The following is a 144179-nucleotide window of genomic DNA, read 5'->3' on the forward strand; positions in this document are numbered from 1 at the left end:
TGTCTTCATATATTGCAACTCATTCAGTGTCTTCACAGAAGTCCCCCAAATTGGAATCTTAAAATATGCATATTGGGATGAAAAAAAAATCCAGCTTAAAAACAGTTTCGTTAAATGTCTGTTTTTCTAATCCAATGAATGATTTAAAAAATTAACTTCATTGTTTTTTAATTTACCATCTGTTAACTCAATAAATATGAATTCTTAAAGTTAACCTAATTGTCTTGAAATTTGCTGTTTTTGAAGCTGATTAAAGTTATTTAAATTAATTTTATTGCATATCCAGACTAGAACAAAGCATGTCTGCATTTGGATAGATCTTGGCTAATAATTCAAAAATAAATTTGCCCATTTAAAAAATAAACTAATTTCGTTTATGGTCTTTAATATGTATCAGTCAACTGATAGAAATGCAGAGATGCTGAGATTAGATAACCAAAGAGACAGTATATCAACACATTAAAACTTGCAGTCCTTAAAAACTGACCAAGTACAAACTTCATCTACTCTGACTCCAGTGCTGTAACGAGGGAATGTCAAGTGAACAGCATCTGAAATGCAGTTTCTTTTCACCCTGCCGCCTCAGAGACGAAAAGAGCTGCTGTGTTTCCTTAAATACAGTCCTTTGGTCAGTTTGTTGGACCAGGGGTGGTCATGGCCCCAGGTGCAGCAAGCAGACTCTTCCCTAAGAACTGTGGGAGACAGAAAGGCAGTCCTGTCTCTGGGTGGCTCTGCTGGGATATCCAAGGCTCAGTAACAACCTGCAACCATGCTCAGCTACATAAGCAGGAGAGGAGCAGCGGGACAGCCACAGGAAGAAAGACAAAGAGGAGGTTTGGAGAAAGGAGACTGATGGCCGCCCTTCAGTGCTTCAGCACTTCCTGTCCTGGTGGCCCCATCACACCCCTGACTCTGGATCTCATGAAAAGCCCCAGAGGGCTTTTCCATTTTCCGCTCAAGCTCAGAGTCTGTTCTAGCATTTACAAGTCAAACCAGTTTGAACCAAGGCACGAGAGAGGACATCCTCTTGACGGCGACGCTTGCTTAATCATGGATTCCCAGGCTTTCCGTGCAGTTCAGTCGCTCAGTCGTGTCCGACTCTGCGACCCCATGGACCCCAGCACGCCAGGCCTCCCTGTCCATCACCAACTCCCAGAGTGTACTCAAACTCATGTCCATTGAGTCGGTGATGCCATCCAACCATCTTATCCTATGTCGCCCCCTTCTCCTCCCACCTTCAATCTTTCCCAGCATCAGGGTCTTTTCCAATGAGTCAGTTCTTTGCATCAGGTGGCCAAAGTATTGGAGTCTCAGCTTCAATATTAGTCCTTCCAATGAATATTCGGGAGTGATTTCCTTTAGGATGGACTGGTTGGATCTCCTTGCATTCCAAGGGACTCTCAAGAGTCTTCTCCAACACCACAGTTCAAAAGCATCAATTCTTCGGTACTCAGCTTTCTTTATAGTCCAACTCTCACATCCATACGTGACTACTGGAAAAACCATAGCCTTGACTAGAGGGACCTTTGCTGGCAAAGTAATGTCTCTGCTTTTTAACATGCTGCCTAGGTTGGTCATAACTTTTCTTCCAAGGAGTGTCTTTTAATTTCATGGCTGCAGTCACCATCTTCAGTGATTTTGGAGCCCCCAGAATAGTCTGCCACTGTTTCCACCATTTCTCCATCATTTGCCATGAAGTGATGGGACCGGATGTCATGATCTTCGTTTTCTGAATGTTGAGCTTTAAGACAAGTTTTTCACTCTCCTCTTTCACTTTCATCAAGAGGCTCTTTAGTTCTTCTTCACTTTCTGCCATAAGGGTGGTGTCATCTGCATATCTGAAGTTATTGACATTTCTCCCAGCAGTCATGATTCCAGCTTGTGCTTCTTCCAGCCCAGTGTTTCTCATGATGTACTCTGCATATAAGTTAAATAAGCAGGGTGACAATATACAGCCTTGACAGACTCCTTTTCCTATTTGGAACCAGTCTGTTGTTCCATGTCCAGTTCTAACTGTTGCTTCCTGACCTGCATACAGATTTTTGAGGCTTTAGTCGTTCCCTTTTCTTTAATGAGGAGAATTTTTAATATGTAATTTATCTAGTTTTTTTCTTTATGATTATCATTTTTCAGGCTTTTTTAAGCAAACTTGGTCTATGTTCAATGTATGCTTTAAAACATAAAGCTCTAAAAGTTCAGGGTTTCAGCTTCCACATTTACAGCTGTAATTCGTTGCTGATGTGCTGCTGCGTATGGTGTGAGGCAGGGATCAAGGGCTTGTAGTTTGCTTTCCCTGTGGATGTCTAGTCATTCTAGTACCACAGGTTGGAAACACTTCCTCTGGCACAATGGGCTGCTTTGGAGAAGATGAAACCAGGAAGGGAGGGCATGGAGAGACCATCTGAACCTGAATTAATGACAATACTGAAGTGAAGAGGTAGACTTCGCTTATTTTACTCATCTTACTGAGTTTAAGAAAACACAGTAGTCTCTTCACTTAAGAAATTAATGTATAGAACAGTCTTTTGGACCCTGTGGGAGAGGGAGAGGGTGGGATGATTTGGGAGAATGGCATTGAAACATGTATAATATCATATATGAAATGAGTTGCCAGTCCAGGTTTGATGCACGATACTGGATGCTTGGGGCTGGTGCACTGGGACGACCCAGAGGGATGGTATGGGGAGGGAGGAGGGAGAAGGGTTCAGGATGGGGAACACATGTATACCTGTGGCGGATTCATGTTGATATATGGCAAAACCAATACAATATTGTAAAGTTAAAAAATAAAAAATACAAAAAAAAAAAAAAACTACTCAGAAAAAAACAGAAAGAAAGAAATGAATGGGCTGACAGTCCATTCATTAGAATTCCCTTCTGCCATGAACTTGCACATAATCCACCTGAAACGTGTCCGATGGCCAGGAGTTAGCTCAGCTTTCTGCCCTATGTTGTTGGCAGCGTATCCTTCTGCATTGTGGGTATAGCGTGCATCCCTTAGTGTTCCAGACAGTAACTGAGATCGAGAGGAGGACTGTACCCGTTAGGTGGGATAGACTGTATCTGCCCAAGAGTATTGAGTAAAAGCAAACTGAAAACCAGGTCCAAGTAGGAGTAAACTGCTGGTCCTGCTTGTTCATTTGCTCTGTCCCACTTTTTTGCAACATCACTGGGGCTTTTATTGTCCTTTCAGTTGGATAAATCAACACCTAAGTTATCTTAGAATAATTACTCAGATCTTAATAACCTTAATGTGTTAGAAAGGACCCCAAACTATGAATGATTCTCAAAATCCATTGATTTGCAATATGCAAGTCACAGGTGAGTTGCATATAAATCATCCTTGTGGAACACATAGAAAATGTTTAATATCAGCCAAAAACACTGGAGATCAAACCAGTCAATCCTAAAGGAAATCAGTCCTGAATATTCATTGGAAGGACAGATGCTGAAGCTGAAACTCCAACACTTTGGCCACCTGATGGGAAGAAATGACTCACTGGAAAAGACCCTGATACTGGGAAAGACTGAAGGCAGGAGGAGAAGGGGACGACAGAGGATGAGATGGTTGGATGGCATCACTGACTCAATGGACATGAATTTGAGCAAACTTCGGGAGATAGTGAAGGACAGGCAAGCCTGGCATGCTGCAATCCATGGGGTTGCAAAGAGTCGGACATGACTGAGCTACTGAACTGAACTGAAAAACACTGGGGTAAGTGGATGAGGCAACTGGGTCAGGGACTGTAATAACCCAAGCCTTTCCCAGGCCCTGTTGGATCTCCTGGAAAGCTGAAGGCCTCAATGTATCGACACATATGTTGTCCGTCTGTAACACAGCAGTTGGCTCATTCTCATCTGCTGCTGCTGCTGCTAAGTCACTTCAGTCCTGTCCGACTCTGTGTGACCCCATAGATAGCAGCTCACCAGGCTCCTCTGTCCACGGGATTCTCTAGGCAAGGACACTGGAGTGGGTTGCCATTTCCTTCTCCATCATTCTCATCTAAGTGCTTTCAAAAAATGTAAGGTAGTGGCTGGAAATCTACAGTTCTGGTCAATTTGCATCCATTTTTCCTGTTTCTGGAAACATAATCCCATTTATCTTGGAGAATCATATCTCCTTAACTGCAGACTACTTGATTTGGGTAGGATGGCTACATTCATGAATCCAAGGTGGGCATTTGACCCAAGACTAGTGAGTCAGAGTACCACAGCCCCTGACCAGGGTGATGAGTCCAGGTCTGGGTATAGGATGTAAGTTGATCCAGTCACAACCAGGTATAATTCTTTAGCTCGAAACTTTGAGAAAGAGGGAAGCTCTTTGGGCTGGGGTTCCTGTGTCAGAAGAATAGAAGCCTGGAAGGGTAGCTTGCTCCAGTGAAGGGACAATCCGACCGAGAATCAAGTTAAAACAGAAGAAAGCAGAACCAAGAGATAGTTGGTGACACTGTTTGAGCAGCTGGATCTACCTATGCCAAAAGCAGTCCTCACACAGCATTTTCAGCGTGTGGGTGCGAGTGAGAATGTGTATGTACCAGGGAGAGTAAACAAGGAAGTAGGCACCTCAGTTTTGGGTTGCATTTTCCCCCTTACAGCCCTCATTTCTCAAATCCGTGGGGATTGCTGGATCCCAGCTTGTTTCTACTGAACCTGAATGCATGGACTTAGAGCCGAGGAACCTGCATTGCAATGAGCATTCTAGCTAATTCCTGAACACACTCAAGTTTGAGATCTGCTGTTCCAATTTTATGGCTTAGGAAATTGAGATAATGAAGATTAGGTGTCCATCACAAGCTCTTTCAACAGCACGTGTTTATTCTAGGTATGTGGGAATGACAGTTGGGAAGACATCCACCAACGAGCTGATGAGTTACAGAACCAGAACTAGAATTCTGTTCCTGGTGACCTGACCTTCCCAAGCTTCTGCTTTAATACATTTCTTCCTGACTTTTCATCCAAACTGTGAACGCTGACTAATGGCAAAGATTCTGCATTTGGGCAGCATTCACGGCATATAAAAATAGGTATTCTAACCACCTTGAGGTAAATGCTGCTAGGTGGACGGTCTGAAATTTGCAAATGTTTCCATCAAAGCAATGGAGGATACAGAGCAGCAGAAAGAAACAAAGGCAGTCCCCACGCAGGTCCCACCCCTCCCTGTCCAAGTCTCAAAGACACTTCTTTTCCTTAAAAATGCATGCAAAACGTTGTATTCAGTTCCAGGGTATGTAACAGAAAAAGAATTTCTTCCAAAATATTTAAGTAAAAAAATAAATATTCCAGAAGCAGTGGCCATCATTATTCCGGGGCTTTGTTTACCCCTGGCACACCAGCAAGTCACCCAGGAGGGACTTGCTCCTACCCCACTTACATTCCAGTCAATTCATTTTTATTTTTCTTTAAACCCCAGGATTTCTTTTCTACTAGAATTATTCATAATGAAAACATTAACAAAAGAAGCAATTGTGAGCCTTTATTGAGTACCAGCTGTGTTGAAACACTGGGCATATACTTACCAGAGGAGGTGGTTAAAATGATTATTTCCATCACAAGGATAAGAAAGTTGAGGCAGAATATTAGGAGACTTGCTCTAGGTCATACAGGTAGTTGAACCAGGATTAGAATCTAGGTAGTCAGACACCCAAGGCTCAGTTCAGTTCAGTCGCTCAGTTGTGTCTGACTCTTTGTGACCCCATGGGCTGCAGCACGCCAGGCTTCCCTATCCATCACCAACTCCCAGAGCTTGAACTCATGAACATCTAGTCAGTGATGCCATCCAACCATCTCATCCTCTGTTGTCCTCTTCTCCTCCTGCCCTCCATCTTTCCCAGCATCAGAGTCTTTTCCAATGAGTCAGTTCTTCACATCAGGTGGCCAAAGTATTGGAATTCCAGCTTCAACATCAGTTCTTCCAAAGAATATTTAGGACTGATCTTTAGGATGGACTGGTTGGATCTCCTGCAGTCCAAGGGACTATCAAGAGTCTTCTCCAACACCACAATTCAAAAGCATCAATTCTTCGGTGCTCAGCTTTCTTTATAGTCCAGCTCTCACATCCATACATGACTTCTGGAAAAACCACAGCCTTGACTAGATGGACCTTTGTTGGCCAAGTAATGTCTCTGTTTTTTAATACGCTGTCTAGGTTGGTCATAGCTTTTCTTCCAAGGAGCAAACATCTTTTCATTTCATGGCTGCAGTCACCATTTGCAGTGATTTTGGAGCCCAAGAAAATATAGTCTGTCACTGTTTCCATTGTTTCCCCATCTATTTGCCATGGTATGATGGGACCAGATGCCATAATCTTAGTGTTTGAATGTTGAGTTTTAAGACAGCTTTTCACTCTCCTCTTTCATGTTCATCAAGAGGCTGTTTAGCTCCTCTTCACTTTCTGTTCTGCCCATTGATTTATTCTGAAGTTTGCTGAAAATAGTATAGTTTGTTCATGCTGCTCCACTGTCTTCGAAACTCACAGAATATATAAAATAGGTGTGTTTTATCCTATAGAGATTAAACCTCAGGAAAGCTGAGCTAAAAAATGACAATTTGTAGAGCGAGTTGTTGAGAATTTAAAGATTTCATTTCCAGTGAACCGAGTGGCTTGGAGAATCTGGATGTGCCCAGGGGGACAGAACCTACAAGAAACCGCCACACCTTATGAAAAAATACCCAGTGATTCTAAGATTTTATAGGAGTTTATGGGAGAGTGTGGGGAGTTCTTTCAGACTGCTGACTGTGGAACGGCAGACAAGTATGGTTTCAAAGCAGGAGAGAAGCTGTGAGAAAGAAGAGTTCAGTGGACTCACGCTTTTTTAACTGAAAAATTAACAACATTGAGACAGTCTTAGGCATATGGGTAGGACAGACTGAGTTATAATATACTCTGGGGGATAGTAATAAGGAGCTTGGCTTTCACTAGAAACATACATAAGCTATCCAAATGGGTCTCTACAGTTTCACGGAGCCCGAGAGTCCAGTTGTAGGGCCTGGAATAAGATCCATCTGTTCAGCTGGCATTCCTTAAGAAGGTGGACAGATCAGAAAGCTCAGTCCTAGAGAGTAGATATTCTGACAGCTGCTGATCTTTGTGTCCTGCACTGAATGATTTGTGCATTAAAAAACAAACAGTAATATTTATCAGAGAGTGATACAGAAAAATTGTATCCAATCAAGAAAAGATCATGGTGCATCCACATTGCTGCAAGGGCATTACTCCATTCTTCTTCATGGCTGAGTAATATTCCACTGCTTACACATACCACATCTTCTTTATCCATCCATCTGTCAGAGAAAACTAAGTCAGGCAGAGAAAGACAAGTATGATATCACTCATATGTGAAGTTTTAAAAAAATGATATAAATGAACATGTTTCCAAACAGACATAGACACACAAATTTTGAAAATAAACTTACAGTTATCAAAAGGGAAATGGATGCAGCAAGGAGGAATAAGTTAGGAGCTTGGGATTAACACACACACTACTATATATAAAACAGACAACAACAAGGGCCTATTGTACAGCACAGGGAACTCTACTCAATATTCCATATAACCAATACGGGAAGTGAATCTGAAGAAGAATGAATATATGCATACGTGTAACTGAATTACTATGCTGTACGCCGAAAACCAACACGATGCTGAAAACAACGATATGCCAAGAAATTTTTTTAAGTCATTAAAATAAACCATCATTGTGGTCTTGAAAAACAAACAGTCTAGCAAAGGAAGGGCATAACATAAGGAGGACTCAAAACGTGTGTCCCTCCTCTGAACATTTCTTCTCTTTCGTTCATTAGTTTTGTAAATATTTATTGGGTCTCCCCCATGCATGGCCTTCCCAGGTGCTGCAGTGGTTAAAAATCTGCCTGCCAATGCAGGAGATGCAGGAGACACCAGTTCAGTCCCTGGGTTGGGAAGATCCCCTGGAGGAGGAAATGGCAACCCACTCTGGTATTCTTGCCTGGAGAATCTCAAGGACAGGGGAGCCTGGCGGGCTGCAGTCCACGGAGTCACAGTCTGACGTGACTTAGCAACTGAGCACGCATGTACCCTATATACTCGGAAGGTTGTGTCCTTATCAAGGGCTTTGCATCATCACTCAAATGGTTATGAAGTATCGGCTAGACTCTCCTGGCTCCAAGATTTTCCTGTCCACTCTGCCTCCAGAGGGATCCTTCTAGAGGGACCTGACGGTATTATCCTATCTTTATACGCTTTAATGACTCCCTGGCTCCTGCAGCAAGAGACATGCAACTGGGGATTCTTAAGCTGGTTTTGACCCATAGACATGTTTTCCCTCTATGTGTGTTCTTTAAAATGTGGATAAGTCCTCAACATGTAATGTTTTAATTTTTCATATAAATCTGAATCAGCAGCTTCTCTTTAAAAGTTGGAAGGTCTGACATCCGGCACCACTGGCCAAACTGACCACTACATTTAGACAAAGAACCTCTTCTCCTGCTTGCCACAGTCCCTAATGGCTTCAGCTCCACCTGCTTTGTTCATTTACATTCATGCTTGGACCAAGGGAGATGTAAGAGTTTGAAATCCCTTGAGGGATGGGATAATGTCTATGCAGAGTATGTCTCCGAGGATCTTCACAGCTTGAAGCTCTTTGGTTTCATCCTTTGTAAAGACCCCGTTCCAGCCACAGTGAATTCTCTGTAGTTCACTAAATGACAAGCTTTGTCATCCTCAGGCCCCTGACTCATGATGGACTCTCTGCTTCAACAACCCTCCCTCCAGCTTCCTTTCCTGCCTAAAGGAATCTCATTTATCCTCAAGACTTAGTCCAATGTCTCCGTGGAACGTTCCTCAATCCCACCAGAGAGTTATTTGCTTCTATCCTAGTGTTCCCACAGCACTAGGTGGCTCTATTACTATTGCAATTCTAATAGAAATCAAAATTCAAAATTCTATTTGTCCAGTTGGAAAATATATTTCTTGCAAAGGAGGACTCTATCCACTCCATAGGGCTTCCCAGGTGACTCAGGGGTAAAGAATCTACCTGCCAATGCAGGAGGCGCTGGTTCGATCCCTGGGTCAGGAAGATGCCCTGGAGAAGGAAATGGCAACCCATTCCAGTATTCTTGCCTGGGAAATCCCATGGACAGAGAAGCCTGGCGGGCTACAGCCCATGAGGTTGCAAAACAGTCAGACACGACTTAGCGACTAAACAACAACCACCCACCTCCATATCCCCAACTCTTCATATGGTGCCCGGCACCTGGTAGGCACACAGTGTTCACCGAATGCACAAAAAGCTGGATGAACGGATGCATGAATGGATACTTCCAGGAGAACGCTTTATCTGTGTCACAAGACTATGACATTTAAAATAAGGGAAGTCATGACTTGAAACCAAATTTCAAAGTTTGATAATGATCATGACATCTCCAGATAGCAGCTCTTAAAAGTTCCTGTTCATCGCAGCCTTTCAGGGAAAACAAGCCTTGAGACAATGAAATATAAACAACAGAAGTAAGTGCATTTTAAGTAAAAGAGACTTAAAATCAATAGGGCACCACGTCTCGGTGTGGAGGGGCGAATGATCATGCTGCATTCAGAGAGCTGACGGTGAAAGGACCCAGAGCGTGTCTCTTATTAGCTAGTGGTCTCTCTGGGAGCGCCTGCCCTGAGGAGCGGAACATCTGGGCCCCCGAGTGGCAGGAAGAAATCATTTATCTGGAGTGGGCATGTGGACACGAGCCGCCATGAGTAAAGCAGTCCTTAGAACTGTGCAGCACAGCTCTCCACTATGGAGCACAGACAGCAAGACAGACTGCCCTATCTGGTCTTGAGATGATTCCATGCAGCCACGTCGCTAGTCCTGGACAGTGAGTCGTGAGCCCAGAAGAGGTGTGCCTTGTGGCCGCAGCATTTAAATACCAGCATGAGACTCTCCAGGGTGATCTTCATTCTCCCAGAGCAACATTGTCGGCCTAGGACACGGAAGAGACCAGTCAACCTGCAGCAGACACATCACACACCAAGACAACTTGTGCCATCATGGTTACTAATTCTTGGGACTGTTTGTCACTCCAGCTAACACAGCCTATCCTGACTGATATGACAGATGGCTCTGGTTTGCAGCAAGTGGCAGAACTAAGACTGACAGCTGGACATTTTAGGAAGACTGATTCTCTGCAGTTTAAGAAAAAGATGTACAAAGTATATAAAGATGGAATGAACTACTTAGGTTATTGTTCATTCATACAGTGTACACTAAATTCTACCCTGGGTAAGTGTTCTATAGACAAAATCCTCATCTCTTTGGAGGTAAGGGGCAAGCTTCTTTTCACTCAAGATGTTTGTTTGGATGGCCCCGAAAGTTTTGACTCAACGAATTAACTCTAAAAATACCTGCCAACCTGGAACTTCAGGATGTCTATTTCCTCTGGTCTAAAAAAGAAAAAAAAAAAAATCTATTTATTTAAAGTATTCCTTTGCCTCAAGCCATTTACTGACCCACTGAGTTGTCTGAATTTAATGTAATTTTCCCAGCAAATAAGTCCCTTGCAGGCCAATACTCTTATTCTTCCTTCGCATCTTTCTCATGCTATTTAGGACACAAAAGTTTATTGTCTGTCCTCCTAGAAAATAGTCAGCATTTGACACTAGCTATTATTATTAACTGATTGATATGTTTCAGATATACTTGTCTTTCAACCATTTAAATTAGGTTTGGACTTGTTTAAAAAACAAAAACAAAACAAAACAAAAGAAACCAAGGAGCACAAATATATTACCCTAATAATTTTCAGGCAAAATGATTCTTCCTTCTGAAAAAAAAAAAAAAAAAACCCTTAGCCCTGTACTATCGAATTTGTGGCCAATTACAATATTTCATTAACTTCTTAATTGGGTAAGTGTTTAATGTATTCCTACTATGTGCCAGGGGGAAAGGTTTACATAAGAGTTTACAAGATATGTTATTTCATGTACTGTACCCATTGTTACACAATTCTATGTTGTAATAGTGCCTATGAGTTCTCTGTATAAGACTATTTGCAAGGGGAAAAACAAATTCAAAAAGTTGGAGCAAAACATTCCCTTGGTTTACCACCTTAAATTCTGAGGGTGTGGTGAATGACTTGGGGTAGTAGATGAGTAATGTAAAAGTATGTAAGGGAGAAGAAACAACCTTTTTTTTCAATATTTCCATTTCTGCTAAGCTTCATTTCAGGCTTTCAGAATTGGAGAATCAGCTGCCTGCTATAAGAAATTGCTAATAAGCAGCAATTAAAGACTGAGAATTTATTCTTTCCATTCCAAACCTGATGTCATCCCCAGATGGAGATATTGGTACTAGTTAGGCTATTCAGCATTTTGGTAAATGAAGGCAGAAGGATTTAGTGTCTTTTGGATCCTGTGGAGGCAGAAAAGTGGTCCAGGAAGAAACACTTGTGTTTGATTTTGTTTTGCCCACTGGGATCATTTACACCTTTTTGCTTTGCTTTAGAACCAGGAGCTGAGGTGGGCACCTGTGTCTTAAAAAGCAAGGTGCCAGTTCTCTAAAAGAACACTAATTCATGAACTTTCTACATTCTTCCGTCTTTGCGATTGCCGACTCTGCATAAAATGACAATCAACTGAAAAAAGACGGATCAATTCCAGTGAATTCAACACCCATTAATAGAAAAGAATGGGCATATCAGAAGCCAGGGTGAAGACAAGCGCTGCTCTCCTTTTATTTAGAAAAACCACACAGAAATACAGCACAGTCGATGTGCTGTTACCAGGACTTGAAAGTAGATTCAACCACCGTGTAAAAGATAAAGCAAGCCGGCAAGGACATCAGGATTTTCCCAGGGTGCCTTATTCATAGACATCTGACAGAAGAGGACCTCACAGAGCTTTGAGGAAAAGCTGAGTTCTCAGCCCACAGCCACTTTCCAGGAACTTCCCTGCAAACAGTGCTCTGTACTGGCGGGACGGAGATCTGAGCCTTCTGCCTCCTGCTCCCGGAGCTTCCCTCGAAGCACAGTTATTTACGGGGGCTTCATGAGAGAGCCAGCCGTAAGTGAACGGAACTCAAGAAAGTGCAGCTTCTAAAAAATACACCGCGGCGCCTCTGCGGTGCTTACTGTTACAAACTGACGTTTGACAGTTCAAGCCACAAACTTAACTACACACACACACACACACACACACACACACACACAGAAAAACACCTCGTTTCCCCAATTTCCTTAACTTTGAGTAAACAGGAGTCATTTTCTGTGGTCATACTCCTTGCGAATTTCCCAAAGACAAAACGACACAAAAGACCTGTGAGCTCCCTTAGGAAAAGAGGACAAACCGAGTTCCCGTTTCTCCTCAGCCCGGGGTCCTCGGTCACCCAGCCCCCCGAGGCCTGTGGCGTCTCAGTCCCCTCTGGAAAGGTCCCCTCGCCCCGCTCCCCGAGTCCCCAGTCATTTCAGCCTCCTGACTTGCCCTTTGTGCTCCCTGCTCTGTGGAGCGAGTGGACCTCAGTTTAGGCGTCTTTGGCCAATGGGGTGAAAAGCAGGAGCGCTGCCCCGGGAGGACATTCAATGAACGAGGAGTGGCGGCGGGGGAGGGGGTCTGCAGGAGGACCCCGACTCGCCCGCCACGTGCTCCGCGGAGGGGGCGCCGCGCTCCCGGATGGGGCGCTGCGGGCCGAGGGTGGGGCGCGGGGAGGGGAGCGGAGCCGCCTGGCGGGCAAGGAGGCCCTCTAGGCGGGATCGTCTCCACCGAGCGCCGCGGAGGGGAGAGCCGGTCCTGCGCCCCGGGCGGGGGGCGAGCCTCCGCCCACCGGCCGGCCTGGGTGGGGGCGCGGCGCGGGGGTCCTCTGCCCTGACTTCCTCCTCCGCTGGCACTCAGCCACAGTCACCCCCGGAGCCCCCCCGTACCCCCCAAAAGCCCAGCCAAACAGCGAACCGCGGGAGGAAGCCGCCGGCTGCAGGAGGCGGGGGGCCCGGGAGAGGCGAGGGGCCGGGCTGGCGGCGCCCAGGGCCGCGCCGCGCCCCCCGCGCGCCCACACTTACCCTCGCGCCCGGGTGGTCGCGGCTCCGGCGCCCGTCTCGGCGCGCGCCCCTGGCCGCCCGCTGCGCCCCGGGCCCGGCCGGCGCGCGCGGGAGGGAGCCGGGGGCGCGCGGCGGCGGCGGCGGCGGCGGCGGCGGCGGCGGCTAGGGCTCCGGCGCGCCCTGCGGGCGGGCGGCCGCCGAGGCTCCGCCGCCAGGGGAGAACCGGGCGGGAGCGGCGGCGGCGGCGGCGGCGGCGCGCGGGTCCGCCGAGCCCCGGGCGCAGCGTGCCCGGCCCGGGGCTGCGGCTGGATGCGCGCCCGGGCGGCTGCGGGCTCCCGCGGGGGGCGCCCCGGTGCCTCCAGACCGCGGGCGCCGCCGCCCCGCCCCCTCCCCGGCCGCACCCCCTCCCCCTTCCTTCCCCCGGCCCCGCGCGCTCGCGCGCTCGCTCCGCGCCTCGCTCTCCCCTTTAAACGCCCACTCCGGATGGGAAAAGAAGACAACTTGCAGTCAAGTTGCAATTAACTTCCGCGGCGGCCGCAGCCCGGGCGGCGGCGGCACTGGAGGCCGAGCCCGCCGCCTCTGGAGCCCGACGCCGGCGCGCCCCCCGCCGCCCCCGGCGCCCCAGCCTGAGTGAGTGCCGCTTCCCTCCCCGCCCTCGCTCCTTTCTCTCTCTTTTTTTTTGGCCCTATTCGTGCTCTTTTCCCTCGGTCTCTGCTTTGCTCGGAAGCGATCCAAACTTCACCGCGGGACCCGCACGCGGGGCGCCTCGTGGGGGTCGCCCGGCCACAGGGGTCCCCGAGGCCCTCCTCCCGCGCGCGGCGGGATCCGGAGGGACGGCCGGGGGCCGGGGAGGGGAGGGGGCGCCCAGGCCGGGGCCGCAGGGGGCTCACTCGCCCTCCCTCGGGGTGTGGACGCGCGCACACACCTGCCCCGACAGACTACGGCTGAACGAACGCCTCCGGGCCCGCCGTGGGACCCTCTTTGGCAAGAGAAAAGGGGACTCGGGAAGCGCGCCGGGAGCTCGCGGGGACCCGCTGTGTGCGCCCCGGAGCCGGCTTGGCCGCGCGGCGCCCGGCGCGGAGCGGGAAGGTCCCGTCGGCCGGCCGCGTGCATCAGGCTCAGCATCCGTCCCGGCCCGCGCGCCCGCCGGGGGCGGCGAGGGGGGCGCGGGAAGTTTGCGGCAACTTCTCCAGCCCGGAGCCGCTCGGCGCCGGGGCGCTCAACTTGGAGCCGGGAGTTGGAAAGCGGCGGCGCCCGGCGTGTCGAGCCCTCGCCGGCGGTAGGCAGGTGGGTCCTGACCGGCTCCCGGGGCGAACGCGGGCGGGGCTGGGGGTCGGGCTGAGGGCCGCAGGGCGCGCCGCCCCACACCCCCGAGGGCCGGGACCGCACCGGGGCGGCCTGCGGTCCGCGCCGAGTCTCCCCCCGCGGCCGCGGCCCGGGCGCCGCGGCCTTCGCGGGGCGCTCCGCCGCCCAGGCTCCGGGGCTGGCGGGGCGCGGGTTTGCACAACCTCGGGGAGAGGGCAGGGCTGGCCGGCGGCTGCTCCGGGCAGTGACAGGCGCGTGCCGGGACCCGGGAGACCCACTGGGCTGGACGCCCGGGCGCCCCCAGAAGCCACGGAGAGGGTCTCGGGGCTCTTGCTAGACGTTTCGGCCCGGATCGCCACTAGAGCGTAGCACCTTTCACTTCTAAGTGTCAACCTCATGATCGCCTCTCAGAGCGCCCTGGTTGGCAACTTGGACCCTGGCGAACTTTCTCCGCAGCATTCCGGATTTTCAGGCAAACGCTGGGAGTCTTGGACTCCACATGGTTGTAAGGAGACCGAGAAAAGCGAAAGACGAAACAAGTCCTAGTCTCAGGAGAGAACCTTTCTGCCCCTACTGGCTGGGGTTCCCTCCTGGGAGGCCAGGGGACCTTACTTTCCCAAGAGGACAGAGAAGGGGTTAGGACCGAGGAACACGCGACTGCTGGGGTCAGGATTTGTCCCAAGCAGGTCCCGAAATCCAGTGTTTGTGCTGCCGACAGTCATTCATGCCGCTGAAATTTTATTGAAATTTACACCCAATCTAAAGTGAATTTTTCTGAGATATCGGGAATTAAGATTTATTCTGCAGTCAAACGTAGCTTGGGAAAAAAAGAAAAAGATGAGACAGCCAAGGTTGAGGTGTTTGCTCTAAAAATCTTTAATCTGTGTGGTACTCTGCTATGATTTAGCAGCAGTCCTTTATTTCTTTTGCATATTATTTTAGTAGAACAGGAGTACGTTCATATACTGACTGCTCCAGTCTGCTGGCAAACATTAGCATTCAGGCTTACATTTTTGACAAATGTGCAGACAGGAATAGCATGAATAGGCATCTTAAATATTAACAACCTAAGCATCTGTTGTGAAACAAATTTAATATATTTACTCTGTTTTTCTCACATTGTTAGAAAAGGTTATAATAAGTGCATAATTTCAACTTTAGTTAGCAGAAGTAACTGGCTGTATCTTTCACTACCTCTCCAAGTGTTTAACACAATCAGCAGACATAAATACTGTAATTAACTTGGTTAGGCACATTATTAAATACACTTTAAACGATGTGAATAGTATATAAAATGTAACAGTAGCGAAATATGTATCCTATTTGTGTACATTTTAAATGACTATGCATTTTATAAATATACCAGGCATGTTTATTCTTCATCTCCATTTGACACTTATTACTTTATATTTTTCCTAATGGAAACAATATTTTAAATGTAGAGTTGTTCAGTCATATGTAATACATAATATGTAAACAGTAGCTATAAAATACAAAGCATTGTTAAATTTGAGCATGGCTACATTGTAACAAGATTATACAGGAGAAATAAAAATCCCTGCTCAATTTTGTATTCCTTTCTGAATAATGAATACACATGATGGATGAGAAAAGAACAGATAGGGATTTCCCTCCTGAAGTACTAGTGCCTTAAAATGTGTGGGGGGAGGGGGCAGGGGGCAGAGGGGGACAAGGGGGAGAAGCAGGGGAAAGATCAGCAGAGAAAGCAGACTTAAAGAACTTCCAAAAGTCTGAATAGTTATTTCCAGAATCAATGCATTCTTCATTTTCCCACAAGCTGAAATATGTAATAAATAATAGTTCTTTGTATGTAAAAGTATTCCAAAGGAATGCCTTTTGTTCAGTTGTTGTAATAAATTAATATATTCTTTGGTTGATAATCTACAAAAGTAGTTCTTTTGTCTCACAGCATCTTAAATGAGAACAGCAACAAAATGAATGTTGGTTTATTTCTGCACAGAAGTCTGCTGCCAGCTATAGGAACCTGCGATTGAATAAGATGATGTGCTGAGTGATGGTTCAGCAAGTCTGCATTAAATTAGCAAAAAGGGAAATATCTGGGGGAGATCTTCAGTGATTTTTGTTCGTGTGATAGGTTGAGGATCCTAAATTAGGCCTAAAAGGTCAGGTGACAAGCACCTGTTCCTCATTATTGTTAAAACCTTTTGGTTACAAACACTGTTAAGCTAAACACAACATGGATATACAGCAGGAACTCTGTACAGCACTCTGGTGGTTTTTCATCCGCTATGGAAATTTCCAAAAGGGCCATACACAGACATGCCCTTCACACAAACACCTCTTCTTCTAAGACGTGTTGTCTCGGATGACTCTTGTATCATTTTCATGCTTGAGACTGATGGAGTATGTAAATGCATGTGACTGACTCTGCCTGAGCCTGTTGTAGTCAAGTGCAGATCTAGTCAAAATATTATTTTTTCAACCCCCTCTTATTCCTTTACAGTCCACTGATTAATGATCAGAGTTTGCTCAGGTTTTAAATAGAAACCTCCCCAAATTGCCTTTTATGCTTTTTAGATAAGGTGAGTTCCCACTGTAAATGATGCCAGGAAATATTTTGCTTGGTGCTTGTACAGAACAGGAGTTGCTCCATGCTGACAGAGCTTTGTGGTGTATGGAGAAGGAGAAGAAAAGCGCATTTGACATGAGTGCTGTTTGGGTGGGTATCATCACTTGCTCTCCAAACTTGCCACTTCTCTCAAGGGAGTTCAGTAGTATTTTGATTAGAATTAAGGCATGTGATTGGATTTTTATGAATGGTTTGCCATTAGATATTTCAGAGAGCAGAATAAGCATCCATAGTGAACAGACCTCAGTAGCACAAGGTTGCAAAGTATAAAAGGTGCCAGTTGCTTTTAATTATCAAAGGAGGAGGATTTTGAGTAAATTCGGTAACCGTGATGATTAAATTCTCTATTTAAATATGCTCTTTGTCTTTTTTTGGTTTGGTGTAGTTTCTGCTTATTAAGTAGTCATTTTTAGCATTTGTGATCAGATTACAGAACCGTCATCCCTCTTGCTTTTCCAGTTGATTTGGTTTGCAAACTCCAAAACTCTGGGATGCTTTTAACAAATTGGTTTACATTTTGACAGAACAGAGTTAAGTTAATTAATAGATCAGGCACGGAAAAGCCTCCATGTAGGGTGTATTTTCTGGTAAAATGAAAGTTATGTTTCAGCACGATGAGCATCAGGCTTCAGTAATCTGTTCCTCGTGTGGAATGAACACTTCCTACTTCGAGCTAGCAGGCACCTACTGTTTATTTACGCTGCATTAAACTGACAGCTCAGCAATCAGAGGAAAAATATTACTTACCTTCCTGAAGTAAATACCAGTTTATAGGTTAGTGCACGTATTTATATTCCTGTCACCACTAAATAATGGCCCTGTCTCCACTTTAATATCTACCTGTACTCTAATCCAGGGCTTTAGACTCTTCCTGGTTGGGGGTAGGGGTCGAGAAGAGTTTTCTTATCATTTCCCAGTGGCTAAACTTTAAAAAAAAAAAGTTATTTCATCTTCTCATTTCTGTCCTGCAAGAATCAGTTGAAACAGATATTATACATGTTTACTTTACATACCTCAACTGTTACATCCAAATCCCAAAAGAATCCGCATGCCACTTAAAATAGTCATCTTAGAGCAACCTCAGGACAAATATGTTCAAACACATTCAAGTGTATGTTTGCTAAATTAAACTCTCTACAAAGTTCCAAAGAGATAACTTCAACTATTTGATTACTTAGATAATAGCTTTGATAAAATGTCTTCTCTCCCAAGCCTTAGATGGAATGCTTCAGTTTTTAATGGAGATCTGCAAATATGAATATAAAGTGAGACACACTGATGGATGGATGGATTGGTACAGTTAACTTTCCTCTGAAAATATTCTTGCCTCCTTCATCTTTTTGTTTAAGCAGCCAACCTTGGATTTCAACTTTTTTACAATACTAAATTCAGGGATCTTTTCTTTTAAATTGGAAGCCCATTCTCTTTGGAGACCCCTGGAAACATCAAAATACAGTTAAAGTTGAGCTCCAAAACTTGTAATTAATTTGAGAAAATGCTTGTTATCTAGGACATCCTGTAAGTAGCTCTAACACTCAGCCTGTCCACCCAGTTGTCAGCCTCTAATCACGTACTCCATTGACATCAGAGCAGAATGTGGTCTTAATGCAGCATATAAATCAAATCTGTTACACAAGGTTCTTCTCCTTCCCTCCCAAAGAAAAAGTGTCTTCTATGGTAATTTATATATCGTTCCTAAGTGCTATTCTCAATGGTAAGTCTATTTCAACTTGATGTCTTCATAGAGTGTGATCAACACATTAACACACATTATTTAGTACTTTTGAACTTATGCCAATGGTACCTTTTGCTGTTTATTTTTTAAAGTCTTTTTTAAGATCAGATATTTCATTTCAGAGTAAATAGATACAGATTGTGTGTATATATATTCAGGGTGAGATTTAGTAGCTTAGCGTTTCTCCAGCATATTGGCCTATTTTTATGCTTTGAAGTTATTCTGTATCTCTTCCACAGTTGTTGCTGTCTGAAGGTTCGTAAATAGAAATTCTCATCACCTCTTTCAATGGACTTTCAAGGATGTAATTTGGTTTATGTGGCAATCCCAGCTTAGTTATGAGACATGAAAATCAGTTAACCAGTATCCCAGCATTTATGTGCCTAGATTTGGCTGACATTTATTCAGTCCAGTTATTTGATATTTGGTAGTGAAGTGTCTTGTAATCAAACATTAAGAGTTGGTTCAGTTTTCCAGTGGAGAAACGGTCTTGCTGGATAAAACCTTTAACTGTGCAGTATTTTATTGCACTAATCACTCATTTGAGAGCCCGCTTATCGTGACATGAATTTTTGCTGCACCTCAGGGGTGCAGGTCCCCCAAATGAAGCTGAGATGCTTGCAGAAGGAGCAGATGGCAGGCTGCACCTGGCCCTGCCTCTGTTAGGGTGCTGTGGACCTGCTGCAACACCCCCCACCCCTGCCCCCCGCACCTCCCGCCGACCTCTTCTCCCAGGTGTGCAGGAAATGGAGGGCGTTGTACCCGGTGAAGTGGGTGGACTCTACCCAGAGCTATGACCTGATTTGTGACGTACCCTCAGAACTGCAGTAATGGTCCAGCTGCTTTGCAGGCAACTGGTATCCACCTCATTTGGGGATGCTTCTGCCTTGCTAGCTGTGCCAGAGACAACTTCGTCATTGTCACCTCGTCAAAGACTCCTTCTTGAGAGCTCTCCTGGAGGGCTAGATTCTGAGAGCAGCCTCTGGTATTTGGAGGGTAAGTGCCAGAAAAGTTCCTATTAGTTCCATGTGGGGACTCAGGGGCTCCAGCCCCTGGGAGAGACCGGGACTGAGTGTCCAGGGGAGGTCTCCATGTCTGGATGTTGCTATTTCTTGGTGAGGTGATTTGGAACCAGAGAGCAGCAGAAATTCTGCAGCGTGCGTGCTACTCTGGGTGGTGAGAGGTGGTGGAGAGCTCCCAGGAGAAATTACTACATCTTCCTTTCTTGAGATATTTAAAGAAAAGGTACTCAGTAATCTGTGAGAGGGGCAACTCTCTAGATGCAGTTTTCCAGGAAGCTGGGCAGAGTAGGGTGGATTGCTAGAGGTTCTTTTCTAGTCTTACTCAATGGTTTCTGATATGCCGTTAAGAGCCTGCAAACGATAATTTGGCCTTTTAACGTTTACAGTGTTAAGGACTTTAAGGTAAAAGAGGTTGTCTGTTATAAATATTTTATTGTAATAATTATTATAAATAAAATACAACCTAGTATATGCAGATATCTTTTGAAATAGAGATAGTCCTGAATATGGTGTCTCCATAATTAGCTGTTTGATGTTGAATGCAATTGAGTTTTCCTGATCCAGTGAACCAGACAATGGAAATCATTGGGGATTAACAGCAGGGCTATGTAATGATTCTTGATATAGCAAACCTTTCTTTCCTTGTTCACTGATAAAAATATTGTATCAGTAAATAAAGCACTCAATTCAAATGCTTACAATTTTAAATTTTAAAAGGACATCCAGAATTGATGAAATAATCCAAGTGTTTCTCATTGTATTTTCGCCAACTGAAATGATACCTAGACGTTCTTTCTAATAGATTTCTCCAGACTGTGAGAGGAATAATATTTTAATAACTATGCTTTAAGTTTCTTTTTCTTAGAGGTGGGCTTGCTTTGGGGTGGTGTAAGAAGACTCAAAACCAATTTAGAACATTATCTTATAAGTTTAAAAATGACAGCCTTACTTTGCAAGGAGTCATTGTATTTTAATAATACTGTACACTTATTAGTGTTATTGGAGCAGTAGACAGTTAATTACAGCCTTTTCTGAGACATGTTAACTGTATATTAACAGTCATGTTAAAAAAGAATGATGTATACTGTTACATACAAGCTGCTGCTTGCTAGACTCTTTTCAAAATAGTCTTTCAGAATGTATGGAGTCAGATTTTGGGTCCACAATTATCAGAATGTTTTCTAATAAAGTAACTTAATTTTAAACTTTTCACTGGGATGTAAGAGTTTTAATTTTCTTTTTTCCCCTTTCTCTATATTAGCATTGACTTGAGCACTTTTGCTAGTAGGTTCAGAAATCAGTGTCCCTCAGCAGTTTAGCCTTCCCACACTGTAGTTTGAGATGCCTACATTTTTGTTCTGTGATGACTTTGGCCAATATAAGCCATTCAAAGCTTATTGAGTTGATTCTCTTTACAGCATCTTTTTAGTCACTATTTCTTGAGCCAGGCTGTGCTGTCTTACAATTCTGTAAAGCATGATATGTACGATACATGAGAGCAGTTGATCACAGCAGTGGTTCTAAGACTACTTTGTTTTCCAGATCTAAAGCCTGGGTTTTAGCCTTGGCTTCTGGCATGGCAAACGATGGGTGACTGCTACTAGTGAGGCTGAAAGCTGGACTGAGCCTGCCTTAGACATCTCTCAGACTGGTGGACTCTTTGAACTCTCAGCTAATCTGGATATGTTGACCTTGTAACCTTGTAATACAGCGCTTAAAAATGTACTGAGTTTCCCACTTTATGAATTTTTAGGTGCTGCTGCCTCTATTCCAACAAGTTATTCAACTACAAAAAACAAAAAAATCAGTGTAAGGTACATGTCTGTGTTACAGAAAATAGTAACTTCACATTCTGTTTTGCATAGAGAGCACTCATTAAAGATCTGCTAAATTAATAACAGAATAGTGCGTTTAGCTTGTGCCGATATGGTTTAGTGGGAAAAGGCTTCTCTCCAGTCTTCTCTTTTCACTGGGGTTGTCTGCACACTTCATCTGCACATGTGCCAGTGTTCTGGATAACTGAGTGGTTTTCTCCTCTCTCTGCTGTGCCCTTTTTAGACAGTAGAACCAGGGTCTGTTTCCTCCTCTTCGACCTTGAGGATGGGCCAGAGTCTCTGTCAAGGCTTTTGGTCCTTTGGTGTGGGGTGGTGCTCACAACCTGCTCTGTCGTCCCTGGAGTCAGGCTACCAGGTGAAGGTCCTTCTGATCTTCTGGGGCCAAAAATCCTGTGTGCGCAGCAGCCCACGTCTGACTGGCCTCTATTCTTTCCTACGACGGTGATGTTTTCCAGGACCTCTCTGGATGCATATCAGCCATGATTAATTGCATAACAGATATTTTTCTATCCACTTATATATAAAATGGATTTTTATATCCATTGTGTAACACTGTTTTGAGATTTAGGGTATTTATGTTAAAGATGATTTCCTTCTCTTCCTTAAAATTAATGCTCGCATTGCGGTGGGGTTGGGTTAGGTGCATCTGAAACATTCTGAAAAGTTGCCAGCCTTCTAAGAAAGTTATCTTTAAAGAAAAAAGACACTTCCTCTTTAAATTTATTTCCACATGTGAGGCTCTTTGCAAGACAGTGCTGTTTAGTTACACAAAGAAAAGTCTTCCTGAAGCAGCAGACTGCTGTGTGACCCAGTCCATTGTCATGCACATTCTGTCTCTTTAAAAACAGTCTCCTCTATTTGCCCTATTAATTGTTGATATGTTGCCATCCACGAGACAAAAATTAGAGCTGTAATTAAATAATCATGTGATGCTCCTTAGTGCCAGTGAGAGCAAACTCATTTTTCCAGGCCCTGATGGTCACTGATGATTGTATTACCACTGGCTTGCTTTATTTTTTTAATGATTCTCTATCTGTAGATTACCCAACTACTGTCCTTCTTTGCAAAACTAGAGAAAACAGAGAACATTCAGCCAGTTAATTGGCTGGAGGTCCTCAGGGATGTAAGGTAGACATACCTTTTCTGCTTTTGTTCACCTGGTAGCTTCTTTGGGGAGGCTACATCAGTGGTGTGGTTGCCTGCCATTTAATTTACACTGGTGTTTTGGCTGGGATGGAGGCATATGGGGAATGCCAGGAGAATTACAAAAGGAGCCGGGTATTAAAATTCAGAAATGATTAAAATTGAAATAAAAGGATGCTGCTTCTTTGCCAGTACTCTGGCAGTCATAATGACACATAGAGATTAGTTTCCACCTTCATCTTTTCCTTCTTTTTCATTTCCTCTCGTTTATTGTTGACACATTTTCCTTCTGTCTGTCTCCCGTCTCTGTATCTCTTTGCACAGTTATGCATTCCTAGTTCTCCCTCTTTCCTTAAGCATGGAGAAGCCTACTTAACCTTATTATAACAATAACAGAATAGGTTATTAATATTTAATATGCACATGATTAAAATTTCTCTCCCTTAAACATAGGTCAGCTGTATTATTATTAACCAGCATGTAATTTTTCATTTAAAATATTCTTATTCTGCCCTTGCTGTTTCTGAAATGTAGTCTACTTTGCTAGTGATTTAATACATAATGTTTAGAAAACTGTGGTCGGCTAGTGAGAGAAGAACTTACCAGTCATGGATAATCAATTATGCATGAATTCGGATGTAACAGATGGAATCTGTGAGTTAAAGTTTCCCTTTGCCTTAGTGGTTTTTTTTTTTAATTTGTTTGTTTGACACCTGTCTCATATAGAGATAAACATCTAATGTAGCATGTGAGAAATTCCCTCATATCTTTGTATTCTCTTTAAAATGAACCTGATTTTTTTTTAACTTAAATTTAAGGGCAGAGACTTTCTGTGGTCTTAAAGATGATCAGGGTCTTTTCCGTCACTTCGTGGATACAGAACCGGGTCCCGTTTGGCTCACGAAGGGTGACTCTTACAGTTGGCAGAGGAAGGACCACCACCTGGATCTAAGGCTTCGGCTGTTCTCCACTTCTTTTCCCACTATGTCATTGATTCTTTTCTGTAGGCGTTGCTTACTGATAGAGAGCACTATCACACTAACTCTGGGTTTTAAAGAATTTCTGATGGAAACTGTGGTTGACTAGTTTTAACTGATGTAACATTCTCTTGTATGATGTGTGGATTGTATCTGTGAGTGTGTATACCATGCTATGCTAGATGTGTATTATATATACATTTATTCACACTAGGTTGTTGGTCCAACATTTGGATTTTCCAAATCTATTGAAAATACCCCAAGATGTGGTTTATATCCAAAACTACAGCATATGCCAGTTACAAAGATGCCTTTACACTAGCTTGTGGTGTTATAAATTCTTAGAGACAAAACCCCTTTGTGTAGAGTGAACTAAAAAGTTATTTTGGAGAGTCTTGTTACCTCCACAGAGAGATAAGTTTGATTTTCATTAAATATGATATGAATGTGTAGTAGATTTTCAGCTGCAGAAGTGATAGAACTGTGGGGTATTGTCCGTCTGTACAGCAGTTACAGCCTCAAAACAGCTACAAGCTGGTCCCCGTCAAAAATGTTCATAAATGTGCTGTTTGTTTCTCTCCCAAGTGTATTTATATATAGATTTAAAAAATACAAATGAAAATAGTCTTTACAGAATAAATAAAAATAAATGATTAAAAAAATAGCCTGAAGGCCCACTACTTCTGTTTTTAAAGTTATACTGCAGCATTATTTATCAACTTTTTGCTTCTTATCAGCTGGAAATTTGCATGTGTATTTATAGTCCCTGTTAGTTATCCAATGAATTAAATTCCACAATAAACACACTAATAAAGCTGCACCTGCAAAATAGGTAACTGGATATCCTTTAGCTACAGTTATGCTGTAAAACTATTTTTTAGTATTTTATTTAGACTTTAAATTATTTTCTTTTATTTAGTATTTTATTTCAGACCAATAAATATGTAATCTTAATTTGGCTCTACTATGTAATCATATTCCTTAGTCATGCATCAGAAAAATACATATATGCAGGAATGAACTTCAGGGAGATACAATTTAGATACGAGTTTCCAATACATTAAAAAAAAACTGCATCATTAATATAAAAGTCCCTAATATAAAATCAGTGAGAACAGATGATAGGAAACAGTATCAGGCAAAACACTATAAAAAATATATCATTACAGATTACTGCATACAAAAATAAATAATTGTAATTACTATCACAAAAAGTGACTGATAAAAATAAATTTGAAAGCCTTTTGAGCTTATTACTAAAACTGCATTCTCTTATTAATAAGTGCAACCTAAAATATCTACATGGAGAGTTTATAGATTATTACATCGAGTACCTACATGGAGTTGTCACGGCTCTGTGACTGGACTGCAGTGTCAGTGTCCTGCAGACGCCACCTGGGGACTGTCTGCTGTCTCAGGAGTGTAGTTAATTTTTACTCACTTGAAAAATATCCAGATAGAATGTTTGGATATTTGAATGTTGGATATTTGGAAGGCCTGGTTTTTGTCCCTCCTTTCTCTTCTTTTGCTAAGATACAAGAATATAGAAGAACATCTGAAAAGAGAAACATTTTCTTGCATCAGAGGACCATCAAATTACCTACTTTGGGTGGGATGTTGGGTCTCTGATTACCAACCCATGTTAATTATCCTTGGGCCAGGTAATCATCGTCTGAATGAATTACCCAGCGGAGACTGGGCCGCGGCTGTTGGCAGGTAAGGGCAAAGCAGTGGAAGGTCGGAGGCAGTTGCCAATGTGTTGCAGCTTATTGTTTTGTGCATAGCGTGATGTTTTCATGATAATATACATCTGCCAGTCTTAGGAATAGAGGATTGTTTTCCTTTAGTTTTGTTGTTTTCAAATGTTTAAATTGGGGTAAAAGATAGGTACCATACCTCGTGCCATTTGGACAGTGTGTGAGTGGACAGTTCAGTGCCTTGATCACAGTCACACTATCGTGTGCCCAGCACCGCTGTCTCTTCCAGGTCTTCGCCGTCATCCCAAAGAGAATGTGCTTTAGTTTTGAATTAAACTCCTTTGCTTCAGTGAGCTTCCGGCACTATAGAGGTATTTAAGCACTGTCCAGGTGCGCTGCACTTGTTTCCCCCAATGAATGGGCTTCTTTCCCCCAGTGATGGCCCTTGTCCATTGCTTGTGGTGCTGGGCACGGTGGTGCAGAATCTGATCCTGCCCTTGGTTGATCCTTTTCCCAAAAACAATCTGGACCAGCATCCAGGCCTGTTGCAACCTCAAACTGTTTTTCCCTCAGGTAAGCTGGGAAAGATCAGAATAGCACTGACATCACCAAGGAGACTTGGCTGGTCTGTCTTGACGGAAGGTTGGTTGAGAATGGTTTCTGTTCGACTTCGCTGGAATTAAAATCCCATGGGCTTCCTGGGGGCGCCGCACAGCAGTGAGGAGCCCTGCACCGGCTCCTGGGCACTTCAGTCCTGCTCAAGTGCCATGACTAGGGCCAGAAAGGAGTTGAACGGTTTCAGCTGTTTCAAAGGGAATCCCACTCAAGGTTGAAATTTTCTGGGAGAAAGAGCCTGCTCAAATATGTTGGGGGGGAAAAAAAATAAAAAGAATTAGAGAAAACCAGGATGGTTCTGGCTCCAGTAAATAATAGACTGGTTTTGGAACTTAACTTCCATGTGTAATTTTGTGGTTAGTCTCTTATGTCTGTGATGATAAATCATACACTCGCACAGGATTTCTGGCACCCCTGTAAATCTCAAGCCAGTACCCAAATGCTAATTTATCATGGTTCCTCAAACAGCAGACTTTTATTCACCAAATCAATGATCTAATAGCTTGCTCCCTACCTTTTTTTTTTTTTTAAATTTGAAACACGTAGCTTGCCTGCACATAAATTTCTTAAATTTGGGGTGAGCTCTGATTCTTAAAAGAGCCTTAACTTTTCCAAGTGACTCCAGGATCTCCATACCCTTGGAAGATGTCCTAACAGGTATATTTAATTTCTTGTCTCTAACACATTACCTACTCCAATGGATGCTACACCTGGCTGTATGCTGGAATCAGCTTGGAAACTCTCAAACGCTGGCTCCAACCCTTGGCAATGGGTGCAGCCTGGGTATCTGGACTGTTGACATACCAAGCAATATTAACATGCAGCAGATTTGAGGAGCCACTGAACTAACTTCTGATCTTATCCTTGGCTTTACTGCCTAGGAGTGCAAGAATCTTTCTAAGATTTTTACCAGCACTCATTCACCAAAACAGTTCTTGGCTTCCTTTCCCTGTTAATTGCCGGCACTGTGAGAGACTCCTGGAATACAGACAGGAGTCCAGCCTCAAGATGTTGACAGATGTGCAGTTGGGAAGGGCAGGCATGCAAATATGAAATGCTACGCTTGGAGGACAGAGTTGGGATGGGGCATCGAGGAGGAAGTGGCTAATAGATGGAGGAAGCTTTGGAAAGAAAAGGTGCAATCAGGCCACATATCAAAGAATGTGGCAGAAGAGGGGTTCCCAAGAGAGAAGAGGGAGGCCCTGCTCTCCAGAAGCAATGGGGGAAGAAGACAGTCTGAAACTCCTCACGGATTTGGTGGTGATAGCTATTGATACACAGGCTAATACGGAGGTATGCGGGGGTCTCAACAGCATTACTATTGGAACCTGAGCCCTACTCAGTTTTGGAGTTGGGTCTAGGCAGAGAGAACCAATTTTGATGGGGTTATTTCCACTGTCCATGTCAATGTTGTGGTCCATACTGATATCTGTGGAAGGAAGATATAAAATTTTGTCCAGTAAATTCTTGCTTTAAAAAGAGGTAATATTTCTCTTCACTCCACCTCACTTCCACAGTCTCGAAAAGGAACGGTCATTGCAATTAGCGATAGAATTTGGTTGCAAGTGACACCGAGTTTTTGGCTCTCATTTATTTATTCAGAATGTAAACATTGCAGATATTTCAAAGTCCCAGGTATCTCACCAGGTTCTAGAAGCCAACTCTAATGGCCGTTCATTTACCTCAGTGCCCTCTCCTCAAACTAGCTTAAACATCAGCCTTTCTTTGCTTCACTTTAATAGTGACCTTTGTCAATTAAAACCATAACCCAAATTACCAGTGGGTATTTACATTCACCTTAAAGTAATTAGGAAACAACTTTTGATCGCTATCAGTCCGGCTATAACCGAAACCCCACATATTGGGGAAAAAACAAAAGCCGAAAACCTTAGGCCCATGTTTAGCGTTTATTATTCCTCCTTTATCTCTCCTGAAACATATTCAAGCCGTTTGCTTTGATTCTCTGCAGCACACCGTTATTTGTCGGTATTTGGATGCCCTCCCGGTTTGAGTAGATATCTACATTAAAGCTTCCAAAAAAGCCATTTCTAGTGGCAACTCTGCTTTTTTAACGTGGGGGTGGGAGAGGGTGTGGAACAAGTCTGTGGTTTTCAGCTTCACCTGCGAGCTGTTGAAATGTTCATGGAAAGCAGCCTTTGGGGGTAAATGCATGTTATTCCAAACGTACTCTGAGACCCTTTTACATACAGACGTGTCTAGAAAGCTGTCTTAGATTTCTGTGCAGCACTGCCCATGTCTCGTTCCACGCAGCTTTACAGATCCACGGGCCCATTCTAAAGTGGAAAAGGACTTCAATTTGGACTTCATTGGGATGTCTGGAAGTTGTCCAGCACCTCTAAGACTCCTCCAGGCAAGGTCCTGGATTTACTGAGTCTTCTGTTGTAGAAGTTCTCTAGGTTCGTGCTGCCTGATGGAACTTTCTGCAATGGTGGAAGGGTTCTCTAACCCACACTGTCTCATAGGATAGCCACTCATCACATGCGGCTATTGAACACTTGATGTGTGACTGAGGAACTAAACTGTAAATGTTATTTAATTCCAGTGAATTCACATTTCAACGATACAGCCGCTTTCCCCACTGTTAACTCCACCTCACTTTCACAGTCTCTAAGAGGAACGGTCATTCCAATTAGCCATAGCATTTGGTTGCATGTGACACTGAGCCTTTGGCTCTCATTTATTTGTTCAGAATGTAAACATTGCAGGGATGCGGTATGAATCCCTGGTCATAGGGCAGTGAGCAAGACACAGTCTCTGTGCTCATAGGGATGACAGTCTAGCATGGGACAGGGAGGCCTGGCGTGCTGCAGTCCACAGGGTCGCAAAGACTGAACTGGACTGATGGAAGGTATTTATTAAGCCAGTGATCATCCAGCTTGTTCACTGGTGATAACTGCGACAAAGGAGAAGTACCGGAGGCTATGAGAGTGTAAACCGGGGACCAGGCCTTCCAGCGTGATTCACCTGAAAGTTTAATCCGAGTCCTGTTGATTCACTAAAGGAGAAAGGCGTGAGGTGGCTTCCCTCCCCAGGTTCAAGGCTGGGTCAGGCTGGCTGCAGGGCCTGGGACTCTGGAGCAGGGCAGTCCCCCTGCGCCTGCCGTGACCTCCAGAGGCGCAGGGTCCCTCTGGCTCAGCTGCACATGCTCACATGCAGACTCCTGCACAGATCCCCTCTCAAGCTATGCAGTTGTGATGATGTCAGTCACAGATAAGACGTGAGAAGGAGGGTGTGAATGTTTACAGGATATTGCATTTCCTCTCCAATGTATGTTTTGACAAAGTTGTTTGGGCTCCAGCCCCAGGTTTTTTTTTTTTTTTTTTTAATCCCCCTTCTCGGCTCTTACAAATTTGTATCTGGTCCATTCAAGAAACGATGTGGAAATCAGTCCTGACATCCCAGACAGACAAAACGAGACACATGACGGCAGAACATATGGCTCAAAGAGGCATCCTTATATGGCCAACACAGACCGTATTCCCAGAAATTCATATATGGAAAACGCCACCTGCAGCTAAAGCCAAAAACAAAGAGTCGACACGACAAAAAGAGCAATATGCCACGTGAAATGTGCTGCTCTAAGATGTGGAGAGATAGCCAACAGTATTTGAATTTAAAAAGATGAAAAAAAAAAAAAAAAAAACCTACCATGTCCTTAGAAAGTGCTATGGTAGTAAACATTGCTTTGCTAACATAGTCACTGGCGGAGTTGCCGTGTCTTAAAAGCGTTCAAATTCTAAATGCTTTCTCTGTTTATTACAAATGTATGTGCTATTCAGAACTCTGAATGTGTTTTAATGCTTCCGGATATCTGCCAGCATATTTATCTTGATATGGGGCCCCCTGAAGCATGCAGTAGTCCTTTTGTTATTGTTTTTTAAAAATCTTGTATCTCTGTTACAATATTTTATCTCTGCTACCTTTGTGTGGCCAGACTGACTTCCTTCTCCTGTGATAAAAAATTGATGCACTGTTTTAACTGTACACCCACATGTTTAATAGCTCATGTATTTGACTTGTAATATTTCATGTTCCTGAGGTTTTCCATTCTCGTAGCTGGATTTATAAAGTTTATCTTAACTTTTTTCAATACTTGGCTTGCACCTTTATTGCCAAATTTAAGATACTTTGTAGAATAAAACTGATGCCCCCCATCGCAATGGTTTATTTTCACATATGTCTGGGAAGGGGGAATTTTCCTTATTACTTTTCTTTTGTTCTTTGTTTTAATCTGCGTTTAGTACTCAGTGGTTTAGTGAGTATTCTGAAAGAGTAAATAATATATAGGAAGTTCACCAGTGCACTATTACTTGGAGGGCATACGCCTGTGTGCCCTTTTGCTTATATCTTATATAGTTCTGAAATAAAGAATGTGCTTGAGGGAAATTAATATGCATATATGATTAATAGACTTATAATCATGTAGTAAAGTTATTATTAGATGCCTTTATCCTCATTTATTCTGTTTTATCATTTTCGGAGGCCATGTCCATCCTTATTACACTTTTTTATGTTTGTGTTTGAGAATTAGCTTGGAATTCCTAGATAAAAGCTGCTACTCAAATTTAAAGATTAATGTTTTAACCCCCACATCAATAGGAGGCTAAGGCAATCAGAAAGCTTTCTGTCTTATTTGTGGAAATAATGGGATAAACATCACTTACAGTATTTTATCCCAGTGTGTTTTAATATTGATATATTCAGTAACCTGTTTTAGTCTTCCTTTCTTTCTTTTGAAACACTCCATTTGAGTTCCATTTGCCTGAATGATTCTTTGTAGTACACGATACTTTTCCTCTATTTTGAGATTTTGCTATTGCTTGTAAATTTATACACTGTGATACTAGAATGCACAGTCCCTACTGAAAAACCAGGCAGGTTTCAGGGAAACATGTCAGGCATCACCAGTGTGAAGCACTATTAAAATATACATCTTGGAAATTCCCAGTTTAACCCATCACATTGCAAAAATCATTCTCATTATAAAGATGAGTGTTATCCATGTTTTTCTTCTGAATATCAAACATTAAAAAAAAATATTTAAGTACTTCCATCTACAATAACAACTCTGCCACCAGTGTTACATGTTTCCTTATTGATTGTATTTCTTATACTTTAATCAAAATACCCTCCTCCATACTTTCCTGCATATCAACTTTTGAAAATACGGTATCATTTGAGCTTTTTCATAAAGATTTCCTTATCTTTCTTTTCTTGCTTTTGATACTGTGTTTATCATCACATTCTTTAGCTCTGGGTTTGGGTTTATACACCAAGATTCACTGCTGCCTTCAATAACCTTTCTGGTTTTGTGGGTGAAACGTGGGTGCCCTTAGAGTGATATATTTTCACTGTGTTCCTCCTGAACCTGTCCTCCCCAGGAGGCCATTATTTCCTCTCCTTTATCTTCTGTTTTACCTTCTGTTTGTCTAAGATTTCTAGTGTAGACAGTGTCTGAGAGTGTATTGGTAGCTTTAAATAGCTTCATTTGCATATTTCCCTCTTATCTCAGTACTTGCGCTAACTTGTTGCTTTTTTATGTGTAACAAAATGTTTATCTCACTGATTTTTCTCTTTTCCCTCCTACTGTATTCTGAAAAAAACAATTCGAACATTTTTGTTTCTGTGTAATGATTAACTGCCTTCAGGGTCTTAAGGCGTTAGCACTCAAACCTAAACGATGAACGCTACATCCCCATTTCGGGCAAGGCTGTGATGTTCTTCATTTTTATAGGAACTATATTTAATAGATTATCTAAATAAGAGGATCATACTTGGGTGCTAATGACCATTTATCTACCGGGGTAATTTACCTTAGATTACAGAAGTATTTATTGCTACAACACAGGTATTTACCGCCCCCAACCCCCCAACGTTACCGTCTTTCACCAGGGGTAAAGGTGGCATGTTTTCCTTTGTAATAACTTTTAACTAGTCAGGTCTCTTTCAAGAAAGTGACCCAAATTTTGTTTAACTCGGCCACCGTGGGCCACGTATTCCCTCTCCGAGTTCTCCGGCTCAGAAGTGAGGGACGTTGGCATCTACCTGCGCCCAGCACAGAGTGGACGGGCACCGATGAGCTCGGAAAGTGCTCGTCTTTTGGGGCCTCTGGCTCTTCGCTGGGGCTTCCCCCTCCCGTGAGGAGTGATCACATTGCGCAGGGGGTTTCGGGGGTCCCGGCCCTTCCGTTTCTGCCGCCGCCGGCGTGCGCTCCGCGCTCCCCGAGAGCCGGTGCCCCGCCGTCCCCCGGCCCCGTCCCGAAGGGCCCGGCCTCGGAGCCCCGCGCGGGCCGGTGCGCCCTCGCCCGTCCCCGGGCGCCAGCGCGCCCCGCTCCCGCCGCTCCCCTCTCGGTGTTCCCGCGGCGCGCGGGGCGGGGGGCGGCTCGCCTCCCGGCCTCGCCCCCGCCTCCCCCGCTCTCCCCGCCGGCCGCTCCCCGCCCCGCCGCCGCCGTGCACACCTGCCCCCGCGCGCCCCCGGCCCGCGCGCCCCGCCGTTCCGGGCATTGTGTGCCGCCCGCCCGGCCGGCTCCCCGCGCCCGTCCGCCGCGCCGCCGCCCCTCCGCGCTCCCGGCCCTCCAGCCCGGGTTTTAAGCCGCGTCCCTCCCCCGCGCCCCGCGCCCCTCCCCGCGCCCCCGCCCCCGCGCCGCCCGCCCGCTCGCTCCCGCCGCCCGGACGCGGCGCAGCCGGCCCCGCTGGGGAAGGGCCGGGCGGCGGGCGGCCCGGGGGCTGCGAGCGGGGGCCGTGCGTTAAGATGACGAGGACGGGGAAGCGGCAGCCCAGCGGCGGCGGCGGCGGCAGCGGCGGCGGCGGCGCGGCCGGGCGCGCGGGGCCGAGCGGGCGCGGCGGCGGCGGCGGCGGCCGGGAGGAGCGCGCCCCGCGTTTGATGGGGCCGCGCCGGCGGCACGGGGGCAGCGGAGCGGCCCGGCGCGGGAGCGGCCCGCGCGCGCACTCGGCGCCGCGCCGCCCGGCGCCCGCCGGCCTCGTCGCCTCCGCCGCGCTCTAGGCGGCGCGGGGCCCAGGCGGCTCGGGGGGCGCCCCGCGCCCCTAGCCCGCGCGCGCCGAAACTCCTGCTCAGTTTTGTGGGGCGTCCGGGCCCCCCGCGCCCCGGGGCCATTGTGGGGCCGGGTGTTTACCTCGGACTCCGGCTGAGCGAGGGCTCCGCGACTTTCGGGGGGCGGCGGGGAGGCGGCGGGGGCGCCCTCCGGCCCCCTCCCCCGGCTCCCCCCACGCCTCACTCTCCCGGCTCCGCAGACGCTCGCGGCCCCGCGTCCATGGGCCGCGGGGGGGTCCTCGGGGCGCTCGTCCGGGAGGGCCGGCTCCAAAGTGGCGCCCCAGTGCCTTGCCGGGGCTTCCTGCGTGCCCTGCGGCCCCCGGCGCCCCCGGCCCCTCGCTAGATGCCCCGCGCGGGGCCCAAGGCTGCGGGAAGAAAGTTGCAGGTCGGTTACTCTCCGGCGCGGTTCTCGGGGAGCGGGCGGGGGGAGGCGAGCCGGCCCCCCAGCCGCGCGCGCGGGGCGGCAGGAGGAGGGCACCACGGGCCAAGGCCGGGCGGACTTTCGGCCGGCGCCCCGGAGAGCCCCGGCGGGCGGGGGGCGCTTCTGCAGACCTCGGCCGCCGAGGTTTGTTTGGGTTTGTTTTTTTTTTTTTTCCTTTTTCTTTTTAAGAGAATCCCCGGTGCCCACCTCGCCTCCCCAGCACCGCCGCCGCGTACTGCTCCAAACGGGTTTGGCTTTGTTTTTACGATTTCCCCCCAACGAATCACTTGTCAGATCAATTCTGTCTTCCCCCTCCTCCCTCCTTCCCGCTCTCCCCTCCTCCCTCATCGAAAACCCCGTTCTCCGAGGTTAGACATTTTACAAACCATATATGCTGTTTGTCCAATTGTGATTCCGCCCCCCCAACCCCTCTCTCCCATGGCTACTCTTCCAGACGCTTATCTGCCCTCACCCCGCTTAGGGGGGCGAGGGTAAAGGAAGAGAAAATAATACAATTTCAGGGGAAGTCGCCTTCAGGGCTGCTGCTGCTGCTTTTTTTTTTTTTTTAATTAAAAAAAAAAAAAAAGGACATAGAAAACATCATTCTTGAACTTCTCTTCGAGAACCCGGGCTGCAAAGGAAATCTCCTTTGTTTTTGTTATTTATATGCTGTCAAGTTTTGAAGTGGTGAGTTTCAGGTCGGTTTTGCTAATTTCACTCAGTAAAACTGCAGCGTTTCTGTTTCTAGATAGTACTTTGCTTCTTTGTCTCTTTAAAAGGTCACAGTGAAAGCTTGGCCTGGATCGTGCCGGCCATATGGAACGGATAAGGGCACAGTCTCTTAAAATGTGATTATGGGGTTGTGTGGGGGCGAAGGAGGCGATTCAGCAGGGAACTCGTTGAAAAGGCTCCCACACTGCAAAAAAATAGGTTCTTGAAACCGGAATTTCGTGCTTTTCTCTTTCTTTTTAAAGGAAATAATTGCTGTGTCTGAGTTCGCTGTTTAATTCGTTAATGATCATATATGGACTTCGTTTATGGACAGGGAAGTGGGGTTTGGAGAAAGTAGCCTGCTTTCAATGTGCCAGCCAAACATCACAGTGAAATCGGTTTTTAAAATGTGTAACTCACAAGAAACTCTCCAGCCTGGCATCTGTTGAGACCTTAGTTTGTTCCCATGCAGTCTGTCCAGCAGGCCCCGCGGAGGTTGCTCTTTGCAAATCCAAACTCAGGTTTGGTGAACTTTAGCCTTGGGCATAGAGTTTAAATGAGTAAATTGGGTGTTTTATGTGCATGTAATTTTGCTTTATAATGTAAAGCTTTTTACAAGATGACTGAGTGTTTAATAGCTGCTTATAGGTGGGTATTCATTCGAAGGACAATTTTGCATGACCTATATGATGTTTTGATTGTCAATACATTAACTAAATTATCATCTATCACTTCACAGTTTATAATGCTGTTAAGCCTCATGACTACTTAATACGTTTTGTAGCATTAACTTTGATGCTGTTGCCTACTCATCCTCTCTCTTTTTTTTTTTTTTGGCACTTAAATTGCTACACGGGTTAAGTATTTTCTTTTCAAATCATATGCTTTAAAATTCATCTTCTGCTTTAGGGTAAGGCAGCCAATTTCAGGAAAAGTAGTTCTGTATTATAACCCACATGAAGCATTATAAAGAGTGTTTTGAGTAAGTTAATAATCACCACTAATTTTGGCTTTAGACTACAGTTTAATGTAATGGAAAGAGTAATCTTGATAAAAAGTGGTTAAAAGAGGCACATTTATTGTTAATGAACCTCATAACCAAAACCAGATGGGACCGCGATCAATGGTAAACCTTTGGTCTCAGTGCGCCACCGTGGAGCACAAGGATAAATAGCCATTATTTCTCTAACTTCACAGTTCTTTAACTGGCATTCTTGAGGTTGCTTTTAAACTTACAGATTATCATTGCTTCCCCCTCCCCATCACCTCTTTCCTTCATTATAATGGATATAGTACCGGTTAAACAGAGGGGAAAGCAATGCTTACAGAAAGGCCCTGCTAATAATATAAGCTCGCTTTCAAATCTGTATCTAAGTAGCATGTTCATATTTTATATATACGCATATATATATATAAATGTGCAAGATATGTCAAATTACCAAACAGCTGGAGGAAAGTGATAATTATCATATTCTCTCTGTTTTTTCTGAGTATGATTCTCTTTCCTTTAGTATTGGTGAACTTAATACTTCAAGCAGCATGAAAGTTCATAAAATAATTCTACTCACCTGTTCTTATCACTGTTAGAACTATTGCAGAAGCGATTTTGATAATGTACTAACTGCTTTACTATAAGCAGTATGAAAATTGATGTCCAAAGTATAATACAACTGAACAATCATTATCTGTTCATTTTTTTTCTGGAGTTAATTGAAATGTTGACTTCATTGCCTACTGAGATTATTTTTGAACACTGGTTATTTTGTTTTACCAAAATTAACAAGCTTTCTTTCAAAGCAAGTTTAGCACTTCAATCTAATGTGTATGTTACAAAATGTTTTCAAAATTTTTGGTATTTAAATTGTTAATAGCATTCTATTACAAAAGAATACCTAAATATTAACTCTAAGATACATGAGTTGTAATACTTCAGTATCAGGGCTCTTTGAAGAAATCCTCCACTTGTATCCACTTAGTTAGGGATGGAATGATCCAGCTGCATGTTTGAGCCAAGACTTGACTGAATCTTTAAAACAGGTCATGTAACTCTTGATACTTTGACAGTAGAAAACTTTTTCTACACATTAACCATAAAGCCAATAGAGAGTTTAAAAAGCAGTTGTCTGCTCCCTCCTTTGAGGTGGTATATATACATATGAATCTATTTTTCCTTCATGAGAATTAAAATGTATATAAAAATATAAAGACAACAGATCTAACTAATCTCTTGGACTGATAAAATAATCTTTCCATCTTTGACTAAAGTGTCATTATTATGTTCTGTATTAAGTTTCTCATTTTTAAAAATTGGGACTACATAAATACAATTTGTTATTTTCCTTTTAGCTACACTTGTAGTAATTCTTGTTCTAAAAATAATCCCCCGCCCCCCCCCCCACCCCCCTACACACATAGTTTTGCTGGTAGGTGACAAACTATCTTTTCGTTCATGTGTGTTGATACAATTCCCACAAATTATTCTGTTAACTTGAATGGAAATATAATGCTGTGATCTAGAAAGTAGAGTAACCTCTGCATTATATATCTGGTTAAGGAGTCTTACAAATACATTATATTTGTGGAGCGAAATATCCAGGGATAAAACATGTACACGCATTATATGTACACAGAGAAGGAGGGGGCGTGCGGAGACCCCCACCCAATTGTAACATGTCTTCTTCTTAAATTCTCGCAGGTGATCTTTAGAGAGTAACTGAGTATGGATCATTTGAACGAGGCAACTCAGGGGAAAGAACATTCAGAAATGTCTAACAATGTGAGTGATCCGAAGGGTCCACCCGCCAAGATTGCCCGCCTGGAACAGAACGGGAGCCCGCTAGGAAGAGGAAGGCTTGGCAGTACAGGTGCAAAAATGCAGGGAGTGCCTTTGAAACACTCGGGCCATCTGATGAAAAGCAACCTTAGGAAAGGTAAATACCCTGAAGCCAGATCCTGGAAGGCGCGAGTCCTGCGTCCACCCAGCACCACCTGGTGCGGGGGTGGACACGCAGCGTCTGGCTTTGTGTGTGCTCCTGGATTCTCTTTTCTGATCTGAAATTAGTCACGTTTCTGGTTGCAGCGTCAGGCGTGTCTGAAAGTGTAGGCTCCGTGCCTCAGCAGAGCGTCTCCCTCTACTGTAGACTGGAGTCTTTGGACGTTGTGGATGGTAAAGACTGAGTTAAGTCTAGTGGTCTCAGTTATACAAGGCTTCCGTTGATAAGGTGGTGTTGTAGAAGGGGGTGCAGAAGTGGCTGTTGCTGAAACTAACCCTGCTTGAGAATGAGACCTTTAAATTGTTTGAGGATGGACCTAGCTTTTTCATGGTATTACTGGTTGTAAGGCAGTTTCACAGATAATGGAAGTCTTCTGCGATATGATGTAAACGTTTTGTGATTTTTTTGTGTGTGGTTTGTTTTCTTAAGAGCAACTTCATTACTTAGTAGGTAAAAACCTGATAATTCTGGTGTTTCCCTTTTGCTATAATTGGGTGTTTCTGATAAAAGGGCAGATGTAAACAAATTAATCAGGAGGGGACATGCAACTGTGTGCTTCCTTTTTGCCGGTTTTATATTACAGGGATGGAGTTTACCCACTCTGACTGTATTCAGCAGTGTTGTTTCTGTAAATCAGTGTCTGTCCAGGGCATAACGTGTGGGCCTTAGAAGGTCTTTATTTGTCTCTGAATAACTGTGTATGGGATTCAGATTTTCCTTACATTTGCTAAAGCAAAGGATAAAAATGCCATCTTGTAACAACCAAGAATATTAAGTAGATAAAGTTAGCAGGCAGAGGAATTTCATTGTGTTTGATGCATAACATTTATCATACAATCATTTATTTTTTCCTTGGTTTGGCGAAAACAAAGAATATATTGATCCTGAAATGAACAGACACAGCAGTCCGTATTGTTAGATCTTTATCTATTAAAAATGGAAAAACAGCACTTCAGCAAATTCTTTGGCCTCTCCTCATGATTACCCTGTTTATTGATTGTTTGCCAAGAATGTATGCATCTTAAGAAAGCCAGGGTAAGAGCATTAAAAATATAATTTATTATGGCTTTTCAAACAGAGTGCATTAATATTGTACTGCGAAGCGCTGGGGCTCTATAAAAAAGACTTTCTGACGCCTGCAAACATATAAGTTCCATAAATTCCTAAATAGGAGATTTCAGCTGTCTCTGGTATTATGTGATATTTGCACAGCAAACTTTAATGCCAGGACAGTTTTAGACAAGGATTCTACAGACTTCACTGCTCCTTATGGCAGACGTGCTGTTTACACAGGCTCATAAACCTTCAGCAAAAGCTTCTAAGACTGCCTCCAGGTTTAAATCATGCGGTATTTTTAGCAGTCAGCAGTGACCAGCGTACTCCCCTTTCCATACTGGAAGGTTATGAAGTTGCTGGAGTTGGAAGCCTCGCCAAGCACTCACACAAACAATCGGTTCAGAGAAGGCTCCTGTTCAGCCTGACTCGCAGTATCAGGAGGCGCGCGTGACAGTTTGCTGGAAGATTTAAGCAGTCAGATTGAAAATTAAAGTCTACGATTGTCACCTTATCAGCAGCCACCTTAACGATCTTACAGGGTCCCTCTAAAGTCCAGAGCGACTCTTGTTTATTTCAACAGTTTAAAAAAACCTTCAGTTATCTCCCAGGTCTGAGGAGCAGCAAAGAGCAGCCCAGGTCTGTATCATTCTATAAGAGGAAAAATCAATGCCTATGTTTTTTGTTGTATTAGTAACCCAACTCTTTGAAGACCTCAGGATAGAGGGAGGAGAAACCAAAGAACAATAATGTCACTTCCTGCTCAAGTGCTGCTTTTTATTTTTTTCCCAAGCATTGCATTTGTAGTGACATTTTAAAAATGCACTTTAATTGTAGAAGGTTCTCTGCTTGCTTGAAGCAACAAAGTGCCTCCAGCCTTGTGTTGGTGGTGGTGCTGTCTTATCTTCTTCTTCACGTGCAGTGTTTCTGCTTGACAGGTGCCAGAGAGTAAGTGTGGCTGCGTTGAGAAAGCGCACCTTAAGGAAAGGGATTGGAGGTTTTTGTTTGTTTGTTTAGGAGGTTTTGCCAGAGAACCTTCCAGCCACGGAAGAAGTCACCAGTTTGCACATTGCTGTTTGTGCCGTGGTTTCTCCCAGTCTCCTCCTGATCCCTGACGGGTTCTCTCTCTGGTATAAAAACAGCCGAATGAATGACAAGGATATTGGCAAGCTCCGCAGCTTGTTTTTCATGCCTAGCCTGTTGGGTCCCTCCAAATGAGTTTGTGAGCTTTTCTAAGTAAACCCAAAGGGGTTTATTTGTCAGAACTAGAATCTCTTGTGAACAGTTCACTGAAGCTGTGGTGTAGACGCCCATGTAGAAAACTGTGGCTGCTTTTCCTGCCGGCTTTGTTCAGCAGAAACAAGCAAATAGGGCGTTTTTAAAGGGCATCTCTGGTGTCAGGAGGAAGCCCTGGGTTTTTAGCTCTGCTTTGCCGGCCCTGGACACCTTCAGAAGTTGGTTGGCTTCTGTGAATGCAGAGGACAGAGCTTAGAGAGGCATTAGCGTTCCAGGACTAATTGGGGGTCCTGGGTGCCCTGGTGCAGTAACCTTTGTCATCATTTATGCTAAGGATGGTGCCCTCCTGGCAGAGTGCCACAGTGCACTCTGCTGCATCTGCTTTTAACCCTTTTCCGTTTATCACTGGAAGTCTGACAGTGCGCTGTGTAAACACCTCGAGGACGACAGCGTTCCGTGATTTCTGTTTCTAGAAGCCTCTTTGCTGACAGTGGTGTGGTGTGGCCTGTGTTTATTAACCATCTGGCTCCTGAGTTATTACCTGGGGTTACAGTAAACAGAGAACACATCTCGTCTCTGCAGATTCCTGTATCCTGAGACACCCTGATGACGACAGTTTTCCTTTGCTCTCATCTTTACCCCATTCGCTAGAGCAGAGATGGTTTGTTTTAAAGACCTGTGGTTACCGTGATGTCCTTTTAGGCAGGTTAAATGAGTAGCCATCAAAGTAAATATTAGTCATCTGCAGTGTGCACATATTGAAATCCTGTGTTATGAACTTCGGTTGGGTTAAGTTTTGTGTTTCTTCTGTGGCCTCAACGTGAAGATCTTAAAGAAGGAGGCGAATGCTCGTAATTTTATAATCAAAGCTAATTTGTTTGGACACAGACAGGGAAAGTTGAATCCTAACAAAAGCATGTAGGAAGCATGAAGATGGGTTCTTTCGAAGCCGAGCTGAGTGAATTACATTTGCACACCAGGTACCACTCACAGCAGATCAGAGCAGACACTTACTCCTCTCCTGTCAGCCCTATGATTTGATCAGAAAGGTAATTCTGCATTAATTGGTTTGGGGAAATGCTCAGTTAAAATTAGAGCCCACGTTACCTGAGGGCCAAGTTCATATTCTATTTCAACATTTCTCTTACAACTTAAGAAAAAATAAAAATAAAAGAAGGTGTGTGTTTGTGTGTGTGCCTGGGCCTCTGTGCCAGTCTCGCATTCTCTCGTGGTGCTGAAGATTTATTTTCATGGCTTCATTTTTTCCCTCCCTCCTCCCCCAGACTGTGTTGCTGCAATTCGTTGGTTTGCGTCTCTTTTTCCTCTGTCTCCTTGATAGGAACCATGCTCCCGGTTTTCTGCGTGGTAGAACATTATGAAAATGCCATTGAATACGATTGCAAGGAGGAGCATGCAGAGTTTGTGTTGGTGAGGAAGGACATGCTTTTCAACCAGCTGATAGAAATGGCCTTGCTGTCTCTGGGTTATTCACATAGCTCTGCTGCCCAGGCCAAAGGTAAATAATGCATCCTCGGGGTTGGGGAAATTGCTTGGCATCCTTTGTTTACTTTGCAGAGAAAGCATCTGAATATTCTCATTCAAAGAACTGTAGCCTGTGTGTTACATGGGTTCCTTCTAGACTGTGGCTTTAAAAAATTGGCTTAATTCAGTTTGGTTTAGTTAACACACATTTTGCTCATGTGGAATGTGGAGGTAGGTTTTTTTTTTTAAATTACTTCAGCTGAATCATTAGTATGCTTATTGACCTTAATAATCTGCTCCACTGAGGACCCACAAGGAAGTGAGGAGCGTATCTGAGCAGATGGACTGTTGAGAGTCAATTTGCATTTATGACTGAATATCTAGTTCTGTTTCTTTTATTCTGTTTCTGATGGTTTTATGGGCTGTAAAGTATTTTTCAATGCTGATTCCCATTGCAATCGAGAATCTTATCTAAATCGTAAAGCCATTTAGAACTGGTTCAGCTATGTCTTATTAGAACTTCCTGTAAGTTAGGAAAATGTGGCCTCTGCCTAGGTTTTATTGATGGGGTTTTATTTCCAAAATAATAAACAGCCCCACCGTCGTTTACATAATTTCACAGTTTGGAAAACTAAGCTGTGAATATTTTCATTGACCTGCCCTTTGGAGGGAAGGGAATCATTCAGACAGAAGTAACAATATTGCTTGTGGTGGGGGCAATGAAAAGCAGCCTTGTGCTGGGTAGGTTATCCGAAGGGTCAGACATGCAGTGACGCGCGCTCTTTATCTGGAATAGGGCTGATCCAGGTCGGGAAGTGGAATCCGGTCCCACTGTCTTACGTGACCGATGCCCCCGATGCTACAGTAGCAGACATGCTTCAAGATGTGTATCATGTGGTCACATTGAAAATTCAGTTACACAGGTGAGTCAGGAAAGCAGTTCCAGGGCAGAATGTTCTACTCACCTGATCGTTTGAAACAAAGTATCTCTGGCCAGCCTTCAGTTGTGATTTGCCCTGCATTTCAGGGAGGCTAACCCCAATCGCAACAAAGTATCTCTGGCCAGCCTTCAGTTGTGGTTTGCCCTGCATTTCAGAGAGGCTAACCCCAATGACATTTGTCACCTCACCCTTTCTCCTTTATCTTCCTAATTTGAGCCTATCGTCTAGAAGCAGTGTTCCCCCCAAACGCATCTACTTGTGCAGGTTATCGAAAGACAAGACTTTTTCTATGTAATCAATTAAATGATGCATTGCAAGAAGGCATTTTACATAAAGTTTACTTAAGAGAAAAATATTTTTGCATATCATGAGCAGTGCCATCTGTGTACACTTTGTGAAAGAATGCTTTATTCACTGTTGCCGAGCTCTTATTTAGTTATATAATTTTTTTAACCATTTTAATTCGTACGAGCGGAGTCCTGAAGGGAAAACGGTTCCCACGTTCGTGCTTTTCACAATGGCTCTTGAGAAAGCAGTATACCTTAAATTGTCTTCCCGAGCGCATCAGAGCAGGAAGGTAGAAGTAACATGGAAAAATAGCCACCACAGGCAGCTGATGTATAATTCATGCATCGATACAGCAGATGTGTTGTATAAAGTAATTAACTAATCGGAACAATCAGGAGACCGAGAGCAATCTCCAGATGCATCTGTTTGATGCGCAAAATGAAATCTGTCTGTCTTAAAGGAATGTTCTGCAGCGGGATGCAATCTTGTCATAATCCCCTTTCTAATCTGTGTCTCCAATAGTTGCCCCAAACTGGAAGACCTGCCTCCCGAGCAGTGGTCCCACACGACCGTGAGGAATGCGCTGAAGGACTTGCTGAAGGATATGAACCAGAGCTCCTTGGCGAAGGAGTGCCCCCTCTCACAGGTACTGGGCATCACTGGTCCTAAATGACAAGTCATTGAGGGCAGCCTCGTTGGAGGAGTCATGGGAAGCCATAGTCTAAAGCAAGTGGTATCGGAAGCAAGAATCTCCCCAAAATGCAAAGTGACTTGACCACTGGTGACTTTCAGAAGTGTGCGCGATTCATCCTGAGCAGTGTGGGAAAGAAAGGGGAGGGAAACCCACTCAGCTGACCTTGGTGCTAGCTCATTTGTAGATCCCTCCTCTGAGTGCTCTGAGATTGGCCGCCTTGTTGTCCTGAGGGCCTGTGTTTAAGGGAATAAAGGTGGTGTGCCTTCCTGGAACCCCTAGATGCCAGGAAGCGCCTGGAAGTGTTACTTTGCAGAACCTCACCATGCTCCCTGAGTAAAGGAACAGAACAGCTTCTAGGTACTTTCTTCATTACCACACAAAGGAAAAAGAAGAAGAAATAGAATTTAGAAAAAAAAGTACAGAGAAAACAAGTCTCTTCCCTCTAATTGAAGGTTAGATAGTTATTATTCATCAGGATTCCGTCACCAGTTTTAGGCATTGGTTCAACCCCCCCCACCCACTTTTTTTTTTTTTTTTCTTTCATGGGGTCATATGTTTTCCTCTGAGATGCCTGGCATACTGTCAGGGGTTTTTGAAACGAGACGGAGATTTATTATTATTGTAGGATGAATTTTGGTGGAGGGCAATAAGAACTCTGGTGGGAGACTCCCTCAGTTTCTAGATGTAAAGCTGAGCATCGCTTTTGATGCTGTGCAGTTGATTTTAAATTGAAAAGAAAAGGGCGCTGTGAGCCCACCCTAGCGCTGCTCGTGTGGTCCTGAGGTCACTGTGCCCTCATGCCTTCTCTCTCCGGGGGCCCCGCCCCTGAAGGTCATGCCAGCGGAGAGTATACTTGAGATGCTGGTCTACCTAGATTTTTACTAAATTTTTGCTAATGTTTTTCTTTCAATGCAAGGTTAGCGTGTAAGCCTGAGTGCCCCGTCTGTCAGGTATTTGAACGTGAATTGTGTGACTGCTGTAAATATTTCTGCAGTAGGGAATTTCTCCAAGTGTGTTTCCGACGTGATGGCCATGAAGACACGTGGGTACCTTTGGAAGGAAGCTTGTGGGCGTCCGTGCTCTTCTTTCATGAAAACTCTGTGCATTTCAGGTTTACTGTATTACCGTCCATCAGCTTTACTTTGATATTTGTTAGCAGTTATAGGAATGAAGCAAATGAATTAAGCTTATAATAAATGATGGCTTTTTATATTCTTGTAAAGTAAGTTGTAGCCACAGGTGAAATATTCTCTGATGTTAAGTCCATTTCTTGAAAATCAAAGTCTTTTTGACACTTTAATGGATTTCCTCCTATCCTCCATCTCACTCTTTGAGTAGAGAGGATGTGAATTTATAACCATCGAGTAAAAATAATTTAAATTAATTAAACACAGTTACATCAATAGGGTGATATAATGAAGCAGGTGACTCTTCCCTCTGGGACTTTGGGTTTTGCAGACAACTCCAGATAATCTGTCAGTTGGTCTCTAGGATTTGAAATTTGAAATCCCCTAGAAATAAAGGTTTTAACTCAGCATTAAAATAAGTATAAAGACCCAGCATAGGAATCTCACGTATCTTCACGTTACTAAATGTCCTATTGATTTGGGAAGTGAATTCAGGCAAAGGTTCAAGGCATTTCCTGTGAGCTGGAGAAGAGGATGCTAGCTTGAGTATTTATTGATACAGGCGGTGAGAACTAATGGTTACATGCCAGCAACATTCAACCAATAAACTCCCCCTTCACCGTAGCTTACAAATACAACTGTGAGTTTACTTAATGTTATCATGGGTAATTAATTGAATAAAACAATTACAGCATTAAACAGAATGACAAAATAAAATTCAGGACTGGATTTTGGAGTCAGATGGGGATGAATTTCTGTAAAGAGGCCTCAAGTGGAACGCGTGGGCCTATATGGCTGGGGACCCCGCTGCCATCCTTCAGAGGCGAGACCAGGCTGTAAGGCCAACATCAGCTGTAATTACAGTCTTCCTTTCTTTTGCAAAATAATTTGGAAAGAAAGATGTATGTTGTTCAGCAGTGGCAGCAAATATTTGAAATTAATATTATTATGAAAAAGGGCAACTTGTGCTCTAAATGAGGGAGTTATTTTCTGTTCCGCTGCAACATCTTCTGTTTCTTTCTCCAGATTGAATTTATGAATCTGATACTCAATTCGGAATGTTTTAATTATGAACTATTTTCCATTTGCTTCTTTATTTTCTCTTGTGTCTGGAGCTGTTAGTTAGAGGAAGCACAGGCATCTGAGACCTCAGCCCCAAATGTGTGCCGCACGGGGTAAAGCTGCTGTTTCCTCCCCGGTGCGCTGCGGAGCTGAAGGTGCAGCGCTGAAGGAGGCCCAGCAGATAAGGGCTGCTTCAGTCTTGTTCAGAAGGGCGCCTGGCAGCAAGAAAGGGCGCCCAAGACTTTCTCCCTCTCTGTGGAGTTTTGATTCATTCCTGTGAGAACTCTGAGCCTGTCAGGCAGCGTGCACATTTTGCTGTGTATTAATGCTTTGGTTTTGCATTAGAAGTGGCTGGTGGGTGCCTTAGCGATACACCGAGCGGCATGCCCACTCTGTGGCCAGTGGATCCCATTCCTGAGTAGAGATGGGAGGGGAGGTGAGGGCAGCCCGCAATCTGCCCTGGCCCCCAGGAGGACCGTCCCACGCTTGACAAGGGCAAGCCCAGTTTGCGCTCGGAATCTCAGAACTGGGATGTGTTATCCTTCGCAGACTCCTCTTCAGAGCCAGTGTCTCTGGACATTAAAGTCAACTTGCTGGCTGGTGACTGACCCAGAAGTCCTTTCCCAGTGTTGAGTTTTAAAGTGTTGACTTTAAAATGGACGCATAGCTTTGGCTGCAGTAATGTCTCGGATAATCTCTGCAAAGGTTTCTCTAGCTGTAGAAATTCCGTAAGTGTGCATGTGGTTTGATTGATAGCTCAGACCTTCGTTTCTGTGGCTGCTTTTTCTCATCTGCCCAGATAGATTGACATCCATTTATTATGTTTTTTGTACCATGTGATGACTTTTGTAAACTGTTCTAAGGTGTAAGAAACCATCAGCTCCGAGCTCTGAGATGGGGCATTTTGTTGTTAGACTTGCTTTTTTCAGTGGAGGTGCTTAGATAAGGTGGGTTTTGTATTCAAACCCACAAGTGGGGAGGAGAGATTGAAGTCTGACTTGAGGGGACAAGAACGTTTAAGGTCACAGGAACTCAGAGACCATGTGTTTGGAAGGTATCAATAAATTGGGATTTGAAAAAAGTAAATATTTTGATTTACAACAAAACATTTCGTCTTGATTTTAGTTTTCCCTGAAGTTTTGAAAATTGAACTTCAGCAGTAGGTAAATGTACAGACATTGGATACAAGGGTAGGTTCATTTGTTAAAAGTGTCATGAGTAGAAGTTCCGTTATTACTTCTGCCAGCCTAGTGGCTTCCTTCTAGAAATGTTTAGGTCAGATGTTCCTGACCTAAATCTGGTGCGTGTGCATTTTCACCACCCACTTCCCCGGGCACACACATCACCACTGTTGTATTTTTAAGGGGCTGGTTCTTTCTGTTTCATTTCTCACCTGGGAAGAGTAGCTCCAAGCCTGAGTTCTCCATAAAGTGAGAATTGTCATTTTTGTTTTCAAGCAACAGATACATGAAATGAATTTAAATTTGAACGTTCCATTTAGACGTAATATGGGGAAAAATGATTTTTTAGTTTTCCTTTTCCTGACAGCATCTAGGGATCCTGAATGCTTCAGACTTTTTATAAGGTACTGGCAAAAGAAAGAAAGAAAGAAACCAACCACCTTGCCCTCCTGAAGCTTAGCGTTTATCCAGGTCCTCTCTCTGAAACTTGATAATCATTTCCATAGACATTAATAAACCCCTGTGTTCAGCTGATTTTCAGTCTGTATTATACAAAGCACCAATTTAAAAAACTCTACTCATTAGGAGACATAAATATATATATATATATATATTTAACTGCACTTTGTATTTTCTCATAATTTTTGAACCAGAATGATGTTTCTGAAAAAAAAATCAATAAGTATTAATAATCACATTGTCTCCAGAGAACATCCAGCATCAGTATTCATATATTGCATTTCACATGCACATCTAACCTATGAAATTTATTCATGTATTTATTCATTCAAAAGTATGTATCGACAGTCTGCTGTGTGACAGGCATTCTGTTTTCCTGTGGAGTAATAAGCATAACACATCTTAGTAGTTCAAATAATGGTAACTGTCCTTTAGTATTTTTGCATCAAGAGCATGCCTGTCACCGTAAATGGTAGGCGGTTTTATATCCTCATTTTCAATTAAGGAACCTGAGGCATGGGATGTTGAAGCGCGCCCCATGGTTATGGAACGGGTGAAGCGTGGGGGTGGCAATTCATCCCCAGACCTGTGAGCTTAATTAGCTATCCTTGGGTGGATGGATAGATGGATGGAGAGAAGGGAAGGAAGGAAGGAGAGAAAACGGCTTTAAAAAGTCTTTCTCCAATTAGTTTAATGTTTTATAAAAGAACTTACATTTCTCTGAAGCGCTGATAATGAAAGTTTTCCAATTGCATTTATTCTCACTGCTGGAATTTTTCTTTAACATGTATTTTGTTTTTGTATCTTTATGCCATTCTTACATGGACTCCCTTGAAAAATACCATCATGTCCTTAATTTGGAGCGTGGGAGGGTGCTTTAGAGCACGGGGACTGACTTCTAGGGTAACGTGGCGTTTGGAAGGTTCCAAAAGGGTTGGCTGTAACAGCTCTGTGCCAGTCACTTCTTTCTGGCTTCACACCCTGTCTGAATCAGTAAGTATATAACTGAGCTAAGAGCCTTTGTTTTGACCCCCACGACAACGTTAGGTATTTGCGTGGGAAGCAGTGGGCAGTTTCCCATGTTTCTTTGAAAATATAGACCTTAGTCATACCCTGGCTTGATGCGGTGAGCAAGCCCTAAAGTTTACTGTTTGAGACAGGGCTTGTAGGATTTTCTGCTTGTCCCTTCCTAGCAGAATATTGCAAATCTATTGTAATGCTTCCTGTTAAATAGCATGCATTTTGAGGAAGTCCATTCCTCCTTTAAATTACAAAACTTTCCCCAGTTTTTACCCTACTGCCCATGGAAATCTGAGGTTATGAGTATCTGCTTTGCCAGGCACTGAAGTACTTGATACTAATTGGATTTTATTACCACTTTCAGCAGTTGTATTAATGGTGAGATCCATAACGGAAATGGTAAACCAGTCTTTTATGGGCAAACTTCCACCAAGTCATTTTCTTCTGTCTCCTTTTCTGAACCAGCTATGACTTCACTCTAGTACTTCTTTCGAATTAGACAGTGAGGTAGCTCTTCTGTTGATAATGTAATCCATAGTATCTATGATAGATGTGTCCTCCAAATTATGAATTTTCCTTTTTGCATCTCATCTGTCAGGTTCATTTTTAGCTGTTTTAGATATGTGAAGGTTGTCTTATAGCTTGATATTTGTTCCCTGTAACCTTTCAAAAAAGCCAAACTTAGTAAAGCATCTAACTTCAAATGGATGGATCTCAAATATTGTATGGCCACTGACTTCTCACAGTAGTAAAACCTAAAAGACTTAAGCCATGCCAATTTAGAGTGCTTTAACAATGTGTAAGCACTTCATCTTCACTTAATAGATATTTACCTTTGCTTTATTTTAGATCTGAACAGGTTTCCTTTGACCTCAAAATCACTAATGCAAGGAAAATTACCATATCATGAGTGCATCTCCCTTATTTTTTTCTGGTGTGCAGAATAATAACTACTGCCAAGGCTTAGGAGTAGACATGGCCTGAGAGAAAGTCTATTACATGTTATTTTCTGATTGCTTTTTTATTTTTTAGAGTTAACCAAAATCATGCTAATCAATCGGATTTACTTACTCAAACAGAGCGAGTTTTAAAGGGCTCCTTTGTTAGAATGACTACTTCAAGTTCAAGTTGGGCTTTATCTGAATTTGCTTTTTAGACCTGCTTTATTTCATGTCAGATTTGGGCCCCAAACTAACTCACAAACAGGAAACCCTCAATTCAGAAGAATCAAAACCAGCAGATTCTACGTGCACCCAGTTTTTTCCCCCTTTCTTTGGAAACTGCTAGCTCGTGAGGTGCTCTGATATAAGAAAACATTAGAGAGCCTGAATGCACCAGGAGAGCGCTTCAGCCAGCTCTGCGGCCCGATGCCAGTTGAAGTAAGGAACGCTCTGGCTGTTGGGACTTTTAAATCTAGACTTAAAAGTTATTTGCTCTGTTTAGCATTTTTAAAATGGGCCTATTAGGAATTGTGCGTGCTTCAGTTTTAATTTTAACTCACCGTGATTGTGAAGCACCCTGGGATCCTTGCAACAAAGGGTGCTCCAGGAATACAAGCCGGTCTTGAGTCCTGATGTGCACCGTTGTTATGGGTGCTGGTTTGTTGTGGACAGTGGAGGAGGCTGCAGAGCTCCACACCCTAGAGAAGGTGGCCGACACCCTTTAAGAGTCTTCTTCCCACCTCTTATTCTTACTCTGAAACTTCATCCACCTTAGTCATCACCTTTTTCTTTCTCCTTTTCAAAAAAGCTATCCTCTGGTATGGCAATATTTTCCCATAAAATGCTAATCTCATTGAGTTTACTCAGAGAGGTTAAAGAGGCAAACCAGATGATGTGTTGAAAGTTAAGAACGATTAAAGCTTTAATTATTAGCACCATTTGCAATCACATTCTTCTCTAGATGACAAGACAGTATTTCCTCACTGGGTACCATCCAGACTAGGCTTGTCCCGTTTTCCTGTTAATCCAGAGTGTATTCCTGTGCAATGAAAAAATGTGGAGCTAACCAGAACAGGTGTTAACTTTATGAAACATCACAAGACGTATTTCCCAAAATGTATTGAATCTCTTCAGTTATGTTAACGTAGAACAGAGTGTAATCTCATTTTCTTTTTATTTCTTAATGGAACTCTCTTTGGAAGTGATATATTTCATCAGCAACCGCTCTTTGCCGTCATGTAATTAGTGCACTGATAGCGTTCGTTCCATAGGAGTTGAGAACGTGGCTCTGTCATCACTGATCTGTAAATTTAGGCAAGTGGCTCTCCATGCCTCAATTTTTTTCAGTCTATAAAGTAGCAAGATAATAGTACCAATTTTTCAGGACTCTTAGGAGAATTGCATAAGTTAATACTTGCAGAGCATTTAGAATAGCTCTCAGTTCTAAAGTACACTATAACATTCCTTGTTTTTCTACAACGTGGGGACTTGCAACTCAGAAACCACTCTTGTAGGTCTCATAGACTGTTGCTACCTAGAAGATTTTGAGGCAAGCATTGTTTTTAATGAAACAACCAAGAACTTTTCATTTGTGAAAAAAATTAAAGGGCTGTTTTATAACTCATGCTCACCTTTAAGGAATGCTTTTAGCACTGTCCTGAGCTCATTATAAAGTTCTGATGTGTCTTCAAGTGTAAGTGGGGGAAAGCTGTCCCACGGGGACTGTCCTCTGGGTGTTTTTCCCGGCATTACATTAACTGCCCTCACCCCTGCACCCTAATCCAAGGCCCAAACCCTGCTTCATCCCCTCTCCGTGGTACTTTCCACGTTTTCTGTGATTGTAGGTGGACTGAGTAGGATTTCTGAAAACACTACCATCACTGGTCACAAAGGGACTTGGTTTTATCCGTCATCACACTCAGGAATCTGGCACACAGTAGGGTCTCAGGAATATTTGTGAAACTAAAACAACCTCATAGAGTTTTTATCACATTTATTTTGTGAACCAATAAACTATGTCCATAGTTTTATTAGTAGTATTTTATTTGTAATCTTATCTATAATACCTTACTTTGCAAAATATTTTTTCCTACTACATTTACTTCTGATTTTTTAGCTTACTTAATGTAGTTCTGCATTTTCCTCTAAGAAAACCTACTGATATTCCAAGCTGCCCCATAGTTCTGCTTGTACTGCGATGTTCTTGAACACACGTACAAAAGTTGTATGTTTGTAAGCAGAAGAATAATCACGGGAGGCACACAGGACCCAGAGATCTAAAAAATGCTATAGAAGACCTAATTATACGCCACTGGTAAGCGCAGTCATTAACAACTTACTTCGTGCACATTTAAAGTGTTTCTTTTATAATCATGTATTTCAGCCTGACTGATAGTTTTCATTTTGTCTCAATCATCTCATATTTGAGATCCACGCTTTTTTTTACTGTTAGTCAATTTGTTTGTCTATTTCTCATATTGACGAAAGTATAAAGGAGGGGAATGTCAGTAGCAGAATCGAGTGACTTATAGCCCGAGATGCTGATGCTGCCAAAATGGAAAAGCTCCGCTTAGCACCACCCTGTGTTAGCTCGCAGCATCCCTCCATCAGCTGAGACTCCAGGGTCCCCATTTGGCATTGGAGACTCCATTTAGGCTGTAAACATGTGATGTGTGAAAAGTCAGCTGTGCGCGGGACCAGGATCACTGGAATTCAGGGAGAGCTGCAGGTGGAGATAAGTGCTCAGCCGTTCCAGAGCAGGCCTCGGGGGGCGGCTTGCCCACCCTCCTGCAGGAGCACCAGCTCGGCGTGGAACTTACGCCCCTGCCATGGACGGACAGGGCTCCTTGTTTCATGACCAACAGTCTGTCCGGCACATTTTTACCGCTTCATCATAACTCCCAAAGAGGTGATTACCAGGATCTGGCATTTTCCTAAATGGTGAAGCTTTTTCATAATGTTGATAGAGACAGCCTAGATTATTTTGATTTTTCTCTGTGACCTCATCCAGAGGTGACATTGGGTTATTTTTCTTTAGTAGACATGGGAGATCTTGGCTAACAACTCGTAAAACACAGAAACCAAGGCTGTGATTTAGCCCTCACTTTCCTGTGAAATATTGGATCAGATCTGAGTTGGACCCATGGGCCCTGCTCCCAAGGGTTTGTACAGACCCCGAAGTTCCAAGCCTCTTTGGGGGAGTTTGTATGTGGGAAGAGCTTCCGTCGGGTTCATGAGACTCCCAAGGAAAGTTCTTGGCCCTGTAAGAAGCTGAAAACCAGACTTAACTTTTCTCCCCACTTTTTAGGTATTCATACAACGAAACAAGAAATATAAAAATCTGTGAAGTGTTATAGAACTTAATTCTAGTATTTACTTTGGAAAAATGGATTGCTTGAGCTAGTTTAGTTCTTGTTTTCACTCTGGGGCTTGAAGTTTTTCAAAATGCTGTATTTAGGACCTCTGGAATTTAATACAAATTGGGTATCTATTTCTAAGTACAGATTCAAGAAATTTTACTCATCACAGAGAATGGGAGATTTAACCACATAAGGGCCATCAGAGAAAGCAGCAGCAAGATCCCAGGTGCTCAAGATTTAGAATCTTGGGAAATAATTTTCACTGTAAAATCAAATAAGACTCATTAGATTTAGATTTATCTAATGAAAAACTTGTGAAAATTCTATTTGGAGTAGCATAGTGTTTAATAATAGTATATTTTTAATAATCACATTATTAAGCAAGATACCAAGGGACTCCAACATTCCTCAAAAATAAAACTGCACTTGTGCATGTCTACAAAGTGAATGGATGATGTGTGTTACAATTGCATCATCTTCAGTCGCTGGAGAAGACCCTGTAAGACCTGTGTCTGGGAATACATAGAGGTCTCCTAGAGTATCCAGGCTGTGAGAAGGGACTTTGCAGGTTATCTAGTCCATTTCCCTTCATCCTGCAGATGAACAAGCCTAAGCCTCTATGTGCAACTAATTTGAAATACTACAAGCTCTTTTGTAATAATACACTTTTTAACAAGTATTTTCTAGTCTAAGCTCTTTGCCAACATATTCAATTCATTTGAGTAAGAAGGTTTGAGCACAGTAAGAAAGATCTAAATGGATACTTATACAAAAAGCATGGAGAATTTGGTCAAAAGATATCATCTGGGCCTATGTAAAATTACTTTAATTATGCAGAAAAGTCATATGAACTGTGAACCAGCATTTCCTTTAAAAATTATGAATTGCCCATTTAAATCATTAAGTAAAATTTCCGTGCTTCAAAACGATGACATTTTTGTCTTTAGGAACTGCAGTGAGAGGATTGAAACAGAATTGGGTGGGTTCTCGCAGTGTTTCCTTTTGTATTCCTCGGGAGCTTTGGACCCAGTTTCTGTTTTTAGCACAATACAAGGGTGACTTTGTGTGAAGGGGCCACTTTCAGGCGCCAAGATTGATCAAGATGGCAAAAGCCATAGCTATGACACCTGGAGTTTAAGTCAAATTTAGAAGTGATTAGTCTCTTCTCTGGAGAAGGACATGGCAACCCACTCCAGTGTTCTTGCCTGGAGAATCCCAGGGACAGACGAGCCTGGCGGGCTGCCGTCTGTGGGGTCGCACGGGGTTGGACACGACTGAAGTGACTTACCAGCAGCAGCAGTCTCTTCTCCACAAACCGAGATGCCGGCCATGCCCCGGTTGTATCTCCCGAGAGCATAGCTTAGAAAGCAGAAGAGGATCCAGAGGGAAGGATTTGGGGGAACATGAGCTAACATCACAAACCACACTGGACTCTTAGAAACCCTGCCGTTTGCTTCCCCGTGAACTGCAGCCCAGTCCAGACCTCGCCTTCTCCCCCAGCACCAGCTGGGGCCTACCTGAGCGTTTTCAGCAGATTCACCCCATGGCCCTGCCTCCTGCGATGCCTCTTAGAGCTTGTCCGTAGTATTTGATGTCCTTTGGGATGAAAAGAAAACCCCGCTGACTGAGAATCCCTGTGAAAACAGTGTTTGAGTATGGAGTTGATGTCATTTGATCTGAAGTTCGAGTTTGACCTTTTTAAGTTTCCCACACGCCTCGAAAAATCTGCTGTGAAAATTCAGGCCGCAGGCAGACAGGGCCTGGAGAAAGCGGAGGGCCATCCAGGCCTGTGAAGTTACACACGTCTCAAAAAATAAAAATGTAAGGGAATAGAGAGCCAGCAGTTTGACAGATTGTTCAGTAAATGCTCATTTTATTGAAAATTATAAAAAGGTGCTTAATGTCTCTGTGCCATTAATACAATACATAAAAAGGTTACTGTCAAGATTAGTGTTCTAGGCCTGAAAATTAACTACGGAGCTTCCGAAAGCCTTGCTCTGCGTCATCTGAGAGGTTAAAGGTTTCCGCATATACATTTTACACGCACAGACATTTATTTCAGAAAACAATTATTTTAGACTTTGTGCCAAAGACATTAGCAGTGATGTGCTTTCATTTCAGACATGGATGGGCTAGATATATATTACCGATAAGGTAAGAACCATGAACAATCACCTTACGGAATTAAACCTGTGCAAGATGAGTTCCCTTGCTGTCTCTAGAGTATTGCGATTCAAAACATACATTCCTTTCTACAGAAGAAGATATTCAGATTCCTTAGTTGAAATTAATTAGCATTCAGAAACCAGATAGCATGTTTTTGGGTATTCATGAGATCTCTGTTTGAAAAAAAATGTTTTTAACTTGTAGAAATGTGTTGCAACACACAGATGGGAAGAAAAAGGGGAAAAAAAAATCTCTTTAGCAAGCACTGAGTGTAAAAGGAATATTACATTTTGCACGCTCCTGATTGCTCTGTGTAAACAGTTTTTGACATCTGTCTTTATAGTTTTCGAGGAGAGGAAGACTTTGTTAAAAGAATCATTTTTATACAGCAGTCCCCATTTCAGTCTTGCTTTACCTGTATTATGAAAGCAGATGGTCTGCATGTCTTTTGAATATTTATAACTATCAAAAACAATCTCTTGCTATTCACCCTTAGGCTTATGAGATGTCAGGACTGTTCTGGTTGAAAAAAATCATCTTGGGTGTTTACAGAAAGAGGATTACATTAAGCTGAAATGACTATACATTTTCCAGTTTAATATTTGTCCATCAGCTGTTTAATCGTATTTAGATAATTGTGTAAATAAGATGTTGTAGCTTTTGCCCTCTCTGCTGATGGAGCCTGGAAGCTTTAAATGTGGGGACCCACTGTTTTGTAGAGGCTCTGGCTGCCTCCTCCCACCTCGGTTACACCATCCTCAAGTCGTTAGTAAGTTTTGATCATGATATCACCGTCCTGTTTTAAAAAAAAAAAAAATGTGCAGGGGAAGCCTGGCTGGAGCTCACGTGAAAGCTAGGGAGCTGCTGGCTTCCGGTAAGACTGGAGTTGGTTATATTCTAATGTGCAGGTTTAGGGTCCAGCCCTCCAGTTACCCTCTAGCTATGTCATGACATTCTCTTTCTTTCCAGTGAGCATGGTATTTTGGAAAACTTTTGGTATAGTGGGGGTTAAGTGTTTCTTTGACTGGAAGCTGAGCAATCACAGATAACAGATTTTGCTGTGGTTGGTTGATTTGGCAGAAAAGCATGAACAGTTCTGGTTTAAATGACTGAATAACCTGATTAGCATTGTTTGGGGCTGGGTTTTTTGTTGTTGTTAAAGGCACAACAAAGCAATTTTAAGGGTAATCAGATCACTGTCTTTCCCCAGTTGGTGAACCGTTTTTTCCTTTTTTTCCAGTAGGTCTCACCTCTTCCCAAACCTCTTCCCTTGGCTATCAGATGACCAAGGAGAAAGAGAAAGCTTGTCTTCCTTTGGTTTCTGAATGTTATAAATGCATACCCCCAGTATCTGTCCTGTCCAGCAGGGCTTTGAAAGGATAGGATACTTTGGAAATGTGTGTGACCTCCACCAATTCCTTGTGGGTTTGGGGGTTGCTTTTTGTTTTTCAAATTCAGAGACCGGCAGTCTTTGGGAGCAAAGGTTCAGAATGTTCTAACCATATCGAAGCCAGGCGGTAGAAAAATTCCACCCTTACCTTTTCACAATTAGAAAGGTTATAAATAATGTATTTGGCTGAAAAGGAAGCTCAGCCTGTGGCAGATGGTATCATTCTAGAGAACCCGGGTTTCTGTGAAGATGGCATTCTTTCAGATCGGAACTCGAGCAGACTCTCAGAAAGAGCTGGAGCTCCTCATGGAGCGCAGACACGTGCTTTGTGGATCTTAGAAAAGCTTACAACTTGGCTCCTAGGATGAGAATATTGTGTCACACCGGGGTTAGGAGACCCACAGCCAATTTCTGCCGACTCCCAAACTGTATTTCCTGACACTGGAAGCCAGTGCCTCTTCTGGGTCTGTGTAGCGTTTGAACTTGGGATTTAAACCAAAGGAGTTTGATCAGCCTGGTTATTTTCATCTCTGAACATGGATGCTTTATGCAGGCTGGCCACCAAATGGGACTTGCCAGGCAAGTCACATACACATCTTTGTGAAAGAGACAGAGAGAGGGAGATCTCTCCTGTTGATCTGTTTAGGCGATCTGGGAGAAGGCAAGCCCCAAAGCTCTGAGACTTCTGAGACATCTGTGTGGATGTAGCTTGAAAAGCCTGGGGCAGGATCTCTTGCAAATTCAAGAGCCAACAGTTCCAAGAGCTCTGGGTGGGAGCTGGATAACCAGAAGTGATGGATTGAAAAGATTCCTCTGATAATGAAGCTGCCATAACCTTTGACCTTTAAGAAAAGAGGATGGCTTTCTGGTAGCCTGCAGAGATGATCCATGTCAGTGACCTTTTATTGATCCCCATCGATGTGCCCAGCCCTGTGATGGGTCCAGGCTATACGGAGATAAGCCCTGAGGCTCACTGCCTAGCAGGAAAGAAACAGCTTGACAAGACCATCATGGTGCCCAAGAAAGGCATGCTTGCGCTGTCAGGAAGGGCCTTGCAGCAGTTCCCGCTGAAGTTAGCCCCTAGGTGAGCCGCGGCAGCTAGAGATGGGAGAGGGCACAGAGCTGACGTGTCAGAGGAGAGCTGTGTGTCTTACTGGTGTCGTCTGCCATGTGGGGCCTGCAGGCCAGCTTCAGAAGGTACCACCAGGTTGGAGTATTGAGACCATTCCAACGGAAATGCTCTTTTCCGTTGAGGTTTTCTCTGGTTACCCCTCGATCCGACTGGTCATTGGATCATTAATTTGTATCTTGTGTGTTCTTCATAAGAAAATTTCTCTGACTTAAAAACGCTTCGTTTGAAAATTGTATGTAAGACTTGAGTTATTTAAAGCGTAGTCTTTGGGCTGATCTGAAATGTGATCATATGATAAAAGCCAATGTGAAGGGAGGTGGAGGGTCGTCATAGTGATTAACTTCTCTTAACTCCATGCTCAGCGTGTTACGGGCTCTGTGTTCATTGCACCACACTCATCATGCTGTTCATTGTCTGTCCACGCACCTCCTCAGGTCCTGTTTTCAGCGACCTAGTCCAGTGGTAGACACACACTGGTTCCATAGTTGTTTGCAGAATGAATTAACGGGTTCTCAGAACAGCCCCGTGAGGCGGCTTCTGCTGCCATTCCCATTAAGTATGGGGACGGTCCTGGTCGTTGATTAATTCAGCCAAGGTCGCCTGACCAGCGTGCAGCACACCCTGGACTTGCACGTGGGTTTGCTGATTCTGCTTCATCAAACACACACGTGAAAAGTGCACGTCGCTCAGTCGTGTCTGACTCTGCGACCCCACGGATGTACAGCACATGGGATTCTCCAGGCCAGAACACCGGAGTGGGCAGCCTTGCCCTGCTCCAGGGGGTTTTGCAACCCCACGGAGGTACAGCGCATGGGATTCTCCAGGCAGGAACACCGGAGTGGGCAGCCTTGCCCTGCTCCAGGGGGTCTTCCCAACCCAGGGATGGAACCCAGATCTCCTGCATTGCAGGCAGATTCCTTACCAGCTGAACATGTAGTGTGTATATAATTTGTGCCAGGCGTTTGGGATGGAGAGAAATAGAGAGCCCCAGACCTGTATGGACTCACAAGTCAGTGAGTCGTCTTTTTTAGAGGGTAATCGTTTTGAATCAGGATCTCCTTGTGAATGACAGAAGCAGCCCAAGCCTCTCTCCTTAGAAACATGGGTCTTTGTCTGCCCGCCCCCTTTCCCGCCTTACCCTGTAGCAAAATATTATCATCTTGACTCTGTTCTTTGTATTATCAAAGCAATAGGTATTTATGTCCAAATTTGAAATACACAGCAAATGTGATCTTTCAAATGCCACGTGCCTCACAATTTTCTGAGGTCTCCCTACCTTGGAACTCATAGACCTAGTCAGATGCCATGCCCAAGCCTTCAATAGAGACTTTACCACAAAGAAAAATAAAAGTCTCATGTAGTGGCTGACTGAGCAATCTGGTTGTCCAAATCACTGCATATTGTTCCAATAAAAATAGAGGTGACCCCAAGTTACCTGAATTACGGGCTATTTCCCAGCCCCCCTAAAAGCACATAAAGAGAATCTAGAAAGTTGCTCTGGCCTGCTCCATAACCTGTGGATTAGCCTTTTGATTTATGTCTCGCTTAGGCTAATATTTATATTAATCAGAGTTTCCCTGAGCACGCATCACTTGACGGAGTAGAAAGCATCCAGAAAGTCACTTAAGGACAGTGCATACCAGTTTAGGGTTGAACGAGGGCAGGGGGAAGCTTTGATGATCACGCACATATGGATATTATTTTCCACATATGGATAATAATGAACTACATAGCACTGTTACATATGGGCTCCACTTTTATGAGAATGTTTCAGAATTTTTTTCTTTTTCCCCACACATTATATATTTTTCTCCACCCCCGCCCCCATATATTTTCCTCTGGGTCTACTGAATCACATTAAATTGAAATGATCTGTGTACATGTCTCTTCCTAATTGAGGGTAAACTTGTTGTGGCAAAGGCTGTTTCTTAACACCTCTTTGTGTCTAGTACCAGCCAGTCAGATAGTAGGTGTGAGCCCAGAGCAAGTCTCATACACAGAACTATCCACAAAGTCAAGTAGCCTGGACTTGTTTGTGAAAAACCTCAGCAAAATTTCAATATTTCGTACCTTTCTAAAATTAAGAATAAGCTACATGCAAAATTTGCATGTACTATTACCTTAACATTTAAGAATCTCCCTGCACGTCTAAATTGAAGAGTAATAGTTTTTTAAAAATTGGACCAAAGTAGAAGAACATGGGCTCTCGCCCGTTTGCAGAATCACTGTGATCCATCAGCCATCTCCTTCGTTTTATTATCGTTGACTTTATTGATCCGTCATTAACAATAGAGTAACTGTGATTGAAGCTGATGGATTGTTAACTGGATCAGGTAGATTTCTGGCTCTGGTTTTGGCAACCTTGCTAAGTATCTTTTTGTACCCTGGACTGAGGGACACTCTTAGTCTGAATTAATGGCAGAGTATCACGAGCACATTAAGAATGTCTTTTTAGAGAAATAAAATGTGAAAATGACTATCAAGTAGAAAGTGTCAAAAAAATGTCATTGTGGCTCTTAGGATAGCCGTGTTTTACATCGATAATGTAACTCCAGCTTATCCTTCCCTGGAAGTTCTTCAAGGATCCCCTAGATTTACGTGTTACGAGAATGTGTGCGTGTTACAAAATTAACACTGATGAGAGGTGTCAGGAGAATCAGTGATAGCCAAAAGGGCTCTACATTAGAAGTAGCTTAAAGAAGATAATGGTGTAAAAGATACTTTTGTTCCCAAACTGGCTTTTCTGGTTGTGTCTCACCTCCCAAACAGTTGCCTTCTGTAAATTGTTTGTCATGGATCAACTGAAGTCTGAAAGGTAAGTTCTCATGTTTCTCCATATAGGAGAACAGATGGGTGCTGCAGAGTCTAGTTATTCCTACAACTCAATGGAGAAATAAAGTTAGCCACTACTAGAGAATATGAGTGTTGTGGATCAAGTCACTGGAATGACCAGGACCAAAACTGGCAGGGAAGAAAATACTTTTCCATGTTGAAAATGAGTTTAAAAAAGAAAAAGAAAAAAACATACCCAGTAATACGTCAAAATCGTCTTTCTTTCTTCATTTTTCTGTGTTAAACTGCTGATTCTGTCTCACAACTTTTCGTTAGACGCAGGATGAGGATAAGTGACAGGTTGTTTTCTTTGTTTGTGGTATCCTCAAGAAACAACCCACCATGAAATGCATAGACTTAAAAATGTTACACTCAGTTTGAAATTCAAAACCCAAATTTTATATGAAGCTAGCAATAAGATGGCAGCATGCTTTTTTTTCTTCTGATAGAAGATCTTTGTGAATAGTTTGTTTCTTCTTAAATGTGGTCAGTCAGCCTTGGAACAGTGTTAATTTACCTGCGATTGAAACCCAAATGCTATGAATAAACAGTGTAAGGGGTGTTTCTCAAACTTTAATGTGCAGGCAGCCCTCCTGGGGATCTGATTAAAATGTAGATGCTGATTGCCCTGGCCTAGCTTAGGGCCCAACCTTCTGCATTTCTAGTAAGTTTCTGGATAATGCTGGTCCCTGGGCCGTCCTGGGACTTGCAAGGATGGAGATTTAGGCACCACACCACAAAGGCATTTATCTATGAACTGCAATCAGAAAGTCATCTCCAAGTATTTGGATTTATTGGGATGCATGGACAGTTGTCTGCCCAAGAATAGATGACATTTCCCATACCTACTAGAGCAGAGTCTGTGGGTGTGATCGCTTTATAGCAGTCTCAGTGGGCTGCAGCTTTCTACTGAAATAAGCGTTTGATGATCTACTTAATGACTTTGAAGAAGTTGCGGCTTTAGGCTAAAGTGTGAAGCAAAAACGTATGGGTCCTCCGTGGATTAACAAACAAAAACGAGTTTGCACAGCTGAAATCATGACCATGTTCTCTCTTGTTCCACTGTGTGTCACAACTGCTCTCCCCCTCTCCGTGCAGAGCATGATCTCCTCCATTGTGAACAGCACTTACTATGCAAATGTCTCAGCAGCAAAATGTCAAGAATTTGGAAGGTGGTACAAACATTTCAAGAAGACAAAAGATATGATGGGTAAGCAGAACGCCGTCGCAGAGGTGGCTCCGAACTGCCGCGTGTCGTTTGGGGGTTTCTCCAAGTCACGTGTGCAGCCAGGCCTTGTGATTGCCCAATTAGAGATCGATTTAGACTGTTTCTTGGAGGGTGGGAGTGGGTCTGAGTATAATGAGATAATTAAATTCAATAAATGTTTGTGTTTAAATCAGCCCAACTGACTTGGTTGTCAGACGTGCAGGAGATGGAGGTGGGGGTGGGGCCTGAGCTGTCATTTTTTTTAATGTCTCAGTGAGGGCCTAACCAGGCCTGGAATAGTGAACAGAGGCTGTGGGTTCTCAGAGACAAGTCATGCTTTTATGGGGTTTTTTGTTGTTTTTTGTTTTTCTTGGTTTTGTTGGAGAAGAAGGGAGAGTGCCAGATTTTACACCCAATGTTTAAAGACGTTAAATTGTATTTATAGTCTGCGCATGGAGATCGGGTAATGATTGGAGCGGTTGTCTCCAGTCCCCTAGATGGGGGCTTTGGGTGGGTCTGCTGCTTTCTGGACCATCCATCACCCAAGAACCATTGCATCATTCCTCGATTCTACACGCCACGCCTCCTATCTTAACATGTAACTTTAGGTCAATATTTGTTACTCGGGAACACATTAAAATGATCTACAGTGTGAGGTGACAGATAAAAGTTGTTTGTTGTACCTGAGCATTTAGATTATGACGTTTTTCCCCCTGTTGAGTCTGTTAGTGTTTGTAGAAGCAAATCCCGTGATTAAGGTTAATGTTTTAATTTCTATTAATGTTTTCTTTCACATACTTGCCCCTTCCAAATAAATGTTTTAAAATAATATAGAAATGGGATGTTTAATATGCATGGCATTATGTCATGGTTTCAGTCTATCTCTGTTTACTTCCATTACATTGATTTAATAAAACAGCAATAATAACTTCTCCTTAAGACTTTAAGAGGCAGGAGAACCTGAATTTTGAGCCTGTTTTAGCTTTTAATATTTGAAGCAAAATCATCCATCTACCAAAACAGATTCTTTGCCTTTTATAGCTTAGAGCTGTAATGAAGACAATACATCATTTTTTGGAATAATTGCTTGAATTACTATTCCCTGTGAATGGCCCACTTGGGCTGATAGCACTGGTTGAAATGGAAGTTTCTTCCCCCGTTTTTAGTTATATTTTGCATACATCAGTGATTATAGCGATATGATCAGTTCCTCTAAATGTAAAGCCAGAATATTTAGTAAAAAGAGAAATAATGATGAAAATCAACCCAGAGTCCACACCTGGGAGGCATGGTGTACTGTTTATTTATTTATTGGCTGCACCGCACGGCTTGGGGATCGAGCCTAGACCCACAGCCGTGAAAGTATGGAGTCTTAACCACTGGGCCCCCAGGAGATCCCCGTGGTGTGCTGTTTAGGACTCGCTTACCTACCACCGTCAGCTCTCAGTTCAAGAGCATCAAGGCTGTCTCTTCCTTGTAGCCGCAAAGCATTTGACTGCCTTACTGCTCACTCTCAGCCAGTCCACATGAGGTGTCTAGCCAAGGGAGAAACATTCATCCCAGGTGGGTGATAATTAATTGAAAAACGGTGACAACATCACCTTGTACCGGGATGACTCCCCACCTCTCCCTTGAAAGATTGTCATTAGCGTCTGGTGATGGCCACAGCTTCTTCAAGAAGCATTTGGATTTCAGCGACTGGGTGTACTGGCTTGCAGTATGAAAAATCGGTTTCTTCGTTCTAGGCGGTGATTGCGGCTCTTCGTGCCACCTAACTTGAGAGCTATAATTCAGTGAAACAGGACGTGTAAAATACTCAGCCCAGGGTTCAGTCTGAACTCAGTTATCATTACTTATCATTATGACCCCTTTTATTGATTATACGGATTACTTTTTTAAACTCACAACTGGTTTAAAATTGAACATAAATAATATTTAGATCATTTTTCTTTCAAACCTTTTTCTTGAAGTGGTAACAGTTTATGTATGTGTGAAGTGAAAGGTGCTCAGTCGTGTCTGACTCTTTGCAACCCCATGGACTATACAGTCCATGGAATTCTCCAGGCCAGAATACTGGAGTGGGTAACTTTTCCCTCCTCCAGGGGATTTTCCCAACCGAGGGGTAGAACCCAGGTCTCCCACATTGCAGGTGGATTCTTTACCAGCTGAGCCACCAGGGAGTCTAATATATGTATCTCCAAGTATTTGTTCCTTGTAAATATATATAGGGCTCCCCGGGTAGCACAGTGGTAAAGAAGGCACCCGGCAATGCAGGAGATAGGAGAGACTGACTGAGGTTTGATCCCTGGGTCAGAGAGATCCCCTGGGGTAGGAAGTGCCAAATCACTCTAGTATTCTTGCTTGGAAAATGCCGTAGACAGAGGAGCCAGGCGGGCTACAGTCCATGGCGTCGCCATATATATATATATATGGATATTTCTTTTTTTCTACAATTGCATATGATGTTTTCTTAGCTTCACTCTTTCTAGTCACCACTAAGCAACTAGGATTTTTCTAGAATTTTTTTTTTTTTTTTTTTGGTGGGCATCTGTACCACCTGGCTTGTGGGATCTTAGTTCCCCGACCAGGGATTGAACCCAGGCCCTCGGCAGTGAAAGCACCAGACCCGCAGGGAATTTCCCGAGAAGCTGTTTCAAAATACATGTTGCTTTTATAAGCCTTCGTGGGATCAGAAGTAATAGCGAATAATAATTTGACCCCAAAACTAGTCACGTAGAATGTGAAGATAATGGATTTCGGGCCTTAAATCTAAACCACATCACAACATTAGAAAGTGTGTTCCCGCTTTCAGAGTTGGTGGCCGGGCGCGGAAAAGAAAGGTAAACTCACAGCCGGTTGGGTTCTGTCCTGAGATGCTCTGGTTTCGCTGGACCTTCCGCGCCCGTGCCTCTCCGTGCTTGGGGAAAGCTCAGGGCGCCTCAGCAGTGCGGAGTACCGCTGGCTAACGTGGTTTTCCCTCTCGCCCGCTGCAGTGGAAATGGATAGTCTGTCGGAGCTGTCCCAGCAGGGTGCCAACCACGTCAGCTTCGGCCAGCAGCCTGCCCCGGGGAGCACGGCGGAGCAGCCCCCCTCGCCGGCCCAGCTGTCCCACGGCAGCCAGCCCTCCGTGCGGACGCCGCTGCCCAACCTGCACCCCGGGCTGGTGTCGACGCCCATCAGCCCGCAGCTGGTCAACCAGCAGCTGGTGATGGCCCAGCTGCTGAACCAGCAGTATGCCGTGAACAGACTTCTAGCCCAGCAGTCCTTAAACCAGCAGTACTTGAACCACCCTCCCCCCGTCAGTAGGTCTATGAATAAACCTTTGGAGCAGCAGGTCTCCACCAACACAGAGGTGTCTTCCGAAATCTACCAGTGGGTGCGTGACGAGCTGAAGCGGGCAGGCATCTCGCAGGCAGTCTTTGCACGTGTGGCTTTTAACAGAACTCAGGTCAGTGTTGTTCATTTGAACGTGGTTCTTCTCTGTCTTGCTCTTCCTTCTTTGATCCGGGCTGTGCTAACCTTTATTCTTCTGCTGTGTAATGTTAACATTTTCTCCTGCCCTCCATATGATCTGTTCCTGGGGGTGCCTACATTTCAGCGCTTCTCTGCTTAGCAGAAACCTCTCCTACCAAGAGAAGGCTATGTACAGATGGATCCTGAATCAGCGGCCTTGAAAGAACAAATGTCAGAAATATTTCAAGTTGACATTACCTATGCTTTTACCTAACGGAAACACAGAGTGTCGTAGCCAAGGGAGAAAGGTTTCAGCACTTGGTCAAGGCCACTGGTAGGACTCCAGGCTTCTAGCTGACTAGCTTCCTTTCCTAGAGCAGGGATCAGCCAGACTTTTTCTGTAATGCGCCATATAGTAAACATTTGAGGTTTCGAGGGCATAGTAGCCATAGAAGTAAACGCATGGATGTGGGTGTGGTGTTTCAGTAAAACTGTTTACAAAGCGGGCGCTGGAGCGGGTAGGCTTGCCCTTGGAAGCCTTGTTTGAGACTTCTCACTGAGTTTTGCATACACCCCTTGCTTTCACGCCTTTGTCCTCCTGGGCAAATTCCTGTGAAGATACTATCAGCAGGGAGGATACTTCGCAGGACCTGGAGAGGGTGATCCAGGGGAAGGCCTAAGATAAACACTTGTGAAAAGCCCTAAACAAAGAGTGAATGAGAGGGTTTTTTTTTCTTTTTTTGGCAATTAGTACAATATATATGGTGTTTATTTCTGGCCCGGGCACCCACAGACACACACACACCAAAAAACAACCCAGGAGAACGTGTAACTCTGATTATCAGTGAGGACGTGATGTCTTTTCACTTTCTTGTTTTGCCTCTGGTATTTCTTTGGTCCGTTTTTTTCTTTTTAAGCCTGACTCATACTTTCCTTTCATATTTAAGTTATTTTATTACATGATTATAAGAATAAAATCCTGGTACAAAAATATCTAGTATTAATTCCTTGCTGGCAGAGTTTCCATACCTAGGAGAATCCCAGCTGTGACTTATTTTCAGCTTGCCTTCGCTGGATTGAAAGTTAGGAGGCCTTATAAAACCTTTAACTCCGTGTGTGTTTTGGGGTTCTTGAACTTTTTTTTATATATCATTTGTCTGTGTTTAAGGGGATGGTTCAAAAGTTTTTTCTCAGGTTGCAAAACTGTAGGCGCTTGCCTAGTTTTGTATCTTTAACTTAAAAGTATATTCATTATTAGCTGGTCCCTTTAATCTGACAGCCCTGTTCAATTGGAGGGTCATTGTTTTAGAAAAATGAAGTGAACAGATGAAAGAATCAAGTCAGCCTTCTTGATGCTCCCGTTTCTGGCAGCAGCATCACGTTTGTAAATAGTTGACTACCAGTAGTTCTTAGGTCTACTGGTTGACTACCAGTAGTTCTCAGTCCTGGGCAAAAACCAGGCAGCTCTCTGCATAAAAGTTCAGTAAGACGCTTGTTGAACTGAATTGAATGACCACAAAGATAGCATTGACATGGACACAGATGACTCACAGATTCACTGTGAGTGAATTTTGGAAGTTGAGCAAATTGTTATTTCTTAAAGGACCGAGGAAAGTGTGTTTTATTTGGTGAAGAGTGTCCAGCTAAAGGAGAGAAGGGTTAGGTCACTTCCATCGGGGCATTTTTTTCATCTTTGGGGCTCTCATGTCCCAGGCAGGCATCGCCCTGGAGAGTGACCATTTGTTCTTCTTGGGTTTTCACGTGGACAGATTCCATAGATATCAGTAGGATTTGTTACTGGGAAAAAGGCAGAGTTCTCCCTTTTTTTATACCCTATCAGTCTCTCCCAAAGGATAGTTATTTCTGTGGTTAGCATCGAAAACAGTGACTTAATGTTTTTGAGGGAGAGAGGGGAATGAAGTCTGGGTACAGCTTGATATCCATCTCTTTATTAATAATAGCCGGTTGAGAAACAGTCATTACTGAAAAATTGTCTGGAGCCCCCAGTGACAGAGGGGTTTGGTTTTAAACCTTTATATTGCTAATTGGGACTCCTCCGTCAAAGTGGATGTTGGCCATGTTTGTAGCTGTCTGATTTCAATGAGAGTAATTTTTTAATGTGTATTTAAGGATCCACTTTTGGGGAATTCACTTTAAAGCATGCACGCACGCGTGTCTTTTCAGTGGTCATACTGAAACGCCACGCTCACGCACGCGCACACACGCAGCTGCGTTTAGTTTAATGATTATACATTCGTATGCGTGCGTGTAGTGTGTTTATTTCAAAGTGTATGCATTTCAATAAAAGCAGGTGCAGCGTGAGAGTGTATGGTGTGCGTTTGGAGGACGAAAATACACATGCTAATGCATATGTATAGAGCAGGAGCTCTGCAGAGTTAAACCACGCACACATTTGTGTGCGCTTATTACAATGTGCAAGCTCCAGGTTTAAAAAAAAATGATGTAAAATATGTACATACAAATGCAGAGTTCTATGATGTGATCAGATAAAGACACTGGCCCCCTATAAACAGTACATGAAAACATTCATATAATAGATAATGGTACTGTGAGCTGAGGCTGTTTTGCCATTGATAGCTCTGTACAACTCTAAAATCCTGGATCTCTTGTTTTAACTCTTCTTTGGAGAATTTTCTCATCATATTAATTGGGTCTCCTAATTTAAAATCTATCCCTCTCTTAAGATGTTCATGTATCACTTTTTTAAAAAGGTTAAAAACTAAAAGGTTTTTAAAAGTCTACCTTTTCTGAAAGTTTGTGATGAAATTGGTATGATTTCTTGTTTTGAGGACTTCTCTACCTTCTGAATTGAGGGGCATATGTTCTTTAATTGCTACTGAAGATACCAGCTCTTAGCATCTGCCATTCATTCAGTTATGCCTACTTGATGTCTTTTTAATGGAAACCCATGGCTAAAATTAATTGCTGAAGCTTCTAGACTTATACATTTCAGTTCACTTCTCTGTATTATTGCTATTTAAAGGTCATTATAGAAGGAAATACATACTTTAGCGCCTCTCCCCCTTTTTTTAAAAAATTTAACCCAGAGTTAACTGTGATCCCGTCCAGCGGCTTTTTTCCTAACCCCCCTCCGCTTGTCTTCGGCACACTTTGTTTTCCAGTAAAATAAAGAATGAAGATGGATTATTCAAAACTGATAACAGTAATGGACCATCATGCAATGTTTTATTGAATTTGAGTCCTGTAAATTATGTGGTAGAGAGAAATTTGCCTGCTTAAGTATAACAGAAATTGCTACTGTGTTCCTATAATTCTTCGCAGTGTAATTTAAGAAAAGTCCACTCTCCATATCACTATTGAATAGAAGGTAAAAGGTGCTTACCCCACCGTGACAGCTCTGGTTTGGCCTCCCAAACGGCAGAGATAAATGTGTCTGCTTATAACTCGCTTGGCCTGAGTCCAGGGCAGTAGGTGGAGCTTGAAAGTAGTCTTTCACCTGGACACGTGATTAAAAATTCACCCAACAGCAGAAGCAGGTAGCCCTGAAGAATTTGCTACATGTTTTATTTTTAGGAGGCGATTTCATCAGATCATATTTTTCTTCTGAGGGCTTTGAAGTTCCATGAAGCTGATAAAAATCTATTTGAATCAGTGATTATGTTCAAAGAGGAGACGAACAGGAGGCCAGACAGGCCTTTGTTCAGATTGGCAGTCTCTTTCGCTTATCTGCTGTTTTCAAGAATTCATAATTAGCTTTTGGAAGTACTGATAGTATTTATTGAAGGTTTTTCTTTCTTTTCCAATTACTAATGAATTTTACTTGTAAACTCTTTCTGGAATATAAAAAAGGTTTAGGAATTCATCAGCAAGTTCACTCTTTAATTGAAAACATTGGAATTCTCACAACTGTCGTGGAATGACGACGCAGAATAAGTTCACGTTTTCACGTACAGAGCACATGCTGAACGGTTTGACGACACAGTACAATGAAAAGCAGCTTCTCATTTCCCATGAGATCGGTATCCACGAGTTGCGGGTAACTCACTGTATAACATACAAAATCCAGGTTCTTTTTGGAAACACGAATGACTGATGATTTTAATTTTGTTCAACAAATTTATTGAGCACCTGTAGGGCACAATATTGATGTATGTTAGTCAGCGATAGAAAGCATGGTACACGGTGACTGTGAGATGTTGTATTTTTAGCATGAAGAAGAGTTTTGATCAGAGAGCTTTCTTACTCTCCACCATGGGGGATTACTACAAATGACCTTGACCTAATGTGACAATCTGAGCTAGATTTTCAAGCATGAGAAACAGGAAACAAGACCACATACATCTTGAATTCATAAATGCAGCTGCTCAAGTCACCGCAGCCTGAGCAGGAGCAAAGCGTACATTCCCAAATTGTAATTCTCACGGCATTCGTTTCGCGTCCAGAATGTTCTCAAGTGACGTCATTTTTTGGAAAGTAATTAACACATTCTAATCAAACATTTTCTAATAATATTTTCAAGCATTTCCACCAGGGGGCACTCCCCTCATTGAAAGCCTGGGCCAAAAAAAAAAGAAAAAAAAAAAAACCCTGAAGGTTTTGTAAAGCACCTGAGACTGTCTACACTGGCTGCTTTAGAGCTCTTGGAATCTCCCAGGATTTGCGATCTCAGTCTAGACCCTCCAACACATCCCAGCTGAAAACCCGTACTTGCTCTTGTTAGAATAATTAAGTGAAAATAAAACGCTTTGCCCCGAAAATACTTTGTATGCTCAAAGGTTGGCTCATGCCAACCTCAAAATGTGGTTAGAGAAATTTCTAAATTCTCTCCCAAGTGACCTGCTGCTACTTCAAGCTATACAGGAATGACTCAGTCTCATGTTAACAAGCCTTGATGTCGTTATGGATTGTTTCATGTGTTGGTTTTCTCACTGTGGTTCTCTAGTGGAAAGAAAGGATATTTTGTTGAGATCTCTGAATATCTAATTTCAAATTTCCCAAATATAATAGCATCCTAAATGTTTATAGGATCTCTTTTGAGCTGAAATTATTTTTTGAACTATAGTTGATTTATGGTGCTGCGTTAGTTCAGATGTGAGGCACAGTGATTCAGGTTTTATATATGTGTGTATATATGCACATACATATATGTGTATACTCTTTTTCAGATTCTTTTCCCTTATTATCAATTATTGAGTATCGCTCCCTATGCTGTGCACTGGGTCCTTGTTTATATGTCTGTATATATTGTTTATTTATATAGATGTTATTTAGATATGGCAGTGTGTGTGTGTGAGTCCGTCTCCTGACCTGCCCCTCCTCCTCCCTCTTTGGTAACCATAAGTTTGTTTTCTGTGTGTGAGTCTGTTTCTGCTTTGTAAGTGAGCTCGTTTGTGTCGTACTTTAGATCCCACATGTAAGCAGTATTATGCCATGTTAGCTTTGTCTGACTTCACTTAGTATAATTTCTAGGTCCATCCATGTTCCTACAAAAGCTTTTTAAATTACTGAACAGTTACTGCATATAAACGTCTTACAGAGTGCCACAGAGCTTTCCACTAAAGGCTTACTTTGAGTAAATTAATAATTACTATTAGAATTTTCCCATGGGGAGCATAACTTGTTCTTAAGTTTCTGTCACCTGTTTGTAATTTTTTTCCTTTTATGCTCCAAATACACATAATCCATTTAATAAATATTTTTCAAACATGTGGCAGGCATTGTTCTGAGATAATATTAAAGGGTATTAGATTATTCTACTTGAGGAATTTATAACATTGTATTTATATGTACTATATGTTAATATCTCTTTCCCTATGGTTAAGATAGACTGCTTTGCCAAGTACATCTTTTAATATCTTTAAAATTTTTTATCCCCATTTGGTGGACAGGATTGGAGAGCAGGGGCTTTTTTTTTTTTAACACCTATTTTAAAGATTGTTTCTGAGACCTACATTTTTGGTTTCAACATGACGTATCAAAACCCCAGTCAATCTAATTAGTTGGTCTTGTGCAAATTAAATAGCTGGGTGATTGACAGCCTGTTTGACTAGATTTTAGTTAAATTGACTGGATGTTTTGCTTTTGTGTAGACACAGTTGCAGCATTACCTGTCAGTATCGTGAATGAAAGGACACACACCCTTCATCCTTCAGGCTCCTTTCTTAGGGTGAAGCTGGCTTCCCTTGTGTGGGCCAAGTGAGAAAGCAGAATGACCTCCTGAGCCCTCTGAGCCCGTTGGAGGTTCTTTTTAACAGCAGTCTACAGATCATTTTTAAAGTGGACACCGCTTTTATATTGTATGTTCCCAACTGGTACAATAGGCCTCATTAGCCCTGAGGAATTGGGAACAAAACCAGGTTTGTGCTTCTAGGAAAACCATGAAAAAACCCCAGTGTTAAACCCCGGGGCTTGGTTGTTTTGACACTTTACCTCCCTGCCCCAAAAGGACCCCATCGTCATTTTTTCAGGGTTATCAGAAAGTGAAATTTGCAAATTACAAAGAGGTCTTGACAACATTTTATCCTGAGCCATATTGTGATAAACTGAAACATAGAAAACAAACATGACTTGGCATTCCCTGCATTGTTTTATGTGGGAGATTGAAGAGGTGAGGGCTACTCAGCCCTTACCAAATGGGCAGGAAATGTTTCTAATCCTTGTATTTCATATAATCCCTTAAAGAGAATTGTGGAAAACCACCCACTTAAAAAAAAAATTCTTGCAAAAATTAAAGTAGTTGACAATGCTCTGTTGTTTGGGAGGAGCACCGAAAGGCATTCACTAATAATGGTCTGTGCATTTCTTCTAGCACTAATAAAAATATTCCTCAAGAAATGGGATCATTACAGAATTTGATAATATTCTTTTTCATGGCGTACTACGATGGTATTTTGCAACATGGAAAAGGGGTTATGTATCTCATGTAAAGGGTGGTTTGTGAAGTTCAGAACTTCAGCCTGTTCCTGGGTGGTGTATAGCAGGCATAGGGGTTGTCAGGATAGTCTCCTTAAGGGTAAATAGAATCACTTGTGATTGACTCCAGTCGTTTGAAAAACCAAGGAATAACGTAAAATTCTCGCCTAGGAAAACCTCGTGTCCTTCTTTCATGAGGGCTTAGTGATACTCTTTCCTAGTATGTTACGATTCATCTTCGAGTCTTTTCTTTGTAAACCCTGCTTCTCTCGAAATGGCTTTGCATCTTTACATGTTGGGCTGTTGGCATTCCGCTGCCTTTGTGTAGGCAGCTTGAGAACTGTACAGTTCAGTGCTGTTGTATTATGAGCATTTCATTTATTCCTAACTTGCCTCAATCCTCACTCTGTGAAAGATTTCATGGCAAGTTAAGCTGCTCAGAGGAAGGAGACCAATTAGGCTGTTGCCGTTTATGTTATGTGTAAAGCAGACGCTTAATAAAATTAAGAACACAATTGAGGCTCTCTTCTCCACCACTTCAATTGTAACTAATATATTCCTATGTAGAATTGATGCTTCTGACTGTTCATTTTCCGAGCAGAATGGAGACGAAAAGGCAGGCATCCCCACGGACGGGCAGGGACCCGCTCACCCTGTGCCGTTCATTCCCCACAGGGCTTGCTTTCAGAAATCCTTCGAAAGGAAGAGGATCCCAAGACTGCGTCCCAGTCTTTGCTGGTAAACCTTCGGGCTATGCAGAATTTCTTGCAGTTACCGGAAGCTGAGAGAGATCGAATTTACCAGGATGAAAGGGAGAGGAGCCTGAATGCGGCCTCGGCCATGGGTCCTGCCCCCCTGATAAGCACACCGCCCAGCCGCCCTCCCCAGGTGAGGCTCGTTTTCTTCCTCATCCTTTGCTGCTTTTGGTTTTTGTTTAAAAAAAAGGCTAAGGAAGATTCTCAATAAGAAAATAGAAAGATGCTTAGGGAGATTTTTTAAGGAGCAGTAATTCATAGTTGCTTGAGGAGAATTTAGTCTGAACTCACTAACTCTGGTTTAAAAACAATAAGCTACTAATTAGATGGGAAAAATCACTTTGCGTTGCTTCATTTTGGGGGTGAAAAGTGATCTTTAAATGGGATATTTAGCCCTACTACTATTAAGTAAAAAAGTGTTTTAAACTCAACAGGAAAATGTGATGAAGTCCATTTTATCCCTACCAGTTTTAGAACCACCATTTGAATAGTAAATAAATAAAAATAAATAAATAATTCCATTTGTATTTATGCTTTCCGATACGAACTGCAGCTGGTACCAATTACACATCATCTCGTTTGTAATCTTTCATAATTAAGTTTAATACAATCCTTAAAGGCAGCTTTAAATGGACTGATAAGGAATTCCATCCATATTCCCAGAAATGGGCACATTCTCTGTTTTCCACATTTTTGCACTTTTTAGAAAAGTCACCTTCCTTGATTATTTTTTAAATCAAGTTTAAAAGGTGGCCTTATAACTATTATAAAAATTCAAGAAGTTAATTTCAGCACAAACTATTAGATATAAGCATGAGAGTGGATTAGACTTAAAATCGTCAAGGAAGTGTATTTCTTACACATTTAATTTCTGTTTTGTGCAGTTCTTAAAAATAAGGTCAGCTAAAATGACAAAAAGTGAATATGGAATACTAAAGTACTTATGTAACATAATGTCATAATGAAATTATCTCTTAATGTTAATTTCATCCATAGTAAAAAATAGCCATTCATTTCCAAGTATAGAAATAAAGAGATGAAACTGCCACAGAAACTCCATAAATGAGAAATAGACATAATATACAGCCACTCGTGGAGGGTCTTAAGCTGCATACTGTGATGTTCTGAAATGATTGCTTTTTAGAAACGTCACAAAAGTCCATTTTCTCCATTTTATTCAATGAAAATCAATTTGGTCCTGATGTCTGTAAGGGCAGAGTAAGGAAGGCACTGTAATTGTGAGTAGGAAAGACATATGTCTCTAGCAGAAAAGAATGGCTCCCATATACATTCATACATAGCCATCTCCTACATATACACGTATTGAATTTGATCTGTCAAGGCTTCTGTAAAATACTCCCTACAAATAAGAACGAGGAACTCTTTATATACATATATGACATTTGTAAGAGTGATTAAACAAACTACTCTCCTTTGGACTTGATTGAGCACTCAGTTCATGGTGTTCAGAGTTAATTCACGTACCATCGGTGACTTCACTGCTGCAGTCGTCATTGGAGGGCCTCTGGGCACTTAATCTGCAGTACTAGCGAAAGAAGGACTTACTTAAGACCAGTGTGGATTTAATTGTTGAGCTTCTTTCTTCTTCTTTTTTTTAGTCTGTTCAAATATTTGGCTTAGTAGTTCCCTACTATAGCTTTTGTTTTCTAGGATTTTAATGCTTTTATTTGCTTTTCAAATGTGAGTCTGCTCTCCTTATTCATCAACTGTTTTCTTTAGCCAAAATAAGATTAATTCTTAACTGTGATACTTATTTTGGTATACTTGTAAGATACTCAGGTTGCTTTCCTGTATGTATATCTAAAGACTATCTCTGATGACAAGTTGGGTTAGAAAATATAATTTTTTATTTTGGCCTGAATTACTGATGAACTGGTTGAGCCACCCTCAGCTGATGTGTTAGTTCTCAAGAAGAGTTGAGACTAGGCCTTTTAGCTTGGATATTTAGCCAATGATGAATGTACTTGGATACAGCAAAGTCTTAATGAAGATCTTTCATAGAAAAAAGATTTTATTTGCACAGTAGTATTGTCCATCTAACAAAACTCTGAAATGAGTCTGATATGTGTGAATAATTTTATCCCACTGCTTCCTATAAATCTTGAGGGATCTTACGTGCTTCACTGGGTGTGCCTCCTCAAGCATCCCTGTCCATTCCCTCATTTATCACACCAGGCCTTACAGCCGGTTTGCTCACCTTTTACCCTTTGGCAGTGATGCAATGAATTACATTTGGGGGAGTTTTTAGTGTATTAAATGTATTGTCAGTGTAAATGAGTACTTTGGATTTAGAAAAACAGGTGTTAGAGCGGTTGAGTTAGTGCTGTCGGAGCAGCTGAAGTGCAGCGCTTACACTGGAACCAGTACCACATGTAAGGTTTTCATGTGCTTATTTACAAATGACTAAAATGGGAGGAAAGGATGAAACCACAGATCAGAAAAGGACGGCGGAATTCTGTCTCTTTACATTTTGTATTTTGCCGGAGTCTGTATGAAATCACTGTGCACTTCTTTTCCCCCCAAGTGAAGATACTCGAAAGCTATTTTGAGACAAGTCTTTGGCTTGCATTGGACCCGGACAGGCTTTGTTTCTAAAGAACTGCCTGTTGCAGGCAGAGGTCCCTTGTGGCTCACCAGAGACCCAGGGCCCCTGACGAGAGAATAGAGCCTCTTAAAGCTCCTTCCCTGGGGAATGTAGGTCATATAGGGAATGATTGGAAGTTCCTGGCTTGTACCAGACCTAGGACCTAACCCATGGAGGTGCTCAGATTCTAATCATCTGCAGGAAGGGGCTTCCCCAGGCCCCAGGCTTTACTCTCAGGAGAGCCTCCCCTAGGAAGGCGTGGACCATCCTGCAGAGGCTCTTGGCTGGCCTCGCCTTGGTGAGATGCCCCCGGGGAAGGCGTGGACCATCCTGCAGAGGCTCTTGGCTGGCCTCGCTTTGGTGAGATGGCCCTGTGCACCCCTGTCCATCAGACTTGAGAGAGGTAGCCACGCCAGGAGCTTTGTTGAAAGTATATTTTCACAGTGTATGTGTTCTAATTCAAGAAATGCAGATACCATGGGACTTCGTAGCAGGCCAGTGGTTATGACTTGGCCTTCCGATGCATAGGGTATGGATTCGATCCTTGGTCTGGGAGCTAAGATGATCCTGTTTGCCTTGTGGTCAAAAAAACCAAAGCATGAAACAGAAGCTATATTGTAACATGTTCAGTGAAGACTTTGAAAGTGGTCCACATCCCCTCCCCCGCCCCCCCAAAAAAGAATATCTGATTCCGGATTTTCTGAGCACCTTCATGTACATGAATTCCTGGAATTCTCATACCAACCTTTTGGTGGGAGAGAGATGAGAAGAGTCACAGACTTAGTTCTCAGATCCTCTGGTCAGTCTGCGGCTCTTTCCCCTGCCTCAAGCCGTGTCCTGAGAACAGTTTAGAAAGGAGAAAACGGAACTTGGAGACTGTTCGTCAGAGAGGGTGAGAATCTGTGTTACCAGCTGAGACGCCAGAACGCAGGTGAGAACGCTGCCCTGATGAAATCGACCGCTTGACACAGGACCTGCTTTGGAAGACGCTGGGCAGTGGGCGTTTCTGAGATTGTAGAGGAAAGAGCCACTTCGATAGAAGGAATATCTGGGAGACACCAGTCCCTCCAAAGCCCCCTGATCTGAGAGGTTTCTTTTCTATCACTTAGCAAATTTTTCAGATGAGTTTACAAGATGAATTTTATTAGTAGTAATTAACTGTTACTTTCTGGGAGTTGTCTATTCCACCAAACATAGCCATGTTAAGTTGGTGGTTTCTGTTTAGATGTGCACTTACTATGGATTTATTTGTGTGTTTTAAGATATGTGACATTTGAAGTTAAATTAGCATTTGCTGTCTTCCTAAGGACTGTTCAAAAGCCTATAATTATCAAGTTTTAACTTTTACATAAATTATATAATTACTTTTCCTATTTTTTTTAACATGTCTTTAAGGAATTCTTTGGTTTCTTCTGAAGTAAGCTGTGATGTTTTATAGTGATGTTTTAGAAGATGTACAAAGTCGATAGACGCAATATACAGTATAATTAACTTAATCTGGTAGCTTCACCTTTCTGTCTCTTTACAACAAATTCTTCTATAATATAATAAAACATTAGTTATGGGCAGGAACTTCACACTTGATTAAAGTTTTATTATGAATCTCTTGACCAGCTTTATGTTAAGATCACATATGTGCTTGGAAAATACTTCTCCTTAATAGTCATCTTTTAAAAGCCAGAGGACTTTTGAAAAGTCCATATTTGGAAAATAACCAATATTGTTTCTACAAAAGGAAGCATAAAAGCATAGAGCCGTGATACTCAAGCAGTGTTAATCTGTACAGATTTGAAAATGGAGGCTATTTTCTGTCACCAGTAGGAATTCCTCAAAATAGCACGTATCTTACATAACATTACTAAGAAAACATTTATAGTTTGCCTAACTTGAAAAATAAATTTAGACTGGATTTTTTAAACTAATGATAAAAGCATTCGCTACTAAAAATTAGACGTTCATGAGCTAGATTTAGCAAAGGGCCACCAAAAAGCAGGTGCATTATGTCTTAAAAAGTAAGAATTTTTCCAAATAAAGAAGTCCTGTGTAATGCCCCCTCCAGGGTACTGGGGTGTTTTCTAAGATAAGCACTGCTGTTAGACCCAAGTTCAGTCCTCAGCCTTGCCCCGTGGACAGATGACTTGACTTAACCTTGTTAGTTTTCTTAATTTAAAAACAGAGCGATAATAGAACATTAATATTAACCTGCTCAGGGCTCTTATGCAGGTGAATGTGCATCAACCCAGTGGCCAGCTTATAATAAACAGCTAATGTCGGTTTCTCTCATTATCATAATTATTGTTAAAACTGCATCAGACTCTGACTTGTGTGTGTGCACAGCCTTGTGCCCGTGCAGCGTGTGCTCACAGGCGCCTCCCCGCGCCAAGGGCGACCCCGGCAGTGTCCACTCTGTGCATAGCACGTGTGTCGTACGCACCTTGAGGAATTCAGCAGTGTGTAAAGGAGCAAGAAACCTCCACGGGAGATTTGTGTTCTGCTGCACAATTTCAGCAAAATAAAAAGCAGGCCCTCGTGCCGCACCCTGTCCCCACGTGGGAGGGTGAATAGCAGAAGGCTCCTTCTTAACTGCTTGCCCGGCGCCTCTGTAATGATGGAGTGGCGTGCGCTACCTTGATAAAAGCTATTCAGAAAGCAACTGCCTTTATTTTACCTCCTGTGCTATTTGCGGAGAAGAGCTGGAGAGTAGTTTGTTTTGCCTGGAATGAACTACTTTATGAATTTTAATGTGTGATATAATATTAAAAGCTAAACCAGGATTAAAGAAGATTTTTTTTGTGCTAAGCTAAAATAGTACTTAGTAGAGTGAGGTATAAAAGATTTTTGTTTCCATTTTTACCTGGGGAAAAAATTTCAGCTTTCATATTTTTGAAAAGCTGTCCAAGTCAGTTCCCCTTAAGCAATAGCTTGTGTTTAGGGAAAAAAATGTGATTCCAGAATTCTAATAGCTTATCTCTGATAAGATGCCTATCCGAGCCAACAAGATGATAAAGAAGAGCTTTTCTAAATATTTTTAAAATGAGTAATACAGTTCGTTAATATTTTTTAAAGTTTCTGCTCTCACTTTAAAAAAAAAATGTTTCATGTGCTTCTTTTCCACTTTTGACTATTTTAGCTGCTAGGAAATGGTTATTTGATTTTTTTTTGGTAAATAATTTAAAATGTTTGCTTGTTGATTCAGGTGGCAATTGCTTTATTTAAAAAATTAAACCAAAGAAAATTTTAGAAGCAAAATCACAAGGTTGAAACAAACGATTATAGCCCACCTCGAAGATAAATTCTCAAGCATCATTTTTACAGAAGAATGACAGTTACTTTCAAAACACACTGAAACTCCCAAGTTTCCAAAGCCTGCCCTCTTAACGACTGCTAAGCAGATCACTACCAAGGAACTATTTCTTCCAATGCACTGGACTCCATGCCTCCATTTCCATAACATTCAGTGTTCAAAGCGATTGAAATGGCTTTTCTTTTCTCTTTCATTTAAGCAGTGAGAAAAATAGGTATTAAAAGGGACCCCATGGAGTGATCAAATCTATCCTTCTGCCTCAAAGCAAGACCACCCCAGAGCAAAGTTGTGAGTCTCACCAAAGCAACTTTGTAGGCAATTTATGGTAATGCGGTAACTCTTCTGGCTCCTAAAGTGGTGTTTAGCAGATTATTGCTTCAAAGCCGGTGTCTGTGCTCGGTGGCCTCGGTCCTTAACTGCCTCCCCGAGTGCCCCTGCTCACTGGAGCCCCAGAGCTGGCGGGGGCACCTGTGAGTCCAGGCTCCTGCCATCTCTGATGCCGGTGGGCCCCGTGTCCTTCCCAGGGCTGCGGTCCAGCCGTTTCCCAGCATCCTTGTTTCTGAGCTCCCAAGGCTAGTGTCCAAGTAGGAGAGTCTAGCCACATCCTCCAGAGGTGAGTTATCTTGCTAACTGGCTGCAAGTTAGAAAGGGAGTCGGATGGCATCAGTGTTAAAGCAAGCTGATCTTTACTTTCTAAGCGCAGGGAATTAGATTGCATAATTAATTCTGCCCCTGTTTTGATACCAAATATTTGGGGGCAAGGTGAAATAAGGATTAGAAGTCTTGGCTGTTCGGGAGAATATGTCATCTAGGGCTCCCAAATTATTCATTTATCCTAAAGTGAGCTTCAGTTTCTGCTGTTCATAGTAGATGAGAGGAAAGGTCAAGATGGTCAGTTTGTAGAGAACGGAAATCTGGATTCTGTAAAGGTTGCTAAGAAAAGTGGTTTTCGATGAGTCATGTTGTCAGGAGAAACATGGTCCTGCATCTCCAGTAACTTTTCATTTACGTTTTCATCAGTTTCCCAGTAAAAAGCAGCTACATGGTTCATATGTGAATGTCCCAGGCTGGTTCCTGTAACTGCATAATAAAAGTCAAATTTTTACTTTAATGATTTAAAGTATTAAGGATTGCTTTTTAAATTTTAAAAAAGATTATGATATCAGTAAATTTTGAGGTTGATTTCCCTCCTAAATTTTTTGTCATTTTTCTGGTGATATCTGCTTATCATTTTTACCAAAGGGACTGATATTGATTCCTCGGTCAAGATTATATAGTTTGAATATATTTTGTGTGACTTGCAGTCATGTTCTATTAAATATTGTAAAATATTTTCTTATTGTCTTGTTCCACAAGTTAAAAGGAAATAGTTATACAGGGGTGCCAGGAAGCGATGAAATAATTACATGGAACAGCTTGGACATGCACTTGTTTAATGCCACCACCTTTATGATAATTAAGCAAGGCATTCTACCTGTTTCATGGATGGATAGAAGATTTAAATATGCAGCTCTGCAAATGGCTTTGTTATGGAAGATTTTTAAATGAAACATAAGTGGAAAAGGCATTAAAAAAGAGTCTAAAATTAAAAAGGCCATAGTATATAATAGCTATTAGTGGTGTGATTGTCTGTTAGGCGTCAGGTACCCAACAAAGACACAGCACTGTGCATTGCAGTTTTAATTGTGAATTTCCTTTGTTAGAATTGCAATGGAAGGTAATTGGGTAACAATTAGTTTAGGGTTTTCAAGTCTTTGAAACTATTCCGCTTTCCAGAAAACTTACTTTATGGCATTATAATTCCTGGTTGTCAGCTGGCAGTTGCTGTCATATTACAGATGCAATCACCTGTGACAATATGACTTCCTTACCTTAAGCAATCTGATCTCCAGCTAATAACTAATGTTGAATGACTGCCCTGTTGATCACCTTGATCATAAAAGGAGCAACAATGTCCAGTTTGGATGCTGAGCCTGAGAAGCTTCAAAACAATTTGGCCAATGGTAAATGACAGGCATGTTCAAAATGTTTTGTAGGTGAAAACAGCTACTATTGCCACTGAAAGGAATGGGAAACCAGAGAACAATACCATGAACATTAATGCTTCCATTTACGACGAGATTCAGCAGGAAATGAAGCGTGCTAAAGTTTCCCAAGCTCTGTTTGCGAAGGTGGCAGCTACCAAAAGCCAGGTAAGCGCCTCTGTTCGGCGTGCAGACCCTTGGCCTGCAGAGCCTGTGAGAGTGCATTCCAAGGACGCCTGTCGGCAGCTTGACCTTGTGTCCCTGAGAGGCCACGGTTTCCAGGCATGTTGACAGCTATGGGATGAGACAGGGTTCAGATTCAGGTAACAGATACTCGATTGTGTTTCCTCCAGCAGCCGTCGTCCAAATCACAGATTTCTCAGTCAATCCCTCAGTCAGTTAATAGTTGTTTCCAGAAGACTATTGTAGTGTGTAGGAGGTTTCTCCATCTGGCCTATTGTAGTGGAACAAATAACTTGAGTTATTATTATTTCATTAGAACTTGGGTGACCTTGATTTCCATCCTAAAATACTGTGAAAACTGTAGTTCGTTTCTGTTCCAACTCTGGCGTCTACCACCGTTAGGCGCACTTATTAAAGCAGACTCACACACACACGTATCTGTCTTTGCACATTAATAATTATTTATATGCATATATATGTGACACAAATTTAATTACAATTAGAAAAACTGTCTAAATCTTTTAGATGCTGTGTATGAGATATGGTACACAATTTTGATTATAGTCAGAAAAATTGTCTAAATCTTCTGAATTATAAATGAATAGAATTGAATTTGGAGAAGTTACAAATATTTACAAGATGACATAAAACAGGATAGATAATGCAGTCTTTTATCAGTATGATTGTTCTACATTGGTAATTTAAGTTTATCAAATAGGGCCATCTACATGAACAAATGCACAGTTATCCACAAGCTCTTGTTCAAAGGCAGGAATACTTTGTAAAGGACTGGAAGAATCCTGAAGTCTCTTCCTCTTTGCAGAAAGATTTCGATCCCTGGGTTGGGAAGACCCCCTGGAGAAGGGAAAGGCTGCCCGCTCCAGTATTCGGGCTGGAGAGCCCCATGGACCGTATAGACCATGGGGTCACCAAGAGTCGGACACGACTGAGCAACTTTCACTTCACTTGATAACACTATCCGAGTGAGACTGAGAGGCAGTCAAATTTTAGACAAATACATTTCATTATCATTAGTGAACTGTCCTTTTTGAAATAGCCTGGCTGCTGTCAACTTCTGACAAGATCATGCCATCCTGAGACTCATTTACAATGTGATGTATTTATAATGTGATACTTTCATCATTAGCTTTTTCTGGAATTTTACTCTAGCAACGTTAATAGTGGTCCTTGATGGGCGTTGTGCTTGAGAAGAGGTGGTTCTTGTTTAAGTTATAGGCTGGCTGAAATACTTAAGGGGTATCTTGGAAATGTTATATAAAAATGGTTAAACTCAAGCTGTGGACTGTAAAAATTATAGCTTTATAGGCCACATGCCTGCCTACCCTTCAATCACTGTCAAAGTGATAATTTCTACAATAATATGTTTCTTTTATTGTGAGATTCTAAACATCAAGTGCTGTTTAAACATTAAACTGAATTGTTTATGTTAGTGCCGTACCCGGCGTGTCATACATCAGGCCACCGTAATCTCTCATGGAATGTAAAATTCTGTCATGAATCATGGCTTGTATATCGGAAATTACTGTAATTTTGATTGGAAATTACAGGGCTCTTGAAATGTTTCTAATTATGATAGAATGTTAGAGCCGCTTCAAACCTGTGTGCTTCTTCAGATGTCCTCATTTACATGCCAAGACTCGGCCCTAAGGAGAGGCGTCCTGTGTGCACGTCGCCCCTCCCCCGCCGCCGCACCTTCCTGCTGTTGAGTCTAATTAGGATGAGACTCTCCTAGTGCAACGTATTTTGTCCCACCTTTCTCTGTGATTGTACAGCTCTTCTGACCTTTCCAATTAAATTATCAAGACTAACAGACTGTCTTCCTATAAGGCCACTTTCCCCAAATCTCCAAAACAGATAAACAGAGAAACTAAACATGCATTACTGATTGCAGTAAGGGGCAGCCTTCAAACCCACAAACAGAAATAGATATTAAAACTTTCTGGTAAGTTGGCATCTGTCATTTAATCCCTATCCCACACCCCCTGCCAGCCCATTTCCAGTCTTACGAAAGCATATCTCCTTCTGAAGCAGTGTTTTGGCTACCTTCATGCTTTCTTTCTTTTAAACACTACGCCAGTTCTGCCCACCTAAGCTGAGTTTCTGATTTTGAAACCATTCAGACAGTGGTTCAGTTCAGTTCAGTGGCTCAGTCGTGTCCGACTCTTTGCGACCCCATGGACTGCAGCACGCCAGGCCTCCCTGTCCATCACCAGCTCCCGGAGTCCACCCAAACCCATGTCCATTGAGTCGGTGATGCCATCCAACCATCTTATCCTCTGTTGTCCCCTTCTCCTCCTGCCCTCAATCTTTCCCAGCATCAGGGTCTTTTCAGATGAATCAGCCCTTCGCACCAGGTGGCCAGATATTGGAGTTCCAGCTTCAGCATCAGTCCTTCCAATGAATATTCAGGACTGATCTCCCTTAGGATGGACTGGTTGGATCTCCTTGCAGTCCAAGGGACAGTGGTAGCAATGGGTTGATAATGTCACGTGAGTGATGTTCTGGGCAGGGTTCAGCATCCTTGTTTTGTGTCCCTGACCTACAAAGCTCCCCATGAGTCACTTTCAACCAGGTCAGTTGCAGCTTCTGTGTATCTGCCATGATGAAGTGTTCCCCGGAACCCCCAGAACTGCTGGCGCATCTTCTGGTTGAAGAGCATCCCAGGGGCCAGCTGCAGACTGTTGGGGTCCAACAGACGTTAGCTTTCATTCCCTCACATCGCAGTTCCCAACCACTGATTTACTGGAACTTCATCAAAAAGCATTTTTGTCGTTCTCTTCATTCTTCAGTTGAGATGTTAGCTACCCTCTTCATGAAAATCTAAAGGTTGATGATTGCCGAAAAATAAGACCATCCAAAAACGGTATACATGGCTGAGAGAGGAAGCCTGACTTAACAAGGGCAGGTAGTTGTTGACAGGCTATGTTCTCTTGCCATAGTTTTTGTGAAGGAAATATAAAAACTGGAATACAACCCAAAGCAAACAAAAACCTTCAGATGAGACTGACCTGTTGCGTGGTCAGAATTCTCAAATTGTGAGTTACTTATGCCTTGGAGGCACTTGCTGAGGCCCGTCAGCACGCAGGTCCCGCCAGACTCCGGGGAAGAGCTGGAGGCAGTGCTGTGTGAGCCCGTCCAGGCCCGTCCGCTTGTGTGTCTGGCCCTGATTCTCTGTCGGCGTAACCTCATCACCTGTTCTGTGCTGGACCCCATCGTGCACTGTGTGTTCTGCATGTAGTTCTCAGGAACCCTGTGAGCTGTAACGTTGACGTCCTCTTTTTACACACGAGGGTCGCTTGACTACAAGTAAGAGAGCCACCCCCAAGTTCTCTGCATCCCTCTTTTCGTGTCTTCTCAGGGTTCCAGGTAGCATCAGGACCAAAGCTAGCTCCCCTCTTCCAGGAAAGAGGAATTCGGGACGCTGAGCTAATCAGTGGTCAGAACGGTGGGGGCCTTCCTGTCTTCGTTGACATATTCATGGATTATGGGTTCTCGCCATCGGAGGGTTCTCGGAACCCGAGCTTCTTCATGCCTGGTTGGGGCTGGGGTGTGGGGAGGGGTGCCTGGTGAGGACTCAGGGGGCCGTGGCCCCGGCCTGTCACTGGCGTTAGAGCCCTGGAGGACGGGAGGGGTCTCATGCTGTCCTGTGCGTGGAAGAGCACTGAAGTTTACAACACTGACACAGACAGATCATGGCTTGTAAGGGTTAGGCCGGAGACTCAGACCTTCACACAGAGGGACTTACTTTTACCCATTTATGTATCTCAGATACCTTTCCTTTTACAAGGTAAAGCTTTAGGTGGGTTGCCTCAATGGCAGGCAGCAGAATTCTTTTAAAAGACAGCACAGCCCTAGAAAGCTGTGGAACCAGATACGGAGTAACTGTGGTCTGCGATGACTAACGCACCAGAGCGTTTTCAGGAAAAGAAACCAACTCTGCAGATCCCACCATTGCACATGTATCACATTTTCTCCTCCATGAGTAATAGAAATGAGATTGTTTTTAACTCTAATAGAAATGTCTGGGTAAAATATGCGAGTGCAGACTGAAGGTAGGCTACTTTTTGTGCTTGGGTAGGAAAGCAGGCTAATGCAAACTTTAAAAAGATGATATGCTCTAAACATAATGCGAATAGCTACAAATGAATACACTTTATATTCTGGGTATTCAAATAAGGAGCCGTTTTTTTTCCATGTGAATCATACTGGAATTTTATCAAACATTTAGTCTGATAACATTCAAATAATTACAGAAGCAGAATTCGCTAATTTTACTGTTAAAAAAAATAGTTGATTTGGGTAATAACCATTACAGTATCAAGGTTCAGTTACTGTTCAGTGGTTATAGTGTTTTCATATGGGAGATGGAAATGGAATTCTTTCCTTAATGGTGGCAGATGTTGGAATCTAATTTTATTCCACAGCAAACCCCCTGAGAGCTCTGAGACTTCAGGTGTATGTCCAGCAAGGGGACATCAGCAGTGCTTCGGGCCTCGCCTTGTACATCGAGCTGTTACATTGATTTTCACGTTTGCGGAGGTGGGGCTTGCAGATGCAGTGATGCTGTCGGAGTGAGGGCTGTCACTGTGCAGCCGCATCCCTGCTTGCATTTAGAAAGTGATTTCTCTCTGGTGCTTTATTGAACAGGGTAGTTCTTTTAGGTAAAGCAGTCAGATGATGGAAATTCTATTTGACTGAACATGCTTTCAGTAGAATCGTTTGCAGTCTCTACCCACCGGTCCTGGCAAGTTACTGGACACTTTGGCTGCAACCCTTTGGTGAATGGATGTGGTTTTTCGCACTAAAAAAAGAATTTCTGCCTCTGTGAAAATAGCATGCCAGTTAAAGCAACCAAATAATTCAAAGCCTCTTGCACTCTTTCACCTACTTTTCAGACACGTTTGTCATTGTCAGATCTGTAGGATGGGAGAGAGAAGGGAGAGTGAAGGAGAAGGAACACCTTCGTGCTGATTGGGCTTGTAGGTAAAAAAAAAGTATCTTTGGATTTGGAAATTCTTAGATGGTGACTGGAATGCCTTAAACACGAATAAGAGATACCACACGTCATCGGCGATGGAAATAGGGCTGCTCTTTGTTGCTCAGTCGCTAAGTCGTGACCGACTCTTTCCAACTCCATGGACAGTAGCCCGCCAGACTCCTCTGTGCATAGGGCTAAGAATGCTGGGTATAGGAATCTACAGTGCTAAAATCCAGGAGAAAAATCACCTAACTGTGTGCATTCTGTATACCAGATGCATTCTGTATTCCAGCCTGTCAGCAAAGGCATCTTTTATTTTGTCAGAATCAAATTGCTGTCGTGGAAACCTCACTTGGAAGCTCCGTGCTGACTCATTGTTTTGGAATGTTCTCGTAAAACAGACTTCGCTGCAGCACGATTTCACCTGTGCAGCCTCCTGTCTCAGACCCGCAGGAGGCCCCTGCCAGTTTCCGTGATTTCCGGAGCCGCGTGCTTCCCCGGCAGCCTGGGGGAAGGCCTTTCCCCGCGTCCCCAGAGCCCCTTGCCTTGGGCTGACTGCCTGCAGCCAGGATCCAGGGAGGGAACCGCCCTTCTCCACCTAGCGCCTTGTTTTATCTTCACTTATCTTTATTGGTGGGGAGGAGACCCTCCGGAGATGCAGGTTTCCCTGGACTGGCTTCCAGGGAGGAGGAGGCGGCCTGAGGAAAGCTTACGGGAGGGGAGCAGTAGGACGGCCTAACGCAGCGTCTCAGGACGAGCGGGCCCGCAGGTTGGCCGCCTTGGGGAGGCTCCGTGCTGCCCGTGTGACGAGGCGGTGCAGCCCTGCCCATCTCCTGGCTCGGTGTCCTGCACTATGTGATCTCTAAGCGTCCCTTCTGTCTAAATACCAGGGTCCCTATTGGATTGACTTTTTTTTTAACTTGAATTATGCTTTTATTTTTTTAATTAATTTTTTATTGGAGTATAGTTGCTTTATAATGTTGTGTTCCTTTCTACTGTATAACAAAATGAATCAACCTATATAACCCCACCCTTTAGGGCTTCCTTCCCATTTAGATGACCACAGAGCTTTAAGTAGGGCTCCTTGTGCTCTACAGGGTGTTCTCGTTAGTTACCGATTGTACACATGGTATCAGTGGTATATTTGTGACAATCCCCCTCCCCAACCAGGGATGGAACCCACACCGGCTGCATTGGAAGCATGGAGTCTTGACCACTGGACCACTTGGGAAGTGGACTTAGTTTTCGAAAGTGTAGACCTATCTTTATGTTTCTAGGGGTCCCCAACCTCTGGGGTCTAAGGCCTGATCATAGGAGGTGAAGTTGACGTAATAATAATAGAAATACAGTGCACAATAAATGAAATGAAATGCACTTGAATCATCCTGAAGCCAGCCCCTCCCCCCAGTCCTTGGAAGAAGCATCTTCCACAAAACCGGTCCATGGTCACAAAAAGGCTGGGGACTGCTGTGGTCTACTTGATTGCTAAACAGGACTTCTGCAATTAAGGCTTTAAATACATAAACATTGACATAGCAATTTAAAGGTACATGATGGTATGTTTTACAGTGTTTTAAGAACTATATTTGTTAATCTGAATATGAGCTCTTTTCACATTTCTATGTTATAAAAACAAGCATGTATTTTAATTTGGGGTTTGATCACAGAGGTAGGTTCAGAATTATTCAATAGAAACTTATCTGCTGATTATATTTTTGGCTAAAATATCACCTAAAGGGGTGTTTTCCCCCTACATACTTGATATTGTTTATTTCAGAAAGTCAAACCAAAGCTTTTTGGTTATCTTAAAATCCTTTAAAATCCTTTACCTGAAAATCCTTTAAAAATTTCTTCTAAAATTTAAGATTAAGTAATTGGAGTCATGTAAATATACGTTCCTCATTCTCCCATTTAGTAAGTTCATTGTAACAAGTATAATCATAACTAATTAAGCCCAGTTCTCCAGCTTTCAAAAAATGGCATAAAAAATTTTTACTCGGTATTTGGAGAGAAGCAGTTTGTGGCTATTGAGCCAGCTCTCTAAATAGGGTGAGCACGTGGGGAAGTTTGGGGAAGGTGACCCAGAGCGGGTCCTTCAAGGCAGGCCAGCGTGTGATGCGTTCTAGGGTATGAGCGTGCATTTGTAGAATCTACTGTATTCTAAAGCCACCTTTTGTTCCAAAATGTAATATAAGTTGAAAAGTGTAGACTCAGGATATCTTATGAAAGTTCCTCTTTTTGGAAGCCTTCTGTTGGTTTGACCAGAAAGTTCGTTCAGATTTTTTCCACCCAAATGGAACTGTCTGGCCGACCCAATATAATTAGCTTGACAGTTGAAGAGTTAAAGGACAGCCTCCAATATCTCCAAAATGGGAGTAGAGAATAGACCAGACCAGTGGGATTTTAACTCTCAGCAGGAATGAATTTCAAAATGGAATGCTATTCAGCTAAACTTCGAGTGTAATTATAACACTGATATAGTTCTTTAACAGACTGCCAAGTGAAAAGACAAAGTGTTTTCTCAAAAGTCTCACCAGTTGTCTTTTATGGCTTGGGTAGTAAAGGTAGGTTTTATTTTAGCTTTATCTTCTTTTTCCCTCATATGAGAAATGAAAATAAAGGCCCTGTGAAATGAATGAGCTATGAAAATGCATTTATGCAAAATGACAATAGAAAAATAGCTCTGGAAGAAACTGCACTGTTAAAATTTCACATCAGTGAAAGGTCCTGAAGGAGAGATGGAGGAGCTTACGTTGGGAATATGAATCTGATGCAGGACTTTTCGGCCCTGCTAAACGAAGACCTTTGGTACCTTAAAAAGTAACCTTTGAGATTATTCATTCCTATAACTGTACTTGTTATGCTCTTATACATGCTGTTCTTTTGCCTGATAAAATGACAACTAAATCATAGACCACCCATTTAAATATCTAAGTAAATATCTATATCTGCACGTACAAAATACATGTATTTAAAGTAGACTTTAGAGATTAATAGGAATATAGCCATTCTATAATTTGTCATTAAATATCTTGTAAAAAGAAAAGCTCCAATCTGCTGGCGGTGTCACCATATGATCGCTAAAGAGATGAAGTTGTCCTTTTTCTGAGACTTCATCTATTTCGGTTGTCTGGTCATAGAGAATGGATTCTCTCCTGAGTTCTTGATTCAGCCATTCCAGTGGCCTTTTGTGGTTTTCTTTTCTTTAAGCAATCCCGTTTTCAGCCCGTAGGCTTCAGGACTTGGGCTGAAACGCAGTCTCGGAGCCCGCCCGCCTGCTCGGCCGCCTCGGTGCCTCTGCTTCTGTAAATCAGATCATAGGCAGCATGCTGTCGTATAATAAGGTGTCTGATCCTTATTACCAGTTTGTTGATGCACAGACTCCTTCAAATTGACCATTGCAACACATGGTTTCCCCTGAAACTAGCTGTGATAATTAGCGTGGTTCTAATGAGACAGAATGTCAGTGATCTTCTGCTGAACTGTCGAGTCCCGACGCTGCGGATGGGAACTGTCAGAGCCTGCCATCTGTGACAGCGCTTGGCACGTCCCGGCGGCTGCCGAGAGCATGCTCAGTAGGCTAGTTTCAGACAAATGGCCCTTTACTTGACGAGGGCCCTGCGTTCTGTTCAGCTCAAGAACACTGGCCCCAACTTTGGCCCACGCCAAAACCCATTTTGTGATGCGAAGGCAGAGAAATATGCAAACCTCTGTTGTAGGTTGCAGAAGAGAGGACTCTTTTATTTAGCAGGTGAATTTTCAGTGGCATTCCTTACTTTCGGCTTTTCCCCCCATCCTCTCTCTCCTTTTTTTTTTTCCTTTTTTTCCCCCCAGTGGTCCCATCCAGTCAGTTAATGGCAAGGCAGTCATCAAAGAGCCTCTTCCCCAGTTTTCATCCTGCCTTGTTTAAAAGAGATTTGTTGAGGAGTTGGGCTGGCTCATCACGATGGAGCAGTCAGATGTAGCAGAGAGGGGAAATGAAAGAAATAGTTGAGAATGTGTCTAGGAATACACAAGTCGGATAGCAGAATGAAAACGGACAGGACCGTGAGGTCTGAAAGCTCCAGAGAGGAGTGGAGTTGTGTGTGTGTGTGTGTGTGTGTGTGTGTGTGTGTTTTTCCTGGAGTACAAGTCCAGCGCTGCTTATCATTCCAAAATATGCTTTGTTGCTTTTTATTTCCTCCTCTCTGGCAGACCACACAGGGCTTGTTCTGAAGAACATTTTCACTAATCTGATCAGGCAGCCAAATACGCCGGGAAAACTGCTTTAATGATCCCACTAATTACCTCAAGTCAATATGAACTGTATTATTAGACTGAGGGAAAATATTCCATTAGGTCTCCCCCTTGGGAGTTCCTCCGCTTTGTGATGTCACCGGAGCCTTCACCCTCTCGCTTGTAATTAATTTTATTTACACACGCAGGCACGCACAAGGTCACACCTGCACAACCGGCGCTGGCCAGGGAGCGTGTGGCACTCGGGCTTAATCAGATCTGTCATAATTACCATTCTGCACGTTTCTGACACACGCTGTGAAATATTTCAATTTAACTGCCGCTACCAGCACAACCAGATGTAGTACGAGCGTGGCTGCGTTGGAAATATTATTCCTCAGGATAAACTCTCTCCTCCTCCTCCTCTCCTCCCCGCTTTGCAGCTAATGTAGCACAGAAGCTGATGGGTCCTGTAAATCTTGAATGCAGCGCTAGATTGATAACAGGCGATTAGACAGTTTAACCACAAACAGCTTGTTCATTTTTCACAAATGAAAACCACATGTGGTGTAACTAAAATTTCAGGCCCCCCCCCTTTTTTTAAGAGTTGGGGTCTGCATGTGCATATGTTGGAGATGCTCTTAAAAAGAAAATGTGGTGGACAGAAGTTGTCTAGAAAAATAGAGAAGTTGCCTGTTTTTTTTTTTTTTTTTTTCAGGTAGTTTTATCCAAACTATCATCAACTTCCTTTTTTTTTTTTTCACTTTTGCCAAAACTCAGATGGAAAAAGATGGTACTCTCCATTTCCTTTTTTTCTTTTTTTGCACAGTTTTTCTTTTTTCTTTCTTTTATTTATTTATTGGATGGAAATGATAATATCCCTTTAGTCTCTGCCTTTTTGTCAGTGTCAAACCTTTTTTTTTTAACATAAGTTCTGAAAGAACTTCTACAGTGGGTATATTCAGTTTTTTAAAGGAGAGTTTCCCTTATTTTTGTCAATGAAAAGTTGTTAGTTTAGGCATGGCAATCATATTCCTCACAATCCCAAAACAAAAAGGGACCCATCAAAAATTTATTTCCCAGAGAGGTGTGTTGATTTGCAGAATCAGTGTGAAGGGCAGAACTGAAAACCAGTGAATTCTGTTTCTTTAGAAATAGTGGAGACAGCCTGGCAGAGAGTGCAGGTGCCGGGTAACCGTTAAGGCCAGAGTTATCACCAGTCTCAGAAGAATCCAGCCATAAGAAAATTAAAGTATTGGAGCCATAGAAGGCAAAAGCTGGTGGAAAACTGAAATTAAGAGAGGAGGAAGGAATAGGCTCTGTGGTGATGTAGAACTGTGCCTCTAGAGAAGGCTTGCAACAATCCACTTTAGAGACCATTTAAAATGTAGATCGAGCTAGTTAAATATCTTTTAATGCCAAATAAAATACACTCTTCCTTTTTATCTTTATTTTTGTTTTACTACTGAAGTTATGAGCCTCATTTCGAAATTTCCTCCCTGATAAGAGGTGCCATTTCCCACGGAATAGTGGATTTTTCTCCTTTCTCTCCTTTCTTTAGCCACTTACCTCTCTTCCTATTTCCTTATTTTAGTTTTCCTTCTCAGTGTTTCACCGTTTGCTCTGTGTTTGCTTCAGAATATCTTCCAGCTTTGCAACTAGCATTTTTCTGCCTACTCATTCTTTCTTTTGGCCTGAATATCACTTTAGAGGAAAAGAAAGTATTTGTCTTAGAATCCCCCTTCCATCTGAACTGCTGAGCAGTTCACATGGTTGATGTCTTCAGTCTTAATTGGCCTGCGTAGTCATTTTGCAATACTGTTATCGTGGAAAGTTAAAGTCTCACACTACCTGTCACTGTACTGACTTCTGTTGAATGCAGATACAACCTCAGAATCCTCCTTAACACAGAAGTGAAAGCACCAGTTGCTAATCAGTGAGGTCCACCCACCATGGCTGGTGTCACGTGTATTCTAGGATACCCAGAAACAGATTTGCTGTATCTGTAATGTAGTTGTATGGGGATGAGTCGAAGAAATAAGAAACGTGGGGGTAAGAAATTACAGCTTTTGACTCCTGTCCTGCCTCTGCTTTAATGACCCTGAAGAATTTTGCACAGCGACTTCAAAATAGGTGAGCCAGCATGCAAGTGAAATCACATTTTGCAGTCATTGAACTTGGCACTTAATGGAAACTTGCCTTTTTTCATTGCAAGTGAAAGTTTCCATTTGTAACCTAAGAAGTCATCCCCAGCTTTCCACGTTTGCAAACTTTAGTTTTCATAGGTTAGGATTTCTTTTTGTCTTAAGTATACCTGTGGATACAAAAGAGAAGAGGAAGAACCAAAAAAAAAAAAAAAGAATAGCTGTTCAGGGATGCTAGAGTATATGTGAAGTTTGAGTTTTGAGTAGGAGACAAGAACATGTCTTTCCATTAAATTTAACAAGACTCCAAGAATCCCCATTATTCAAGGAAAATATTGAAATTTTCTTTATGGACCCTACTGGGTCCCTGTCTAATGCAAAGACAGTTTTCATGTATCTGTTAACAAGTCCTGGCTGAAGATTAGTAGAAAAGGAGTCTATAAACTTGATCCTACCTGTCAGCTCAGTCCACCTTCACCCACTCTGCGGTCATGCAGATCTTCAGGAAGATGTTCAGGAAGCAGAATTTGTTCTTTGAATATTTACTCTATTTTCAATGTCAGCATTTTCCACCAGCATCGTTGAAGTCGTCAATATCATCTATCATGTAGCCCGTGTTTTTACTCCAAGCTGAAGGAAAGAGGAGAGTGTGGTTCCTGATTATCTGTGTCAGAAACGTACTGCTCTGCAAAGTCACTTGTGGTTTCTATAACAACTTGTACGTAAACATCGTCTTTCAGAGAAGGCCTTGGGGATTGCAAAGAGTAGGGGGTCCCAGGTCCCCGTCCGTCATGTTGGGGAGACCCAGGCAAGTTGCTTGGCCTGCCAGGCCTCTGACTTTCCCCTTCAGGAGAGTGAACCAGCTTGGGTCAGACTGTCGCGTCCTGGGCAGGTCCACATTCCGTGAGTTTGTTGCTGAAGCAGGCGCACGAGTGTGGAGAAGGATGCTGTTCTGATTGAGGGTGTACCGCCGGCAGGTACGTTGTATGGGGATGAGTCCCAGGGGGGCAAGGTTTTGAATAAAGGAAGGCTTAGCTGACAGGGACACAGTGCTGTTTTGGGGGCATTTTAGCCTAAAAGAATTATTAATGAGGGACATGTAGTGAGAACGGGCTGTTTGAAATCCAGGCTGTGAACTCCGTGATACGTAGTGCGCACTGGGCTCCGGACTGATGTGCTCTCGTCTGAGACTTGTTGCTGGAAAGCTGGAACAGCCGCCTCCTTTGTCAGGGACCACGCAGAATCGGGCCGACATGCAGAGGAGGCGAGCTCCGTTCAGTCAGGGCCTGGCCTTGGGTTGCTATGTGGTGGGGTAGTGGTTGCCAACGCCCTGTGATTAGAGATTGCTAAAGAGCTTCCTCCTTTAACATGTCTTTTTTGGGGTTTTTAACTGATGCCTGAAAGTCCACCTTTAACTTCTCATTTTAGGGGACTGATTCAAAACAAAAGTTCTTCAGGGCAGGATAGCACATCGAAGAGGAAAAAACAGACTCAGTCCACGAGCAGTCACAGGTTTGGAAGAGGTCGGTGGAAAGGAGAGTTAACTGGGTGAAGGAGGCAGGGAATGAGAGCTGCTGTGCAGGAGTTATCTTGACACTCTCAGTCGCAAGCTTGTCACCTGGTACCTGGAGCGTCTGATAGCTGCTGGGGAGTGCCTAGCCCCAGATGTCTTCTTTAAATGTTCCCCTGTTTGTTCCTTATACCAACTCTAGGCTGCTTGTCAGGGCGTTACTTGACTGGTTCATTGATGGAGTATTTGGTGGTTAAAATGAAATGCAGATTAGGTAAAAAATAAATTACTTTCAGTGGGGTCAAGGAAGTGAAGGCTGTAAATAAAATATACGTTCACAAACAGACAAATGCTATTAGGAAAATCCAGCTTGGTCCATGCCAAGCTGTTACTGTCTAAATTGCCTTCTTTTTTCCTGACTTGCAATTAATTTTTGCTTGTGTGTTTAGAGATTGGGGGAAGGGTTACAGCCTAATGGGTAATGATTTTATTTTAGTATTTTGATTAAAGAGCCTAAATAACTTGGACCCTGGGTAACCATAAGAACTAACGCCTTATCCATCAAGCTTAATTTCCAGGCAGAGAGTTGCGTCTATATTTTTGGATAAATTCAGCACTGAGGTGTATATAGAATGTACAGGGATGAGGCGGTCACGGGCTCCTTTTCCACCCTCCCTTTACCGTCTTTCCTGTGCACTTTCTTCTCTTTCTTCAATCCTTTGCTAGCTTCCTTCTGCCTGCTCTCAAATCTGCAAGGCTCTCTTTATGGCCATTTGCTCTTTGAAGAGGTGAGGAGAAGAAAGGCCAGTCACTGGTCTGCAGGCCTCCCTCCCTCCACCCCCGAAGGCCGCCCCTGCCTTAATTCCGTTCCTTTTCCTTCTCGCATCTGCCCCACTACTTCTTCGTCTTTAGGAAACCCAGGTGTCTGGACAAACACTGTTAGTGTTCCTCTCCAGGCAGATAGGCGTTTCTTAAAGGCAACTCTGCTCACTGTGCGTACCTTTATAGTTTGGGGATGGTGTGACCTGAGCTAAGTCAGCTTCCTGATTCGGAGGTTGTAAACCCATTTACTGAGTTCATAGCAGGACCAGGTGAAAACACAGCGGGGTGCACGCGTGTGCTGGTGTTAACTGTCAGTTAGGAAAGTTCAGGCTCTTAAACTATCACTTGATGAGGGCATTCTCCTCCAGACCTGAAATAGATGGATCTGATAAAAGTCTTCCCTCCAGTGACTTGGGGATTGAGTGGGGGTGGGGTCCCACACACACATGCATGCACGCGCGCACACCCCACACACTCACACACCCAGGGCACTGCTGAAACACCCCTGGTGGAATCCCGGGGCTCCTCGGAACACGATATGGGAACCATTGACTAGTGATTAACTGTTCCCTTCCACCCGTCTCTAAGAGGTGTGGTGCCTGAGCGGCAAAAACAAAAAAGCAACATGATAAGGAGATCTGTTCCAAGAATTCCTAAATGCCACCGTTTTCTAATCTACTAGGAGCTTGTATGAGATAGTTCTGGAATAATGTTTGAAACATACATATTTAGGTGCGTATCTACATATGTATACGGACACACAGATGTTGGTGGGGGGCACCCTCTTCAGGAATTCTTAACCTGTGTCTCATCTTCCCCCAAGGGTCCACGCGTGAACTTAGAGTAAAAAAAGCTTTATTTCACTGATGTCTTATTGAGGTTTGGCACTTAATTATCAGTATAGGCAACGGGTGACAGTATTGTTAGGAACACCTAAGGATTTGTCACCAATAAAAATCATAAATATTTTCATGTCACATTTTTATTGTAGATAATCTCAAAATACTGTTTTTGCTCATCACTCTAAAATTATGGTAGGTCTTAGATCTTGTTATTTATATGTTAATAAAGAATCACACAGTGTTATATTACTATAACATACAATTTTGATGACTGTATTTCAGTGCAATTTTTTTTTTTTTTTTTTTGGTAATTTTACGTATTTTATTTCTGGCCCATAAAAACATTGTCCTGAAAACAATGGACTTTACCAGACTACCAGAAGGGCCATCACACAAAAGAGGGGAGGCCAATGTTTAGATCAGTTGTGTGTTAGAAGAAAAAAAAAAAAGTCTAATTTTTTAAAACATCAGCTGAAGAGTTCTTAAATTTACCTGGGAAAGATTTATTTATTACTTTTGCAGATGCTTATTTTTCAAGTACCCTGCACTCCAGAGTACGTAAGCACGGGTGACGATGACTGCAGTGACATTTCAAACAACAACACAACCCTCCACACAGCCTGTTCTCCAGAATTCTGATGCCCAGCATTTGGGACAGTGCCTTTGCCCTCAGGCTGGAAACTTTTTGCCAGGTAAACTATACCTTGGCTGTCAGCTTAAGTCTGAACTTTAAGCTGATCTTCCTCACTGGCCAGCAAGTGCTGGGAGCATTGGTCCCTCTTCTGTCTGTCCCACGTCTCAGCCTCACGGTAGAGGGCACATAGAGGGCACTCTGTGGTTATCTGTGGAAGGGCAGAATGATTCAGGAGTAGATTCATCCAGCCGCAGTTTTGCCCGCACAAAAGCTGGCGTACTCCTAAGGCGGTCCCGGTGGGAGGAAGGCGGGGAGACCTTTTGCCCAGGAGGCCAGGGTGGGGCCCGGCTCTGCCTGCCCCTCTGGACGTGCCCTCCCGGGCACGGTGCAGGGTCGGCGGTGGGGAGGGGCCTCCGCGTCCGCTTTCACTGGTACATTCTGACCTGGCCGTTATCACTGCGACTCCGTGGTGCTTCTAGAAATAGTCACCCTTTCTTTCTTTTAAGCCTTTTTTTTTTAATCCCCCAATTCGAGTTCCTCATTTAAGCTGACTTCTGATGAGTCGCTTTGCATAATGGATAAAGCAGTGTGGTTTTTGGCCGCAAAATGGGTGTTACTTTATCAGCAAAATCATAAGCAGCTTGGGAGCTTGTAATGACCCTGCCCGCTTGATGGTTCCTCTAAGATATGAGCCCCATAACTTTTACAATCCCGAATTGCCTTCCCCTGGTTTTAAACATTCTTTTGTTATCTCTCGTAGAATATCATAGAGGGAAGATTTAAATTTTTAATTCGCAGCCCCTCAATATGAGTAATGAGAGGTATAGCCCATTTGAGGAGATATCTGCAGTGTTGAAAAGTTTTATATAAATCAATGAAAAATGGAATGGCAGAAATATTTGTTTAAATTAACCTGATGATAGATTATTTTTGTAAGCTGACAGCTAGTGTATTGAGTTAACCATCATCTAAAAATTACTCATGTTACAGGTTCATATTTTTATAGGTTTTTTTTTTTTTGCATATGGCATATACAGATATTCCACAACATTTTTTCATGATCATTGTAATTTTGAAGAAAAAAATAAATATTGAAAGTTTTTAATAGTGCCTTAATGCAACATAAGAGATTTGCTTCATAATATTATGGTATAAGAGCACACATTTATTGGGGTTGAGGGAGTTGGAAAAAGATAAGTTTCCCAGGAAACTTGTGCTGTAAATAGTCAAATGTATATGCCTTTGATAGAAGCCTTCTTTTTTTAACGCATCGTTGTATCTTTATTTATTTATCTTTGGCCATGCCGTGCGGTATGTTGGATGTTAGTCCCCGACCAGGGATTAAGCCCGTGTCCCCTGCATGGGACACGTGGAGCCGTAACCACTGGGCCACCAGAGGAGCCCCAGAAGCCTGTTACGGGGCCACTCTGCCTCCTAACCCTACTAGGCTGAGCTCACTTCCGATGTTGCTTCTTCGAAAGGCAGCATTATTATGAGTGTAAGTTGCTGGACTCTGCTATCGTGCACGGTGCCCTCAGGAACTGTAGTGGTGTATACAGTTTTTTGCCACGAACTAAATGGCTCAGACTGTGTTATTTTTCTATTTACCTCTGATTCCCCCAACTCTCTGCCACTTCAGTGTTGCAGGGAATCTTCTGCTGTATTTTTACACTCACTCACTCAAGTGTGAGCCTCTTGGGTGAAGGCAGGTGAAAAGCATGCCCTTCATGGGGCTGTCCATGTTGACGTGTGTTTATGACAGATGTAACTCAGCAGAGATGGGGGTGGGTTGGAGTAAAGAAGTCCACCAGCCTCAGTTTGTGGGAGAAACGCTGAGGGTCGGGGCCAGAGAGCAGGAATGGAAAAGAAGACGCAAATTCAAAAGACATTGAGGAGTAGAATTGATGGGAATTTATGATTGTTTATGGAGAAAACAAACAAGAAAAGTCAGATTTTTTTAATTGAAGCTGTTTACCATGGTTTTTTAAAATTGAAAAATAGTACTAGCCAGTATAGAAAAACACATTTTAAAGAAATCATAAAGGAGGAAAGACCATAAAAAAATACCCAAATCCCAATTAACTAGAAATAGCCTGATTTGTGTTCTTTGTATGCACATATGTGTATGTTTATGCATATACATGCATACACGTGTGCACATACATGCCTTTCATTCATTCATGCTCTAAACTCACCTTTTAACTAATTCCCTATTGAGGTATATTTAAGTTGCATTCAACTTTTGCTGTTACAAACAATGCTAATGTGAACATTATTATAGTTCAATATTTGTATACATCTTTATTATTTCCTTAGGGTTAATTCTCAGAAGTAGAAATTATTGGATCAAAAAAAGCATTTGTGTTTTAAAGGTAATTGCTACTCATTCTACACTCATCATTTCCCGTTGTGCTTTGGAAAGATGATACCAATTTATGCTTCAAATAGCAACCTCTCACCCGGGTGACTGGGTGAGTGGAGATGCCATTAACAGTTAAACTCTACAGAAGGAGCTGTGTTGTGGGGGAAAGATACTGGGTTCAGGTTGGGATGTGGTAACTGAATTATTTTCATTAACTCCCCAGATACCCACATTCCTTTGGATTATATTTGTGATGATGACAAGGATAAAAATAATCATTCATCATACTGTTACTGTGCACCAAGCCCCTAGTGTGAATTTTCTCAACAATTCTTAAAACCCTAGGAGCGGTGGTAACATTACCCCCATTTTACAGAGGAGTAAATTCAGGTCTAGCGAACACAAGGCACTTGACCAATCACTATTAGAATAAGTGTTAAAATAAAGACATAGGATTTCTTAACAAATTGACCTTAGGGGTACATTACATAGAGGAGATGAAGTCACAGTGATTAAGTAGCATCCTGAAGCAAGTGTGGCAGAGAACGATGGTGAAAGAATGGGAAGCTTGGTGAATTCCACAGCGACTATCCACCTATTTTCCCAAGCTTATTGCTAATTCTTTTTTTTTTCTTTATTCTTCCAACTGAATATTGCCCATTCTTCAAAGCCAAGCCGCCATGACCCTTCATCAGCGAAGACGTCCTTGAGCATTCCAGCCCATCTCTCCTTCACTATATACTGACCTTCACTATATACTGCTTTGCTCTAGTAGCTATGTTTGATTCCGCCTTTTCCCTACTATCCTGTGAGCCACGTAAGGCCGACGCTTTGGGTGAAGTCATCAGAGCCCCTGTGGTTACTATATACTGCTTTGGTCTAGTAGCCCCTATGTTTTGGGCCATGTGAGCCACGTAAGGCTGATGCTTTGGGTTTCCCTGGTTATCACGGGCCATGTGAGCCACGTAAGGCCGACGCTTTGGGTGAAGTCATCAGAGCCCCTGTGGTTATCACGGGCCAGGCACGTAAGGCCGACGCTTTGGGTGAAGTCAGAGAGCCCCTGGTTTTCATTTGCCACGCAGCCGACGCTTTGGGTCTTGTGAGATGTTAACGGGCCAGGCACTGGGCTGAACAGAAGCCTGTTCCATTTGTAGCAGCCGCGGTCTTGTGAGATGAATGCCGTGATTATCTGCACTTTGTTGAGGAGAATTGGGGACTCAGGGGGTTTGCTCAAGTTCTCATGCATAAGTGCCTGCCCTGGATGTAATTCTTAACTGGTATGCTGAAGTGATGGAGCGTAACTGGAAGGAGAGTTAGTATTTACATGGGAAGAAAAAACAAAGGAGAGGGCTCCTCTATTTGAGAAAACAGTGTGGGGAATGGGCGTAGAATGTGGGGAAATGACAGCTGATAAACGCTCCGATGAATTAGGACCCGAGTGTGATTGGGTTTGCAGGCAGCTCAGTGGCCGAGAGTCCGCCACCTAATGCCGGAGACGCGGCTTGGATCCCCGGGTCAGAAAGACACCCCGCAGCAGGAAATGGCAACCCGCCCCAGTGTTCTCGCCTGGAGAATCCCGTGGACGGAGGAGCCTGGAGGGCTACAGTCCACGGGGTCGCACAGAGTCGGGCACGACTGAGTGAGCCCGAGCATGACTGAAGGACCCTCCCGTGAAGCTCTAGGGAGGGTAACCTTTTTCTCCCTCTTGGGAAGCTTTCAAGGTCATTTTGAGCAATAGGATAATGTTGGGTGGTTTGAAAGCAAAGACCAGAGCAGTGATTTCATCCTGGTCTCCCTTTTCCAAGGGCATCTCAAAGTGGACTAAGGGGATTCAAGAAAGCTTAGTTGCACCTGTGTATTTACCTATCAGGAAGTTCCACAGGCCAAGCCGGACATTGTATTTGCTTTTTGTAGGAGTTACAGCTGTCTGTCGTAACGCTCCTTCTCTCCTTTCCTAAAGCTCTAGTCGTCACGGGTATACGCTTTCCCCTAAGAGAGGACAGGGGATGATTACTTAAAGGCTGTTTTGTTCTGAATTTAAGATAACCATCCTTGGGATGTACTTAAAACGATTCTTTGGTGCGTAAGAGCATCATTCAAGGAAAAGTTGCCGACAGGTCAGTGGTGGGCAGAATGGAAAGGAATAGTCTTTACAGTAGAAACAGAGACCAAGATGAAACCAGTGTTACAGCGGGAACCTTGGGGAGCCTTGGAGATACCGCGTTTCCTGTCTTTTAATGGCACTTGATATCAAGAAGGAGGAGAGAATAAAGACTTAAGTTTAAGTGTTTTTTTTTTTAAACAGATGTGGTATTTTATTTTTTATTTTCTTGGATTATTATTGAAGTTTTAGTTAATTCACAACTTTGAATTAGTTTCAAGTATAAAACAAAGTGATTCAGTTATATATATATATATATTTTTTTTTTTCAGATTCTTTTCTATTATGGGTTATTACAAGATACTGAGTCATATTCCTAGGCCTGTACAGTAGGTCCTTGTTGCTAACCCATTTTATATATAGCAGGTTGTATCCGTTAATCCCAAACTCCTAATCTATCCCCCCACCCTTCCCTTAAGGAAGATTTTTAAGGCAGAGGGTATAAATGTAAAGCAAGAGCCAAACCTTATGACTGAAACTTAACGTAATATTTTAAAATGCATTGAGATTGAGAGAGAAAAACATACTCTTTTTTAGAATCTGTATCAAGTATCAGACATGTAAGCCAGATTTATGTTTAAACTTTGAAGACACCATCCTGAAAGCAAGTTTGAAGTCTTTGAAAAAATTAGTCTTTAAATTAGTTATCTTCCAGATATATTAAAAAAAATAATAATAAGATGAAGGCTTTATTCAGAAATTCTGTTTCAGTCAAATTAAGAGATTATCTTCTTGTCAGGTAATTTAATATGTTGTCTATAATTTCATACTTTTATCTTCATTAATTTTTCTCCTCAAATTCTTCCTGAAAATATTCTTTAAAACTTTCCTGACAGTCTTTTTAAGTGAGAACCATTTTATGTTTTTATCTACTCTGCCCAAACTATCTGATACTCTTGTTATGAACCAAACAATATATAGGAAAAGAAAAGAACACATATTTATATGCTCCCTCAAGTCAATGCCTTTGAGAATGTAAAAAGGAAGTAAACAGTCAAACCACAGAGAAAAAGTAATTTTCTTTCTTTTTTTTTGCTTAATTAAATTTTAAGCAAAATTGATAAAAATCACTTACCAGTGATTCGGAATATTCCTTCTAAATTGACTAAATTTTAATGTGAGCTTCCCCTAAACTGTAGAAACATTTCTTTTTGTTAATGCCAAACCTCCAGAAATTCTGCTAGCTTTATCTAACCTCTTGAAGACAGAGTGGCAAAAATCTACTCAAGTGAGAAATTCATGGATGGTTGTTTATGACCTATTATTAATTCAGTATGGAAACCCACAGATTTTGGCTAAGATACTGAGTCCCTTAAATAAACTGTGGAATCTGGAGAGAGTTTAAAACAGTAACAGTTTAGCAGTTCAGAATAATATTAATTTTAAAAACCAGTGTGATTTTTTTTTTTCAGCAAAAATACAAGCATCAGAAACCACACCCTGAAGATAAATGTATTTGGGGATATACACATATGCTTTCCAGGTGGTACTGTGGTAAAGAATCTGCCTGCCAGTGCAGGAGACACAAGAGACACCAGTCCAGTCCCTGGGTGGGATGATCTTCTGGAGAAGGAAATGGCAGCCCACTCCAGTATTCCTACCTGGAAAATTCCATGGACAGAGGAGCCTGACAGGCTACAGTCCATGGGGTCACAAAGAGTCAGACACCACTGAGCTCACACGTATGCATATATTCCATTTAAGTATGTTTCTTTTTAAAACCCCTCTTTGGATAAAGTGGATGTAGAATGCTACTTTTAGAATGGAAAATGCATTTACTGCTCCCTCTCTGCTCAGATTTCTTTCCCATGTTTTCTTGATTCAGGCCCATGTTAAGTTAGCAGGAAAAAGTTACTTGTAGCGCCTGCTGAAATTCTTACTTTACACAAAGTAGATGTTAGTAAGCTGGGGAAGAAGATTCATGTATTTCCTGCTAATTCCATAGAGAACATGTATCTTTATTAATGTTAATGGTGGAGGCCTCTCATTATGTTATAGAATAATCTGCTTTAGCAAAGGTTTTTCTCCTCAAGAACTTCATAACATTTAAAGGTTAATACGTTAGGTAAAGAATAATATCTTAAGATAAGCGTTTTTATTACAGGACATGATGGGATGGTTTTTATTAAATTACGTGATGATTTGAATGGGGAGGAAGCAGTGCACCGCTTCTTTGCCCTCAACTTTAATGCCTTTAATCAAATAACGACCTTCTGGAAAATAGTTAGTTTTCAGCGTTTGGAAAGATCAATACCACTTTGCTACCAAAAAATGGCCCAGACGATGAGATTTGATGTATTTAAAGTATCGTTTCACCCTTTTAACCTAGTGAATAATTGAGAACGCTTTCAGGGTTGCTTTGCTGCTCTTTTGTTTCTCACTGTTCAAAGTGTTATGATTGTTCTCAAAAAAAAAAAAAAAAAAAAAGTTAGACGTTGGTGTGTGAAGGAAGGATGCAGGCTTCACACCTACAAGTGGGAGTGTACCCCCATCAGACCTGTGTTTCTCTGTGTTAGGGGCGGAAGAAGTAGTATGTTTCAACACTGTATTTGAGGAGGTGCGTATAAAACCTAAAAAGTGTAAAAATGTCCCTTCTCGAACATTCAGGGAGTCGTTTAAAACGTCATTAGTCACCTTGCATCTTTTGTGATACCTTTAAGCCTTTATAGGGTAAAAGATTCAGTAGCTCTGACAATTAGAACTCACCCCCCACCCCTTACAGAACATTGATATGAAATTACCCTCCAGCGCAGACAGCTTTGTAAATAAAAAAAAAAAAATTGCCCTCTATTAGCATGTTTGTGGGCAGATTAAAAACTGTCTTCATTAGCATAAGTAACACTTACAGATTCTTTTAAAAGTAGAAAATTATTTGCTGAATGATAAATTGCTAGCTCTGTAGTTAGTTGCTGTTGAAAATGTACTCATTCAAAATGCCTGGTGTAGTTTAGTCTACAATACTGAAATTTTTTTGTGTGAGAAGTACTATTTAATGGATTATGTACTTAATCCTGTTCCTACTAGTTGCTAAAATGTAATTCATGCTTTCCACTAAAATGTTTGTATCAAATACCTCCCTATTTAGATTGATTTCTTTTAATATCATATATTATTATACTATACACCCCAGAGATTGGAACAAAATACTTCTGCAAATAACACATAAAAGATGAGGGTGAGGGGTAGGGAATAAATACAGACTATAAAATGTTTTCCTTTTTAGAACACAAATTACCATTCTGTTTTTTTTTTTTTTTAATGTATTTTTCCTTCTTAGTTGCAGTGAGAATTATTTGTCATTTTCTTTCTCTTTTTATAGCTCTTAAGTTTAAAATGTATATGTACATGGCAACAGTATATACATATCCTGTATTAAGTGACTTTTTTTCCTTAGAGGACATGAAAGTCTCTTCCCCCCTGGAAAACTAGTTGTGTTCCATGCTCCTGACTATCACAGACTCGGCCTTGCCAGGGGTCTCTTTTCATGTATGTGAGGCTCCCTAGGTACAATAAATTCATTTGTGAAAGGAGGTTGCTTTCCTGAATCCGTGAAAAATCATTGCGTACTCCTTACCCATTAAAACGGTAGAAGGGAATCGACTTGAATTAACTGTTCTAAAAAGAGTGGAATGGAAATCAGAGATTGAGTTTGGGTGGAAATTAGCAGCTGAGAGATGAAGGTGCCAGGATTTTTATTTCAGTGTGGTACAACAAGATTCTGTCGGTAAAGCACATCATTAGAATATTGAGTTCAGAACTGCTAATTTTTCCTTTAAAATGAGCATACAGTCATGTGTTTCATGGACCATGATAAATTGCCATTGTGTTGTCATTGAATTTGTTTTGCTTTTTTTCAGTAGTGGGTTGGCAGTCGTTCTGCATTTTCTCTTTTTTTTTTTTTTTTTTTTTTTGCCCCCTTACCCTCCCCAAATCTTCCATGTCTTTCATAGATTCCCTAAACCAAAACCAGTCCAAAGACTTCCTGATTTCATGCTGTCTGAGGTTTAGCATCTTCAGTACCATCTTCTTGCTTACGGTGGCAAGACATTTACAGATGGTTCTTGGTTCCTATAAAGTACATAACAGTATTTCCTTTGTGGCAGATGGATTTAAGACTTTTAGTTCTCAATAAATGTAGGTTTACAATACATAACTTTACAGGATTTGTGTTGTATGTAACAGGTCTGAACATATTATCTCAGAATTCATCTGCATGGCATTTGCAGCTTGTTCAGGGTCCATGCCAGTTTTTTTAAGTAAAAGGGGGAGTGCTGTGATTGATAGCAACAGCTCACGGCGTGATTTTGAATAGAAACAAAGGGTTTAGAACAGAAGGTGTCAAATTAAACTTTGTCAGTTTGAAAAGTAGGAACATCCTGAAAGTTTGCCTCATTTATTTACATGTGGCTACTGTTTATATTTTGCCCTCTTTGTATGCGGTGTCATGTTGCTTGGCAAATTTACTACATTTAAAGTTTAGGTTGTTCCTTTGCCATTTTAGTTTTCTGAGAATAGATTGGTCTCATTATTTTCAGGCTGTTAGTCTCCTGTCTTTTCTACTGTTCAGAACAGTTGTGATCTAAGTTAATTGTCACAGCAGTTCCCTACCCCTCTTACAGTATTTCAAGTCCCGGAGATCTGGCTTAAAACTTAATTATGTTCACATTTTGCAGCAAAGTGCTTGCGTTTTATTCACCGTCTCTCCTCCACCCAGTAAATCTATACATGTATCATTTTAAAAGAACCAGTGGAGTACTTAGGGAAATCATTATTTTTATTCGCCACATATTACCTATATTCTGACATGTATTGTCTTCCCAAGTTGATGTGCTCAAACAGTATCGTTTGTGGAAAAGTGACCTCGGAACAGGTACTGGGGAATTAGAAAGCGTTGGTGCTTCCTGCAAAACGTAGACCAGATTACTGTCATCATCTTGATCGATAGGATTGAGGGAGTCAGAATATTCCGAGGTATTTAAGTGGAATTGTAGTAAATTAATCTTCTTTTTGCCATGTAAATTGGGAGTGAGCCAGCTGATTTCTCTGCTAACAGAGAACTAGCCTGTCAGGATATCTGTTTTGCCTTACTTGCTGAGAGCGACACACATCAAGAGAAGCGCACACCGCCCCTCCCCCTATCTTTGTTTTTTTGGAATACCCTTGTCGAACTAACAGTTCCCAGCTGCACCGTTAAATATTTTTCTAAGAAGCATCTGATTTCAGTCTCTTAAAATCATCTTGTCTCTTGAAAGGCTAGCGGAGACATGCTTCAGATTTATAATTCATCACATTATTTTTAGATAAGGAATTGGAAGTATTATTTAAGGGCAGAGGTTAATAGCAAACTACTGGAAATGTTATGTTAGTCATGGGCAATTAATAAAAATAAGAATCTGTCTCATAAGTATAGAGACACAGAAGTGACAATATGAGCAAAATATTTGCTGAATGAGTCAAGGCTCTTTTTCTGAAATATTTGTGAAACCAGTATGAGTGTGATTGTTTGGGAATTAGCTATCATTATTAGCCATTTTAAAAGAACTAATGATTTTCTTCTCCAAAGAACATCTGTGATCCACATGTTTTTTTTTCCCCACATATATCCAAGTGCTAACTGATCTCTGCATTACTTTAAAAAGTTTCTAAAAGGATTCAAAAAATCATTGGAGTGCTTCAGCTTTCTTCAAGAAGATTTTCTTACATTAATGGTTCTTAATTTAACTTTTAGCAGTTTTTGGTTACAAGCTTTCATTTCTAAAAAAAACAAAACAAAAAAAGACTTAGACACTCAATGTAAACTTATTACAAGAGTATAATCCTAGCTAAGTAAAGAAAAAAAGAATATGTTCTTGATGAACCTTCTAGCATCTCTTAAGGTAAATAAAATTGTAGTGGTTTTCTCTGTTTAGGCACTGGGGCCTGTCAGTTGCCACAGCTAAAGAAGAGACGAGGAGAGGGCAGGGGTGTAATCTTACCCAAAGTTAATAGTCAGGCCTTCAGGCAGATGGATCTAAAACCTGCCTTGCATCAAAATATAGAAGCGAAGAATAAAGCGATAACTTTGATGTAGAAAAGTATAAAATATTTTCATGGCTCAATCCAGATAGCAAATATTTGTCAGTAGGAGCTAAACAAACGTCTCCAGGGCACCCTATGCAAGTGGGTCTCAAATATTTCAATTACTCAAATTGTAGTTAATGTTGTGTTCATAGGTAAGAGCGAAATGTGACCTATGTTCTGATTCTGGAAAGCAGCAGAGAACTGCCATGGTTAGAAGAGAAGCATGTTCAGTGACACCGTCATCATGGTTATTTTTTATTGAGCTAACGTTCTTTCTGGTAAACCTTCAGTTTACTGCCTGTTCTGTTAACGTGGAATTATGCGCTCGGTGGCATCAACTGAGTACGCAGTTGCATGCGTTTCCCTAGGTACATACATGTTTAAATGATGTGTGGCATGGAGAAGCAAAGGCCTCTCAGCTGCAGTTAGGGTTAGCAGATCTCATGGGGTTTAGCAGCTGTCACCCTTGGCTGGGTGGTGGTGGGTCTTGGGAAGCTCGTGTATCAGTCCCCATCTATTCTTTTAAAACCTCTCAGGCCACTTTGGGGAAAGTAGACCTTGCTTATTCCCACTGTGTATTACAGTGAGAGGAGAATTTCTCCAGTGGTTCACGTTGGAAAAGAAAGTCATGCCATGCTCTGATCTCATCCTAACTCATGTAAAAAGGCCCCTTGGCCAATTCTAAAAATCAAATACTAACCTGTCTTCTTGGCATTCCCATCCAGCTAGTTTCCAAGGAACCCTGTTGTTTTACGTCAGTTTCCCTAAAGCAGAGGCTAAGATAAGGAATCCGAGGCCCCTGATCTGGTGAGGGACCCGGCAGGAGTTCGGGACGATAGGAAAGCGGAGGCAAGTCCAGGAAGAACCTCAGGAAAAGCCTGTATTGACGCGGCCCCGCGGCGGGCAGGCCGGGGAGGGGCACCTCTGGAGAGCCGAGGGTAGAGGGCGTGGTCCGGTGGGCAGGAGGGCGGGAGGAAGCAGAGCAGCAGCCGGGCGTCCCCCGGGGAGGTGGCGTGCAGACATTTCTCTAGAGCGCGGTTATGAGCTGACAGCCTGGAGCGGCTGTGGGCGGCACCCCCTCCCCGGGCGGGACCCCTTCCCTCCGCCTCCCTGCCCTGCTGCTCAGTGAAGAAGGACTGAGATGATGGTTAGAGAGCAGGAGACTGTCCACTCTTGTTGGAAAACTCGCTTTTTTCTTTTAATTTTTATTGGAGCATAGTTGCTTTACGATGTTGTGTTAGTTTCTACTGCACAGCACAGTGAATCAGCTCTATGCATACATGTACACCCCCCCCACCCCCCGCCTTTTTTTTTGGATTTCCTTCCCATTTAGGTCTTTCTAATATGCTGTCTAGGTTGGTCATAACTTTCCTTCCAAGGAGTAAACGTCTTCTAATTTCATGGCTGCCATCACCATCTGCAGTGATTTGGAGCCCAAAAAAATAAAGTCAGCCACTGTTTCCACTGTTTCCCCATCTATTTGCCATGAAGTGATGAGACCGGATACCTAGACAGCATATTAAAAAGCAGAGACATTACTTTGTCAATAAAGGTCCATCTAGTTAAGGCTATGGTTTTTCCAGTGATCATGTATGGATGTGAGAGTTGGACTATAAAGATCTAGCTGAGTGCAAAAGAATTGATGCTTTTGAACTGTGGTGTTGGAGAAGACTCTTGAGAGTCCCTTGGACTGCAAGGAGATCCAACCAGTCCATCCTAAAGGAGATGAGTCCTGGGTGTTCATTGAAGGACTGATGTTGAAGCTGAAACGCCAATACTTTGGCCACCTGATGCGAAGAGCTCACTCACTGGAAAAGACCCTGATGCTGGGAAAGCTTGAGGGCAGGAGGAGAAGGGGATGCCAGAGGATGAGATGGTTGGATGGCATCACCGACCCGATAGACGTGAGTTTGAGTAAACTCCGGGAGTAGGTGATGGACAGGGAGGGCTGGCGTGCTGCGGTCTATGTGGTCACAAAGAGTTGGACAGGACTGAGCGACTGAACTTACTCCCATTTAGGTCACCACAGAGCATCAAGTAGGGTCTCTGGTGCTTTACAGTAGGTCTGCATTAGTCAGTCTGTTTTATATATAGTATTACTTATGTGTACATAGGCCCCACTACCCCATGTCCGCCCATTCAGTTCAGGATTGAGCATGTCAGGGTCAGAAAGTGGGCCTTGGAGGGCAGCAGAGAGGCCCAGGTCTCGGGGCTCAGTGGACATCGTCCCCCTCAGCCCAGGGATCCTCTCACAGTGCTTCCCTGATGGACCATGTGTGTCCATAGCAGCAGGCAGGGTCTGAGGTCTCTTTCTGGAAAGTTCTGTACTGGAGAATTCTTCTAATGCTCATTCTAACATAAAGCCTTACCTTGGACAACATTCATGCTCACACAACTGCACACATCCTTTCTCTCCCTTTTCTATACAAACACACATACACACATACATTGACACACACACAGATATTCACAGAGCTGCCTTTTTAATGCAAACATCATAAACTTAGGGAATCCTTTTAGGAAAATTATTCCTAAAAGCTGTCCCAGCCCTTCGTAAATACTATCCTCAGAACCTCAGATGGCCACTCATCGGACGAGAAGCACACAGCCTTCCTTTCTCCTTGGGCACATTCTGCAGAGTCCAAGGTAAACGGGTCTTGCCTTTGGAGAATGGAAAATAGAGCCCTCCTTTAAGATGCAAATATGAATTGTGTATTAAAAAACAGATTCTGCCCCCTCTTCGACAACCACACCTATTGTCTTTTAACAGGTTACAAAATTTTTTTTAAAGCAGACTGGAGTGTTCTGAGCTGGGAAAAAGTTAACTGCACAGGGTCCTTCCTTTTTACTTCCTAATGGGAACGGTCAGCTCCCCACCCCGCCCCCTCTTGGACCTGAACTGACCTGCTAACGCCCTTGTCTCTAAGGGGTGGCTGTGCGAGCTGTTACGCTGGAAAGAAGACCCTTCTCCAGAAAACAGGACCCTGTGGGAGAACCTCTCCATGATCCGAAGGTTCCTCAGCCTCCCACAGCCGGAACGCGACGCCATCTACGAACAGGAGAGCAACGCGGTGCATCACCATGGCGACCGGCCGCCGCACATCATCCACGTGCCCGCCGAGCAGATTCAGGTTCGTGTACTGCGGCCGCTGCAGTAGAGCTCGGGGTAAACAGACGCTTAAACTTAGCAGGGAAGGGGGCATTTCTCTTCTTTCCGCCAGTCTGAACATAGGCTTCTGAGCAAGAGATAACAATACCCTGCCATCTCGGCCGGGGGGCAAAAAGAGGACCTGGGTTTTCCAACACGTGTGCTGTGTTCCTCTCCGCCCCCCCGCCTCCAAGGCGGCAGGAACCCCCTTCCACACTTCTATGGCAAGCCAGTCTTCGTTAGAACTACGTGAGAGCTTAAGAATCTGTTTTGTTATATTGAAAGTGAAAGTCGCTCAGTCGTGTCCAACTCTCTGCGACCCCATAGACTATACAGTCCATGGAATTCTCCAGGCTGGAATACTGGAGTGGGTAGCCTTTCCCTTCTCCAGGGGATCTTCCCAACCCAGGGATCAAACCCAGGTCTCCTGCATTGCAGGTGGATTCTTTACCACCTGAGCTACAAGGAAGCCCAAGAATACTGGAGTGGGTAGCCCATCCCTTCTCCAGGGGATCTTCCCAACCCAGGAATAGAACCCAGGTCTTCCGCATTGCCGCAAAATTTGAATTTTTAGACACGCCACCTATTTTTTAATGAACACCGATCCTGTCCCCGAGTAAAGGCATGAGTGCTGTTTCTGCAGAGGAAGTTTGTAGGATCGCAATTGTATGCCTTGGATTCTGTCCCAGAGAGAGGAGTGGAGGGAAACCAAATTGGCATCTGGCTTCCAACTCCCCAGCCCTGCCTTCACTCTAGCTCTGTCCCCGCCGGCTCAGGGAGCACAGGTTAGGGGTGAGTCACGTCTGTCTGTTTTTCCCTTAGAGCCCCTCTCCCACCGCCTTTGGGCAAGCAGAGTCTAGAGGCGTTCGGCCCCGTGGCTGGTACTGCTCCACAGGTGAGCAGGCACAAGTTAGCCAGTCAGAGGGGGCACACAGAAGGTTGGTGCCAAGACCCGCTCCCTGGTCAGGATGCTCAGCCTTGGAAAGGCCATGCTAACAGTGGTGTTGGCCAAATACACTGCTTCCGCAGGGTCAGCCTCAGACTCACCTAAATTACTCCCTTCCAAGACCTGGGGCCTGTCTATTCATCCACTGAGTGGATCCACTAAATTCACCCCCAGTTCATTTAGATGGGGAAGGTCTGGGCCTAGCTGGTTGTTGACCTCGATTGTTTAGGAAGCGTGTTGAAGCTGAACTTGAGCTGTACTAATTATTTCTGTTACATCCAAAGGGATGCTTTTCGTTTTCCCTTTTAAGGGAAAATGCTATTGCTTTTCCAAGTCTTAAAATTCTACACTCTCTTTGTTGAATCACCTGCATATTATTTCTTGGTACTGCTGGGCGGGGGTGGGGGCGGGGACGGGGTGGGAGGGGGGTGGTGATACTCACACACACAACAAAAATAGGGTTATCCATCCCCTAAGAAAAAGAATCCTTGAGTATATATTAAAGATAAATTGAGAAAGAGAATCCCTTAGGATATCAAGCACTAAAATAATCATGAAAGCCTGAAAAATGTACTGTTTAGCAAAAACAAAAAAAGATAAGTAAAAAAAAATAGTACTTGTTTGAAAATGTAAATTGTTTTTAATAAAATTGCTTCTTAGGGGGATTAAGGAAATGCTTAGGGCACAGTGTAAACGTTCTGATATTTTAGGCTTCCTTAGGGTGATTTCCTTTGTTGATAAGAATCCTGGAGCTGGTGTGTATGTGTGTGTGTGTGTGTATGTATGTGTGTGTGTGTGTCGTGTGTCACATTTGTTATGTATAATTGTGTATGGAAAATTACAGCACAGATACTTATTATGAAAAAGTGTCTATATACACTAAATTTAAATCTTGATTACATCTGAGCTTAGTATAGACAGAACAATTTGCTAGCTGTTGTGGGGTGAATGAAACCTTTATTTTTCGGTAAAGAAAAAATCTTGCCGTGTCAGCCCAGTGCAATTCGGTAAGAAATGTGTGTCTGTTAGGCTGAAACTGTCTGGTAGGAAATTCACAAACGTGAGAATCTCAGAAATTCTTTGGATTCACGAGAGCTAATGGCTTCCCTCAGAGCTCAGCTGGTAAAGAATCCGCCTACAATGCAGGAGACCTGGGTTCGATCCCTTCGTAGGGACAATCCCCTGGAGAAGGGAAAGGCTGCCCACCCCAGTATTCTGGCCTGGAGAAATCCACGGACTGTATAGTCCATGGGGTCGCAAAGAGCTGGACATGACTGAGCGACTTTCACTTTGCTGCAGAAGAGCACTGGCTTCCCCATTTTATTTGGAACATAAGACCTTGGAAGCCAGGGCCACGTTTTAGCCATCTGCTGCAATGGGACGAAACACATTTCCTTCCCAGTGTCCATAGCTCACCTTCCTAAACTGCCTTTGGCGCACTTAACTTCTCCGTCTTCATTTTAAATCTTTATTAATTACCGACATCACAATGTGCTGTCGTCGCCTCGGAGGCATATCCTCCTGGTGAACGTGGCTCACACTTTCAGAGTGCTGAGTTTCAGCTGTGTAAGTGAGCCAGCCTGACCTCTGACGAGGAAGCCCTGGAGCCACCCAGGCCCTCCCCGGTCCTCCCTTCCTAGCGATCGTTCTGACCTTCTTCCCGATGCTGTGGGCCGTTCAGCTGGCCAGCGTTTCTGTGCAGCATCCGTTCCCCACATTCCGAGCCCGGTAGGTCGTGTGCTCGCTCCTTCCCGGCCCTTGTGCGCCGCATGTGAGGCCGCATGCGCAGTACCCAGGTGTTGGGCACTGACCACGCACGCGAGGGCCCAGGCACATGCGGGGCTGGGCATGCGCAGCGGCCAGGCGCACGTGGGGCCGGGCACTTGCGGCACCGCTGACCTTGTGCCGCTGTCTCCCTGCAGCCGCCGCAGGCACCCCCGCAGCCGCAGCCCGCGCCGCCCCCCGCGCCGGCACAGGCGCCGCCGCCCCCGGCCGGGCCCCGGCTCCCTGCGCGGCAGCCGCCCGCAGCGGCGCCGGCTGAGGCGGAGGATGAGAGCCGGCCGAAGGCGCGGCCGCGGACCAAGATCTCGGTGGAGGCGCTGGGCATCCTGCAGAGCTTCATGCAAGACGTGGGGCTGCACCCGGACGAGGAGGCCATCCAGACGCTGTCGGCGCAGCTGGACCTGCCGCAACACACCGTCATCAAGTTCTTCCAGAACCAGCGCTACCACCTCAAGCACCACGGCCGGCTGAAGGACCACGCGGGCCTGGAGGTGGACGTGGCCGACTACAAGGACGACGAGCTGCTGCAGGACCCGGACGAGGGTGCTCCTGGCGCGGGCGCTAGCCCGCTCTTCGCGGTGAAGCTCGAGGATGAGCCGGCGGCCGACGGCAGCACGGACGCGAGCGCCGACGCCAGGGACTGAGCTGCGGGCCCCCATCAGCGCTCCCCGGGCCGGGGGTCCGCCCCGGGCTCGCCCTGCGAGCCTCGCGCTCCGCCATTCGGCCGGGGAATCGTCAGAAACTTGCACAAACGGGAACGTCGAGAAAGGCTGATACTGACTGCACTAAACGTTTTCCTCTCTCTTTTACGAACTGCTTGGCAGCCCCAGGTGAAGCATCGGATTGTTTGGTATTAAAAATGGAAAATTTGTGTTCACGGAACACACCCAGGTGTGTGTACCCGTAAGCATGATAACCAGTGGGTTTTTTTATTTTATTTTATTATTATTCTGGAGCCTCAAAACAAGCATTATAACTTCTGTGATTATCATTTCCTTCCTTTATTTCTGTAACACTTCACACTTATCTTTGGAAACTCGCCCCTTGTTTTAAAAAAGAAAAAGAGTTTGTTACTCTATTGTATGTTGCAAAAGAACTGTAGACTGTGGAATGCAGTTTAAAATGACATATGCCAACAAATGCCTTGTATTATATGGCACTGCCGTAATTCAAATTTGTTTTTATTTTGGAAATAAAAGTTCACTGTAATTTTTTTCATTCTCATTGTTACAAGATTTTTTAAAAAATGAAAAGAAAATGTGAAACACAATTTAGTCCTCATTATTTATTTGTAGATCCTGCAGCATCATGTTGTAATTAATTTTTGGAAGTTTCCGTTAAATGTAATATTGCTTCTCTTGTTACCATACTGGTTCTTTTCTATTTATAAATGTATTTTGATGGGCAGTAAAACAAAGTGTCTTAAAAGTTTTAAATAGATAAAATGTGCTTTACACAGTTGCCTATAAAAAGTGCTCTATGTTATCCAAGCAATTCATACTATAAGCTTCACTCTTATTGTTGTATGCAATTTTTACTATCATGCAAATAAGCTTAGGTTAATAAAACTAATAGATCACCTTAGAAAATTATGCAATTAATGTGAAAATAATTGATGTTTGCAACGTGTCTTCCTTTGGTTTACAATCAATTTTAAAGCTACATCTGTATAAAATTTCTGTATAAAGGTGTTATTTCTTTTTTATGAGTTTATGGCTATGAAAACACCAGCTATTTTGTTACAGCTGGCTGTTTTTATAAGTGTATCACAATTTTCTTTATGCAGAAATGTTCTGATTAGGAGTGGTTATTGACTGTAACTACACGATTAAAATTGTTTGTATGGTATGACATGGTAGGGTTTGTCTGCTTATGTGAAGTCACACACAGAGTCCAAGATGGCCCTCTCAGTAAGATGCATGTTAAAACTTTCTTGACATTTTACAGATCTGAAAAAGAGCAATTTAAAAGTCACTTGAAACACTGTAAATTTAAATCTCGAACATATGCTCATTTTTTAAGTTAAACAGTGAAGATGATAACCTGTTTTTGGTTGACGTTTTACTTGATTAGGAGGATGGTCAAGACTCACCAACAAAGACATAATTTAGTCTCTAGCAGATACGCACTTAGAATAGATTGACCTGCATTTACTTCACAGTACACTCGTCATGGCAACACTTTTTTAAAGCTGGTGTATATACATTTTTAAAGGCCATTAAAAGTAACATAAGTCGGGGAAATGGACCTTCTGTACAAGAACTCCTTAGTAAGCACTGTATTTTTTCTTAAGTTGTAAATGGAATACAAGTTAATAACTGAGCTCATTTGGTTGTGTATGTCATAACTATAAGAACTCCATGAAGAAGTTAAGAATTCACCAACCTGGAATTTAAACATGCACTTCAAAATTCTTGCAACGTAGAACTCAGTAAACGCCAGGATATGAAGTGGGGTGCGCTAATGTTCATGTAAAGGATAGGGCCAGTGTTGCAGTTTTTGGTTATTTTTGTTCGCATTCACTTTATATTTTGCTGCTTTTTTAAGATTTCATACGTACCTGTTAGGGGGTGTTTGGGTTCCTTTGGTTCTGAAATCACCCACTCTCTTCCTGCCTCTTTTCCCTGCACCCTGATGAACTCCTCCGAGGGCAACTGGACTCCCCCGATGCCGAACTTAAGAAACTAAAATGGGATAATAGAAAACTCCCAATTCAGTTTTCAGAGTTACTATCTACTTTTGACGCATAGCTGAACTACTTCAGAGGCAGCTGGTTTGCTGTAAACTTAAAATTGTGTTGAAAAAGTTACCACTTCTTTGTATTAAATGAGAAAACACCTTTAAACATTCTAACTTATTACTAGGGGTCAGAAAATCATTTTAGCAAAATAATTTTGAGTTCAAATAGAAACCAGATTTCATGTATTAAAAATAATAAATAGGGTAATTAAATATGCTATGAAATTTAATGAAAAACAACCTATCTTCTCTGACTTTAAAGGGACAAGCTAGAGCAGAGGGTAGTGTTGTTTTTGTTTTTTGTTTTTTTAACATAAGAACAACACCTAATATAAGAAGTCAAAGATGTAATACCTTTTTAAGGGGAATTTGGGTTGCAAATAAGATTTTTTTCTTTCCCACTAACCTCCTAACTTCTTTGAAAATACATTTTCAGTAAATTGAAGAGTGTGTATAAGAAATCAACGTGACAATAAAATTCTCAGACTCTTTTAACTCATGCAGCATCATCTTGCTAATATATTTTAAACCAAAAAAAGCACATATCAATAAACAATGTTGGCCATGATGGAGTGAGCAAAATTGTTCTTCGGGAAGATGGTACATTTTGCAAGAGGTTTGAGGAACCTTCCATGTTGCTTCCCGGGTGTCATTTATCCCTCCTACCAGTCCCGGTGTTGCCAGAGGCTATGGTAGAACTCCTCGAACAAGCTTCCTTGTGTCCAACTATTTCAGAAGCTTTTAAAAGCTGGGCATGACGTAGCGCTCCGTGCTGCTAAGGCCCCAGCAGAGTCAGGTAGTTTACGGGTAATATTCAACCTTGTGCGTCTGAATCTGTCATGGACTCCTTCCCTCAGCACTTTGCCACTAATTTGTATTACACTCTGTGGCCATTATAATACTTGCACATTATGCAAAAAATAACGATAGTATCTCCTTGGCACATAATATGCAGAGTTGACACATAACCTTTGAAAACCAAGGTAGCTAACATGTGCCCTAGTTGTGTGACCCTTGGTTACAAAGCCTGTACATATTATATATAAAATGCATATCAATTAACATTTAGTCCTAAGGAATTCTGAGCTAAAAAAAGTGTTTATTTCTTCATTAGTGAAATCTATATCTAACTGTGCTTATCTAAAATACATAGCTTAAGTAGAAAACATTTTCAAATGGTTCAAGATGGAGTGAAAACGACAATCTCATACATTTCATCATTCAGTTCTGCCCTATCCCACACTGTTATCTTTGGCTGGTATTAAGGTCCTTGATTTTCACGATATTACCAATAAATAAGGTATTCTGAACTGCTTGGTGATATTTTCAAAAAGAGCAATTAATATGTGTATGCCCTGTCATATAGCCAACAGAAATTGGACTGCTGTGTTAAAGCAAGCCAGAAATTTGCATGAGAGTGTGGAAACCAATGGAGGTTCAAGAATATTAATCCTATCTAAAACATGAGGAGATAAAGATACTATAGTTCACCTTAAAGATATTTTTTTTTTCTGTTTTGTTTTTAAGGGAATGTATTCACTCTTCTGAGGCGGTCCATTTAGTGTAAATACTAAAGACTTGCACGTCTTTGAACAAAGGCTAAACTACAGTCTGTTACCATGCACATTTTGATCAAATACAAAGAACACTTACTTAAGAAATGTATATGACCAGAATACTATTACCTGTTTAACAATTCCACATGTCAAATAAAAATAGTTTGGAATTCATGTTTAAAAGATGAACATTTTTAAACCTTCCTTGCTTTACCCTCCTTAGGTGGATCATATGTATTTCCAAATTAATGTATCAAAATAATTCTACAAAAATTCCATTTTATCAATTCTACAAGAATTCCATTTTGATTCCTTGCTCTATGTCAAGGTTGTGCATTAAGTCACCTTCCTGTGTCAGCTGTTTCAACTAATATCCCTATTGTGATCAAAAGCACATGACTGGGGCCCTGTTCTCTGATACCCGCGGATGAGGTGGTTGATGAGGAAAAAGAGAGCGGCCCATTGTTTTTGTTGCCTTGCAGAGTAACCACAGAGAAACTCTAAAGTATTTTGCACTGCATTAAATGTTGCACATTATTTCTTTATTCTTTGTTGCATTTTCTTTTACTGTTATTGAATATTTGCTTTGTATGGTGTACAAGTTTTCATGACAGTGACAACCTCTGATTCATGCCCTTACACCCCTCCCCCCCAAAGAAAGGCTATCCCATGGGCTGCTCTATGAGTTTCTCCAGTCATAGAAGAACCAACAGTACGTGCTAAGTGAGAATGTTGAGAAAGCTCAAATACTGTAAGTGTGTGCAATGACTCACTGAGTCTGTGGCCCTGGGTTGCAATATGCACATTTGTCCAGTGTGCAGATCTACCCCACAGCATCTCAATGAGGGGACAGGCTTCACCTACTCCAACTTTGTTTCCGATTTTAATTTTCAAATATTTGTTCTACCAGGTCTCATACAAAGACTTCCTACCTTGTAAGGCTCCTTCCCAGCTTTGCCCTCAAATATGCTTAAAATGATAATAGCAACAACAATAGTGGAAGGCTTCATTTTACACGACACTGCCACAAACACGTCTGTCCCACCTTGCACACTTACGGCAGACACAAGAGGGGAGGCTCCATGTTGGTTTCAAACCCAAGTCTTACATCTACAGGTTTCTCTTTTCTTCTCAATAAGAGCTTTATCAAATGCAGAAAATATAGAAAAAAATTAAATGCAATTTGACATTTCCAGAAACAGCATAATTATTTTACTACTATGAAAAAGTCCATCACTAAGTCATTGAATTCCAGTGTGTGAAATATTAACTCCAAAACTTTGGTTAAAATCCATATATCCAAGTTTTTTTTAAACACACATTTGATTAGGAATTTCCAAATACACACAAACAAAAAGATAGAATAGTATAATGAATCTCCAAGGGTTCATCACCTGGTTCAACCACTGTAACATTTTTCCATCAGTAAATACTTTGTGAAGCTTGTTAAAATTATGATGAAACTTATGAAAATATCCAAACTATTCAATGGCTTTTGCCCATAATGACGTGACATCATCTTGATTTTGCAAAGTAATGAATTTTCTGGTTTCCAAAGAAAGTATTAAAACTTGAAGTTTTTCTTGGGTCTCTCTGAGAATTTTCAAAAAGCCAATTTTAGAAAGAGAACCTTTGAGAATTCCACAAATATTTGTAGCATAAAAAAATAGAGACAAACCAGCCGCTCTTTATTTATAAACAATAAGTGCTTTCATATCATTGTTGAAACTAAAGTACGTAATTTTCAGTTATGCATAATAAAATATGTAATTAAGCAACATTCCATGGTGGATTAAAGAATTAAAAGCTTCAGGTGCAGAAAAGAATTTGTTGGCCTTTTCTCTTTCAAGGTGGTATTTGGAGGTGTTGCTTTTCATTTTCCTTTGACATCTTATACACAAATAAATAGACAGAACAGGTGAGAAGCAGAGAAACAAAGAATTGGCTCTACTACAATGGACCTGAAGAACAGAGTGAGGTAGAATATTTGCAACATGCTTCTTAGCCTGGGGAGAAAAAAAGTCTCTAAATAGGGGCATGAGCTTTAAGAAATAGAAAAAAGAACATACAAATGTAACTGCATTTGGTGATTTCTCTATTTCAGACTACATTAAATTAATTCACACTCCAATCGGTAGAATCCAGTAAACTTATTTTTCAAATGAAGAACTACGTCTAATTAATAATTCTATGCTAGAAACACCGAAGTTCATAGAGACGTTTGACATGTATCCTATTTTTAAAAAAGGGTAATACATCAAATAAAATCAAACCACTCAAATGTCAGAATGTGTCAGCATGATTCTGAAAATAAATTATTCTACTGAACAGCTAAGAAAAAGTATAATATAGAGGTGAAACTCTGCATCTAGCATCAGCAGAACTTTCTACCTGGTGTTGGCAGTCTTACATGCAATGCTTTAACTACAGTGATTCAGCCATCTGTCAGCAAGTAAATTCAATATCATATTGGTATTACTCTAAGAAACACATACTTGTAAGTGAATAGAGGAATTACTGATGCCGAGCCTTTGGAGGAGTGTTGGGGTGTAGTGTGAAATGAGACCCGTGTCCCACGGACAGTCCTGTTTGAGGTGCCCTGGTCTTAATTGTTCTTTATTTCTTCTTAGTGAAGTATAGTTGCTTTACAATATCCTGCTAATTTCTGCTGTACAGCAAAGTGATTCAATTATGCATGTATATATTAATGCATTCTTTTTGTGTATATGTATTCTTTTCCATTGCAGCTGGTTGTAGAATATCGAGTATAGTTCTCTGTGCTACACGTAGCACCTTGCTGTTCATGGATGTTGCACATAAATGCTTTCAGCTGCTAACCCCAGCCTCCCTCTCCATACCTCCCCAGTCCGTCCCCCGGGGCAACCACCAGTTTCTTCTCTGTGTCCTGAGTCTCCTTCTTGGTGGTGCATTTTATTTTTTTAAATGTGAATCATTTTATTCTTATAATGACAAGACGGACGACAGTTTTTCATGTCACTATAATACTTGAGCTGGGGCTAAGAACACTTCCTCTACTATAAATGGTACGTGAACTTTTTAAAACGTGTTATTTACTGTGCTTGGAATATCTGGGCATGCTTAATCAAATGACCACCCTGGGTCCTGATGCTGAAGCTGAAGCTCAGATACTTTGGCCACCTAACAGCTGACTCTGACCTGAGTCTGGGAGAGATTGAGGGCAGGAGTAGAAGGGGACGACAGAGAATGAGATGGTTGGATGGCATCACCAACTCAGTGGACATGAGTTTGAGCAAGCTCCGGGAGTTGGTGATGGCAGGAAGCTTGGTGTGCTGCAGTCATGGGGTCGCAAAGAGTCGGACACAAATTGGCGACTGAACAACAACAACGAAATGAAAAATTATAAAACATTCCAAATATTTTTACTTAAGCAAAGTATCTAATTTTATACAATTAACATACAATCTTTCACTATAGTAATAGAAACAATGAAACTACTTCACTTCTTGACATTTAACAGATATCAACATTAGACTTTAACTCCCTAAGACACGCACTACAACCATAGAGTAGATTCTGTCATCGTTAGAATGGTCTTGGTATCTTATATATTATATTTGCACTTTAAATCCTGTTTACCAAAATAAAAACAGACTAAGATAATGAACAAGAAGTTCATGAAAAAAGAATACAAACAGTTGGTGACACATTTTAAATAGATATTTGTGCAGAAGCTTTGTTACCATTTAGCATCTCCTGGTCCTGCTAAAATATGGACTATTATATTTACTAGTGTGTATTTTTATACCCCATCTTACTACAAAAAGAATTTGCTGAGCCTTTCATATATACTAAAGTGTTGTTTCGTTGCTAAGTCACATCTGACTCTTGGCAACCCCAAGGACTGTCCCCCGCCAGGCTCCTCTGTCCATAGGGTTTCCCAGGCAAAAATCCTAGGGTGAATTGCCTTTCTCTTCTCCAAAGGATCTTCCTGACCCAGGGATCACACCCGTGTCTCCTGCATTACAGGCAGATTCTTTGCCACTGAGGGCTTCCCTGGTGGCTCAGACCGGAATCCTGCAATGTACGTGCAATGTGGAAGACCTGGGTTGACCCCTGGGTCAGGAAGATCCCCTGGAGAAGGGAATGGCAATCCACTCCAGTATTCTTGCCTGGAGAATTCCATGGACAGAGGAGCCTGGCAAGTTACAATCCATGGGGTCACAGAATCAGACATGACTGAGCAACTTTCATTTTTACTATTTTTCTTTGCCATTAAGCCACCTGGGAAGTCCATAATACAGTGACATGGGATAAAAATAATAAACAACAAAATTAATCCAAAATTTGTATTAACACAAAATGAAAAGTATATTTGACCCTCAGAAATACGTGTTATGAGAACCTATACATTTGTTAGAGTGAACTACCAAAATGTTAACAGCTTTATTGAGGTGTGATTGATACACAATAAACCATACGTGTGTGTGCATGCCTCAGTTGTGTCTGGCTCTTTGCGACCCTACGGACTGTAGCCCACCAGGCTGCAATGTCCATGCGATTCTCCAGGCAAGAGAAGACCCTTTCTCCAAGGGATCTTCCCAACCCAGGGATCCGACTCGTGTCTCTAATGTCTCCTGCGTTGGCAGGGGTGTTCTTTACCACTGGCACCACCTGGGAGCTATTTAAAGTGGACAGTTTGACAAAGTTTTGACACATGTATCAAGTACAAATAGGACACAAACACAGAAACACCCGTAACTCAACGCGGCACAGCCAGCGTTGCAGCGGCTTCCTTGTGTCCTGTGAACTCCCCTCACGCTCACGCTTCCTGCTCTCTCCCGTCACTGTCCCCGTGAAACCACTTACTTTTTTCTGTCCGTCTAGATCAGCTTTCATGTTCCACTCCAGTTCAGTTCCGTGCAGTCGCTCAGTCGTGTCCAACCCTTTGCGACCCCTTGAACCGCAGCACGCCGGGCCTCCCTGTCCATCACCAACTCCCGGAGTTCACTCAAACTCACGTCCATAGAGTCGGTGATGCCATCCAGCCATCTCATCCTCTGTCGTCCCCTCCTCCTGCTGCCCCCAATCCCTCCCAGCATCAGGGTCTTTTCCGATGAGTCAACTTTTTGCATGAGGTGGCCAAAGTATTGGAGTTTCAGCTTCAGCATCAGTCCTTCCAATGAACACCCAGGACTGATCTCCTTTAGGATGGACTGGTTGGATCTCCTTGCAGTCCAAGGGACTCTCAAGAGTCTTCTCCAACACCACGGTTCAAAAACATCAATTCTTCAGCACTCAGCTTTCTTTATATTTATAGTCCAACTCTCACATCCATACATGACCACTTGAAAAACTATAGCCTTGACTAGAAAGACCTTTGTTGGCAAAGTAATGTCTCTGCTTCCTAATATGCTATTTAGGTTGGTCATAACTTTCCTTCCAAGGAGTAAGCATCATCTTGTTCTAGAATTTTATACAAATAGAATGATTGAGAATGTACTTGCTTTTTTTCTGGCTTCTTTCACTGGGCATGAAAGAAGAATATATTCAGGTTTATCCATGTTCGTTCCATTTATTGCAAAATATAACCTTTTGTGCCCATAGTGCAGTTTGTTAAGCATCTGATGGATATTTGGGTTCCTTCCAGTTTGGGGTTGTCATAGATAAAGATGCTGTGAGCATTTATATGCATGCTTTTTTATAGATATATTTCATTTCTCTTGGGTGAATTCCTAGGGGTAGAGTAACTTCTCACATCATAGGTATTCATTTAACTTTATAAGAAACTGGCAAACTGTTTCTCAGAGGTCGTGCACTGTTTCACATTCCCAACAGCAGTGCCCGAGGTTTCCTGTTGCTTCACATTCTTGTCATCACGTGATATGGTCAGTGTGTTTAATTTCAAACATCCTCAGAGGTGAGTCATAATATCTCAACATGATTGTAAACTGCATTCCTGTAATGAATTGCATTTGGCTAACTGAGTATGTTTTCATATAATTTGCTTTCATATATCTTCCTACAGGATATTTCTGTTCTTTTACTCAATTTTATTGAGTTCTTTGTTTTCTTATTATGGAGTTCTGAGAGTCTTTCATATATTATGGTCACAAGCCATTTGTCAGCTATATGACCTGCAATCATTTCCTGTCAGTCTATGGATTATATTTTCATTCTCTTAACACTGTTCTTTAAACAGCAGAAAGAAGTTCTTGATTTTGGTAAATCCAAATTAATTTCTTTTCTTTTAAAGATCTTGCTTTCAGTGTTATCTTTGCCTAAGTCAAAGTCATCAAAATGTTCTCCTATCTTTTCCTTTAGAAGCTTTATAATTTTAGGATTTATATTTAAATCCAAGATCAATTTTGAATTAATTTTTATATGATACAAAGTATCAAGTTATGCATCAAAACTGTTTTACTTTTCACTTAAAAAAAATATATTTCCAATTATTGTAGTACCATTTGTTGAAAAGACTATTCTTCTTCCACTGAATTCCCTTTTAATCTTTGTCAAAAACCAATTGACATACACATGTGTGTCATTTCTGGATTTTCTATTTTGTTGCTCTACCAAACTTTTCACCAAAACTACACTGTCTTGATTATCAAAACTCCATAATAAGGCTTCCCTGCTGGCTCAGTTGGTAAGAATCCACCTGCAATGCGGGAGACCTGGTTCAATCCCTGGGTTGGGAAGATCCCCTGGAGAAGGGAAAGGCTACCAACGCCAGTATTCTGGCCTGGAGTATTCCATGGACTACATTGTGCCTGGGGTCGCAAAGAGTCAGACGTGACTGAGCAACTCTCAGTTTCACAAAATAAGTCTGCAGGTAATCTTTATCTTCTAACTTTATTCTTCTGCAGAGTCCTCTTGATGATTCTGGGGCTCTGATAGGTCTTTTCATTTCTCACAAGTTTAGATCCAGTTTGTCAGTTTCTACCAAAAAAAAAAAAAAAATGCTGGATTTTGCCTGGGATTGCTTTAACTTCATAAATCATTTGAGGAAGAATTGGCATTTTAATAACATTGAATTTTTAGACTTGTGAACAGGACACAGCTCCTCATTTGTTCGGGCTGTTTGTTCTCTCAGAAATATTTATGTATAGTTTTCATTCTGCAGTTCTTGCACATTTGTCAGATTTCAGTTCAGTCATTCAGTCGTGTCTGATTCTTTGCAACCCTATGAATTGCAGCATGCCAGGCCTCCCTGTCCATCACCAACTCCTGGAGTTCACCCAAACTTATGTCCATCAAGTCGGTGATGCCATCCAGCCATCTCATCCTCTGTTGTCCCCTTCTCCTCCTGCCCCCAATCCCTCCCAGCATCAGAGTCTTTTCCAATGAGTCAACTCTTCGCATGAGGTGGCCAAAATATTGCAGTTTCAGCTTTAGCATCATTCCTTCCAAAGAACACCCAGGGCTGATCTCCTTCAGAATGGACTGGTTGGATCTCCTTGCAGTCCAAGGGACTCTCAAGAGTCTTCTCCAACACCACAGTTCAAAAGCATCAATTCTTCGGCGCTCAGCTTTCTTCACAGTCCAACTCTCACATTCATGCATGACCACTGGAAAAACCATAGCCTTGACTAGACAGACCTTTGTTGGCAAAGTAATGTCTCTGCTTTTCAATGTGCTGTCTAGGTTGCTCATAACTTTCCTTCCAAGGAGTAAGCGTCTTTTAATTTCATGGCTGCAGTCACCATCTGCAGTGATTTTGGAGCCCAAAAAAATAAAGTCTGACACCGTTTCCCCATCTATTTCCCATGAAGTGATGGGACTAGATGCCATGATCTTCGTTTTCTGAATGTTGAAACGAACTTTTTCACTCTCCACTTTCACTTTCATCAAGAGGCTTTTGAGTTCCTCTTCACTTTCTTCCATAAGGGTGGTGTCATCTGCATATCTGAGGTTATTGATATTTCTTCCGGCAGTCTTGATTCCAGCTTGTGCTTCTTCCAGCCCAGCGTTTCTCATGATGTACTCTGCATAGAAGTTAAATAAGCAGGGTGACAATATACAGCCTTGATGTACTCCTTTTCCTATTTGGAACCAGTCTGTTTTTCCATGTCCAGTTCTAACTTTTGCTTCCTGACCTGCATATAGGTTTCTCAAGAGGTAGGTCAGGTGGTCTGGTATTCCCATCTCTTTCAGAATTTTCCACAGTTTATTGTGATCCACACAGTCAAAGGCTTTGGCATAGTCAATAAAGCAGAAATAGATGTTTTTCTGGAACTTTCTTGCTTTTTTGATGATCCAGCAGATGTTGGCAATTTGACCTCTGGTTCCTCTGTCTTTTCTAAAACCAGCTTGAACATCTGGAAGTTCATGGTTCATGTATTGCTGAAGCCTGGCTTGGAGAATTTTGAGCATTAGTTTACTAGCGTGTGAGATGAGTGCAATTGTGTGGTAGTTTGAGCATTCTTTGGCATTGCCTTTCTTTGGGATTGGAATGAAAACTGACCTTTTCCAGTCTTGTGGCCACTGTTGCGTTTTCCAAATTTGCTGGCATATTGAGTGCAGCACTTCCACAGCATCACCTTCCAGGATTTGGAATAGCTCAACTGGAATTCCATCACCTCCACTATTGTCAGATTTAGCCCTAAATAATTTCAAGTTTTTTATTCCATTGCATATGATGGTTTTTTTTTAAATTCTGACTTCCAGTTATTTATTGCCAGTATAGAGAAACACAGCTGATTTTTTTGTATATCACTCTTGTATCTTGCAACCCAGACTAAGCTCACTTAATAGTTCTAGTAGGTTTTTTTGTAGATTCCATCAGATTTTCTGTGCAGACCAAAATGTCACCTACAAGTAAAGATGCACGTGCAAAGATCAGCACAATAAAGGACAGAAATGGCAAGGACCTAAGAGAAGCAGAAGAGATTAAGAAAAGGTGGCAAGAATGCACAGAACTATACAAAAAGATCTTCATGCTGTGATCACTCACCTGGAGCCAAACATCCTGGAGAGTGAAGTCAAGGGGGCCTTAGGAAGCACTGCTACAAACAAAGCTAGTGGAGGTGATGGAATTCCAGATGAGCATTTAAAATCCTAAAAGATGATGCTGTTAAACTGCTTCACTCAATATGCCAGCACATTTGGAAAACTCAGCAGTGGCCACAGGACTGGAAAAGGTCAGTTTTCATTCCAATCCCAAAGTAAGGCAATGCCAAAAAAAATGTTCAAACTACTGTACAATTGCACTGATTTCACATGCTAGCAAGGTAATGCTCAAAATCCTTCAAACTAGGCTTCGACAATACATGAACTGAGAACTTCCAGGTGTACAAGCTGGATTTAGAAAAGACAGAGGAACCAGAGATCAAATTGCCAACATCCATTGGATCATAGAAAAAGCAAGAGAATTCCAGAAAAACATCTGCTTCTGCTTCATTAAGTACACTAAAGCCTTTGACTGTGTGGATCACAACAAACTATGGAAATTTCTTAAAGTGATTGGAATACCAGACCACCTTATCTGCCTCATGAGAAATTTAGTATGTGGGTCAAGAAGCAACAGTTACAACCAGACATGGAAAAACAGACTGGTTCAAAACTGGGAAAGGAGTATGTCAAAGCTTCACAACAAACTGTGGAAAATTCTTCAAGAGATGGAAATACCAGACCACATTACCTGCCTCCTGAGAGATCTGTATGCAAGTCAGGAAGCAACAGTTAGAACCAGATATGGAACAACAGACTGGTTCCAAATCAGGAAAGGCCTACGTCAAGGCTGTATTTTGTCACCCTGCTTATTTAACTTGTATCCAGAGTACATCATGTGAAATGCCGGGCTGGATGAACTGCAAGCTGGAATCAAGATTGCTGGGAGAAATATCAACAGCTTCAGATGTGCAGATGATACTACCCTAATGGTGGAAAGCCAAAAAGAACTAAAAAGCATCTTGATGAAGATGAAAGAGGAGAGCGAAAAGGCTGGGTTAAAATTCAACATTCAAAAAAGTAAGATTATGGCACCCAATCCCATCACTCCATGGCAAATAAATAGAGAAAAAACTGGAAACAGTGGTAGATTTTCTTTTCCTGGGCTTCAAAATCACTGCAGATGGTAACTGCAGCCATGAAATTAAAAGACACTTGCTCCTTTGAAGAAATTAGAAAAAAAAAATATATATATATATAATTGAAATATAGTTGACTTACAATGTTTCAGGTGCACAACAAGGTGATTCAGTTATACAAATGCACATATATTATTTTTGATCTTAGTTTCCATCATAGGTTATTACAAGATATTGACTATAGTTCCCGGTGGTATACGGTAAATCTTTGTTGCTTGTTGCATATCTATTTTTCAATTAGAAATCCAGCATTCTATTCATACTAAGTCAAACAAGTGGACTCAAAATGTCATAATCTTTTTAGTTAGGCAAAAATTCAGAAGTTTTCTAAAATATATACATTATGCATATCCCAGGCATCAGGCTCGCATTGGCAGGTGGGTTCTTTACCACTAGCACCTCCTGGGAAGCCCATGCATATTTATGTACATGTATACAAGAGCTTTTCTCCTACAGTTGATAAAGGCTTGAGAAAGAACATCAAAAAAAAAAAAAAAAGATGAAGAGGATGAAACAGAGGTAGAGAAATTGGAGAAATGAGCTCGATGAAATAGGAGCACTGAGCATGAAACAGAAAAGGTGAAAGGAACTAGAGGACAGTGAAAGGCCATCCAGAGTAAAACATCGTCATAAAGTCCAGTTGCTTTTAAACAGGGCTGCTCATTAGAAACGTATCTGGAGTTTTGGAGTAAAAAAACAATACTTGAGCATTTGTATTTTTCAAAAAATTTCAAGATAATTCTGATATGCATCTGGATTTTAAACAGTGACTACTGGTTTTTCTATTGGATCCTACTTTTGGTGATGCAGAAAAGTGAAAGTGAAAGTTAGTCATACAGTCGTGTCCAACTCTTTGCAGTCCCATGGGCTGCAGCCCAGCAGGTCCTCTGTCCATGGAATTCTCTGGGCAAGAATACTGGAGTGGGTTGCCATTTCCTTGTCCAGGGGATCTTCCCAGGGATTGAACCCAGGTCTCCTGCATTGCAGGCAGATTCTTTACCAATTGAGCTACTAGGGAAGCCTGGTGATACAGAGTTCTATTATTTTTCTGTTGACCAATCATGATACAATGGTATCAAGTGGGTAATAGTTACAGAACCACAAGTGTAAAAGATGTGTATTGGTTTTGACAATCAGTAGCCACATACAAAATAAAGGATAATTACAATTGCAAGCCATAACGGGAAGGGAACATGATTAACCTCACAGTATAATATAATTATACAATTTGGGGGTCAAGCAGAATGATGTGGTAAGTGGAAGTGCATACATGCATGTTTTCATCCACCCAGTCATTCAGTCTCTTTTGGTTGGTGAATTTAAATCATTTGCACTTAAGGTAATCATCAACATGTATGATCCTATCACCATTTTCCTTATTTCCTGTAGGTCTTTTCCTTCTCTTGTGTTTCCTGCCTAAAGAAGTTCCTTTAGCATTTGTTGTAAAACTGCTCTAGTGGTGCTGAATTCTCTTCACTGTTGCTTGTCTGGAAAGCTTTTGATTTCTCCATCAAATCTGAAGGACAGTCTTGCTGGATAGAGTATTCTTGGTTGTAGGTTCTTCCCTTTCATCACTTTAAATATATCAGGCCATTCCCTTCTGGCCTGTAGAATTTCTGTTGGGAAATCAGCTGATAGCCTGATGGGAGTTCCTTTGTATGTTATTTGTCATTTTCCCCTTGTTGCTTTCAATATTTTATCTCTGTCTTTAATTTTGGTCAGTTTGATTACTGTGAGTCTCGGTGTGTTCCTCTTTGGATTTATCCTTCCGGGGACTCTGTGCTTCCTGGACTTGGTTGACTATTTCTTTTCCCATGTTTGGAAATGTTCAGCTATTATCTCTTCAAATATCTTCTCAGGTCCTTTCTCTCTCTTCTGGGACCCCTATAATGAGAATGTTGGTGTGTTTAATGTTGTCTGAGAAGTCTCTTAGGCTGTCTTCATTTATTTTCATTCTTTTTTCTATACTCTGTTCTGCAGAAGTGATTTCCAGCCTTCTGTCCTCCAGGTCATTCATCCGTTCTTCTGCCTCAGCTATTCTGCTATGGACTCCTTCTAGCGTGTTATTCATCTCTGTTTATTTCATCTTTAGTTCTTCTAGGTCTTTGTAAACATTTCTTGCATCTTCTCAATCTTTGCCTCCATTCTTTTTTGGAGATCCTGGATCATCTTCACTATCATTATTCTGAATTCTTTTTCTGGAAGGTTGCCTATCTCCACTTCATTTAGTTCTTTTTCTGGGGTTTTATCTTGTCCCTTTGGGACATAACTTTATGCTTTTTCATCATGATTAACTTTCTGTAATATGGTTTTTGTTTTAGCCACTGTGAGACTGCTTCTTTGTGCTGCTTCTGTCTGCCTTCTGATGGGTGAGGCTGAGAGGCTTGTGTGAGCTTCTTGATGGGAGGGACTGGTGATGGGAAAACTGGGTCTTGCTCTAGTGGGCAGGGCCTTGCTCAGTAAAGCTTTAATCCAATTTTCTACTGATGGGTGGGATTGCACACCTTCCCTGGTAGTTGTTTGGCCTGAGGTGACCCAGCCCTGGGGTCTACAGGCTCTATGTAGGGATAACGGTGACCTCCAAGAGACTTTACACCAAGGGGGACCTTCCAGCGCCCTGGCCCTGTGGGGAGCCTTTGCCAATCCAGGCCTCCACAGGAGACCCTCCAGTGCCCCAACCCTGTGCTGAGCCCCTGCCGATCCAGGGCCCCATGGGAGACCCTCCAGCACCTCAGCCCTGTGGGGAGCCCCTGCCGACCCATGCCTCCACGGGAGACCCTCCAGCGCCCTGGCCCTGTGGGGAGCCCCTGCCGACCCAGGCCTCCACGGGAGACCCTCCAGCGCCCTGGCCCTGTGGGGAGCCCCTGCCGACCCACGCCTCCACGGGAGCCCTCCAGCGCCCTGGCCCTGTGGGGAGCGCCTGCCAGCCCACGCCTCCACGGGAGCCCTCCAACTCTAGCAGGTGGCTCTGGTTCAGTCTCCTGTGGTGTCACTGCTCCTTTCCTCTGGGTCTCGGTGCACACAAAAGTTTGTTTGTGCCCTCCAGAAGTGGAGTCTCTGTTTCCTCTAGTCCTCTGGAAGTCCTAAAATTAAATCCCGCTGACCCTCAAGTCCAGATTTCCTGGGGATTCCCAGTCCTTTTGTCAGACCCCCAGACTGGGAAGCCTGATGTGGGGTTCAGGACCATCACAACAGCAGGAGAACTTCTTTTGGGTTGCTGTTCTCCAGTCTGTGGGTCACCCTCTGGTGAGTGAGGGATTTGATTTGACCACAACTGTGTCCCTTCCCAAAGAAGGTGATGGCATCCCACTCCAGTACTCTTGCCTGGAAAATTGCATGGACGGAGGAGCCTGGTAGGCTGCAGTCCATGGAGTCGCAAAGAGTCAGACACGACTGAGCGACTTTCCTTTCACTTTTCACTTTCATGCATTGGAGAAGGAAATGGCAACGCACTCCAGTGTTCTTGCCTGGAGAATTCCAGGGATGGCGGAGCCTGGTGGGCTTCCATCTATGGGGTCACAAAGAGTCGGACACGACTGAAGTGACTTAGCAGCAGCAGCAGCAGTGCCCCTTCCACTGTCTTACTGCAGCTTCTTTGTCTTTGGACGTGGGGTGTCCTTTTTTGGAGGGTTCCAGCATCCTCCTGTTGATCAGCCTGTTGTTCAACAGCTAATTGCAATCATGGTGCTCTCAGAGGAGATGAGCACATGTCCTTCTACTCCACCATCTTGAACCAGAAGCCTCGGGAAGAAAATTTATGACAAACTTAGTGTATTAAAAAGCAGAGACATCACTTTGCCAACAAAGGTCCATAGTCAGAGCTGTGGTTTTTCTGGTAGTCATGTACATATGTGAGAGCTGGACCATAAAGAAGGCTGAGTGCCGAAGAATTGATGCTTCTGAACTGTGGTGTTGGGGAAGACTCTTAAGAGTCCCTTGGACTGCAAGGAGATGCAACCAGTCAATCCTAAAGGAAATCAACCCTGAATATTCATTGAAAGGACTGATGCTGAAGCTGAAGCTCCAATACTTTGGTCACGATGATGTATTGATCAGTATTGATGCGAAGAGTCAACTCATTGGAAAAGACACTGATGCTATGAAATATTGAGGGTGGGAGGAGAAGCGTACAGCAGAGTATGAGATGTTTGGATGGCATTACCAACTCAATGGCCGTGGGTTTGAGCAAACTCCAGGAGATCGTAAAGGACGCTGAAGCCTGGTGTGCTGCAGTCCACCGGGTGGCAAAGAGTCAGACGTGACTTGGCGACTGAACAATAACAAGAAGTAGGGGCAGTTTTATTTCTTCCTCCAAACCTAAATGCCTTCTTAATTTCCTTTATTTTATTTTTTGATGGTCCAATTCAGTATTGAACTGAAATTGTACGAAGAAGTATCCTTACTTTATTCCTGAGCTTTATGTGTGAGCACTGTCCTAGCCTCTTTACATGACAAACCCAATCTATATAACAACCATATAAGGTAGATACTAAGATACATTCCTATCGTTACATTACTGATAATTAAACTGAGGCACAGCGAGCCCATGTTACTGGCCACAGTTGGTAGATCTCCCAACAACTCTTTCAACTCTTAAAATGCAGCTGCTGTTTTGTCCTTGACATTCAGTGCTTCATCCCTACCTACCACCAGGGTGATAGCTTTAACACTCAACTCTTAATTAGATTGGCAGACTATGCCACAAAATTCTATTTGACCAAAGTGAAGTTGAAATATGGAAAGGGAATAGGAGGACTGTGCAAGAAATAAAAGAACTTGAAGGAGAAAAAGAGCTAGGAGAAGGAAGAGGGACACAGGAAGAGAAGGAGGAGGATCGGAGGGGAAGAGGAAGACTTTGCTGATAAGTGAGATTACTCAAAGGGAGAAACATCTTCTGCATATTTCCATGTTGTGAGTAGGAAAAAAAATCAAGAACCATTGTGGGAAAATGACATCTTTAAGTGATTCTAGAAACACTGCCTATTTTTAAGTTTGGTGATTCTAATAAGTGCTCTAATTTTGGAAAAGGAAAATATTTTATATATATATAATATCAGAGGGGAGCAAACAACAGAATCAGTGCACTAGATCGGTGATTGGCAAGCTATGATCCATGGGTCAAGTCTGTTCTGCTACCTGTATTGTAAATATATTGAAACATAGCCATGCCCTTTCTTTTACATATTATCTATGGCTCCTTTTGTGCTATAGCAGTAGAATTAGAATGGTTGGGAAAAAGACCACAAGGCTCCTAAGTCTGAAATATGAATATTTACTCTCTAGTCCTTTACAGACAGTATTTCTGAACCTCTGCCCTGGATCATTAAGCTATACCTAGGTTTGCCAAAATAAGAATTATAGCAACTTTCTGGACAACTTGTGTCAAAACAAAATAATCACTTTAATATTTCAGAAGAGCTGGAGCACATATTAAATAGAAAACTCTTTTGTTCTCAATCCCGCGTTTTGCTTGATGTGTATGAAGAACCCAGTTCTTTCCTTCTACTAATTATCTCATTGGGCCACACAAGAGCACAAGACCAGAGATCCTACACCCAGCTACTCACCAGTAACGGTGCTATAAATTTAGAAAATTATTGACTAGAAATTTCACCCCTTCTTGATGAACTAAAGAAGTGTTAATATTCTTGGCAAAATTGTTTTTGCACTAATTGCCGTATCCATCTGCTCTGTGAGATTGATTAGGCTGTGAGAGCACTTGCTCTCTCCTGCAGTCCATGCTTCCTGGCCCCGCAGAAAGCTAGATCTGTCTTATATCCATCCTGGGAAGGACATGCCACTGACAACTGTAAACTTTTCCTTTGGGGATTTGAGATTCAGTGAGCGCTGCTCTTGGACGGATGGCCATTTGGGAAATCATTCTGTCCAGAGAGAGCTGTGCTGAAGTATACCAACACAACAGGGGTATCAATGGTTTCTTCTCACATACAGAACCTTCCCCGTTTCAGAGAGGCTCCCGTGTTTCTATAGACCTGGTGGCTGAGCACCAGATTCTGGAGAAATGTTCTACTCATCCCCGGAGAAGAGAGGAGGAACAGAGGACCCTGCCTATGTCCCCCTCAAACTTTGGGCTCATGAAACCTCAGAGACTGAGTAATGCTGTCAATGTGTCTGGAGGGAAAAAGCCTCAGGTCCAAATCTGTCTAGATTGGACCCAATATTTTATTTATTTAGTGATAAAAAACCTATCACAACAGCCTCTGGGTAAAAAAAAAAAAATGGGGAGAAACTTAAGCGTTTAACAAAAAAAGCAGCAAGATCCTGCCATCACAGTGCTCGTCACGGACCTTACGGCAATACCATGTTGTACGTGCATCCTGGAACCTGGGTGTATGTGGTGCAATGTCCTACGTGAAACAAGCAACTTGATTTCACAGGTCAAGTGTGAAAAGATACATTTCTCTGCAAACCCATAGCATAAATTTGAAAAGAATTTCACTTAACAAAATTTTATACTCTCTTTACTATGGGCCAGTTATTGTGAGTTTAAAATCACCATTGTCATATGTGGGAACAAGAGCAGGAGTTTTCACATGCTGGTCTCTCAGTGGGTACTTATATACAATTGACTTTTTACAGGGCCAAAGTGAATTGAGAAAAATGAAAAAAAACTGGAGGTAAAATTTGTATAATTCTATATTTACACATCTTAAAGGATTGTGCCAAAGAATTGATGCTTTTGAACTATGATGTGGAGAAGACTCTTGAGAGTCCCTTGGACTGCAAGGAGATCCAGACAGTCCATCCTAAAGGAGATCAGTCCTGAATATTCATTGGAAGGACTGAGGCTGAAGCTGAAGCTCCAATACTTTGGCCCCCTGATGTGAAGAACTGACTCATTGGAAAAGACCTTGATGCTGGGAAAGATTGAAGGCAGGGGAGAAGGGTATGACAGAGGATGAGATGGTTGGATGGCATCACCAACTCAATGGACGTGAGTTTGAGTAAGCTCCGGGAGTTGGTGATGGACAGGGAAGCCTGGTGTGCTGCAGTCCATGGGGTCGCAAAGAGTTGGACACGACTGAGCGACTGAACTGAGCTAAAGGGACTGCAGTTTCTGAGACGTTTCATTTCTTTCTTGGTTGTGATAAATTATGAGTGAATGCTTTTGTTTTATGTCTTTGATTTTAAGCAATCTTATTGAGACCACCTGTAAAAATCTTTGATTTCATTTTGTTTTACATATCCATGAAATCTAGAACCTAGGAACCTTTGAATTGAATCAGAAATTCTCAAATCTTTTGGTCTCAGGAATTCTTCATCCTTGTAAAGGTTATTGAGACTTCCACTTTCACAAAAATAGAATAGACATACTTTATCTTATTCCTCCTACTAAATACAACTAAAACCCCTGAAATTATGTATAAAACAAACACTGAAAAACTCCATAAACCAGCAAGAAGGCAGACTAGCCAGGGACCTCAGGACCCAAGGAACAGCATACTGCTAAGTTCCCTGAGTTTCTTTTCTGCCTCATATATCACGACCTTGGAGTTGAAGAAGCCAGCAACCTAGAAATGCCAATGGACACAAAGAAAAGAACCGCCCACCCCCGCCCCGCCAAACCTACTTTCTCTAGCAGAAAGAAGAAAAAAAGAAAATGGATGGGCTAGCATAAAAGACAGAAAACTTTTAGGTAACAACCACCCTACTCCAGCCATACACCACGGGAAACACTGTGCCTGCCCCTGCCCGGGCCAGCAAGGCTGAGAGAAGAGCCCGGATTTCCACTCTCAGAAGACCTCAACAAGACACCCCTGCCTCCCCAGAGGGCTGGCGTCAAGGTCAAGAGGACAATCAAGAATTTTATCACTGCCCAGGGTGACAAAACCATCCCATACCCCAAAATGGTGCCACGGAGGCCACTTGAGGAGCAATGGCAAGGTGCTCCTACTTCTCTCAGCCAGGGCAACATCCCTGTCGTCCCACCAGGAAGCTGGAAGTCCCACTCCTCAACACGAAGAACGCCTCCAGATGTCGATAAACACCAAGTGGGAGGCTGTCTTACTGCCTTCTCTCTATTTAATGTTCTATTTGTCATGTTTTCTTTTTATGAAACTACATTTTAAAATCTATCTGACAAACACATATTGAATGGTTACTATTTTATTTTGGATCCCTATGAAAGCAGGCTCTAGGACTTAGTTTCTAGCAGTGTCTTTGGGAGAAGAGTTGAGGAGCTGTCAAAGTGAGACATGAAAGGGGAAAAACCCAGTGAAGTGAGTTAACCAGCAGGTTATAAGGACAACAACTAGGGCTGAGTCCCATTAGAGACTCAGAGGAGCCATGTAGAATGAAGTGCAGAATTGCGCCCCTAGGGCTGGGAAGGCTGAGGTAATTGTCCACTGATTTCTACCTCTCACCAGTGCCAAGTTGGTTTTGGGTCTGTTCAATCTCCTTCACTAATTATTTTTAACATAATTTTATTTTATTGGCAAAGTGTTTTCAAACTTAACAAGAAATCCAAGGACTACTACTACATGAGTGGGGTAGAATAAGCTAACTGAACATATTCCGGATAACTTCTTACCTGGGAGCAGTAATAAACCACATATTGATTATAGCTATGGCTTTTGTAAAATTATCCAGAGAGGAATGCCCTGGGTGCTTTCAGGAGAGTCATTCATGGTAAAATTTCAGAGCAATGGATTGGGATGCTTAAGCCCTTGAACAGAAATTCTCTAACAGGGAAATTATGGCACAGTAGAGAAAGTTTTTTTTTTTTTTTCCCATGCTGAGAACTCCATATTAGAGGCTACTAGTTTGCATACTGGGCTTCTCTAGTGGCTCAGATGGTAAAGCGTCTGTCTGCAATGCAGGAGACCTGGGTTTGATCCCTGGGTTGGGAAAATCCCCTGGAGAAGGAAATGGCAGCCCACCCCAACCCTGTGTATCATCATATCTTCCAGGACACCTTATGATTTGTGAAAAATAAACCATGAATAGGCAAGCCTGCAATGAGGAAAATGCTACTATAATGTAGAGAAAAATTTCTCCCTAGGATACCCTTCCCAAACTTTTATTTCTGAGCATGTTTCATGGTTGTTTTAGAAATTTTATCCAATCATGAAGTTTCCCTTCCTGCTGGCTAAAATGAATGAGGTAAGAGCAGGGTGCAATGGGAAATTCTATTCATAAACGGAAGTACATTATCCACATGACTCCCCAGATAATAAACTTCTAATATTTGAAATATTTCTTTCAAAATTTTCAACTGATTATAAGTATGCAAAACAAGTTGATGTTCATCATGAACATGCTGGGAAAGCATCTTGACCAATGGTATTGAGGCAATATATTGACCTAATTTTAATCTATCCAGTAAGCATTTCTATATTTAGAACTTTTGTTTCACTGGAATAGCAGTTGCTGATTAGATGACAGTCAAAAATCTAAGGATAGTTAAATTTGAGAAAATCAAATTTATACAAAGTATATGTTCAGACATAATGTAATTAAACTAGAAATCAGTAACAGAAAGATAATGGGAAAAACTCCAAATACTAACAAAGTAAACCATGTGCTTCTAAATAATCCATGGGTCCATGAAGAAGTATCAAAGGATAATAGAAAATACTATGAAGTGAACAAAAACTCATATACAACATATCAAAACTTGTAGAAGCAGCTAAAGCAATGCTTAGAAGGAAATTTATAGCATGAATGCTTATAATATAAAAGAAAGAAAGCCTTAGAGAAATAGCTTGAGTTACCTCCTTTAGAAACAAAATAGAGAAGAGAAAATAAACCCAGCTGAGTGGAAGAAAGAAAATAATATGAAGCAGAAACCAAAACAGAAAAGCAATATACAAAATAAATAAAGCCAAAAATTGATTCTTTGAAAATATCAGTAAAAAAAAATTTAAGCCTAGCAAGAATGGCCAAAAAAAATACACAAATTACCCATGTCGGGAATAAAGGAGATGATATCACTACAGATGCAGAAGGTAAAAGATAATAAGGAAATGCTATGAACACCTCTATGCACATAAATTCTACAATCGAAATGGACCAGTACGTCGTAATTGTCAAACTGCTGAAGCCCCCGTAGTGAGATAGATGACCTAAGTAGCCCTAGAATTGTTTTTAAAAATAAGAGTTTAAAAAAATATAGATCCAGGTGATTTCACTGATAAATTCTACTAAGTATTTTAGGAAGAAATGACACTAAATTTATACAAACACTGCCACAAAATAAAAAAGGGGGAGATGCTCCTCAATTCACAAGGCTAGCATTATCTCATAAAAAAACCAGGACATTAAAAAAACTACACCAATATCTCCCAAGAACACAGACGAAAAAAACCTTCAAAAAGAGAAAATTGAGTCCAGTACTGTGTAGAAAGAATAATGCATCATGAACAAGCAGAGCTTGTGCAGAGGTTCCAACACTGCCTCAATAAGTGGGACTCAATCAGTGCAACTCACCACAGTAACACTATAAGGAGGAAACCCACTTGATACTATCAATATGCAGAAAAATTTGAAAAAAATCCTACTCTTAACAAACTATGAGTAGGAAGTAATTTCCACAGTTTGATAAAGGGCATCTACCAAAATAAATAAATAAATAAATAAAACTAACATCATTCTAATACTGAAAGGATGAATGCTTTCCCCCTACTATCAGGAAAAGGCAAGGACATCCTTTCCTACCACCCCTAATTTTTGTAATAAGGCAAGAAAAAGAAATTTAGAGAGAGAGAGATTAAACTCTTCCTGCTTGCAGCTAACATGATTTTTATTGTAGATAATTCCAAGGAACCTACCAAAAAACTTCTAGAAATATTAAGTGAGGCTAGGAAGGCCACAGGAACTAAAGTCAACAGCTAAGAATCAATCTAATTTCTGTAAACAAGCAATGAAACATGGAAAGAGAAATTTGAGAAAGCAAGATTACTTACAACAGTGTTGAATAGATGCAATGATCTGGAATTTTCTCTTGGCCAGGACAGTCAGACACAGTCTGAACAGAAGACCTGCCTGGGAAAAATTTCTGCTTTGTTCCCCTTTTCCTTTATTCAGACAGTCCTATTCTTGTTTTTTGAAGGCAGATACCTTTGAGGGAGCTGAGAAAGCTTGGTGAATAATGTTAAGCAGAAGAAACAAAGATTTAGAGAACCTTCTCTGGTTTTTAAAAATCTGCTACCTAACGGTCTTGCTGTCTCACTCCTAGATATTTATGCAAGAGAAATGAAAGCATGTATCCACATATAGACCTGTGCACAAATGTTCATAGCTATTTTATTCATAATAGTGCTAAGCTTTTAAAAACCTAACTGGCTGTCAACTGGTGAATGGATAAGAAAAAAAAAAAATTGTGGCCTAGCTATACTGTGGAATATTACTCAGCAAGAAGAAGTGGATTATATTTTACAGTGTGGATGAATTGCAAAAATATAATACTGAATGAAAGAAGTCCCACATGAAGTTTGGTTCCATTTATACATGTCTGCAACAGGAAAAATCAACCCACAATGACAGAAAGCAGGTTAGTGGTGCCTGAGGCAGTGGTTTCAGGGTGCTGAGTATAATGGGTCATGAGAAGTGAGGGGGGAGCCAAAAGGGAAATAAATCTGTCAAATCTCATTGAAATTGATCTACTTCAAGTAGATGCTTTTTAATTTTGGTAAATGATCTATCACCCTTCAGGAGTCACAGCCTTGCCATGGTGCAGGAGCTTGCAAACTCGAGAAAGCTATGAGCCACGCCACGCAGGGCCATCCAAGACAGGGCATAGTGAGAGTTCCGACAAAACGTGGTCCATCGGAGGAGGAGATGGACATACTCCAGTATTCTTGCTGCAATAACACCATGAAGAGTATGAAAAGGCAAAAAATATGACACCAGAAGATGAGCGCCCCCAGATCAGAATGTGTCCTCTATGCTGCTGGGGAGGAGTGGAGGGCAATTACTAATAGCTCCAGAGAGAGTGATGCAGCTGGGCCAAGGAGGAACTGACAGCCAGCAGTGGATGTATTGGTGGTGAAAGTAAAGTCTGATGCTGTAAAGAAGCACAGGAACCTGGAATGTTAGGTCCATGAATCAAGTTAAATTGGACAGAGTCAAGCAGGAAATCGCAAGATTGAACACTGTCTTCTTAAGAATCCGTGAACTAAAATGGATGGGGATGGTTGAATTTAGTTCAGACGATCCAACCATTATACTACTAATGGGGACAAGAATGGGAAGAAATGGCATGGTCCTCATAGTCAGCAAAAGGGTCTGAAATGCAGTACTCGGGTGCAATCTCAAACATAACAGAATGACCTCGGTTCATTTCTAAGACAAGTCATTCAAATCTGGAAAACTCAGCAGTGGCCACAAGACTGGCAAAGGTCAGTTTTCACTCCAATCCCAAAGAAGGGCAATGCTAAAGAATGTTCAAAGTGCTGTACAATTGCACTCATCTCACACGCTAGCAAGGATATGCTCAAAATCCTTCAAGCTAGGCTTCAACAATATGTGAACTGAGAACTTCCAGATGTACAAGCTGGGTTTAGAAAAGGCAGAGGAACCAGAGATCAAATTGCCACCATCCGTTGGATCATAGAAAAAGCAAGAGAGTTCCAAAGAAAATATCTACTTTTGCTTTATTGACTATGCCAAAGCCTTTGACTGTGTGGACGACAACAAACTGTGGAAAATTCTTAAAGAGACGGGAATACCAGACCTCCCGACCTGCCTCCTGAGAAATCTATGTGCAAGTCAGGAAGCAACAGTTAGAACTGGACATGGAAGAACAGACTGGTTCCAAATCGGGAAAGAAGTACGTCAAGGCTGTATATTGTCACCCTGCTTATTTAACTTATATGCAGTGTACATCATATGAAATCCCAGGCTGGATGAATCACAAGCTGAAAGCAAGGTTGCCCAGAGAAATATCAACAACCTCAGATATGCAGCTGATATACCGTCCTAATGGCAGAAAGTGAAGAGGAACCATGGAACCTCTTGATGAAGGTGTGGAGGAGCGTGAAAAAGCTAGCTTAAAACTCAACATTCAGAAAACTAAGGTCATGGCATCTGATCCCATCACTTCATGGCAAATAGATGGGGAAACAGTGGAAACAGTGACAGATTTTTTTTTTTCCCCTTGGACTCAAAATGACTACAGACTGTAACTGCAGCCATGAAATTAAAAGATGCTTTCTCTTTGGAAGAAAGCTCTGACAAACCTAGTCAGTGTAATAAAAGGCAGAGATATCACTTTGCTGACAAAATTCTGTATAGCCAAAGCTATGGTTTTTCCTGTAGTGATGTATGGATGTGAGAGTTGGACCATAAAGAAGGCTGAGTGTCAAAGAACTGATGCTTTCAAATTATGGTGTTCGAGGAGATTTTGAGAGTTCCTGAGACAGCAAGGAGATCAAACCAGTTAATCGTAGAGAAAATCAACCCTAAAATTCACTGAAAGAACTGATGCTGCAGTTGAAGCTCCAATACTTTGGTCACTTGATGTGTAGAGCAGACACATTGAAGAGACTGTGATGCTGGGAAAAATTGAAGACAAGAAGAAGGGGGCAGCAAAGGATGAGATGGTTAGATAGCATCACTGACCCAGTGGACATGAACCTGAGCACACTCCTGGGGATACTGGAGGACAGGGGAACCTGGCATGCTTCAGGCCATGGGGCTGCAGAGAGTGGGACACGACCTAGTGACCTTACAGCAAGTTGTATCTCATTCAGTTCAGTCGCTCAGTCGTGTCCAACTCTTTGCGACCCCATGAATCGCAGCACGCCAGGCCTCCTTGTCCATCACCAACTCCTGGAGCTCACTCAGACTCACGTCCATTGTAGTCAGTGATGCCATCCAGCCATCTCATCGTCTGTCAGTGATGCCATCCAGCCATCTCATCCTCTGTCGTCCCCTTCTCCTCCTGCCCCCAATCCCTCCCAGCATCAGATATGCAGATGACACCACCCTTATGGCAGAAAGTGAAGAGGAACTAAAAAGCCTCTTGATGAGAGTGAAAGAGGAGAGTGAAAAAGTTGGCTTAAAGCTCAACATTCAGAAAACAAAGATCATGGCATCTTGTCCCATCACTTCATGGGAAATAGATGAGGAAACAGTGGAAACAGTGTCAGACTTTTTTTGGGAGGCTCCAAAATCACTGCAGGTGGTGATTGCAGCCATGAAATTAAAAGATGCTTACTCCTTGGAAGGAAAGTTATGAGCAACCTAGACAGCATATTGAAAAGCAGAGACATTACTTTGCCAACAAAGGTCCATCTAGTCAAGGCTATGGTTTTCCCAGTGGTCATGTATGGATGTGAGAGTTGGACTATGAAGAAAGCTGAGCGCTGAAGAATTGATGCTTTTGAACTGTGGTGTTGGAGAAGACTCTTGAGAGTCCCTTGGACTGCAGGGAGATCCAACCAGTCCATTTTGAAGGAGATCAGCCCTGGGATTTCTTTGTAAGGAATGATGCTAAAGCTGAAACTCCAGTACTTTGGCCACCTCATGCGAAGAGTTGACGTATCTCATTATGACTGATTAAAAAGCAAAAGAATAACCATTTTTCTTTACTATCTTATACCTACCTTCCCTGGAGAAGGAAATGGTATTTCCCACTCCACTTCAGTATTCTTGCCTGGAGAATGCCGTGGACAGAGGAGGCTGGCGGGCTACAGTCCAAGGGGTCACAAAGAGTCAGACACAACTGAGCAACTATCACTCACTCACACTGACCTACCTTAGAATTTTCTTTGTTTCCTTCCTTCTTTCTTTCATTCTTCTCTCTTCTCCACTTTCTTTTTTTCAGCCCTAACATTCTGGTACTAAGGAAAGCAATATCCTCTGGTCAATATCCTGGAATACAAAAAGGGTCTGAGTGCATGCTGCAACTATTTGGAGTCAGCAGTGCTGAAAACACATGCAGTCAACTAGCTGAAGCCATTGGTCATGTGCACGTATTTCTAAAACAAGCTCAAGTTCAATATTAAAAATAGTGGAGAGGCTCCCTGCAGTGGCCCGGCTGGCAGAAGACAAAGCTCTAAGTTTCCCAAGGCTGCAGGGGAGGAGACATGAAATGGAGACAGAGGTAATTATTGCCAACGACAACTATGCTGATTGAACCGTTGTAATAGAAAAAAACTAAGAAAGGCAGCACTTCCTCTTAATATCATATTTGGCCTCAGCACTAGATGAAAGGGAATGAGGGGGGACTTCCTTTCCTGGGACTGTAAGGCCATGTGTTAGCGTTAGTCACTCTCAGTGTCCGACTCTGCGACCCTGTGGCCTGTAGCCCGCCGGCCTCCTCTGGCCATGGAATTCTCCGGGCAAGAATATGGGAGTGGGTAGCCAGTCCCTTCTCCAGGGGATCTTCCATATCCACGGGTGGAACCCGGATCTCCCACATTGCCGGCAGATTCTTTACCATCTGAGCCACCAGAGAATAAGTATGACCTTTTGTTTGTTTAGCTTTTTTAAAAAATTATTATTTTTTTAATTGGAGGATAGTTGCTTTACACGTCGTGTTGGTTTCTGCCGAACAACAACGCGAATCAGAACTGAATATGTATGCGTCCCGTTCCTCTTGAGCCCCCTTCCAGCCCTGCTCTCATCCCACCCCACTCAACCATCACCGAGTGCCAGGCTGGGCTCCCTGATGCACAGCAGCTTTCCACTAGCTGTCTGTCTCACACCGAGTACTGTATATATCTCAGAGCTACGTTCTCAATTCATCCCACCACTCCTTCCCCCAGCTTTGTCCACAAGTCCTTCTCTGGGTCTGTTTCCCTTCCTTCCCTGCAAATAGGTTCCTCAGTACCTTTTTTCTCAATTCCATATATATACACATTAATATATTTTTCTCTTTCTGACTTACTTCACTCTGTGTAACAGGCTCTAAGTTCATCCACCTCAGTTCAACTGATTCACACTTGTTCCTTTTTATGGCTGAGTAATATTCCATTGTATATACATACCACAACTTCTTTATCCATTCATCTGTTGATGGATATCTAGGTTACTTTCATATTCTGGCTATTGTAAATAATGCTGCAATGAACACTGGGGTACATGTGTCTTTTTGAATTATGGTTTTCTCAGGGTACCTGCCCAGTGGTGGGATTGCTGGGTCATATGGTAGTTTTATTCCTTGTTTTTAAAGAAATCTCCATATCATTCTATGCAGTAGCTGTGTCAATTTACATTGCCACCAACTGTGCAAGAAGATCCCCTTTTCTCCATATCTTCTCCAGCATTTGTTTGCAGATTTTTTGATGATGGCCATTCTGGTTGGTGTGAGGTGATACTCATTGCAGTTTTGATTTGCATTTCTCCAATAATGAGCAATGTTGAGCATCTTTTCATGTGTTTGTTTGCTATTTGTATTTCTTCTTCAGAGAAATGACTGTTTAGGTCTTTTGCCATCTGATTTCTTTCTTAATGTGAGTTTTATTTGGATCAATGAATAAGTATTCCTTGAGAGAGGAAAACCTCTGCTTGATTCGTTGGGAATATAGTCTTCTTTATTCATTGTTAAGCTGTAAACAGCAGAGCTCTTCCACAGGACAACCCATGAAACAGCTAAAACTTCAAAGAAATGGCTTGACATCAATGAAAACAGAATTTAACTAAGATAAACTTTTTCCATTTCTCAACAAATTTTATTTGAAGGGACAATCTAATCCCTATCTGTCCATCTAAAGTTCACTAAGCAGAGAGAGATGAGGAAGATTGTATCAGCACATCTAGGTGAGTGCTCAGATCAGTTTGGCCTTGGCAGACAGGACTAGTTGTGAATATGGGTTATGACGATGAGGTCAGGAGTGTTCTTTTCTAGTTCAGTGGACAAGGCCACGCAGTGGTTGAACAGTTTGGCCAAACATCTCAAGGAAGTTGGCGCAAGTGCAGGGGAGACATGCGCGTGTGTGTGTGTGTGTGTGTGTGTGTGTGTGTGTGATGGTTTTCTGTTGCCATAGGCTAGTGACTATTTCTTAAAGCAAGAGTCACTGAAAGTTTGAAATGTCCATTTATTTATGTCAGCTACACTCCACTAAAGAAGAGCCAAAATTTGATAATCAAAGAATCATCTAAAAACTAGAGGAATGACACCATTTCCTAGACAAAGAGGGAAAATTTCACTTCTATGCAAAAAATTACTTTTTAATTAGCAAAGCATATTGACAAATAGGTTATTTTGAGTGATAAAAGCCTGATGGTATCATTCTAACAGGACTGTTTTCAATTTTGTGCATTTCCTTACAGTTGGCCCATAAGAATGAAGATTTCTTTCCTTTATTAAAGAATTAGCTTGCTTATAGTTTTATTTTATGATTTTGTCATTTAGCAATAATTTTCATGAAGCTTAGAAATATTATTTTTATTTCTTTTTTAAAAAATGTATTGGAGTATAGTTGGTTTACAAAGCTGTTGTTAGTTTGTATTGTATAGCAAAATGAATCAGCCACACGTATACACATGTCCCCTCTTTTTTGGGGATTCCTTCCCATTTAGGTCACCGCAGAGCTCCGAGCAGAGTTCCCTGTGCTGTGCAGTAGGTACTCAGTAGTTACCTATTTTATACACAGCATCAGTAGTGTATACACGTAAATCCCAGTCTCTATTATTTTAAAAGATTTTCTTATCTGGAAGCAGGCATATGGATCATTTAATCTAACCTTTTCTAAAGTGCTTTATCTGGATTTTAACAGGGGGTAACTTGAAAAAGATTTCCATGATTAAATAAATGGGCTGACTTGTGATAACGGCCACATAGACTTGAGAAATGGCTGCTGATGTGACACATTTTTAAACTTATTTGGGTTATAGACCCCTCTTGAAAAGGAGCATCTCATAGGATTCGTGTTTCCACAAATCCACTCATTCTTGACAAAACATTATTTAAATCAATGTCTCTATCAGGAAATTGAGGTCCGTGGATGTTAATTAAGACTCAACATTACACAGTTAATTTATAATAACCAGAATTTCTAGAGAAGTTTCCAGAAACAAAACTTCAACCAGAATCTCCTTGTCTATCTTGGCTGAAATATTGCTACACTGCCACCAAAAATTCTCAGTTGACAATTTCATGACTATATTCTGTATCATAATGTCCCTCCACTGGGTCATTGGTATAAATGGAACGTCTCCTTTTCACCCTAGAATAAAACCAGGTATTGTAGTTTGGGAGTTGAAAGCGTGCCCTGAGGCCCGGAATCTAGTGAGGGGTTAAGAAAACCGATGCCTGAGTACTCACATATCTGAGAAAGTTGTTCATAAGTCCTGCATGTTGGGACACA

General features: G+C 42.5%; 1 protein-coding gene and 1 long non-coding RNA gene across 4 annotated transcripts; one reads left to right on the forward strand and one right to left on the reverse strand.

Moving 5' to 3' along the window:
• Positions 1–5204: 5204 nt before the first annotated feature.
• Positions 5205–13140, reverse strand: LOC138989190 (uncharacterized). Its single transcript, XR_011465441.1, has 3 exons — positions 13012–13140; positions 9195–9945; positions 5205–7281 (listed from the first exon to the last, which is right to left on the reverse strand). It is a non-coding gene; the product is annotated as an uncharacterized lncRNA (long non-coding RNA).
• Positions 13141–13492: 352 nt separating this feature from the next.
• SATB1 (SATB homeobox 1) lies at positions 13493–113390 on the forward strand. Of its 3 annotated transcripts, none has more exons than XM_070377022.1 (11): positions 13493–13620; positions 36829–37063; positions 40755–40931; positions 41694–41820; positions 42649–42772; positions 60588–60699; positions 63690–64144; positions 71719–71931; positions 79744–79899; positions 108591–108794; positions 111680–113390. In XM_070377022.1, the coding sequence occupies exons 2-11, from the start codon at positions 36853–36855 to the stop codon at positions 112181–112183; spliced, it is 2283 nt and encodes a 760-aa protein (XP_070233123.1). In that variant the 5' UTR covers positions 13493–13620; positions 36829–36852; the 3' UTR covers positions 112184–113390. The 3 variants fall into 3 exon arrangements, with proteins under 3 accessions (XP_070233123.1, XP_070233105.1, XP_070233114.1); XM_070377004.1 differs by lacking the exon at positions 13493–13620 and adding an exon at positions 32749–33386; XM_070377013.1 differs by lacking the exon at positions 13493–13620 and adding an exon at positions 33324–34109.
• The last annotated feature ends 30789 nt before the right edge of the window (positions 113391–144179 follow it).

Source organism: Bos mutus, chromosome 1 (assembly GCF_027580195.1).
Source record: "Bos mutus isolate GX-2022 chromosome 1, NWIPB_WYAK_1.1, whole genome shotgun sequence".
In the NCBI taxonomy this organism is placed as follows: domain Eukaryota; kingdom Metazoa; phylum Chordata; class Mammalia; order Artiodactyla; family Bovidae; genus Bos; species Bos mutus.

What these genes read in the sequence shown, in the direction of transcription:
- SATB1 (XM_070377022.1), top strand. Translation starts at nt 36,853, where the DNA reads ATGGATCATTTGAACGAGGCAACTCAGGGGAAAGAACATTCAGAAATG. An exon ending in CTCTGCTGCCCAGGCCAAAG is followed by an intron (nt 40,932 to 41,693) that starts GTAAATAATGCA and finishes TATCTGGAATAG; the next exon opens with GGCTGATCCAGGTCGGGAAG. An exon ending in CGCCCAGCCGCCCTCCCCAG is followed by an intron (nt 71,932 to 79,743) that starts GTGAGGCTCGTT and finishes AATGTTTTGTAG; the next exon opens with GTGAAAACAGCTACTATTGC.